Source organism: Mya arenaria, chromosome 8 (assembly GCF_026914265.1).
Source record: "Mya arenaria isolate MELC-2E11 chromosome 8, ASM2691426v1".
NCBI lineage: Eukaryota > Metazoa > Mollusca > Bivalvia > Myida > Myidae > Mya > Mya arenaria.
The window spans coordinates 54,987,282-55,118,993 of record NC_069129.1 but is presented as its reverse complement, the minus strand read 5'-3'; the positions used below and the strand labels follow the sequence as shown (position 1 = coordinate 55,118,993).

Here is a 131,712-nt window from a genome sequence, read left to right as displayed (position 1 = left end):
GGGACTGGGTTGTGAGTATTGCAAGTGGTATATCAACTTCAAGTACAAAACATATATGTTAATTTAATTTAAGAACGTTTACGTGCATGAAAATGTTACAGCCCGGACACGACCAACTACACTGCATAGGTGCAAAATTCCATAATAGTAGTGTTGTTTGACCTTGAACTGAGGTACGTGTGTGGAGCAAACAAATGTACCGAATACAAGGGCCAAGTAATTTTAAATTCCCTGTCGGTATGACAAAGTAACCGACAGGATACGGAGTACCGGACGGACGGAAGGACGGACGGTGCGATACAAATATACTCACACTCTGGTGCATAAACACAGTTCTGCATTTACCATGGATCTCTGAGAATGTAAGCTTTCTCCCGATTGCGAAAATACTCCTTCCTTTCATACCAGAATTTCGAGCAACTAGTCGGGGACTAAACTCTCATTTCTGGAATTTGGATGTATTATACACGCTTTTTCTTTATGAAAACTACGAAAGGTTAATAGCAAAATAGTAATGTAGTTGCTTTTAAAAACCGTAAGTTTTTTTGTATCATGCTGAATATGATCTAGAAGGAACGATTGCGTACACATGTGCCCCAGTCTGTTTTCGGTAAAACTGAATTTTCATGCCTGGTGACATATATACCTTAATTTTCATTTCAAGTTTTCTTGCCGAATATTAAGAAACAGTCAAAACCCGAAACCCAAAATGTCGATTTCCTCATTTTGACGAACTTTGTATGTCAAATAGATGACCGAAAAAAGCTCGGAAACATACAGGGGGTGGGGTTGGGGTAAATGTTCAAGGACAAGCTTAAAGTGTAGGTAAGTCAACCTCATGAAGACATAAAGGTCATCGTAGGGTTTCCCTTTTACAGTCATGTGGATTTTGACCATGCTATTACGGTTCCATTTATATAGGGGTTATGTGAAGAGAAAGAAGTAAATACCAACACTTTTACAACGAACACGATTTTCTGGCATTGGAATAGATGTACTGCATTATAGGTGATATAAATGTTTCAGGTCAGTAAATCAGTAGGCAAATCTCTTTCAAAATTATATGTGGTTACCCGGCATCAATTTTACATTACTACCAATTCCTTCCAATGAAAAAACTTATTTGTGCATGGATACCTAATTGATTTGACAACAACGCGGCACCATGCTTTGCTTTCACGAATTCAAAACATGACATCAACCCCAGTATTTTGAGTCACACAACCTACATGACTGTAATAAAGTACGATAAATAGCAAAATGTACACTTCAGTTATTAACGCATGTGTAAAAGTTGGTTAAAAGCCAAGTTCCAACGAAATGCATGGATATTAATTGTTTCTTGACTAGCTCACTTGATTGTCAATTGCTTGAACCCCGAAAGAAACGGCAAAGAGCTAGCTGGCAATGGTCGATCTTTATACAAAATGTAAACTAGCATTTTAAACATAACTAGAAAGTAATACCTGTTCGATTTGTTTTAATAGTGAACACCAGGTTTGTTTACCAAATATATATATATATATATATTTATATTAGGGTATAATGATGTGTATATTTTAAGCATACTATCCCTACCTAATTCTCCTGTAACGTCCAGTCCTCCAAGACCCATGTCCGATCCAAGAAGACGCTCCGTGTCCGGGTCTTCAACAAACCGGTACTTCCGGGCCTTTATCAGATCGGTAATCTTATTCATCTCGTATTTGATCTCCCCAAGCTCCTTTTGGGTTTTCTTGATGCCACGTACCGCTGGTTCACCGAAAAATCACTGTAAGATAGAATAATTTTCATGGCCTCAAGTCTCGATTTCGCCAACTCACAATCAGTCTTTAGGTCAGTCAGCACGATTTCATCCTCGGTCTTCACTTTCTGGAGGTTGTCGAGCAACTCCTTCTCGCGGCGGTCAGGGTATGTGTTGATTTCTGCCCGGAACTTTCTCAATCTATCGATCTCATCCTTAGCCTGGTTTTCGACCTCGTTCAAAAGCTCTCCGACATTCCTAATGGACCCAGATAGAATAACTTCAGCTTGTTTAATCGATTGTTCTAGCTGTCTTAGTTCATTTCCAATGACAAAATCTTTAGCAACATTAGCGATGTAATCGACTTTACAGTTGCGATGGTCAAGTACGACACAGTCACCACAGCCAAGGTCACCGTGGGTCGGGCAGTAAAACTTGATCATCTCCTTTGGGTGGTCTTTACAGTATTCAGTTTCGCCGATGTCTGACTGCTTGGTGGCCGGGTAGAAGGCCGGCATTTCATCTTGAAACAACATAATGTGGTTCCTCGACACCTTGAATCTCTTATGGGCCTTGCTGCATAGGTCACACATGTACTCCTCGCAGGTCTGACAGAAGCCATGGGCTACAGCTCGTTTGCCGTCCTCTTCACACGGCTGACAATAGACAGTTGCGTCTGCAGAACCCTTGTCAATGTCAGGGTCACGTCTCTTTCCGGATACCTCCATCTGTGAAAAAAATAATAAAAAAAAATCAATTAAGCTTTGTAGCTCTTAAGGCCTTACACATGGCAAAAGTCGTTTGAACGACCAAAACATAACACGTTTAAAAAAAATCATTTTATGTTGTTTTGATGAGTAATACTTAGCAAGCATATTTCATGCATCCATCCGTTGCAACATGTTTAGGTGTAATTATAAGTTTGGCAAATTCCACAAAAGAAGATTTTATCAGATCAAAAAGCATTTGCAGGTTTTTGTCGGAAATGTCTTAAAACAAATGAATAGGTCTTTTATTGTCGAAATAGCCAACACTACCTGGGACCAATAGCAAATCGTGAAAACGCCTGAAACCTAATGTGGTAAATCTCATGATTTCGTCGTAGGGATGGCACATAATGTTTTAATTCATCCACATTCATCAACTATAAGTGTTTTAGCTCATTTTTTCATGAAGGTAATATACTCATATTTAAGTCTTCGTATTCGGCTGGGAGATATTCAGCCAAAATGGCAGCTATTGCATTTAGGAGGTACCTTGTGTTTGTTTTTATACACATACTAATATAAATTCAGACAATTCATTGAAGTAGTTGTTTAAACAACACAGCTTGATGTAGTCGTACTTTTATTTACGAAAATGATGTTAGTATGAATCGACTATTATGTTCTGAAAAAGTGTTTATTTGTGGAGAGTGTGGTATTTCTGTAAATTCTGTGTCACAATGATAATATTAAGTTTCCATTCATAGGTTTTGCAAATCTGTTTAATAAACTGACTGATAAATGTACTGGGGTCTTTCGAATAAATTCCTAAGTAAAAAATTATGCAAAATTTGTGTCTTGAAGCTTTTTTTCTTGTCAAAAAGGCATGGGATGGTTGTTAACGGATGGTGTTAATGCCATTATATTGTATTTCATTTGTTAGAGTATTATTTTGAATATTGAAACTATGATAGAATGGTGTGGTACAGCTATTAAGTTGTTATAGGGCTGAGCTCTGAGTGTGTGACATACCATACGGATTTCATAGACCTTGGTAAAAGTGGACACCATTACTTCAGTTACCATCTTTGGATTTGCACATTATTATTTACATATTTCACAAATATAACAAAACTGTATCTGCTTTTCAGGTCAAAGTTCCAGGCTGATTTCTTCCTTGCCCGTTTCGTTTTTTTTCTTGCGACAGTTAACTTATATTGATAAACCAAGGAAAAATATAATGACAATCCATCTGAGCTGAAACAGCTACTTTGTAATTATTGTTTGTTCATAAATGTTCAGGGATCGAATTTAACTTTTTTTACCACTAGCAAGTTTTTGCTAGTGCCATTTTTTTCAACTAGCAAAATGGTGGGTTCCACTAGCAGTTATTTAAAGGCTGTTTTACTTCATGTTAGTTGCCAAATAAACAAGTGGTTTTGTTGTAGCATTATGTTCATTGTTTGTCAAGTCCACTGAGATAAGAATAAACTATAAACGTTTACATTTTGTTTTTAATTCTTACATAAATAAATCATATACCCAGCTGGGCTAACTAAGCTCCTGGTTACTAAAAAGCCTTGAATCATTAGAAGTAAGTGACTACACTCCTCCCAACCTAAGTTTATACTTTCAAAATGTAAAGTGGGGAGGAGTGTAACAGTCATTATTCTAAGCCATTCAATTCGACTGAGTAGCCAAGTGCCTGGTAAGTCAAGTTGGGTAGAGGACCAAACTTGCAAGCAGGGGTTCATAGGCTCGAATCCTACACAGAGTAGATGTTTTTCTCTTGAAAATATTTATGTACACTGACATTTTTCGATGGTAATGTATGTTGCACACGTGACCAAAGCATGGAGGATCTAGCAAGTAATATGGGCAGGGTGCGAACTGTTGCTTAGTAAATAAAAAATAAAATACTGTAATGCCTACAGTTGATGTTTTATCACTGGCGAATTCTTTACAAACATCACACTACACTTTGAATTCAACATTGCCATTATTCTCTGTTGTTGCATACAAAAGTTTGGTGTTCAACTCCGTTTCCTATTTTTTGACGGTTCTGACAGATGCCGTAGAATCGGACCGAGAATTTTTGGTTTGCGACAAAGTACCGACAATTCATGACTTTTCGCTAGGTTTGGTTTTATTGGGGGGCTTCTCGGTCAATCCCCGCGTCGCTGTCAGCCTTTTCACCTTTCCAGGCCTTTTCGCGAATCAAAACGTGGTTAATTTCCTCTTCTTTTTTGGCAGTTGCGAATCACAAACCAGACGAAAACAGTTATCTTCGAGGCGCTTACTTAATATCCGATAGTAACATTTGTACGCAGCGACAAGCGTCCATATACCGGGTCACGTGATTATCTATTATGCGGTAAACTTGCGTAAAGAAGTTTTTAAAGCACAAAGGAGAGTTTGAGCGAATTCGACGATTTTATTCGCGGTCGCTAAAATATTCGAGTGCCAGGATTTTCTACTCGCATTTTGCGAGTTAGCGACAGTTAAATTCGATCCCTGAATGTTAAAGCATCATTGCATTTAAAGGTTTCAAACGATTCAAAAATTGCTCTTGATGGATGAAATACTTTAATACTGAAATGTATCATCACATATCATAATATATACAATTTACTACTTAGAGTGTCATTGTTGAATATTAAATTAATAATAATTAATTAATATATTAAATTGTACAACCGAAATAAAAGAAATAAAATGTAAATACATTCAAAAAAAATATCACTTTTCGACAGACATAGACCAAACATGCAAAGGTTTAGCCAATAAATTACATCTGATTATAAAGACCAATTAAGAAAATCTTAGAATATATGTTTACAATGCATTTTAGTTTGACCAGTTGACATGTTTGCGTCCTAATTATTGCATGTGTATTGTGGTATATTCGTTTATCCTGTTATGCTTTGTATTGTAAAGTTTAAAATGCACAATGATAAAACATTTTGCACTTGTTATATATTCATAAAAGTTTTATTTTAAAGATGATTATTTTAAGGTAATAACTAAAATAGTAATTTACAATTGATAAAAATATAAGAGCAAAATTATCTTACGGGTCGGACAGTGTCCAAAAAGTTGACAATAGCGCTATAATTAGGACCTCGTTGTTTCAGTAATTGAAACGCCTCAAACTTTTCAATTATGTCAGTGAAAAAAACAGCGACCTTTCACCCTTACATAAGGAAATACCATGTTAAATGATAAAGTTATGACAATTCATGAAGGCACACCTGTATTCACTCAAAACAGCACTTCTGTAAATCATTAAAGTGACAGTCTATTCAAAACCAATACATACACATGTATAACAAACATAATGTTTGAGTGATAAACCTTTAACTTATTACGAAATAATGCATTTAAGGAAAATATTTATATCTGATAACATGATTCAGATTGTAGCCGTGTATTTTATAGCCGAAGACGCAAACATATTAAATGATTGGTGAATGCTAAAAGATTTAGTGCAATCTAATATGTTATCATAAAATTAACAATACCGTGTTTTCTGTACCTTTTGTTAAAATAAAACCCGATGTCCTTCACAAGAACCATTGTTTATTCATCATTTTCGGTAAACTCAAACAAATGTATTAATTATAATGGTAAATCTTTTTTGAGAGTAAGAGTGCATCTTTAAGTGCGCGTTGGTAACGGTCAAATAATTGTTATCAGTAATGAAATGAACCGACGACAGCATATATTCAGACTGACATATGATTTAGTGCATGTTTTCTCCTCCCTTTATTCCTACTCCAAACACTATTTAATAACCGAAGTATAATTGATTTGTAGTGATTGCAGCTATTTTTATTAAGAGATCGTCATTTTTGTACACTGGAAAATTCCTTCGCTATCATTTTCATTATTTTATAAGATATCCATCTTATTTGAAAAGATATCACCAAGCAACTATAAAACTTTGATCATAGAGATGTATTGGACATTCTAACACAAAAAAACAACAAATGTATATTGTCGACAACGTGACATTTCCGAGCAATTGCAAATGTTTTTTGTTATTCCATGCTTCTTGTTTGTGATTTTCTTTTCTATGTCTTTGACGTTTACACAGTGCCATTAAACCGGGTTTATGTTTAACTTTTAATCCAGGGTAGTCTGGGGCATTTTGACACAAAAACATATATTTACATTGTCGACAGACATTTCCGAGCAATTGCAAGTTAAATGTTTTTCACTGAATCCAAAAACTGATAAAATCTTCTTTCGTTAAATTTGGTCAACTCCTTATTACCCCCCAAAATGTCGCAAAGGGTGTCTGTTTTACTCCTGAACAAGTTTATTCCTCCAAACTTAATAAAACATTAACTTTTGAATCATTTAATTGTTGACCTTCCCCACCCACACATGCACTGTGGTGGGCCTCTAAGTGGAACAGACTGCGCAAATATGAATCATTTGGGAATCAACCCTAATTAAGACACCTCGAACTACATGCGGAACATAACGCGTTGCTATAAAACCAAGCCCAAGATAAAATAAACTAGGGCTCTTTCATTGAAAAACAGTCATGTTTTCCAAAACGAAAGTAGATCTGGAACGTTCAAAGTTCTCATTTTACGTTACAAGTTATGTGTTTAATATGTTTGATATCATAAAAGCGAGTCTCACATGACGGTAGTTTAACAAATATACATGTAATACACTAATATACAAGTATTTACCTTGATTTTAGTTGATCGATCTACACAAGTCGTTAACAAGGAAGTAATTTAACGGGTGTGTAACTGACGCTGACCTCTATATAGCCAGAATCACTGACATTGATCTCTATACAGGTATATTGGTACATGTATAAGGCAATTGTCTATATGTATATTCGATTCTGTACATATATTTTTATTCTTAGTTTTCTAATTATATTGCTGACAAAAATGGCATCTATATTGAAAGAAATACGTTACACATAGATATACATGTATTTGGACTCAAAATATATATGACTCTATCTATACAAACTGCAATTAAGACATGCATTGGCTCAATACAGTTATAAATTGTACTTTCCAGACTACCCATAGGACATAGATTAAAACTGGTATCAAATAGGTGCTCTACATTAAACGTTGTCGAGGTACTTGTATTTATTTTTAAGTTCACGTAAATGACTTGTTCATGTGTGTTATATTCGTTTTTGGTTTTCACTAGGAACTACTTATTTTCCCGACGATTCTTTCATGAAGGCACGCCAAGAAATCCTATCCAATTTTCGATTAAGAAGGAAACCCCTGTATGCCAGCATATACCTGGATTTTAAAATCAATAATAGTTTATTATTAAGTATTGACATGATTTTCTTAACTATAAAAAGTATAATCATTAATTAACTAAGTTAAGCATTACATCTTTTATTTTGTTTATGAACAATCTCCTTGATAACAATATTTAACTATCTAAACCACACTCTTGAATTATGTTTAAAGATTGAAAACATCAAGTACAAATGTACTAACTATATTTCTTAGTTCCCCAACAGCTTAATATTTTCCTCACGCCGGCGAAATCCTTATAGCCTCTTATAGAACAATACCATAATCAAGTCGTTTAATTTCACAACTTGATTACGGTATTGTTCTGTAAGGGGCTATTAGGATTTGGCCGGTGTGAGGATGCATTTTGACCCAAATAGAATCACGATCCCCATTCAAACTTATCGACTACCGGCTCAAAATGTTATGACTCATGTATATTTAATAAAATGATACCGGGGAGTCGTTTATCTGTGGATGTCGAAATCCGAAAGGGGCTGCACTCGGTATGATAAAATGGCGAAAAAAAAGAAGATTGTCGAAAACTGACCTAAACTTGGCATCGAAGTGTACAATGCATTGAAACTTACTTACTGAAGTACCACATAATATACAATTTATTTAAGTTTAGCAGTTATTTCGTATTTTTCCATTAAAAAGATTATGTCTACCAGGTATAATTCATTCCTTATGCGTAATTGGCTAGTCGGTGTTATCACGTGATATTACAGAGGTACATGTATAGCTTAAATATGTAATTAATAGAGTAAGCCGTCGTAGCCCAGTGGATACGACGTTGGACTGCAATTGGCGACACGGGTTCGAACCCGGTCTCCGACACAATTTTTCTTTTTACATTTTGGTATTTTTTTACAATTATGATATCAAAGCGTAATACATTCCATCAGATAATTGTCCTGAGATTCGTTACAGAAAAAACATTTTTTGGTGCGAATCTGGTGTACAGTCCCTTTAAGGGTTCATTGTACTTTGCGCTCATTATAAATAGATAAATGAAGGGTCTTCGCATTGATACAAAAAGCTTAGTTCCTTCATTCACAGCAACATATAGTTGATTAACGCGAGATTAGCAGCATCAGTAGTAGTTATATGATAGTCGAAGGATTAGTAGTAGCTATTGTTGTAGAAGTGGCAACAACAACAAAAAACAATTCAGCAGGAACGGCAGTTGTTTTAGGGGCATCATCATCATCATCATCATCATCATCATCATCATCATCATCATCATCAGTGGTGGTGGTGGTTGTGGTGGTGGTGACGGTGGTGTTGTGACGGCGGTGTTGAGAGTGGCAATAGCAGAAGCAGTAGTGGTAGTATCAACATCAATAGCTGCAGCATTACCACCTGTATTACTAAGACTTAAGAGCACACGTATTAAATGACCAACATAGTCGGTTCTGTTCGGTGGGGTTAAATACCTATTTACAGTAAAAATCGTTAGGAGTCATGTTATTATTTGGGGTGTGGGGTGTGTGTCAATATTTTACAGAAAAGGAGTCACTCAATGACAGCGACCGTTGATAAATCTGACATTTTAAAATCAATATCCATACGCTTAGTAAAGCATACCCTTAAATTCGACCTATGAGACGGCCAGATTCATATATAATGTAATATAGGTTACATTTACATGCAAAATAAAACGGTTGGTTAAGCATACCATTTTCATTAACATCTGTCATATGTCTGAAAAAATAATGTTACTCATTAAAAACAACATATTTTTGTTTAAGACTAAGAAAATAATAAGTTTTACTAGATTAAGAACTCAGTAATTATGTCTAATACTTGATACTTCTTCACGTCTTTCTGGGCAAAATTAAATACATTCTTCCAAATCTTGACCCGAACTACAGCAACTCCCTAGATATGATAACATGATTAAACACATGGTCAGATTCTCGGTCAATTAGGGGTTAATGTGTAGCTGAAATCGACTCTCGTGTAGAAATGAAAAGTGGAAAAATTGGCTGGTATTTCTTGGCATGATTCTTTGTAATCCACCGAGTGTAGACGGAACGGAAGCAAAGACTTCTCTCCTAAAAATGGTACAGAAAATATAAAACTATCGGTGAGTAATGCAAGCAAATACATCAAAATTGCGGCAAAATAGGAATCGTCTGTTTGAAAACAGATTTGGCCCCAACGCACACACCGCATCTGTGTAACCGGAAGGCAGACCTAGGTAATTTTAAGCATCATGACATCGAAGTGCCGTCATTAGGCAAAATTGGACATATATATATATATACCTTTTTTATCTTTGCCTGACTGTCGTACGATATTCTTCTTGTCTAGGATACCAGTAGATATTTTAAGTCAAACAATCTTACGACGGTCCTATGACGATATATTTCGACCATCACATGACAGTCGGGAGACAGTTGATCCGTTGTCTTGCGAATATTATATTATATCTCACAACATTGCAAGTCTGCCTTGCGATAGTCTTCCGTTAGTCTTGCTACATAGTTTTTTTTGTGGAGTGACTAGCTCGGGCGAAAGAGCGCTTAGAAATGAATACTGTCTGTCGTCGCTGTAAGAGGATGGCTATTCCACCTCTGAACAGCAGTCTCATCTACCACCTTTCTCTTGTTGGTTTGCGCCTTGTGGGCATCCTGGATACAATTTGCAAAAAGCTGAATTAAATAAATTTACAATAGTAAAAAAATCGAGCAGAACTTAAATGTTGCAACTGAAAAATCTAAAAGGCAAGCAAAAGGCCGGGCTCGTTGTTAAGTAGGCAGGCGGATCCGCGAGCTTCAAACGGGTGGCCCGAAAATGTTCTTTGACAGTCGCTAAACTGTCGCACTCGCATTCCGTGTGTGAACGACGACCTTGTCAGGTAAAATACAGCAGCCCCCGATACGTTACGATGGTCCCAAGACAGTCACACGATTGGCTTACGACATAACCACGACATACCAGCGTCACGTCTTAATATATATAAATAAAAACATTTCTGATCGTTAATATTTGAGTTGAGCATGCACCAATCAAATGTTTAGATACTGGTCGACAACAGACAGTCAGATCTTTGAGAACATTGTCAAACAACTTGACCGTAATTGAAACAGCAATCTCGTTGATCGGAATATCTTGTTCTTTCGAGTGATGAGCTAACATTTCTTGGAGTAGCTTTAAGCTCCACCTTATCAATCCTCCGTTTTGGAAAAGTATTGAAAGATTTGATAACATGTTTCTGACTATATATTAGTATTCTCTTGAGTGAGAATAAATTAAGCTCCCCAACTTGTCAAAAATGATCGAAGAGAGATGAAACATGGCCACGTATCACAGACAGCGCATGGTAAAAAGCCATCAACCCCAAACCGACTGCCACTAGCGTATGTACTGCCTAGAACTAAAGCAACGCATCCACCTGCGGACAATACAAGCGTTACCAGCCGAGCCAGATAAACTTTCTCCATCCAAGGCACTAACCTAGTACTCTATTTATCATGTTACTTTGTTTAATTAAACACTATAAAACCTCAATATTATTATGTTTTTCCCTGTTACGTCATCACAATCCATGTCCAGGTCAAAATATTTCTCAAAACTGTTCAGCTTTTTTCTATACGTTAATATTCAAAGTCATTGCATTTTAATACGTCAATATCAATTTAAAACATAGCACAGCATTTAAACGTGCATAAGCATGGATCAGTCTCCAAACATTATCTGATGATGTAGCAATTATTCCGCAAGTCACAAAGTACAGTACACAGGTCAAAATTCAAGATCACGAGTGTTTACAAACAATCGCCACATATTAACTAGATTAATTCATTTTAATAATGTTGGCTGTTCACAACTGCACCGGTAAAGAGAAGATTCATTTCTGTTGTAAGTGAGATTTTATCATTCACTATCGACGAGTATCGTTAAATGCTGTTTCACAGTGTCAGCATTTGCGGGTGGGGTAAGATTTTCACTTCACATGTAGATTTTCAGGTCGATTGTTTTGCCAGTGTCAATATTTTGCACAATGATGGGACTTAATGGGCCAGTGATTGTTGAGGTCGGCTGTCGGTGGTCCATTGATAAGATACTGAAACAGTATTTGTGCTGTTCCTCTGACATTGCAGGATATAGAAAAGAAGTTCGTTTTCGCGGTTACATGACCACCTGACTGTAGATACACAACACGTGGTCTGCTATCCTAATAAACTAAAAGTTACACGGCACCTTGTCATTGGATCAATATGTATGCAAGTGACAGGATAAAATGAATTCCGGATTACCATCCCAAGACTACCAATCGCAATGTGTTAGGCTAAGCTGACAACAATTGTAAATACGTCAAAGACAGTTCACTTATGGTACCTGGCGGAGTATAAATCTGTTAACCGAAAACAGTATCAACATGGTTTGATAAACAGATTAATTTACTTGTTAATAAAACAACCCAACAGTTATATGTTCCAAAGAAACAAAACAAACAAACAAACAGTTTATTTGCTAGAAGGCCCCAGTCCCATGCAAACATCACACAATACACACATGAAAACTACTTGTGCAACGTCACGGCCTCTAAACGCCAGCTCCACCACTTTACGGTGGTGCAAAGAAAAAGAGCTGTCGACACTTCCGTGGTGGAGCTATGCCCTATGTTTTAATGAACAAACGTGAGTATGATTTATATTTTGTTTGATAATTTCATTTAACGGACATATTTCGAAACTCGGAGAATGTGGTACCGTGTAAGAACACTTCTACTGTAGGCTGGTTACTATTTCGTTTCAATATTGTGCAAACTGTGGTGCCAGGAGCTTTTCTCCCGAATCGGACTTGTGCATATTTTGAGATCTGATTGCATAAAGCAAGTACTTTTCGGTGCTTACACACCCCGTAAGAACATTATAACGCATGCAAACATAACTTTTATGTATATTACCTATGCCGGAACACAACAAAACTAATAAGCACTTCTGAAAAAGGAAAAATGCATATATTTATAAAAGTGGTGGCGCTGTTGCCCTAGTAGTGGCGATATCGAGTATGTTTTGCGCTTGAAGTAATATAAAAAGTTAATTAATGCTTTTGGAATGAATACAAAACTTGCTATGTTTATCATTCATTGAACATTATGCTGGTTATGCATACTACTTGCGAAAACAAAACTCTTCGCGAACTACCTTAACCTTACTGAAAACTATTTCGAAACCAAACGGCTAGGTGCTGTTAATTTTTACCATAGAACTGTAATATTATATTTGGGTTCTCATAATACTCCCACGTCCAATTGCTAGCGTATGAGCTGAAGCTCGAAAAGAGCTCATTTTTATACTAGGGCACTTGTGCCATAGTTCGTAGGGGTCAAACGATCAAATTGAATTTTCAGGGCGAATTCAGTGGTTCACTGACGTAATGTATCCATACGCTGTATTTTGATTGGATATCCGTCAGCGATTTTCAACATGGCCGAGGAGTTCCGAATGCAAATTTGAATAATCAAAGTAGTACCAGGTCTGAGCACTCAGTATTCTGGAACGTGAGAAATAGTTCTAAAGCAGCCTTTGTATTTGTTGGATTATGTCAATATAACAACATAGAAACGACAGCAAGCCTACAAAAATGAATGACGTATCAAGTTTTGTGTATAAAAATGAAAGTCATCGATTTAATGATATACAACGGTCTTGCGAAAATTGACATAATCTCGACTATCATCTGATTCTATACCGCTCAATGCTCTGTTTCTTTCTAGTTGATAGTCTTATTCGTTTCTTAAGAATTACATTGTACTATAGTGCTGGCTCTGTTCTGCTCTACAATTTCACTTATGGTTTAGCAAGACGCTTTTTTAGATCGTCATAATTAGACTGATAATATTAAGTGTGTTTTGGTGCATTCGTCTGGGTGGTCCTCTTGTTTCTATGACCACATAAAATATAATCAAGTCTTTTACAATAGTAATCGCAGTTTTATAGGAAAAGTCCTTCCAGTTATTCTTTATAAATATAATAACTCAACAAGTCCGTGTACGTGTAACACTTATTTATTCTTTGTTGATATATTTTGTCCAAAGTTATTAAAGTAAAGATTTGTACTTAGATTTGTTTTAATATTAAACATTACGATTATATTTTCCGTATTTCTGGTATCTCGACAGTTGCGCGGTTCTTCAAATCTTGCGCCCCGACCCAAAGTTGTCCAAACTTTTTTATACCACAGCTCAGTCAAAGGAGCACATGTTCCTTATGGTAACTATTTCATCCTGAAGGGACAATAAATTTGTCCGGCGTAAATAATTTATAACGTCCTTCCTTCTAAATATAGCCAAACAGCATGAAATATACTGATTTGAAATGTTAACCAGGAAATATACATGAGAGGAAACTTTATATTAGCAAATATAGAAAATTTTAATTTAAGCAAAATCATGCAGAAACCTTTGTATGTTTACATCAGAATCGAATTATTAAAAATTAGTATAAAGATCTCGATTGGCATTGGCCAACTGAAAAAAGGAAACATCAAGAAAGAATAGCACAGAGAAATTTTGAAAAGTCCTCGTTTGTCATTGGCCGGCAGAAAGGGAAACAGCAAGTAAAATTAACAGAAGGAAAATTTTGAAAAATCCTATATTGTTATTGGCCCACACAGTGTAATCATCAGGGAACGTATGTGCTATGACAATGTTATGCGAACTCATGATCATACTTGCAGTCAGTTTTTTACTCTTTGTAATATAACTGTTCTCTATTTTGACCTAGATACCCGCTAACAACAGGGTTGTTTTGTATATGTTTAAACATGTACATTATATTACTATTGTTCGAAGGCGAGTTATGAAAATATTATCAAAATATTCGCTATTCGTTTAGTTTTCCTCTTTATAATTGAATTGTCGACTTTTACTATCAGAGATGTCTGGTACTACAAAATTAATTATTGCAAATTTAAATACATTAAATAATGTTCACAAAACATCTTCACTGATCCTGGTATGTTTTGTTGTCCAGATAAATTCACATTTTAAGAAAACTAAAACCCGTACCTTACACATACCGTACATTCAAACGCAATAGCTCATAAGTTGTTAATGGCGGACTAAAACGGTTGTTAGTTGATGGACGGACCTGTTGATTTTTTTTAGTATATTTTCTCCAATGTATATATTTCACAGCATTATACTCGGGCGTCCACGGTTATGGTTAGTATACATAAAATTGTTCGCCTTTTCAATGTGCAGTTCTAGTTAAACCATTTAACACAAGTTGTTCGTGAACGGCAGATGTACGACAGAAAATCGTCGACTTGAAAACCACTATTTAAAACTTAAGATTTTAGACTGCGGGATACCAAAACCCGGCCACACCCCGTCCCATCGCACGGATAAAATTTTGACAATACGATTGTCCGAAAGTACATATCAAACCAAAATCAGAGGTGTTATATGCGCTTATTGGAACATAATATGAATGATAAAATTTGAATGATGCACTGAGAAGACCAAAGAGCCCTCCTGCACTTTGGGCTATAATTGTAGTAACAATATAATCTAAATGATCTGAAAGCGTAACACCATGAAATATACGCTTACTAACATGTTCTTGAGCTCAGTCTCCATAATATGATACACAATCTGAGCTGTGTACAGAATCTGGTCTGAAGTGCACTATTAGTCTTACTAAAATGTTGTAATGTCTCAGTAAAAAATCCGCTGGCTAGCAATCCAACCTGTTCCAGGAATAAGATCCTGAAATATAGTTTTTCGTTAACTTCCTTAGTTAAATGTCTGTGGTGTGTTTTACGGCATATCGGTACAATATATATATATATATATATATATATATATATATATATATATATATATATATATATATATATATATATATAATAAGACATATACCATCCAAACACCACAAAAACACTTATTTCCACTTATTACACAGGTCGTTTTGTGTTTCCCCCGTTCTGCTGGTATTTTTAGTAAACCGACTGTCGGTGGCATCCTACTCCAGTGCGAGCCAGGCAATATTACCTGTTTGTCGTGAATATGGTACAGTCAGAGCCACGCTGGGTCACGATTTCGCAAATATGAATGATTTAAAGCCTAGACATTTGCAGTGATTGGTAAACAAAACTCAGCAAAAATATGTATTAGTTAAATCACAGCACACTTAAAAGATTTTTTAAGTGTTCTTATTCACAGTCCGGTTAAATGCAGGTGAGCATTGCATGTGAGGGAGAAAATCATTAAAGATGCACTCTAACTCCCAAAATAGATTTACCACAATTGATAGTATTGTTTAAATATTCCAAAAAGGATTAATTAATGTCGAACACAATGGTTCTTATGAAGGATACCAAGTTGAATTTTAAAGAAATGAGCATAAAACACGGTGTTTTTACCTTATAAAACTATAGAAGATCACAGTAAATCTTCACCAATCATTTACTTTTTTGCGCTTTCTGCTAAAAAAGCACGGTTACAATCTTTTTTATCTGTAATCAATATTTTCCATAAATGCATGAATAAGTAAGTAGTTAAAAGGTTTATCAGTCAGATTCATGTTTGTTATACATGTGTATGTATTGATTTCGAATATGAGTGGCACTTAAAGTTTACATGAGAGTCTACAATTTACTGGCACTTGATGTTTGAATAGTTATCTATGTATGAACATGGTCATCTATTTTTCGTAAGTATGTGTCCACATACGTAAAACGCTAAACAGAAGACAGACTGAGTTACCAGAATATACCACATGTACATGTAGGAATATTCCTGCATCAAGAACCCGAACAAGCTAGGGTTTGCAGCTACACCTATCCCAGTCATTAGCATTATAAATGCTGCTACTTTGCCGTTTACATTACAAACGTTTTCTTCTATCCAAGATATAGACAACGGAATGATTTGGATCGCAAATAAACCAGATCCCGGCACACATATCCAAATCAGAGCGTCAATGCGGAAGTGAGCGCCTGCAAGCGCCACTATGTATGTTAGTAGCCAGGCAATCTGGTTGACGTAGAGGAGCGTTGTCGTTGAACTTACGCGGACGATGACAATGCCGCACAGACCACCTATGGCGCCTGTCACCCAGTAGAGAGCGCTGACGGTGGCTGCGGGTCGCGTTCCCCACTCCAGGAAGTCAACACAGAATGTAAGTAAGAAGGAACAAAGGCTGTCTTCCGCTGCCGAAATGAGGAGGTTAAGCATGCCAATACAGAACAATACAGCGTACAAGCGTGAGCCCGTCATGTCACGTTTTACAATTTCTTTATTCGCTTGTAAATCAGGACTGATTCCATCCTCAGCTTCTTCTATTTCAAGACATTCTAATTCGGAGCTATCACCATCAGAAGTATTTTGCCTTGTATTACCTCTAAAACTGACATTCTTTGCCTCCTCTTTTAAATCCGGATCGATACAATCCTCCGCATTATCTCTCTCAAGATGTTCTACTTCATAACTTTGGCCATCCGAAATACTTGTCCTCGTTTGAGAAGCCTTAATATCAAATCCCCCAAACACTACCATAACGGCATAAGGAATGCAAGATAAAGCTCCTAGAACACCTGTTATTATAAAAGCTATATGTATAAAACTGGCATCAATGAGTTGATCCTCATCAACCATGGTCGTAGAAGTAGTATTTATGGTCAGGTTAACGTATATTTCTTCGTTATATTTATTATATTCGCTGGCATCATTTATCGTTTGATTTTCACTACGAACTACTTCTTTTCTTGGCAATTCTTTCATGAAGGGTTCTGTGGCGAACGGAGAAATTATTCCTCCGACTGTGTAGGAAAAGTAGAGTGCCTGCATGTAGGGGCCTCCTTCCGCTCCCCATGTCGACGGAACCAAAGAATTCACCCCTAGAGATCGTAAAGAGAATATCACTGTATGTGAGTTTTGCATGCAAAAATCCAACAGAATTTCAACAAAATGGAAAACTTTTGTTTGGTTTAAGGCGCGGTTTGTTAATTTAACGACATCGTGGGTACTTTCAATTACTTACAGTTTGAACATAGACATTGACTTGACAAATGTCAATATCGATGTTCCGAGCCGATACGACAAATGAATATGCTCAAATCTGCTAATGCTTGAACTTCCTACCTGTATCAATCCCGCCGCAGAAAACGCCAGTGAGGACACGCAACCCAAGAAGTATCGGATATGACGTCACAAATGGTGTGGCCGCAGAACATGCAGACATCCCAAAACTCGCCAAGAGTAAAATCTCCACACGGTTACCTCTGTTGGGGAAAAGGTTATGAACAGTTACATCAGTAGCCAATAACAGTCAGAGGGTGAAATAATGCAGTCCTGGTCATTAATATTTGAGTTGATTATACATCCATCAAATATTTTATTCAACGGGATGTGGAAAGATTGAAACAAATTTAGATTTTAGTTGACAACCGACAATACGAGCCTTTATGACCAACGTGAAACCACCTGACCGGAATTGTTACAGCAATCTCATCCTAGGCCTGGGAGTAGATTTAACCCTTAACCTAACCGTCCCGCGTTTAGGCAAATAATTGAAAGATTATGCATATTTTTTATAAAACATGGAGGTTTCTTGGGAGATAATTTACAATAATACGATTTTATCCAACCTGTCAAAGAGGACCCCAGAGATAAGACAGCCGGCAACGTATCCAAGAGATCTCGTGGTGAAGAGCCACGAGGCCGCCTCCAGACCGACGCCCACCAGCGTCTGCATTGCCGGAAGTGCCGTGCCGAACTGCAGCACCAGCCAAGCCTGCAGAAAAAGTATTGTGTTATCTGAGCTTGATTGTGTTTGAAGCTTTACTGTATTGAAGCAAGTGAATGTACATCTCTTGAACATGAGCGGCTGGGTTAAGAGTCAAGACCAACTCCTGGACCTTTCGGAAGACAAGTTAACGCATGGTAATGGAATCCCTACAGTCATAACTAGTATTAAAAACGAATATTGTCAGCCGACAATAAAAGGACACTCCCTTACTGACACTTTCTTTAATGATACCATACGGAGCTTTATCTGTATACCAAACAAAATAGTATTTGGTCATTACAAATACTTTTTTCAGTTTTTATAGGAAATTTACACTCATATAAGAAAAAAATCACAGAAAAACATTTTAAGTATATCAAATAAATTAGTGTAATTACTATATACCGGTTATTTTTAAGTTGTAAATAGACAAGACACGGGCTCAGATAAGTTTGCGGTCAGTCCGTGGATCATAAAACCTTTATACGACTTTGACAGTCATCTGTGTTGTTTTATATTTCTATAAGTATTAAGGTAACGGATGATACGCTAGTAAGAAGCCAAGCGCTTTCGTTATTTTTAATTTAAATAGTTACTGATAATGCAATTACTCTTCTTAGAAGTCTTGGAAGAGTGTTTACATTTATAATTAAATAATCGTTTAGAGGCAGTTGTCGAATCTTAAAATCATAATAACAAAAGACAAGTCAGCTTTAGAAGAGGTTGTTCAACTACTGATAACATGTGCAACTTTAGACAAATAAAACCACTTAATACACGACTTGAAAAACAGTAAGAAGAAACAGTTTATATTTTGCTTTATAGTCTGAAAGCAAGTGTTTGGCACGCTCTGGAGATCTGGCACGTGGAAAAAATAATTAAAACAAATATAAATGGAAACATTCTAAACTTTGACGTTTACACCACAAAGCAAGCAAAATGAAGGTATCCGTTTCTAATAATTCAGAGTATTGAAATTGTTTTACAAGCAAAATCGGTTTTCGCCAAGGGGAAATATTTCCCCTGTAGCTGTAGGCCGGAGGCAATACATTTGCGAGATGAAAGCAACGTTAATATAGTCTAGTACATATATGTTTATCAGTTTCTGTTATGAAACTAGCAATTGTATCAAAAGTTCATCAGTTTGCATACCCTATGCTTTGGTAATGAAAGGATTCGAGTTTTATTGCATGTAAACAAAAAATGTAAAAAAAAAATACAGTAAACTGCGATCGCTCGAGGACGCCGGGGTCATAGATAGATAGATTTATTTTGGCATAGGAAGCATATACATAGTTAACAGCATAACATAGGATAAAATAATGAGCATTATTAAATACTATATCACATACGAGAAAACTATGACATACACACCAACACCAAGGATAACACAAAAAAGGGCAAGCCCTTATTTCCATTGTGGTCCTTTGTATTGGCGGCATGACACAGAGAGGCGGACCTAAATATAATCATGTTTAAAAGTACTATTGAGTCATAAAAATGTATATCACATTCAAATCTTGATTTAGTGACACTCCTGTTTGCAGCTAGGATTTAAAACACATTTCTAAAATTGTAAAAAGATATTAGCAAACAATTTAAAATCCTGAGCCGAAATAGGTAAAAACAATTTTAAATACTGTTCATAAGATGCCTTTTGATGGCAACCTTAAAACTTTGTAACCTGTTGATCTCCGTTAACTCTACAGGTAAATCATTCCATACTTTAATTCCAGAGAAAGCAAAGGACTTAGAACCATGACTTTTGACTTTAGGTAGACAATACCCACCCTTTTGACTAAGTCTTGTACTATAATTATGTACGGAATCTTGCGAAATAAAGTGTTCACCCATGTAATCCGGAGACAGGCCATTTTTTATCTTAAAAACATGACACAACATTATCTGTTCAACTCTTCTGTGGACCGGTAACCAGCTAAGGGACTTAAAGTGGGATGGGTCAATATGGACTCTGGAATCCAAGTCAAGTACAAATCTCATTATTTTATTTTGACAAGTTTGTAACTTATTTTTTAAAGACTGTGTCAAGCTATTATACCAAACAGAGCATGCGTAGTCATAGTGACACTGAATTAGAGACATAACCAGAAGTTTCTTGGTATGCTGAGTAAGAAACTCTTTCTTGCGGTAAAGAAATTTTAACCGAGAGTTGGCCTTCTTAAGAACAGACTCGGCCATGGAGCAAAATGACAGATTTTGGTCTATAGTAATCCCAAGATACTTGATAGATGAAGTTGATTCAATGGATGTACCCGAACAGGTTATATGCAGGTTAGATTGTGACCTAAGCTTTTGCTTGGACCCAAATAAAATTGACTCGGTTTTACCCAAGTGCAGTGACAACTTATTGTCCACTAACCATTGGCTGACCAATTCCATATCATCTGTCAGCGCCTTTTCAACAACAGATAAACTTTTACCAGATACCAGGATACCAGAATCATCAGCATATAAAAGCAATTTATTTTTGACCACAGCTGACATATCATTTACATAAATTAAAAAGAGAAGGGGTCCAAGGATTGAGCCCTGAGGAACCCCACATGTTATTTTGGAATTGGAAGAATAAGTACCAGAGACATCTACAAGCTGCTGTCTATCTGATAAATATGATTTGAACCAATTTAGGACGTCAATACTAAGACCTGATGCTTGCAGTTTCATTAAAAGAATGGAATGGTCGACTGTGTCAAACGCTTTCTGCAAATCCAGCAGCACCATACCAACAACATTACCTTTATCGTTTTCATACCTGATAAAGTCTGTAAGGTGAACTAGACAAGTATCAGTAGAGAAGCCACTCCTGAAACCTGATTGTAATTTATACAACAGATCTTTATCCTTAAAATAAGCTTCAACCTGGTCATAAACCACCTTTTCAAGGAGTTTAGATACAACATTTAAAATGGACACAGGCCGGTAATTAGCAGGGTCCGAGTTGAATCCTCGAGGGAACCGATGTGAACGACCCGAGTATTAATTTTCCAGTCTGTTATGAAATATCTTTCAGGGTATTTTAAGTTTGAAGTCGTCAAACCGACTGTTTACTACGACACCGATTATGTGTTGCGTTGTGGAAATCGCTCATATGTTCAAAGGCTGTCGTATACGAAATGTAAAACAAAAAAAACAGTTATAAATAAATGAATAAATAGTAATGTTTATTTTTACAAAAAGCACATTTTCGAAACAAGCAACATTAAAATATGACAGTACATATTATGGCTAAAGTCATAAACTGTTCAAACTCATAATTAACTTCTCAAATGCCCTTATCAACTATCATCGGTCATGCATAATTAAGGATTGATTCTAATTTTTTGTGCGTTCATGCAGTATGAACGCTCCGCCGTGATTTTGCATATGCATAAACCGCGCTAGCGGTTTTTTGGAAATATGCAAAATCGCGGCCCAACGTTCATACTGCATGAAAGCAAAAAAATAAGAATCAAAACTTATATTTACATTTTCCCTTTTTATTTGGCTTTTTTTTCGACCTAATAATGTGTGAGAATAAACCTTTAATTACAACAAAGGGGAACAAAACATGAAGAGCGAATGTAAATGGTAAGAGCACGTGTCGCCCTTGGTGTTTTAGCTGGGCGTTCTTTTTATCCTCCGCATAATAAATAGTCCATAAGTAATTTTCAGAAAGAAATAAAGAATCTAAGATGTTTTTTAATCATTTAAAAGTTTCTGTTAAATATGTAGAGGTAATAATGATTTTAATTGTAATATGTTCATTTTAATCAAGAGAACTTTCGATACATTTTAGCTCATGTTTTACATATGCATGACCCATGTAAGAGGGCATAAAAAATGTGGTTATGGTGATTTTATGGATAACTTCGAGTTCAAGGTAATTATAGCGTCATAATTTCATTTTTGTTGTTGTCTTTTAACTTTCAAAAAGATATTGATGTGCTGTGTCGTGCTAGTCTTCTCGAATTGTCAATATTAAGACGTTTATTCGAACTCACGAAAATACATGACACTTGGGCGGTCTCCAATTATTTCATGTATCTAAATGTAGACAAAGATATCGCCTAATTCTATCGTAGAAAGATAATCATTGTCTGAATCCGATAATGTATCATACATTTGTCCTAGAGAGAAATCGCCGAACTCAGAATCATCAGCCATGTTTGTTTTGACAGTTGTTGCAGACGAACCGTAGTAAAAACCGTGTCAATTTTAATTTGTTTTTATTATTTGTTATATAATGCGTGTTCTTTTGTTATCAAATGCTAAATAAAGCATTTACCAAATGCTATTTTTAGAAAATAATGTCTTTCATTTAAATTCTTCGTAAAACATCAAAAGAAACATGTAAACAAGCCGGCATTCAACAGAACATGTGCTCTGCTATATTTAGCAATAAAGAAGATCATAGTAAGATCACTACGCGCAGTGATTCACCAGCGCCCAATCAGAGCGTTGCTTTGTTGCGAAACTCAACTAACAAAGGTCAGGAAAGGTCGACCGGTTCATGCAAAATGAACTCATTTTTTATCGTTCAGAAAATCAAGTACGGATGTAAATATACAGTGATAAACGGTTTTTCACACCCTATCAAATTTCCTTTTAACTGTCATTGCAATATACAACTTGCGAAAACACCTTGTTTTGTGCATGATTTGCGCATTTGGGACCGGCTATAGCGCTCGACTCCTCGACTTATTTAGGCTTCGGTGCAGCGTCATTATATTTTATATGAAAATAGAAGGAAAAATATTCGGAACCAAACTCAGTTCCGAACACGAAGGACAGTCGGTTCTCGAACGACCGCAGTAAAACCAGCCTTCTCGCGCCGTCCTTCAACGTATTTAGCGCTTTCGTTAATAAATTGTGCAGTTTTCATGACAAATGGATGCGCATTTAATATTATGTATATTATATAAAACACGACCTACTGCCTCGTTCCAATAACTAAGTATGTAGCGGTCACGACTTACTGTCCCGTTCCCATGACTAAGTGTGGGGTGGCCACGATTTACATTTTCGTTCCAATGACTAAGTGTGTTGGGGTCACGACTAACTCTTCCCTTCCCACGACTAATAGCGTTGTGGCAACGACTTACTGTCTCGTTCCCACGACTAAGTGTGTTGTGGCAACGACTTACTGTCTCGTTCCCACGACTAAGTGTTTTGTGGCCACGGCCTACTGTCTCGTTCCCATGACCAAGTGTGTTGTGGCCACGATTTACATTCTCGTTCCCACGACAAAGTATGTAGCGGTCACGACTTACTGTCTCGTTCCCACGACTAAGTGTGTGGTGGCCACGACTTACTGTCTCGTTCCCACGACTAAGTGTGTGGTGGCCACGACTTACTGTCTCGTTCCAATGACTAAGTGTGTTGCGGTCACGACTTACTCTTCCGTTCCCACGACTAATAGCGTTGTGGCCACGACTTACTGTCTCGTTCCCACGACTAAGTGTGTGGTGGCCATGACTTACTGTCTCGTTCCCTAGACTAAGTATGTAGCGGTCACAACTTACTGTCTCGTTCCCTAGACTAAGTTTGTAGCGGTCACGACTTACTGTCCCGTTCCCACGACTAAGTTTGTGGTGGCCACGACTAACTGTCCCGTTCACACGACTAAGTGTGTGGTGGCAACGACTTACTGTCCCGTTCCCACGACTAAGTGTGTGGTGGCCACGACTTACTGTCTGGTTCCCAGGACTAAGTGTGTGGTGGCAACGACTTACTGTCTCGTTCCCAGGACTAAGTGTGTGGTGGCCACGACTAACTGTCCCGTTCCCACGACTAAGTGTGTGGTGGCCACGACTTACTGTCTGGTTCCCAGGACTAAGTGTGTGGTGGCAACGACTTACTGTCTCGTTCCCAGGACTAAGTGTGTGGTGGCCACGACGAACTGTCCCGTTCCCACGACTAAGTGTGTGGCGGTCACGACTTACTGTCTCGTTCCCACGACTAAGTGTGTGGTGGAAACGATTAACTGTCCCGTTCCCACGACTAAGTGTGTTGTGGCCACGACTAGTGTTATGCCGATGATTGATTATAATCGACAATTGATCGGAAAGGCCCACGTCGGCGACAATCGATAGTGAAATTTGAACAATCGATTATGGAAAAAGGGACGTAACCGCTACCCACTGCCAGTAATAATTATGTCATGAAAATATGTTTTGTTTTCTGGTTAATGCTACTTAATGTTGAAATGTTAATATTTTATTATGTTAAGTTATCTTGTCATATTCTTATGATGTCAGTATGTTACTACAGTACCTTATAGCAAATTGTCTTTGTAATTTAACTATTAAAGCACTGGTTCTCAACGTCTCATGTTTGTGGTTTAAAGGCGATTTTAAAACATGTTACCGTTAATTTACTTCTTACCATGTAAGAATTTAGTTTTCTCAGTTTTCTGGAAGAACATATAGAATATGCAACAGCTTGTTGTATTTGTAACAGACTGAATATTAATAAAAAGAAATAGATATCTTTCTTTGTGTTTATTTACACAAGTATACAATACTAAATGTTAGACAAAAACAGAGCCTGTGGTCTCATGTACTGTAAAAGTAACTTTTAAACACTAAAGGATAGTTGCGTTAAATAAGTTTTGTAATTTATAAAAAATAAATCTACAAACAATAGTGTAAGGGAACATTGGTGCCTAAAATGGTTGCATGTACTGTATCTGTATGCCTTAAATATGATCGATTAATAATCGATCATCGATCGGTTTCATAAAACGATTAACGACAGTATTGTTTCTGTCCGATTCCTAACACTAGCCACGTCATACTGTCCAGTTCCCACGACTAAGTGTGTTGTGGCCGCGACATACTGTCCCGTTCCCACGACTAAGTGTGTTATGGCCGCGACTTAATGTCCCGTTCCCACGACCATGTGTGTTGTGGCCGCGACTTAATGTCCCGTTCCCACGACCATGTGTGTTGTGGCCGCGACTTAATGTCCCGTTCCCACGACCATGTGTGTTGTGGCCGCGACTTAATGTCCCGTTCCCACGACCATGTGTGTTGTGGCCGCAACTTACTGTCCCGTTCCCACGACCATGTGTGTTGTGGCCGCGACTTAATGTCCCGTTCCCACGACCAAGTGTGTTGTGGTTGCGACTTAATGTCCCGTTCCCACGACCAAGTGTGTTGTGGTCGCGACTTACTGTCCCGTTCCCACAACCAAGTGTGTTGTGTCCGCGACTTAATGTCCCGTTCCCACGACTAAGTGTGTTGTGGCCACGACTTACTGTCCCGTTCCCACGACTAAGATAACCAGCTTGTTTGAATGTTTTGCAATGACTTGCAATGTCATACAAAGTCATGCATGCAAGTTTTAATAAATGACTTTAATTCATTATCATTGAGGTTAAATAATATATAATATACAACATATTAATAAAACTAAAATAAACTAGGATTTAGGTACTTACGAGTTGTATACCACGACCATGTTTATTCATGTGACTACATGTATACCCTTTTACATAGCCAGTATGATTTCAGAATTAAAGGTCAAATTTTCGTTGGGATCTTGAATTCGTGGATACGCAAATCCACGAAAATTAATATCCCACGAATGTTTATGATTTTACAGTAATTCGAATTTTTTTTATCTTGTTTTAGCAACTTTAAAATGTCATTTTTTGTGGCGGAGATAAATTACCATATCCGCTCGTAACCTGAATACGTTTATATTTGAATAACAATCAGTAGAATAATCTTGTAAACTTTAAAAAAAAATGTACCAACTGTAAACATGTAAATGAACTTGTAATGACATTAATAAATAAAGACACTTTTACATTACGAATATCTATAAAAAAATTGTAAAATTTACTGTCTAAGAATGTATTAAGACGCTCTTACCAGTACAGCGTAAGAATAATACAGCGAGAGTGTCAAAAGGAACTTCCGGCGGTAAACAGCGTCCTTCAACATAGCTGACTTGTTTCACGCCGTCCGCACACTTCGGGGGTCAGTAATTATGACAATGATCTCGTCGGTGACTTTGTGTAGGTTTCCCCCTTTGATACAAGATAAGAGCATAACATGACATATCATTCAGATTATTTTGATGTAATACCCTTCCGGGGTATCCTAGATTGATCTTATACTTAAAGGGTCTAGACACCAAAGGATAAATTTGCAAGAAAAAAGAACATTTTCAAAAGCTGACACAAAATTGACATCGTTGTGTTATGTACAAAGCATTGAATCTTACTTACTGGTGTATCACATCGCTTACGACACATGGATCATTCGCTGTTTTCCCCGCATTTTCCAATTTGAAAATCACTAGGCTTGTCAAACACGTTAATCCCATAAAGTTAATAAATAGCGTCGGTATATTTATCTGTACTCATAAACATATATGATTTAAATTGGGAAACCATTGTGCACGATTTTTACACGGGAAACACATACTGCAACAAGATTGTTGGTTTCATATTTTAAATATGTAAAATGGTGTATTAGCGGCCCCCCTACTAGCTTGCATTGACAATTATAGGCTTGTTTTGAGGAAATACTGTATTTAACGATTTATTACAATCTGGTGTCTAGCCCCTTTAAGTTTGCCTCAGTGATTCTATTCAGTCTGTTCGCTAGTTATTTTTACAGTATAAACAAAACACTCAGATTATACTTTTAATCTTAGGTTAGATCTAATGGGTTATTGAATACCGCCCCAGGATGATCACACTACTGTGAGCAAATAAACTCAGTTTGCTTAAGTTAACTGTGTGCCGCTTGTTTTCTGAAGAAATGTAGACTTTGTCGTGCATACATATAACTTGCATATAACCTTTATTTGATCTCGATGAACTCTTGTCGGCTCGTGAAATTAAATATTTAAGTGATACACTGTGTCCTGGGCTCCTGTTTCAATAAGATATCTAAGTCGTAAACATTACGTTGCTGGGGGGGGGCACCCCTAATAAGTTACGGACATCATCTATACAACATATATTTTAACGATAGTTTGTATTGAAACACATTTTACGCCTAGACCGGAGTTGGACGTGGAAATTAACATCTTTTATAAGCCTAAAGATCGTTATTGAAGCGGGGTTCACTATCATGAAAACACTCAAATCAAATCTAAATTTCATTCTAAACTAATTTTTCCTCGTTACAGTATTACATTATTCAAAACGTCTCAAGTTTTACTGTTCTTAAAGCTCATCCTCTTGTGCATTTTGTTGCTTTAAATAATTGCTCAATATTCTTAAAATATTTCTATAGCACAAAATGTACTTGAGTAAAACTCAAAAATAATAAATTAGACTCAAGTACAGTTTTTGCTCTCAAATGCTTTTTTTTATATAAAATTTTGCCCAAATAGTTTAATCAAAATACTCTTTGAGGAAATGCTCTTTTAAAAAGGGTAAAACGTGTAGAATATTGAATCAGTATAAAGCTGTTATGAGATTAAATGAGTTGAGACTGAGATTGAGATTTGACTTAAGTATTTTCGTGATATTGGGGCTTGGTCTTACATTTGAGCTTTGTTTGCGTATGTTGATACAGTTGTTTTTGTGCTTAAGTGTCGAAGTCTGTTTTGCGGCTAATCAGCTAAATGTGTATGGATTGCCTGATCTTTTATGTTTATTTTTTTGCACGTTGCTATCATATCTAATTGTTTTCAAATTTTTTTATGGACTACATATAGCTGCACTCTCACAGATTTACCGTTTTTCCATTTTTTTTTGTCTAGGAATTAGCATTTTTTTTCGAAAATATCTTCAAACCAGTGGTGATAGACTTTTGACAAAAGATCAGATCGCAGATTTTCATATGTCCATTCAAAATATAAAGTTTTATGTCGTAAACCGTTACTAACGGTTATAGAAAAATGCATAAAAAACATCAATTTTGGACTGGTTTTCAGATATTTACACAATAAATTTGCTCGTTCCAAGACGAAAAAGATGTCAACACGTTCAGTCTGTGAGAGTGCAGCTTTAACATTGTCTGGTGGTTTCTTGATGATGTCTTTTCAGACAATATGCAATTAAATCGAGAAAAACAGTAAATTAACTTCCTTTTCTGGTTATAAAAACACAAATACAAAGTATATCATGGTTAATTGTGTAGTCTTGAATAGCGTGACACAAATCATTCCGTAGAAAAACTTTCCGAAATAGATGCTTTCTGAGCCAAAATCTGATAAAATACTCCTTATTACACCTTTTGCATGTTGCAATGGGTTTATGTATTACATCTTACAATCTTAAGAGTTGGAGACACATTTTTCGAATCTACGTCTGTCAGTAAGCAGTCTAGATTTTAAGAAATGTTTGTAGGTGAGAACGTATAAGATTATATATTATACTTGCTAAATACTGAACCCCTAAACAAAATAAAAACTTTTATGTTCGAAAAAAAAAAGAGTTTTTGTTCCTTCAAATCATCTGTTGCACAGTGAAAAGCGCATAAAAGGTACGAATTGACTGTGTATTAAAGTTCTTTCATTGCCTTTTTTTAAACACGCAATAAAACGTAAAACAAAAGTAATAATTAAAAATGACAACATCAACAGACAGACAATTTTATTTCAGCTAACCTTCCGTTATTACTTTTTAACTTTTTTTTGTTTCGATAAATGCATCTAAGATAAACTTACAATCTTAATAGCAGATGGAGATACATTTTTTTCGAATCCATGTGTCTGTCAGAATGCTGGCTAGATAATTAGAAATGCATGAAGGTGAAAACGTTTTCATTTTTGCAAAATATAGAAACGCTGTAAGGGCTGTTTTCTTTGAAAATTATCTTTCACACATGTGTTTTTCCGTTTATTACCCGATCGCCTGTGTTCATTTTTTGGGGGTGATACATTCTGCATAGTTAATGCCACGCCAGGATTCTTTTCGCAGACGACGTCACAAATTGTAAAGCACCATTGATATAGTCAATATTTCCTATTATGTTTCATGAAGTATATCGCTGTTGCCATTAACATCGCGGGTTTATAGTGCCAGCGTTTGGCTGGCTGTCATTGATTTTACCCGTAACAGACAAACAGCCTGCAGTCACAGAACATTCAGTCCTGTCTTTGCCTACCTGGAGCACGGTGGTGTCTCAGGCACTGACAGAAATACATCAGAAATCCGTGTTATTCGACAATGGATTGGACTTATGAAATGTCGAGTTTTTGCTGCGGTAAGTATCGGGGGGGGGGGGGGGATTTCATCAAACAGTCTTAAGAGCGAGTTCGTACCTAAGAGAGATTGCAACAGCAGAAATGCACTGTTTCAAACCCTTCCTAAGAACAAAAATGTTACTAGGAATTTTGATGAAAGGAAACCTGTTACTTGTTTTGGAAAATAAATAAATAACTGAGGCATTGAATATAAATTATTCATATACTTATGTTTTCGTTATGATACCTGCTGCTTCTGTCACTGCTGATAATAATGTTAAAAGGTACTCAGTATATGATGGTGATTGGTGACTGATGATGGTGATGATGATGCTGCTGCTGATGATGATAATGATGGTGGTGATAAGTGACTGATGATGATGATGATGATGATGGTGATGATGATGATGATGATGATGATGATGATGATGATGTTAACATTGCAGTGTTAATGGCATGTCTGCTAGCGGGAGTGGTTAGCCAGCCCATGGGTATGGGGGATTGCCCAGAAGGACAGGTACGAGTCATAAGACAAACACATTAGGTTTTAAGGATTCAATGACACGCTTTGAATATTTATGAGGGCAAATGTTCAAGACTAGACATCTTGAAAATATGCAACAAAATTGCAACGTAAAAAAATATTATAAATTGTATAAATATGTTCGTTAAATATATTATATTATTTATATAAAACAAAAAAAGCTTTGTTGAATGTGATTGGTACTGGAAAAATAAATAAATAAATAGCTTTTCAACAAATGTAACCATTTCCCGTGCAGATATTCTGCTTCATGCGGGAGCGGTGTGTGAATCTGGACGGCACGTGCCCTGACCACCTCTCGTGCGGAGATCACGAGGTAAATATTTTGTGTATCGATATAAATACCCAGCAGGTAAGGAAAACCTGGTGCATTTATAACGAGATTGAATTAAATGGGTAATAATTTGCATGATATTAATATTAGACATTTATCACTTCGTTTACATTTTAGAAAAGTCGATATGAAAGAACTAGTTAATATGACCATTATCCGCCACACATATAAACAATGCCAACGCGAAATGATTCTACTGAAGATGTGGGATTTTATGTGGTTTATGCAGCCGATGATTCCATCAGTGACAAACATATTTATTAAAGGGACTATTCACCAGATTGGCATCAAAAAAGTTTTTTCTGTAACGAATCTCAGGACAATTAAAAAATAAAGAAGTCTTTGATATCATAATTGTAAAAAAAATACCAAAATGTAAAAAAACATCGATTTTTAGACCGGGTTCGAACCGGTGTCGCCAAAATTGCAGCCCAGTCATGTATCCATTGTGCTACGAAGGCTAACCCTATACCGTAGGAATATTTAAGCTATATACATAACTTGGTTATATCACGTGATAACATCGACTAGCCAATCACGCATAAGAATGAATTCTTCTAGGTATACATACCTAGTAAATTAAATCTTTTTAATGGAAAAATACGGAAAAAAACTGCGAAAAATAAATTTATTGTAAACTATGTGGTACTTTAGTTAGTTAGTTTCAATGCATTGTACACATCGATACCAAGTTTATTTCAGTTTTCGACAATTTGCTTTTTATTTCGCTATTTAATCATCTTATTTGAATATTTTCAAACGGATAAACAAAACATCAACAAGCAACGCATCCAGTCAATGACTTGATTGTATCAAGAAGTGTAGGGTTTCCGTTTTGGAATGTTTTGCCAAATTTAGAGGAATCGCACTCTAATTCAAATATCAATGTTTGTTATAAGTAAGAACAACCTTCATGTTTATCCAATGGGCCTCTTATATAAAAATATAATGTACATAATTTGCCACCTAAACACATTTGTGACAATCTGTTTACGACTATCGAAACCTCGAGGAGTCTCGTGTCTGATGTCAGACAGCGAACCGTCACTTTCCTCTACCGAAGACTCGAGGAGTCTCATGTCTGATGTCAGACAGCAAACCGTCACTTTCCTCTACCGAAGACTCGAGGAGTCTCATGTCTGATGTCAGACAGCAAACCGTCACTTTCCTCTATCGAAGACTCGTGGAGTCTCATGTCTGATGTCAGACATCAAACCGTCACTTTCCTCTATCGAAGGCTCGAGGAGTCTCATGTCTGATGTCAGACAGCGAACCGTCACTTTCCTCTACCGAAGACTCGAGGAGTCTCATGTCTGATGTCAGACAGCAAACCGTCACTTTCCTCTACCGAAGACTCGAGGAGTCTCATGTCTGATGTCAGACAGCAAACCGTCACTTTCCTCTATCGAAGACTCGTGGAGTCTCATGTCTGATGTCAGACAGCAAACCGTCACTTTTCTCTATCGAAGACTCGAGGAGTCTCATGTCTGATGTCAGACATCAAACCGTCACTTTCCTCTATCGAAGGCTCGAGGAGTCTCATGTCTGATGTCAGACAGCAAACCGTCACTTTCCTCTATCGAAGACTCGAGGAGTCTCAAATCTGAGGTCAGACAGCAAACTGTCACTTTCCTTGTAGCAGAGAATTGGAAGTAAACTTACTGTGGCTAAATTAAACTAGTACTTAAAAGTTTAACTATTTGTTGAGGGAGCTCAGGTTATTTTTGTCATTGTATACTATATTTTGTTATGAGTCTAGTCTCGGACTTGAAAAGGTTCTTAATCATGGGCCCATATCTACTAAAGTTTACGCGAGTTTCTTCTTTTGTAGATTGTCGACTGGAATCTTTACGGCTACGAAGAATGTCAGCATGGTATGTTACCATCTATATAAATCATTGTTTTTCGATTGAAATAGCGTGTAGTAACAAAAGAAAACAAAAATGGTCAAGTTTTTTGTTCTATTTATTGACGACCAACCCATGAACCCGTACGCAATTATACAAAGCGCTCTCATCAGGTGGTGTGGACAAAGTGAGATCATATGTCGTTCGTAAGGTTTCGGGATACAATAATGTGAATATATAGTCATTGATGAACTCCCATCAGACAAACCGTTGATAACTTTCCGTTTCAGCAAAACTATTTCTCAGTATTTAGTCCATTCGTGTCATCGACCGGTGATTGTGTACACTACGATATGGTTCATTTCAGACATGACCGGTGATTGTGTACACTACGGTATGGTTTATTTCAGACATGACCGGTGATTGTGTACACTACGGTATGGTTGATTTCAGACATGACCGTCGATTGTGTACAGTACGGTATGGTTTATTTCAGACATGACCGGCGATTGTGTACAGTACGGTATGGTTTATTTCAGACATGACCGGCGATTGCGTACAGTACGGTATGGTTTATTTCAGACATGACCGGTGAGTGTGTACAGTACGGTATGGTTTATTTCAGACATGACCGGTGATTGTGTACAGTATGGTATGGTTTGTTTCAGAAATTAATTGTGACTGTTTACAGTACGGTATGTTTTTTTTCAGAACTGGACGGTGACTGTGAAGATGGGCAATGTGACGGCTACTGCGACCACGACGAGGTACATTATTTATAATAGCGCGTAGGGTGAACGTGAAGAGGTTCTATTTGCGTCCTTGAATGTTACTTAGAGCTTTTTCGCTGTCACGCCTTTATATGTTTAACTTAACCTTGTAGTTGCTATCATTTGTATAAACATGTATTATTAATTACTCAGATCAGATTCAACCCGATAACTGTACAATGATTATATTTTGACTTTAAATGTTTTATTTATTTTGAAAAAAACAACAACTAATACTGACTTGTAACGCAGTGAGGGCTGTTAAGGCAATTCACTTCTGTGTTCTGTTTAATGTACAACACAGCAATTTGATGTTCGTAATAACAGTTGACAAATGTTTTTTTTTAAATTTATTTAAATAATATTGTGTCATTTTTCAGTATCTTGACACAAGCGATGGTTTTCCTCAATGTAGACCAACAGGTACGTACCCAACCTCCCTCCCTCCTGACCTGTCCCTTCTATTTTATAAATGTAGCATTTGAATAAAATATATGTCAGTCATCCTTTTCTTTAATACAGTATACTTCCATACTATTTATTATTATTCAAATGTTGTATCAGTAGTCCAAAAATAACAGATTTTTTGATGAGTAAGTATATCAATAATTTTTTTTGTTCATATCTGTTCATCTAATGATTTAAAAAAATCGATGATTTCGATTTCGTAATTTACTTTTTTTTATTCTTTCAGACCAGTCGTGTCCTTATGGAGAGGTACAAAATTGAAAACATATGAGGCAATTTCAGTGACAAAAAAATGTTTCAATATGGCAATTTTGTAAAAATAAACATTTCTATGTATTCATTTATTGATATTTCTTTTACATTTAGAAAACGACAGCCTTTGAACATATGAGCGATTCCCACAACGCAACACATAATCGGTGTCTTAGTAAACAGTCGGTTTGACACTGAAAGATATTTCATAACAGACTGGAAAATTGAAATTCGGGTGATTCGAAACATCGGTTCCCTCGATGTTTTGGCTCGGTCCCCGGCGTCCTCGAGCGATCGCAGTTTTACTGTATATAGTTTTAAGATTGGTTTTAGAAAGAGAAATGGTTGATGAATGTTACAAATGTGATGAAAGTGCTAAAGAACAATGCGTGCCAGAAACAAATGTCTTTGAAATGGAAATAGGATTCTTTTTATAAATTGTATGATGCCGCCAGGTAAACTAGTGTGTGTTATATGTATTTATGATCTTAACATTTCAGATATTCTGTTCGGGAACGAGGTCCTGCATGTCGCCCGAGGAGAAGGTTACGTGTGAAGTTATGCCGGGAGAACTCTTGTGCCCACGTGGATACCAGGTACTCGTCCGTCTTTCACGTGCTTCGCACGTGGGTCTACTCAGGAATTTGAAGTTATTTTGTTATTTTTGAAAGGTCACTGTGCTTCCGAAAGAACTGGATTACATGAGAATGCCAATATACAAAACTTAATTTGTAAACAGAGAGGGAAAACGATTATTATATTTGCGTGCCATGCACAGAACAGAAATAAAATTTGATTTTCACTAACTATTTGCATTGTCAGGTCTGTTGGCAGAACGCCCGGCAGGAGTGTGTCCCGGACGACCAATGTCACTTCCTCTCTGGTTTGTCATATTGTTTTCGCGACTCTAGCGGAAGGCTTTAGATGAGCCATTAATGGCCAAAAGGGATGTTGGATTATGAACCCTTTTTCTCTCAATAAATGATATAAAATTTAATGACAAACCGTAAATATTTGTCTAAGTGTAAAGGTATTTTTAATATTTAATATTGATAATTCTTACAATCATTTTTCGGTAAAATGTTCATTTTCAAAGGCAAATTTGTCATTACTAACTGGAACTCGTTATTTTGCAGTGACGTTCCAGATTAATGCATCTTTCCCGGAAGTTATTGGGCCCAACTGGGAGCACTTTGATTCCGCCCTGGCCCACATCCAGAACTCGACTGCGGCCGTCCTGTCCGTCAACCGGGGCATGGTGTTTGGGTTGTACGCCTGGGAAGGAAGTATGATGTGTGATGTTATAACAACTTGAGACAAATGAATTTGTGCATTTTAAAACGTCGTCTTTTAGCAGCTGTGAGTAATTTAAATGTAATACAGCATGTGTGTCGTTTTCGGATTATGTATATGTTTTCCATTTTTTTGTTTTCAAACTGGGATTGTAGTGGCACACTAGAGCGCTAGTTAGGGTTAAGGTGAGGGTTAGGTAATGTTTTAGAAAAATATGTCGAGATTACATTTTATTAAAAATTATGACAGGCATATGGGTACATTTTGGAGTACCCCCGGAACTTCGGAGCGCAATCGAGGCTTTGTTCTATGACCAGCAAAGGCAATTCCTCGCCAACGACGATTGGAGCCTCGATATCGTTTGGGGTTCCCTCAGCATTTACGAGCACTTGCCGATTACGAATCCCGGGGATAATCCCGATATGGGATCTCATTGTTCAGATGGCATGGTCAGTTTATTATTCTTTTAACTTTATAAACTTAGGCAACCAATAAGGATAAAACTTGATTACCTCAATCTGGTTTAAACCATAGTATCAATATACGTGTTTCGCAAGCGAGTACTACTTTAAAAACACAACAGTAAAAATGAATTGAATTGTCTTGTAGATCTATTGTTTGATGACAAGACAATGCGTGTCAATCAACGGAGCTGTGCCGGACTGCGACTCGAACATGCCTTGCGCCGACTACGAGGTTTGTGTGTAATACTGGCGCTGTCATAGCTTAAGTTTAGTGTTTCGTATATTTATGTTGTAAACGAAAACCATGTTTTTACCTCTTTAATGTATAAATTCTACTCTTAAGTAAATTGGTAATGGACATTTGATTCAAGAGAACGTATAATTTTATCGTAGAACTGAAAGAAAAAAACTACAACTGTTGTGTCAACCTTGGAGTGTTGTTTCAGTCTCAGGTCCAGTCGTATCATGAGTTTCTATTCCTGCACCCATGTTCGAGACTATGCTTTTTTATGGACTACCGTATACGTATCCATTTTTTATCATACATACTTAGTATATGTACAATTAAGTTACGTGTATATTTTAGGTTCTGTGCAAGGACGATATGGGTGGCTACTACTGCTCAGATCAAGACTGTCATGGTTCATCCGGTAAGAACTTCATATCTCTCCCTAATCCTCAAATTGTCTAAGTGAACTTATTTTATGATTATTACAGAGAATAAATGGATATAATACTCGACAATGAACCATTGCATACTAAAATAGAAAAAAAATCGGTTTTAAGTTGGTGCGAATGACCAAAGGTTCGCCTCAAGTTGCACCTTGCATGCTTTCCACTTATTTTATATGGTTATAGTAATTTTATGAACTGAAGGACAATATTAAACATTAAATCAGAGAGGTGTAAGTAAGGAATATAAACTCGCTGAAGAAAATGTCAACATTAACATTGGTTGTAGCTTTAAAAGGGCAAACTCGGTAGTGGCGAGTTCATTTTTTTATATTCAAGAAAGAAAAAATAATCACAGGTTGAAATACGTGAATGCTTGTTTTTGCCCAGCTAGCTGCAAACGAAAATGTCGACTTAACTGATAGTGTGATGTAAAGTATGTTCATTTCACCAAAAACTAAATTAAAAAATTTGTTGACAAAGTCCGGTGCAATTAGGAAATATGTTTATAAGATAGATAACACCAATTAGGTATATAACCTCAGTAGTGTATTCAACTTGGTTGCTTAGTGCTTACTACAGAACCAGGGGCGCTGAATCTGAATTCTACGATTTTTCTACTTGTGTCTTTGTTATATAGTTTATTTATAATTTATATCTACAACTACTTTTATTTCTAACTGTCTTCCCTAAAATTAATTTAACATTTTCAGAAATATTTTCATTCTATTTAAATTGTATAACTTTTTGTAGCCACATTATAAAAGCTGCACTCTCACAGATTGAACGTTTTGACAACTTTTTTTTATTTTTTGTCTTGGAACGAGCCAAGTTTTGCTAAAATCCATGGAAATCAGTTATATAAGACGGCTGACAAAAATTAGATCGCAGATTAATATATTTAAGTTCAATTTTTTTTTTTGCATTTTTCTTAAATCGTTAGTAAGCCTTAAACATTAATTTTCGAACGGAAATATGGAAATCTGCGATCTGATCTTTTGTCAGCAATCTTTTATTATTGGTTTGCAGATATTAACGCAAAAATTTGATCTTTTCAAGACAAAAAATAAAAAAAGTTGGTAAAAATGGTATATCTGTGAGAGTGCAGCTTTAATTGCCAACGACAATGATATATTGTTATAATAACACAATGGAAACTACAGGGACAACCTGAGTAGCCTAACATGCAAGATTTCCCTGTCTAATGGCACAATGTCACTAAACGAGAGACACAGAATAGGCATAGCTTCGCCGACATACTATACTCGGATTATATATATTTTGGCAAATATTGGGGGTTTCTTGTTGCTCTTGACGTTGTATGTCTCCCGTTTTGTATCTTCGGTAGGTTAAGAACCTTGTAGTTGTACATTTAAAGTGGCACAATGAACCTGATAGTTAATTTCATTTTATTTTTATGAATTACAACGTTTTACTCATTTGACATAAATGATCAAATTCAAAAGAAACATATGATTTGTGTACAAAAATAGTTAAAAACAAACAGAGGCGATATTTTGGCGCTCCTGTTGACTTGGGCATTTGTAGCCACGTAGCTATTAATTGAAAATAGCATTTGCTTGGCTAATAGTCTTTTAACTGGACAGAAATCGTATGATGTTTGTTATGTGCAATTAAGTCGGATGAGTTGAACATAATAATGCATTATGGTATCTATTAAGTGTAAACCTATATTTTTCCCTTTATACAATCAATGTTTTTTGGCCACCGTTTTGCATTGTGCTGTCATTGTCAAAATATATTTCGTTTTTATTTTTCCAGGTAACATACAATGTCCAGAAGGAGAGGTATGTGCCAGTTTTATTATTTATAGGATATATAATAGTTCGTACCTAGCAATTAAAAAACACACACTCTAATGGACCACTGTCACTTAATCAATAATTGATCAATACATTTGATATTGCAAAATACTAGGTACTTTCAATCATCATTTTTAATAATAAACTATTGTTCTTATTTCAATATTCCGGGAAATGCTACACTGTCTGAACGTATTACGAAACGTTTTTGTTTTTATTTTAATGGGACATTGGGCCGATTCTATCTTTTGACGATAACCTTTTGATTTTCATGAATCCATTAGCCGATGCTTATTAAATCTATAATTGATAGTAATGTTAGAGCTCCGCTCATATCCATTAGTGTAAACTTTCTAACAATAAAGCCACTATGGAACCCACGTAAGCAAACACGGAAATTCTGATAAAATATTTACAAAACGCTAACGATGCTTCACATTTTATTATCAATTGTTGGTTCAAATCTCCATGAATAATTGCTTTGAAACCTGTAACATCATATATGGTACTTCGGCTTATATGGAATCTATGATAATTTAATTCATACCACATTGAGAAATTTATATAATATTCATGGAATATATAAGGAACTTGGTGCAAAGCTAAACCGCATTTCTGATATTTAATACAAATATTTTCAGAAAAGATGCCATCCTTTGCCAAAATTTCAGTTTGACGGAATTTTGTAGAACGATGCAACGCTGAAATTTTGGCCAAGGATTGCATCATAAAAATGCAAGAAACTAAAAAATTATTTCACACGCGTAGAAGCAAAAATAGAATAGTATTTTTATGAACACAGAAATATTTTCATATCTTTTCTGTCAAAAAAGTTTTAGAAGTTAACATCACTGACCCGTAGTGATCTATGTGATAACCCCTTTAAGTCACGTGATTCCTTACCCTAGATACGATAACGATTCACATATAACCCCTATAAAATAGTTAGGAGTGATAATACGTGATAAAGTGATAGAACCGCTTAATCATATCGAATCTTTGTCCCCCGGATACCATTTTCTGCACTTCTATCATTTAAAGGAAATATTTCAATGGTAAATTATCATTATACACATATGATACATGTTTTTATGAAATCGAAAGTAAAATTACTCTTATTATTACTTTGGTGTTGTTTCCCTAGATTTACTGCTTGATGAGTAAGCAGTGTGTTAACGAGGTTGACGCCAGTTGCAGCGAGCAGTCGTTCTGTTCTGACTTCGAGGTTATATATAGTTGTGTAAATAGATGTGTAACCCAGTAGAAGTGTATCTTTCATACTTCCTTGCTGTTGTACTCCTGGCTGTACTGCTTGATGAGCAAGCAGTGTGTGAACGAGGTTGACGCCAGTTGCAGCGAGCAGTCGTTCCGTTTAGACTTCGAGGTTATATATAGTTGTGTACATAGATGTGTAACCCAGTAGAAGTGTATCTTTCATACTTTCTTGCTGTTGTATCCCTAGCTGTACTGCTTGATGAGCAAGCAGTGTGTGAACGAGGTTGACGCCAGTTGCAGTGAGCAGTCGTTCCGTTTAGACTCAGAGGCTTGTTAAACTATATAAGCTGTTAATGGCACCAGCATATCACCGTTTTGTTGCTACTTAACATATATTAAGTATGAAGTCTACTTCGAAAATGATACCTGTTGAAGTATTCACGTTCACAGCATCTGTTTAGACAATATGTAGGATACCAAAACAAAGGTGTATCAATGTTTTCGAAAATGGGTAAAATAGCTTATATTGCCTACTTGTGAGACTCGCAACCTCGAAAATATGAAAACGTCTATTTTCCATCGACAAGACTCATTTTTGCCTACGACGTTTATATCTAAATGAATGCATTTTCCATTTTGTGTATAGCCTTGATAATGTCCAGTGATTAATTTCCATGCAGGCAATTGCGTATATGCACATTGTGATGTCTAGTGACATTGTTTCTGTACCATGCATGCAACTGTGTATCTGAACATTGTCTAGTGACATTGTTTTTGTCCAATGTAGGCAACTGTGTTATGTACGTTGTGATTTTCAGAAACCTTTTCTTGTCTCTTAGTTTATGCTTCTTTTGTATTTGTTTTATCTCGATTGTGAAGACACCTGAAAGCTTTAACGAATCACTCTCAAATCTGTTTTCAGAGTGCGAATTGAAGTTTTTGCGGTAGATGAAGAATGACCCTGTTTCTGTCCCTTTCTGTTCCTTACATGGAATGCCCCAATGTTCTTTTCTTGTATGCACAAATTGTATGATCATATAGTTGTGTGTAGTGTCTGTAGTGTACAGTGACACCGTTTCTGTCCCTCGCATGCCCAGCTCGCGTGTTACTTTACTTCTAAACAAGATATAATACATTGACGAACATATTATGGATACTGCTGTTTTGTATAAGGAAGTGTTTTGAAGGTTAACTTGTGTCCGTCTACAGCATACCACGCCCATCGGACTAGTCAATGCTATTTTATATAGACCTCCAAATAATTACCTATCAATACTTAACTTAGACCGAAAAGTGATATAGATATAATGCCCGCATTTTAAAGAATTTGATTGACTATTTAAACAGGGCCAAAAATGATATAGATTCGCAGCTGGAAATTCGGAAATGGCAGCCATTTTATTTTAAAGCCAGTATTTGAACGTTCGTCGATAGTTTGAGCACGAATTAATCAGAGCTTACATTGATAGTACTGAGATTGATGTTGTCCCGAATTTGTAACACATCGTTTGTGATAAAACTTATATTTCAGTATCTGGACGTGACCGATGGATACCCGCAATGCAAATATAACGGTATGTATTTTCCTTTTTGCATGTATGCAGTACATGTACAAAAAAATAATTTAAAAAAAATATATACCGTAAAGTATTCGTGCTCTCCTTGTCGTAATATATTTTTCTAGTACGATGGTTCATTTGTTGAATATTTATTTCACATTTGGTTACTTTCAGATGAGTCCTGTCCGTATGGAGAGGTATGCATTACTGATTTACATAAACATGTAAAAATACAATAGTATATATTCAATTTGGCCTTGTTAGTTTATAGTTATCACAAATGGCTTCTCAACAAGTTATTTTAGGCTTCTTTGCTGATTCAAATGGTATGATTGGCGAACTGTAGTTACTGGATGCAACTAGACCAACCAATAAACATTTTTGGCTAACTACTGTTAGATCACATGTAATCATTTGTAATAATTGCTAATATACGTGTAGCACTGATGGTTTTTATATGTGTCATTCATTGCAAATACAATTTAAATGTTGGAAAATAACGAATATTTATAGATTCTCCGTAGGAAATCTTACATGTTTTTACAAATATTTGTATTGATAACTGTGGCTATTTGCAAATATTTTAAGAATAAGTTAATTGTAAAGTAGAAAAGACATACAGTGTGTGTTTTTCTTTTCTTTTTTTAAATAAACACACAATATGTGGCTGAATATTTTTGCCAGATTTACTGCTATGGAACACATTCATGTGAGTCAGATCCCAGCATGTGTGCCGACTCCTACCACGAACCTCGGTGTCCCTATCATTACAAGGTACAGTAGAACAATGTTTAATATTGTTTTGGAAGACTGTTTTCTGTTTAGATGTTACCGTAAAATCAAGCTAACCACAGGGAAAATTAGAAAATTAAAAACCATTTGTATCTTAAAAAGCAACGTAGGCTTCAGGACCTTGTCATTTTACCAATTATAAACGTTATCGTAAAGGGGAAAACAGGAAAGGCTTTTCTAGCAACTACTTTTATTTCTAGATAAAAACAAGATTTAGTTGATTTGCCGCATTTGAACGATCATTGGAACCATATATTAGGTCTAAACCGGTTTTTGCACTCCCAACATTACAATTTCTTCTTGTTTGAATACTTCAAATCGAGGCAGTCGGCACAATTTATAGTTGAAATTCTTAATAAAGAGCTACAAATGAATTATATATGTCCTTGCAGTACACACATTGAGGACACATCTTTTAAACAGTTGAATCATTTTAATGGTTGAAAAATGATTGGACAAGTGTGAGCATACAAACTAGTGACCCATTTTTGTTGCAGTGAACTATTGAGACACATACTGTTCAAGGCGGTAATCCCATTATTTACTGACAAAGCTATTTTAATGCGTGTGAGTTCTGTTGTGGGCCTTTATACGTTTGTATGACTCGTTCAGGGCTAGTATTCAATATAAATCTTAAGTCAATCTTATGGTCATACATCATTGACTTCATTCACTCTATTGGTCAGTTATTAATAACAAGTAATCCGATTAGCTACATCGTTCTTACATAAGATTAAGACCAATATTGAATACCACCCCAGCATCGTTGTGGGCATTACTTCGTGTCTCTTAACAGGACTATTTTCATGTTTAAATTTTGGACTTGTCCAACTACACTTTAATGTATTACTGTTCTAAAAGTATAGCTTCCAACTTAAGGTATGCTGGCGTAACGACCGACAGGAATGTGTACCGGATCACGAGTGTCGTTCCCTGGCTGGTGAGTCATATTTGTTTAATCACTTAAAAACAAAAGCCAACTAAGCAACAACACAAATGAAAAGTTACATTCTTTGTTGGTATCTACATTTATTCAACCTATTAAAGCTGCACTCTCACAGATTAAACGTTTTGACAACTTTTGTTTTGCCTTGGAACGAGCCTATTTTTGCTACAATCCATGAAAACCAGTTATATAAGACTGCTGACAAAAAATTAGATCCCAGTTCTTTATATTTAATTCAAAAATTGATGCTTTATGCATTTTTCTTGAACCGTTAGTAAAACGGTTTAAGCTATAAAACATAAATTTTCGAATGGAAATATGAAAATCTACGATCTGATTTTTTGTCAACAATCTTACATCATTGGGTTGCATATATTAACGCAAAAATGTGCTCCTTCCAAGACAAAAAATAAAAAAGTTGTAAAAATGTTATATCTGTATAAGGAATATGGGCTTTGCGTCTTTCGGGCCGCTGAAAGAAATGTTTATGTTTATTTTTTTCTTTTCATTTATTACAGTCATGTTCATGATAAATGGTGTGTTTGGAGACGTGTTTGGAGTCCAAATGGAGCATTATGACCCTGTGATTGGCTACATTCGGGCCGCTATCGCCGCTTCACTCTCTATAGAGCCAGCCATGATGTTCAACTTTCAAGCTTGGGAAGGGAGTAAGTTATCATCGTAGTTCTCTACAGCGAAATCATTTTACATGCTTCATTAGAGAAATGTCAACGGTACCCTTGTCTTCAATGAAGATTTGTTTCACTACATATCGAGGGGTGAACGCGAAAATGTTCTATGTGACATTAAATAAAGAAGCAGATAGAACATTTTCGCTTACACCCCCTCGATATGAGAATTGTTAAGATAACAAACTTCGATCATTTAAATAATACAACCACCAATTCGCTTAATGAGACAGAACAACCCTTATTTTGTAATTAATCTTATTGTAGCATATTTGACATATATCGTCTGTGTTACGTATCTTGGTACGTTAATATACTTCTGAAAAAAGGTCGTTTGGAAGCACACAATTCATTAACAGAAAAAAACCCAAAAACTATTGTGATGAGTGTGTGGTTGTTTGTGTTGTTTGTATGTATGTATGTGGTGATTATACATTTGTGTCTCTAGCTCATTGTCGTCTGGCCTTGTGCATGTAAACAGAGATTATTTTCTAATTTTTGAAATTTCGACTGGGCTTGTCCCTTTAGTTTTAACTGTGTATTGCTTGTTTATTAATGGCGTAACATTACAAGCGTCTATTGAGAGATACTTTCATTTAAAAATGATATTTTTAGTAAATTATTTCGAAGGACCATATACATGTTTACACCTGTACATGCAGGTATATGGGTGCGTTTTGAAGCACCGGAGGAGCTGTGGAACGCCATAGAGGCTTTGTTTAACGGGACTATGGGCCAGTTCTTGTCTGACACCACATGGAACCTTGATATAGACTTTGGTTCCGTGCACATGGAGAGGTTGTACGGCGGAGAACGGTGTCCATACGGAATGGTAAGAACGCTTTAGTATAGGTATATATAACAACCGTTATTTGATTATCGGTCATTTTTTTACAATAAATAAACATATTTCATTTTGCAATAGGGAGAGGGGATGATAGAAACAAGTGTTATAATCCCGATATGGCATACTATTTAATCTTCTCTTATATACAGTAGTGGACATTGTTTTTAGTTCTTTTAAGTTTTACGCCTTTAAATGCACTTTTCTTAAAATATTGCATATTACAGAACATGTGTATGAACGGGACCGGAAGTTACTACTGCTCAAACATGAATTGTGAGGAACCGGAAGGTATGTGCATACACGGGAATATGACAAAACCGACATACATCGAATCCATATCACAAATAAAATGTCCTTTTTCGCTAGAAAATTAAATAACTACTAGGAAATCAAAATATCATGGAATTGCCGACGATGCATGTTCGCGTTGGATTGTTTTCTTTTGTTAGTTCCCGTAAATTTAGGCATTGTTGGTTATATCTTCTTCCGAATTTTATTGAAACATACTAAACAATACGGAGATCTTAGTGTACAGTACTTATATTCATTCGTTTTTCTGAATCTACGGTTGTATTTTTTTTTACCTAAACCCTAATTCAAAATGAAAATCTACATAAATGCGTTACTATATTGTAGGAATGCAGCAATGTCCAGATGACCAGGTATGTAATGAGCACATTACAACAGTTCAGTTAAACACACTTTTGTACTTATTAAATTGGAAAATTTAATTGGAAATTTGGTACCAAATTAGTTACAGAAGCAATTGCATATAGTTGCTTAATAAATGTAGTATACAACTAGTTTCAGAAGCAATTGTAAATTATCGACATATATTAAGTGACACATGTAATATTTAGCCAGTTTTATAACCAATTGTTAATTATCGACACAAATTGGTTAATACATGTAGCATAAAATTCGTTTGATTAGTTGTTCTCAAAACATGTTCTTATTTCAATAAACCTTCAATCGGCGCCACAGTCTGAATAAACAAAATCGATTTCAAAATGTTCATGCAAAATTTCAAGCAATATATTATCCAGCACACGTAGGCAAACAATTAAATTCTGATAAAATATTTACAAAACCCTTACCAGATTTTGTATAACATTATCAACTTGAATAGAATCTCCATGAATAAATGAATGACAAGTCTGCAATTTAATACTAGGGGAACTGTAGCCTATTACTTTGGTCTAATACTTATAAATTCTATATGTTCTCTACTGATTATTAGCACACGTTTGTAAGTTGTTTGTATAAATCCATAAATAAACTTAGTAACAAGCTTAACAAGATTCTTGACACTCTTGGTTGATAAAAATGCACGCAAGTCTCACGATAGCCGAATACAATATATATATAAACATTCACTTGATCTGGTTGTGTAGGTCAGAGTGACGATACTTTTTAGCTACGTTTGTGTGTGCCTTACCTTTTCAAAGCACCTCGGTACATTACAAGTAAATATCTCAAAATGATTGATGGTAAAGTATTATAGAACCCTTCTTATTCTGTATTTGTTTCGTATTGATTATCTAGCTGTACTGCTTGATGCGCAAGCAGTGTGTGAACGTAGTTGACGCCAGTTGCAGCGAGCAGTCGTTCTGCTTAGACTCCGAGGTTTTATAATTATATTTGTTTATATAGATGTGCATCCCAGTAGAAGTATATAGGTCATACTCTCTTGCTGTTGTTTCCCTAGCTGTACTGTTTGATGAGTAAGCAGTGTGTGAACGTGGTTGACGCCAGTTGCAGCGAGCAGTCGTTCTGCTTAGACTCCGAGGTTTTATAATTATATTTGTTTATATAGATGTGCATCCCAGTAGAAGTATATAGGTCATACTCTCTTGCTGTTGTTTCCCTAGCTGTACTGTTTGATGAGCAAGCAGTGTGTGAACGTAGTTGACGCCAGTTGCAGCGAGCAGTCGTTCTGCTTAGACTTCGAGGTTATAATTATCAGTGTGTGTATACCACGTGATAAATTACGTCATAAATGCTACGTCGGAAGGCAACATTTTGCTTAAGAAAAGACTTAAATCAAAGATAACTTTTCTTTTACAACACCAATTTAAATAAAACAAAAGACAGTATATGCCGCTCAAAAAGCCCCGCATTTGTTTTGTTACCGAAATTTGATAAGATGATTAGTTTCATCAAACACTTCGACAAACCTGTTACCAAAATTATTTTTTGACAGTGCTCCGTCAGACGGCCGTATTGTGAAAAGGTTTGTCGCAGTGTTTTAGAAACTAAACTCTCAATCAAACTCTGGTAAAAGACCGACGGCAGGGCTCCGTAAGCGGCGTCGACTGCGCTAAGTTTCATTTAAAATGGTGAAGAAATAACGGAGTTATCTTTGTTTAAAGTCTTTTTTCAAATAAAAATATTGCCTTCCGACTTAGCATTTATGACGCAATTTATCACGTGGTATACACAGCCTGAATTATACATAGTTGTGTACATAGATGTGTATCCCAATAGTAGTGTATATTTTTTTTTTGTTGTTTCCCTAGATTTACTGTTTGATGTGTGTGAAGATACAAGCAGTGTGTGAACGTGGTTTTATGCAAGTTGCAGCAAGCAGTCATTATGTTCCGACTTGGAGGTTAAATATGGTTGTGTACATAGATGTGTGTCTTAATGAGTAGTACACTCGAGTAGTAGACTGCAGGGCCTGTAATCAGTAGCATCTGCAGTCTGACTTTGATACTCAGACTCAGAAAAAGCGAATCATAAAAGGTTACACAGTATCTGTAATATGAATATATATATATCACGCCTACAACATAAATGACGCAACGCCATTGGTCCAGGTGATCCCATATTTTTCCATATTGGGTTGCCAAATTAATATCGTACCAAAATGGCATCTATTTTCCGATTCCGATGAATAAATGAAACATTTTAACATGTGAACAGGTTGTCGACGTAACCCCGTTACTTATAATATTTTTTTTTTACAGATATGTACATTATTTTAATTTATGTTGATATTAACCTATTTTATTCAACATGTATGCTAGAATATATATGAAGTTCATATTAAATACATTTTAACATTTACATGTTAGATTTAACACACTGAGCAATTTTTACCGTTATTGCCCTTCAAGTAGCAATACTACAACGCTATTTAGATGATTGTTTAATCTCGAGTCAAACTCAAAATACGTTAGTGAATATGGAAAGAGGGGCCATGATTACGAACTGTCTAGACAGTCTTGACCTTCACTTTTATTAAATAACAAAGTATTTTTATTTCATTCGTTTGACAAAAATTAATGTGAGTAATTGTAAAATGTTGAATAGTTATGAATGTCAGCAAATGCCATCATCAAACGTCGTATAGACAGAAAGTTACAATAAATGAGGATTTTTCAGTTTTGTCACTTAAGCCTGAGCTCGGACTTAAGACTATTCGTAATCATGGCCCCTGGTTGTATTTACTTATGTCTTGAGTTTGAGTTTCAGACTGAATTGTTAAGCGTTTAAATGATCTAAAATATTACTTATTTTGACAAAAGATGTGTTCCTGATTATAGACCAGAATATTTGTAGAAGATACAGCAATGTTTACCCTCTTTGCTCCAGTAGTACTAATGTTTACAACAAAATTTTGCTTTTGAGTGTTAATTTTAAGTCTTTAACTGAGACCCAAGATGTTAGTGAATCTGGGCCCGAGCCCATGCCAAGCCTCCGTGAAATGATTATTCGAAATTATGTTTATGCAGTTGTGTATCTAGATGTGTACCATTGTAGTAGTGTGAAGACTCTTTGTTTTTGATTCTAGCATGTAATGAGTGTTTGCCTCATCTTTACAAGACATGTGTTGTGCATGCCGCACCTTTGTGTAATACGTCAATGCCTGAAGTTTGTGATACGAATTTAAATCTGGGGTAACGCATTTGCATCAGTGTGAAGAAAAGTGTTTTGAAGTTAATTTTTCAACAGTTTGTTTCGACAACTGATTTTCGTGTATGCCATGTCTCATTATTACGTTTCGTACATGCTATGATCTATGCTCGCTCTGTTGTGTTTATTATTGGAAGATGTGACGTACCGTGTCCTGTTTTGTGCATGCCAAGCCCACTTGTTACCCTACTTACAAGACGTTTTGTGAACTAGACAAAGACGTTTTAAACTTTGCACTTTATACATTGTGTCTGTATCTCGCATGACACGATTGTATTGTCACTTCTTTAAATTGTACTAATTATTACATTAATGCCCCGAAAGTCTCAATTTTGACTTTGTCTAGACACTTAGTGTTGCGGGAAAATTTGAATTTGCCTATCAATACTTGATTTTAAGTTTTATTTTGAACTTGTATTTGTTATTGCTTTAAAACTGGATGTTTCAAAATTTCAAAGTGAAATTTATTTTCAATGTTTGTTTTTCGATTGATTTGTTGTTACTGACTAATATATATAATAATAGTATACTCTTGAAACAAAAACAATAACACAAACAGTTCTGCATTGAACTGCATTCAATTTCAATTGTGATATATAAAAAAGGTTCTGTTATTTTATATCTACAGGTTCAATGCATGGGCAGTTTTGGAAATTACTATTGCTCAGATAATGGCTGTGACGAAGAAGGTAAAATTCATTACTCAATGCTTCAAATTACTTGTGTTTCCTTTTTGAGACCGTTCCATTATAGTATATCTCCGGATAATGCATATTTTACATATTGTCTTTGACTACTCATACCATGCTTTTTTTCTTTTCAGTTGGAACTTGTCCGAGTGACCAGGTATGTTGAATGTGAAAAGCATATCGCTTTTACGGCTCATTATCATATAAATGTACGGATAAATAGAACACAAAAACAATACGAACGAACGGAATCGAGCGTTGTTTAATGGCTCAAAGACCGCGTTGTTTAATGGCTCAAAGACCGCGTTGTTTAATGGCTCAAAGACCGCGTTGTTTAATGGCTCAAAGACCGCGTTGTTTAATGGCTCAAAGACCATACATGGTATCATCCGCTTAAGTCCTTTTAAAAACAAGAGTTTTAAAACCATTTTTCAAAATCTTAATGTCAAGATCAATGTTCCTTTATTACTATTACAATAGTATATATAGGCAAAGACCAGTAGCCTAAAATACAAGGACGATCCTGATTTAAGGCGCAATATTTAGACCTAAAGATACACGTACCAATATGCACATAGCGTTCACAACAACACGGCCAGACAACGCACTCATTAGACTATCTTCATTAATAAATATTGGGTTCACCCCTTTTTAGCATATCGTCATTAAAAAATTGGCCCATGTACATGCATTGTTTTCATCCAAATGCAGTTTTTAAATTTAATATATGGAACAGTATCTGCGAAAACCAGGCCACATGCGAACTGACATAACGCGATAAAATTATGTGTTTTAAGCATGGCACTGGTTTTATTTTTACTGTCTCATAGATTATTGACGGTTAAAATAAAACAAAGGTCACGCTAAAAATCAGCGACATTTTCACCTGTGACTGTTTTTCGCAGAGTATGTTACTATGCTGTGTTCCTTCAAGCACATTGAACACTCTGTTTTGATACATTTCAGTATCTGGACCATTCCGATGGATTTCCACAATGCAAATATAATGGTAAGTCAGTATTCTCTTTCCATCATTTTAGAATACATACTAAAGCAGTTAAAATCTAGGTATACTCATATATTTCAATAGCAAATTTGACAGAAGTTACCGTACATTTTCAGTACGTAAAAAATGAATATTTTGTATGTTAGGGCATACAGGTTATGAATGCTAATTATGGTATTATTATAATTTCTTTTATGTTTATTTTTTTCAGAGGAATCCTGTCCAGCAGGAGAGGTAGGATTCAAATAATTATAATGATGAAACATAATCGATGATATTTTGTTGTATGCTTTTCGGTGGTGTGTAGATATAGGTCTGCTTTCGTCATAGTTAAAGCAAGACCCATTTCTAAAAGGCCTTTATAACTCTGTATACTTCTAAGTTCTCTGTTGTTTGGACTTTAAAAAGGAGTTATCTTTATTATAGTCACAAATAAACCTTCTTTTATTGACCAAAATTCTATCTTTGGTATGTCTTTTGACTAATTAAAACAAGCTACTTATACCTACCTGTTAAGCTCAAAAAGTTTCAGGAATTTGTGGTCTGGTGCTTCAATTACCGTTAGAATTAGTCTTGAAGATATGTAAACCAAAAAGCTCATTATTTTACAATATGTGTTAGATGGCTAGTAGAAGCATATAATTATTATGCTAATATATTTTTTTATAGTTTGTCCCTGATTGTGAAATTATAAATTTTTGTTTCTACAATTTAATTGCATATAGTGTGTTAACCTGGTTTATTTGTTGATTTAAAAAAAAAAATGATAATTATTATGCTCATAATATTTTCAAATATTAATTAAGATTTGTAACATTTTTCCTGACAGATTTACTGCCATGGAACGAAGGCATGTGTGTCAGATACAACCTTGTGTGCAGACTCCTTCCACGAACCTCGGTGTCCATATGCTTATAAGGTACTTGGCAGATCCAGTGTACTTCAACAATGTTTTGGTTTTGTTTTATATCTTAAAAACAAGATTTAGTCGATGTGCCGCATTTGAACGATCAGTGGAACCATATATAAGGTCGAAACCGGTTTTTGCACTCCCAACATTACAATTTCTTCTTGTTTAAATACTTAAAATCGAGGCAGTCGGCATACTTTATAGTCGAAATTCTTTAAAAGAGCTACAAATGAATTATATATGTCCTTGCAGTACACACCTTCTTTAATAGAATTATGAAGGACGCATCTTTTAAACAGTTGAACTACATGTATGCTAATAGTTGAACAATGATGGGACACGTGTGAGCATACAAACTGGTGACCCATTTTTGTTGCAGTGAACAAGTGATTCACTGACTGTTCAAGGCGGTAATCCCATTATTTACTGACAAAGCTATTTCGATGCGTGTGAGTTCTGTTTGTTGCATTTTAACGTTTGTATGACTCGTTCAGCGAGTTTGTATGACTCGTTCAGCGAGTTTGTATGACTCGTTCAGCGAGTTTGTATGTCTCGTTCAGCGAGTTTGTATGACTCGTTTAGCGAGTTTGTATGACTCGTTCAGCGAGTTTGTATGTCTCGTTCAGCGTCGTTTTGGCTCTTACTTCGTGTCTCTTAACAGGACTATTTTCATGTTTAAATTTTGGGCTTGTCCAACTACACTTTAATGTATTACTGTTCTTAAAGTATATCTTCCAACTTCAGGTATGCTGGCGTAACGACCGACAGGAATGTGTACCGGATCATGAGTGTCGTTCCCTGGCTGGTGAGTCATATTTGATTGATCTCTTAAAACAATAGCCAACTAAGCAACAACACAAATGAAAAGTTACATTCTTTGTTGGTATCTACATTTATTATTAGTATTAAAGCTGCACTCTCACAGATTAAACGTTTTGACAACTTTTGTTTTGTCTTGGAACGAGCCTATTTTTGCTACAATCCATGGAAACCAGTTATATAAGACTGCTGACAAAAAATTAGATCGCAGTTTTTTATATTTAATTAAAAAATTGATGTTTTATGCATTTTTCTTGAACCGTTAGTAAAACGGTTTAAGCTATAAAACATTAATTTTCGAATGGAAATATGAAAATCTACGATCTGATTTTTTGTCAACAATCTTACATCATTGGGTTGCATATGTTAACGCAAAAATGTGCTCCTTCCAAGACAAAAAATAAAAAAGTTGTAAAAATGTTATATCTTTATATTAAGGAATATGTGCTTTGCGTCTTTCGGGCCGCTGAAAGAAATGTTTATGTTTATTTTTTTCTTTTCATTTATTACAGTCATGTTCATGATAAATGGTGTGTTTGGAGACGTGTTTGGAGTCCAAATGGAGCATTATGACCCTGTGATTGGCTACATTCGGGCCGCTATCGCCGCTTCACTCTCTATAGAGCCAGCCATGATGTTCAACTTTCAAGCTTGGGAAGGGAGTAAGTTAGCATCGTAGTTCTTTACAGCGAAATCGTTTTACATGCTTCATTAGAGAAATGTCAACGGTACCCTTGTCTTCAATGAAGATTTGTTTCACTACATATCGAGGGGTGAACGCGAAAATGTTCTAAGTAAATAAAGAAGCAGATAGAACATTTTCGCTTACACCCCCTCGTTATGAGAATTGTTAAGATATCAAACTTCGATCATTTAAATAATACAACCACCAATTCGCTTAATGAGACAGAACAACCCTTATTTTGTAATTAATCTTATTGTAGCATATTTGACATATCGTCTGTGTTACGTATCTTGGTACATGAATATACTTCTGAAAAAGGTCGTTTGGAAGCACACAATTCATTAACAGAAAAAAAACTATCGTGATGAGTGTGTGGTTGTTTGTGTTGTTTGTATGTATGTATGTGGTGATTATACATTTGTGTCTCTAGCTCATTGTCGTCTTGCCTTGTGCATGTAAACAGAGATTATTTTCTAATTTTTGAATTTTTTACCGGGCTTGTCCCTTTAGTTTTAACTGTGTATTGCTTGTTTATAGATAGCGTAACATTTCAAGCGTCTATTGAGAGATGCTTTCATTTAAAAAATGATATTTTTAGTAAATTATTTCGAAGGACCATATACATGTTTACACCTGTACGTGCAGGTATATGGGTGCGTTTTGAAGCACCGGAGGAGCTGTGGAACGCCATAGAGGCTTTGTTTAACGGGACTGTGGGCCAGTTCTTGTCTGACACCACATGGAACCTTGATATAGACTTTGGTTCCGTGCACATGGAGAGGTTGTACGGCGGAGAACGGTGTCCATACGGAATGGTAAGAACGCTTTAGTATAGGTATATATAACAACCGTTATTTGATTATCGGTCATTTTTTTTACAATAAATAAACATATTTCATTTTGCAATAGGGAGAGGGGATGATAGAAACAAGTGTTATAATCCCGATATGGCATACTATTTAATCTTCTCTTATATACAGTAGTGGACATTGTTTTTAGTTCTTTTAAGCTTTACGCCTTTTGATGCACTTGTCTTAAAATATTGCATATTACAGAACATGTGTATGAACGGGACCGGAAGTTACTACTGCTCAAACATGAATTGTGAGGAACCGGAAGGTATGTGCATACACGGGAATATGACAAAACCGACATACATCGAATCCATATAACAAATAAAATGTCCTTTTTCGCTAGAAAATTAAATAACTACTAGGAAATCAAAATATCATGGAATTGCCGACGATGCATGTTCGCGTTGGATTGTTTTCTTTTGTTAGTTCCCGTAAATTTAGGCATTGTTGGTTATATCTTCTTTCAAATTTTATTGAAACATACTAAACAATACGGAGATCTTAGTGTACAGTACTTATATTCATTCGTTTTTCTGAATCTACGGTTGTATTTTTTTACCTAAACCCTAATTCAAAATGAAAATCTACATAAATGCGTTACTATATTGTAGGAATGCAGCAATGTCCAGATGACCAGGTATGTAATGAGCACATTACAACAGTTCAGTTAAACACACTTTTGTACTTATTAAATTGGAAATTTGATACCAAATTAGTTACAGAAGCAATTGCATATAGTTGCTTAATAAATGTAGTATACAACTAGTTTCAGAAGCAATTGTAAATTATCGACATATATTAAGTGACACATGTAATATTTAGCCAGTTTTATAACCAATTGTTAATTATCGACACAAATTTGTTAATACATGTAGCATAAAATTCGTTTTATTAGTTGTTCTCAAAACATGTTCTTATTTCAATAAACCTTCAGTCGGCGCCACAGTCTGAATAAACAAAATCGATTTCAAAATGTTCATGCAAAATTTCAAGCAATATATTATCCAGCACACGTAGGCAAACAATTAAATTCTGATAAAATATTTACAAAACCCTTACCAGATTTTGTATAACATTATCAACTTGAATAGAAACTTAGTAACAAGCTTATCAAGATTATTGACACTCTTGGTTGATTAAAATGCACGGAAGTCTCACGATAGCCGAATACAATATATATATATATATAAACATTTACTTGATCTGGTTGTGTAGGTCAGAGTGACGATACTTTTTAGCTACGTTTGTGTGTGGCTTACTTTTTCAAAGCACCTCGGTCCATTACAAGTAAATATCTCAAAATGATTGATGATAAAGTATTATAGAACCCTTCTTATTCTGTATTTGTTTCGTATTGATTATCTAGCTGTACTGCTTGATGAGCAAGCAGTGTGTGAACGTGGTTGACGCCAGTTGCAGCGAGCAGTCGTTCTGCTTAGACTCCGAGGTTTTATAATTATATTTGTTAATATAGATGTGTATCCCAGTAGAAGTATATAGGTCATACTCTCTTGCTGTTGTTTCCCTAGCTGTACTGTTTGATGAGCAAGCAGTGTGTGAACGTGGTTGATGCCAGTTGCAGCGAGCAGTCGTTTTGCTTAGACTCCGAGGTTTTATAATTATATTTGTTAATATAGATGTGTATCCCAGTAGAAGTATATAGGTCATACTCTCTTGCTGTTGTTTCCCTAGCTGTACTGCTTGATGAGCAAGCAGTGTGTGAACGTAGTTGACGCCAGTTGCAGCGAGCAGTCGTTCTGCTTAGACTCCGAGGTTTTATAATTATATTTGTTAATATAGATGTGTATCCCAGTAGAAGTATATAGGTCATACTCTCTTGCTGTTGTTTCCCTAGCTGTACTGCTTGATGAGCAAGCAGTGTGTGAACGTAGTTGACGCCAGTTGCAGCGAGCAGTCGTTCTGCTTAGACTCCGATGTTTTATAATTATCAGTGTGTGTATACCACGTGATAAGTTACGTCATAAATGCTACGTCGGAAGGCAACATTTTGCTTAAAAAAAGACTTAAATCAAAGATAACTTTTCTTTTACAACACCAATTTAAATAAAACAAAAGGCAGTTTATGCCGCTCAAAAGGCCCCGCATTTGTTTTGTTACCAAAATTTGATAAGATGATTAGTTTCATCAAACACTTCGACAAACCTGTTACCAAAATTATTTTTGACAGTGCTCCGTCAGACGGCCGTATTGTGAAAAGGTTTGTCGCAGTGTTTTAGGAACTAAACTATCAATCAAACTCTGGTAAAAGACCGACAGCAGGGCTTCGTAAGCGGCGTCGACTGCGCTAAGTTTCATTTAAAATGGTGAAGAAATAATGGAGTTATCTTTGTTTAAAGTCTTTTTTTCAAATCAAAATATTGCCTTCCGACGTAGCATTTATTACGCAATTTATCACGTGGTATACACACCCTGAATTATACATAGTTGTGTACATAGATGTGTATCCCAATAGTAGTGTATATTTTCTTGTTGTTGTTTCCCTAGATTTAATGTTTGATGTGTGTGAAGATACAAGCAGTGTGTGAACGTGGTTTTATGCAAGTTGCAGCAAGCAGTCGTTATGTTCCGATTCGAGGTTAAATATGGTTGTGTACATAGATGTGTGTCTTAATGAGTAGTACACTCGAGTAGTAGACTACAGGGCCTGTAATCAGTAGCATCTGCAGTCTGACTTTGATACTCAGACTCAGAAAAAGCGAATCATAAAAGGTTACACAGTATCTGTAATATGAATATATATATCACGCCAACAACATAAATGACGCAACGCCATTGGTCCCGGTGATCCCATATTTTTCCATATTGCCTTGCCAAATTAAAATCGTACCAAAATGGCATCTATTTTCCGATTCCGATGAATAAATGAAACATTTTAACAGGTTAACATGTTGTCGACGTAACCCCGTTACTTATAATATTTTTTCAAACAAATATGTACATTATTTTAATTTATGTTGATTTTAACATATTTTATTCAACATGTATACTAGAATATATATGAATCATCGAAGTTCATATTAAATACATTTTAACATTTACATGTTGGATTTAACACACTGAGCAATTTTTACCATTATTGCTCTTCAAGTAGCAATACTACAACGCTATTTAGATGATTGTTCAATCTCGTATCAAACTCAAAATACGTTAGTGAATATGGAAAGAGGTGCCATGATTACGAACTTGCAGTTTTGTCACTTAAGCCTGAGCTCGGACGGACTTGAGACTGTTCGTAATCATGGCCCCTGGTTGTATTCACTTATGTCTTGAGTTTGAGTTTCAGGCTGAATTGTTAAGCATTTAAAATTATCTAAAATATTACTTATTTTGACAAAAGATGTGTTCCTGATTGTAGACCAGAATATTTGTAGAAGATACAGCAATGTTTACCCTCTTTGCTCCAGTAGTACTAATGTTTACAACCAAATTTTGCTTTTGAGTGTTAATTTTAAGTCTTAAACTGAGACCCAAGACGTTAGTGAATCTGGGCCCGAGCCCATGCCAAGCCTCCGTGAAATGATTATTCGAAATTATGTTTATGCAGTTGTGTATCTAGATGTGTACCATTGTAGTAGTGTGAAGACTCTTTGTTTCTGACTCTAGCATGTAATGAGTGGTTGCCTCATCTTTACAAGACATGTGTTGTGCATGCCGCACCTTTGTGTAATACGTCAATACCTGAAGATTGTGATACGAATTTAAATCTAGGGTAACGCATTTGCACCAGTGTGAAGAGAAGTGTTTTGAAGTTAATTTTTCAACAGTTTGTTTCGACAACTGATTTTCGTGTATGCCATGTCTCATTATTACGTTACGTACATGCTATGATCTATGCTCGCTCTGTTGTGTTTATTATTGGAAGATGTGATGTACTGTGTCATGTTTTGTGCATGCCAAGCCCACTTATTACCCTACTTACAAGACGTATTGTGAACTAGACAAAGACGTTTTAAACTTTGCACTTTATACATTGTGTCTGTATCTCTCATGACACGACTGTATGGTCAATTCTTTAAATTGTACTAATTATAACATTAATGCCCCGAAAGTCTCAATTTTGACTTTGTCTAGACACTTAGTGTTGCGGGAAAATTTGAGTTTGTCTATAAATACTTAATTTTAAGTTTTATTTTGAACTTAAGTATTTGTTATTGCTTTAAATCTGGATGTTCCAACATTTCAAAGTGAAATTTATTTTCAATGTTTGTTTTTCGATTGATTTGTTGTTACTGACAAATATATATAATAATAGTATACTCATAAAACAGAAACAATAACACAAACAGTTCTGCATTGAACTGCATTCAATTTCTATTGTGATATATAAAAAAGGTTATGTTATTTTATATCTACAGGTTCAATGCATGGGCAGTTTTGGAAATTACTATTGCTCAGATAATGGCTGTGACGAAGAAGGTAAAATTCATTACTCAATGCTTCAAATTACTTGTGTTTCCTTTTTGCGACCGTTCCATTATAGTATATCTTCGGATAATGCATATTTTACATATTGTCTTTGACTACTCATACCATGCTTTTTTCTTTTCAGTTGGAACTTGTCCGAGTGACCAGGTATGTTGAATGTGAAAAGCATATCGCTTTTACCGCTCATTATCATATAAATGTACGGATAAATAGAACACAAAAACAATACTAACGAACGAAATCGAGCGTTGTTTAATGGCTCAAAGACCATACATGGTATCATCCGCTTAAATCCTTTTAAAAATAAGAGTATTAAAACCATTTTTCAAAATCTTAATGTCAAGATCAATGTTCCTTTATTACTATTACAATAGTATATATAGGGAAAGCCCAGTAGCCTAAAATACAAGGACGATCCTGATTTAAGACAACCTTAAGATACATGTACCAATATGCACATAGCGTTCACAACAACACGGCCAGACAACGCACTCATTAGACTATCTTCATTAATAAATATAGGGGTCACCCCTTTTAAGCATATCTTCATTAAAAATTGGCTTATGTACATGCATTTTTACATCCAAATGCAGTTTTTAAATTTATATATGAAACACTATCTGCTAAAACCAGGCCACATGCGAACTGACATAACGCGATAACATTACGTGTTTTAAGCATGGCATTGGTTTTATTTTTACTGTTTCATGGTTTATTGACGGTTAAAATAAAACAAAGGTCACGCTAAAAATCAGCGATATTTTCACCTGTGACTGTTTTTCGCTGAGTATGTTACTATGTTGTGTTCCTTCAAGCACATTGAACACTCTGTTGTGATACATTACAGTATCTGGACCATTCCGATGGATTTCCACAATGCAAATATAATGGTAAGTCAGTATTCTCTTTCCATCATTTTAGAATACATACTAAAGCAGTTAAAATCTAGGTATACTCATATATTTCAATAGCAAATTTGACAGAAGTTACCGTACATTTTCAGTACTTAAAAATGAATATTTTGTATGTTAGGGCATACAGGTTATGAATGCCAATTATGGTATTATTGTAATTTCGTTTATGTTTATTTTTTTCAGAGGAATCCTGTCCAGCAGGAGAGGTATGATTCAAAGAATTATAATGATGAAACATAATCGATGATATTTTGTTGTATGCTTTTCGGTGGTGTGTAGATATAGGTCTGCTTTCGTCATAGTATTTTCTGTATACTTCTAAGCTCTCTGTTGTTTGGACTTTAAAAAGGAGTTATCTTTAATATGATCACAAATAAACCTTCTTTTATTGACCAAAAATCTTTGGTATGTCTTTTGACTAATTAAAACAAGCTACTTATACCTACCTGTTAAGCTCAAAAAGTTTCAGGAATTTGTGGTCTGGTGCTTCAATTACCGTTAGAATTAGTCTTGAAGATATGTAAACCAAAAAGCATTATTTTACAATATGTGTTAGATGGCTAGTAGACGCATATAATTATTATGTTAATATATTTTTTTATAGTTTGTCCCTGATTGTAAAATTATAAATTTATGTTTTTACAATTTAATTGCATATAGTGTGTTAACCTGGTTTATTTGTTGATTTAAAAAAAAAATATGACAATCATTATGCACATAATATTTTCAAATATTAATTAAGATTTGTAACATTTTTCCTGACAGATTTACTGCCATGGAACGAAGGCATGTGTGTCAGATACAACCTTGTGTGCAGACTCCTTCCACGAACCTCGGTGTCCATATGCGTATAAGGTATTTGGCAGATCCAGTGTACTTCTATAATGTTTTGGTTTTGTTTTATATCTTTAATTGAACCTTCTTGTCAAAACTAACGAACGATATTTAAAATCAAATTAAACAAAAACTCTTATTCAGTAAATGCCTATTAAACTAGGTCTTCTTTCATTACATAGGATTACGGTTAGAGGTGCATATTCTCATGAAAAGGACAAGGCAAAATGCTTTCAAAGTACAGCATATCTGCATCTAACGTCATGTATTGCATATTCTCTTTCGTTTTTAATCGTCAAATTTCCAATTCCACAGGTCTGCTGGCGTAACAACCAACAAGAATGTGTGCCAGACAACGAATGTCCTTCGCTGGCTGGTGAGTAAGACACTAAATAAGAGGAACGGTTTAGAGGAGGTCAAGTCGTACATGTGAGGAAGTCATGTAATCGAGTCACATCGGTAGATTTTCTCGTACGGTTTAAAAAATCAGCAGAACTGGCATGTGCCCAGGATACGGACTCGAGCGTGATTCATAGCAGCTTTAATCTGATATCACAAATAGATTTGAATAATAAGTATTCACAAACAAAAACTAACTAATTATATGTCAACTAAGAGATTTTTTAGGTCATACAATGCAATTTTCATTTGATTGTTTATTTCTTTTAAATGATTTATATGTTTCACAGTCGAGTTCAGGATAAATGGTGTGTTTGATGAGGTGTTTGGAGTCCATATGGAGCATTACGAAGCTGTGATTGGTCACATTCGGACAGCTATTGCCTCATCCCTATCCTTGGTCGAGCAGGTCGACCCAGGAATGCTGTTTGGCTTCGACGCTTGGGAAGGCAGTGAGTTAGCTTTGTTTTTCTTTTCTGAAGATTCCCTTGAAAGATGTTAATAAAAATCTGATTTAATAGTAATATGTAAAAAAGTTTTAACAAAAGTATTTTTGTTTGAAATACATTCACATAATACATAACAGCGCTTCCTTTACCAGTAATAACTATTTAGTTTATTTACAAATGTGAATGTAAACAATAGAGTTCAAAAATTATCATACTCGTCTGAGAGATACCCAAACAACTTTTAGCTAGGTATCAATAGTTCAAACTTTGATATTTTACAAAGATTGCAGAGCAAGTTATATTAATTTTGAATTGATTCACTCTTTTTGGCACGATGTTGCACTTAAGTGAGGTCTTGTGTTGTGGGGGAAACTTGAGTGTCACTTGTCTGGATTCGTGACTACAACAAAACTTACATCACCTATGCTTGGGCAGGGAATCGAACCAAGGACGCCTTGGTGTAAAGCCTTTCGCTGCGCTAGCCTCTGCTCTAACCGGATAACTTTAATGTAGTTGAAAAATGTCTCCGAGGCTTGACTATTTTAACCAAGTATCCCATTGTCTGTCATGGTGATTTGTTGAACAATATTTAGAAATATTTTGTATAATATAATTTGAATAGTTTAAGACGTGGGACAGAATAGCCCTTATGTCGATAATTTTATTCTGAAATATATAATTTATAATTAAGTTGTTATAACTAATTCGTCATACCTTTTTAATGGATATCTTTTGAAATCCAAATATTAAAATGACAATTTGGCTTGCTTTAGCGGTGTTTTACTTTCAACGACCACTAAGTTACAGTCAATGATTTCGACGGACCATAAACATGTATACGTACAGGTATATGGGTGCGCTTTGAGACACGGGTGGGGCTTCTGGGCGCCATGGAGCAACTGTTTAACGGCACTAGAGGTCAGTTCCTTACCGACAAGAACTGGACCCTTAACATAGACTTTAGTTCCGTTCGCCTGAGTGTTGAGAGGCCATTTTGGAACACGGATGGCGGTCACGGCTGCTCTTCTGGAATGGTAAGAACATTTGTTGTAAGTTTAAGTAACTAAAATTTATTTTCTCATTTTCACATGATAAAAAAGTAATCAAAATATTATTTTTTTTATTATTTTTTTTTTATTTTTTTTTTATTTTATTTTATTTTTATTTTTTTTGGGGGGGGGGGGGGGTAAAGGTAATGATAGGAAAGGAAAGACTGTTCATATCATTTTATGACACAAGAAAACTTACTGCTTAACTGTATTGAAGTTTGGATTATGAATTAAATTGTGTGTTCTATATCTTTGGCGTTAACCCTGTGCCATTAAATGGGGTTTATGTTTAAACTTGAGGCTACTGAGCTTGTTTCTGTAGTTTTACAATAAATATTAAATATGGAAATTTGTTTTTATTTATATTCGGACGTTTATATGTATATGATTGTTTGAAACATATGACTTTAAACAGACTACGTGTATGGACAAGATAGGAGGTTACTACTGCTCAGAAAGGAATTGCGAGGACACAGAAGGTATTTGTATGAAGATTATTATTATTATTATTATTATTATTATTTGGTGATGCATTTTTTACATCGAAATGAAATAATCTCGTTTAATTCATATAACAGAACAAAAAACATCAAATGCATTTGAAAAATGAAATTAATGAGTATTTCAAAAGGATTTTAATCCATTTTAATTAGGCTAAAACAACAACAACCCCTTATGCGTTGAAAATGAACATACATTTTGATTTCGAACGTTCATAATATCTTTATTAGGATAGACGACTATGCATTAAAACGTTCTCTTGATTTTGTATAGTTTTGCATTGTGAACGTCGCCCTACCTATTGATGTTAAGTACACAAAATAGCAAACTGTTTTACGGTTGAAATCAGTTGTTTTGGTTCTCTAAATGTACGCATCTATTTTAAAACTTGAATCACCGCAAATATGTACATCTTAGCCAATTATTTATACTGTTGTAGGACTGCAGCAATGTGAAGATGACCAGGTATGTTATAAACTATTACAGCAGTTCATTTATCAACATGTTTGTATGTATATGAGTATCCGATGTTTAAATTAGGGTTTCATTTCATTGACCATTGGCTACATGTTAAATTGTGATTCCCAGTCTTATATATTATGTTCATATCTTATGAAAAAGTAATTTGTAGTTGTTGTTCTTATCAGATCTATTTTACGATAATTATTTCAAGGCCAAACGATTAGGTTTGTGGTATAAATGTTCGGAGAAAATGTTGTATGACCTCTTTTTACAAATAAATACAATTTTCAATCGGATATCTTAAACCTCATCCCTGATACAAACATAGACGAAATTGCAAAACCCACAATAAAAATGAGCAATAATTTAGGGTTACTTAATTTATTATATTATCCCTTTCTTATTTTGTAACTTGTAACGATTGATCGTATTTGAATAGATCAACCGGCACCATTTTCACTATGTTTCTAGCTGTATTTATATCGGACATTGTATTAGAAAATCTTATTGGCTAAGCTACGTTATAGCTAAATGCCAAGGGCAAGGATGTTGTGCAGGTTGCATCCTCTATAATTAAGATTGATAATACTATTGTAGGTTAAAATTGTGTGTAATCTAAGAAATGCAAATTATAAATAGTTGTTAATCTCTGAACTCAGTCCAATAACTGCTTTGAAAATAATTAGTATATTGTACCTTTAGTGGGTTGTAAGAGCTCCGGGTAAAATATCTTAACAATATTTATGCAAAAAACTACAGAAACAAGCTCAGTAGCAAAAAGTTTTAACATAAACCCGGTTTAATGGCACTGCGTAAACGCCAAAGACATAGAACATAAAAACAAACAAAAAATCACAAACAAGAAACATGGAAGAACAGCACAAAACTCCACAAACAGCACATTGCATACATACTATATATAACTAAACTAGGTATGTTTATCAAGGATTGTTAGGTACCGCCTTGGAACGGTCAGTAAAATGTAAATGATTGCATTAACTTGAGGAAACTTAACAATAAAACAAATAATAATAAACTTATAGGTAAACCCAAGTACTTCTGTGATTGCATTAACTGAGAAAACTAAACAATACAACACATAATAATAAACTTATGGCACATGTAAGCAAGTTCTAAATTCTGAACGTTTTCCAAAACTGTCACCAAGATTTGTGTTACATTGCCAATTTCGATTGGAATGACCATGCATCAATGAGTTTAAATATTATCATACAATGGTAAGTTGGTATGTTAGTCTAAACCATTTCTGATTTTTTTTTTCATTCTGTTTCGATCACATTAAGAAATGTACCTATTTAGTGTTCAATTTTTTTTTTAAATAATCCCACAACGTTTACGGCCTTATTTACAACTTGATACTGCGCAACTAAACAGAAAAGTCCGTGAAAACATTTCCTCTGCCAGTCTTGATCTCAAATTTGTTTTCCACAATTTTATCCTTACAAATTATATATTTGCTTTATATAAACCAATCATTGACTGAAGTAGAACCATATCTTTCTATTTCGTCTGTTTGGTTGTTGTTTCTCTAGATATTCTGCTTGATGAGCAAGCAGTGTGTGGACATGGTTGACGCCAGTTGCAGCGAGCAGTCGTTCTGTTCTGACTTTGAGGTTACATATAGTTGTGTTCATAGATGTGTGTCCCAGAAGTAGTGTTAAGATACCTTGTTTCTGATCTTAGCATGCCATATCTCATTTTTTCTACTTATACATATATACACGATATGTTTAAACACTTTTTTGTTCTATTTGCCTTAGCAGTAGAGTACATATGTCTCGTTTCTGATCACGCATGCCATGTCTCTTTGTTTCGTCCTATATAGTCATACTATATATGTGGTAACACGGTTATGAACATATATATTTGACCCCAAGTAGTGTGTAGAAGCATTTATTGTTTAATATATCAGCATAGCATGCCCATGTGTTGAAGTCTTGTTTCTTACCCAAGCTTGTCTCACCCTTCGTTACCACTAACAAGTTAAACTATATATAGTCGTATATGAATAAGTGCTGTTTAGTTCATAATTGGTAAATGTTTGCCTTTTTTATAATTCTACTTTAAAGATGATCTTACCTATCTTCCCAAATATCTTCATTTGGATGTGTTTTGATCTTATTTTCAGTTTGTGCAGATGGTTGTTTTACTGTACAGATTCACATATTTAATGAGTTTTGATATTTGGTTATACAGTTCTGTAATTGTTATCCAATTACATTCCCTAATATTTAAGAGTGGAATTAAACATATATTTTTTTGATATTTGTTTGCAATTGTCATACAATTTTTAGTCAACTAAAATGTCGTTGATCATTACATGTAATTTTAAAATACACACACTTGTTATAACATGCCAGGATCAGTGTCGTAAAACTCCTGACAAATTCGCTGCATGTTCATACTGGTGTCATATTTTGAACCGAACAACGAATTTGTAAAAAGAACTTGCACAAGGCATAACATATCGTTTTTACAAGCACATACATAGACATGAACATGGTCAAAACACAGGTATTATTAAATTTGAAAAAAGGCAATACAAATATTGAAACAACACTTATATTATTGTATGTTTCTAGTGGTCATGCACTGACATACACGGGAACCACTATTGCTCGGACAGAAGCTGTGATGCAGAAGGTAAAGCACATTGCATTGTTCATTAATTAAAGTTATAATCTGTATACAATTGCTTGTTAAGATGAGTTTATATGTTTATGACAAGGCGGTGCGCGGCGGTAGTCCTCACTCAAGTGATAGCTCTAGTTTTCACTTGACGCATATACATCCAAAGGTTTTAGTTTATTTATTTGTTTAGGCACAACAAAATTACAAAACTGTTTAACAAGACTATTATTGATATTACCAACAAGGTTTCACTTACAACAGCCTTAGTTTCAAATTAATAAGAATGGCATGTTAACTTAGTTTGGCTAAGGCGTTGAGGCGAAGGTTACATTTATATTTAAAAAAAACTTTTTTGCGATTGTTCTAACTAAAATCTTAAAAAAACAACAACACCAGAAAAATCATTTGGTATGCAAGTGTAAGTTTTTTTAATAAGCAGCTAACTGTCCAATTCTCTCTGAATTTAATTTTATGATATACCAATGCATAATCATTTCAATATGCTATAATATTGTAGGAATGCGACAATGTCCAGATGGCCAGGTATGTAATATAATTTCTAAAACAATATATATATTTGGTTTTAATCTTTGCCATAGAGAAATCGTTTACAAATGTAGTTTTCGTTTCACACTTACTGTATAAATGAATAATGGCTGTTCGGTTAGCGCAGTGGTTAACGCATTTGCTACTTAACCAAAGTGTTCTGGGTTCGATTACTGTCCTGGGCGTACGTGACTTTGGTTTGAGGTCGCGGGATATGTTAGTTTTCTACGGGTATTCCTGATTTCTCAATAGGACAAGACCACACTCTAGCGCAACAACTTGCAAACGAGAAAGACTTAGCTTAGTTTCTCCACAATCGTTATAAATAAATAATGCTTAAACTAAATTAAATCCATATCTATTCTTCAAAAAATATCTTTTGATAGAAAATCGTATGGCTAAATACTAAACTGAGTCAAGTATAGAATTGAATCAAGTGTAAAAATGTGATTTTTCAAAACTACAGATAAGAGCATTTTAATATTATCTAAAAGTGTTTTTTTTATTTCAGTTGCTCTGTTTCATGAATCGTCAATGTGTGGACGTTGACAACAGTTCATGTCCGACATATGAAGGAAATGAATGCGGGTTATTCGAAGTAAACTCTTTTTTGTCCATTAAATTAAATGCACTTCTATAACAATCAATTAGCCTTTCAATTCTTCGAAGAATATAGTGTTCATGTGTACGACTATGTACCGATTTTCACCTCTCCTACACATCATAAGTGAAACAAAAAATGAGTTTTTAATAAAAAGTGGAACACAGAACACATAATTACACTAAGATGTGCTAAACTAATCATGCACCACTTCTAGCATACAAATTTCTCCAAGGTACTATATTCTGAATAGATAACACTTCAAATATGTATTGTTGCATATCATATTAAACGAATCAATGTCTTGAACCAGGTCCTCTGCTATGAAGGAATCCCTAGTCTCGAGTACTGCTCGTCAGAATGTCGTCTCGAGCCCATTACAGGTAATTAGGTTATCTAACAATAATATAATTACCTTTTTATTTTGACTGTTCGCGTGGTTATTTCTTCTTAATTTTGCATTTCAAATCAACATTGAGACCTCTATATAATTGTAACACAATGCACAATGTTTCAAAACTTTAAGTTCATGTTTGTGTAGAATCAGATCAGGTTTATATTCCAATTTTCATTCTATAAGATGATGTAGTTTAATTTTGGATTACAGAAGATACTTAAGGACGATGATTTCAATACACATGTAATTTGATTTTGTATCATTTATTTCCTTTCAGTGAATCTAGCGTTGGACGGTGATTTCTACACTGTCACACGTGGACTTACGGACTATGAGATCAAAGAGGACGTGCGTAATATGTTTAGTTCCTTTGGGATTTCAGTGCAGTATATCAGCAATATTAAGGTTTTACCAGGTAAGTAGTATGTAGTATATATAATCTTTCGGAATACTGCTGTAGTTATTGCGGAAGAAAAATGCTACTTATGACGATGAATTCGATACCGCGATTTTAGGGCCGATATGTTATGGCGTTATTATAGCCCAGGGCCCCTTTCAACATATGATATTTAGTTAACCTTAAAAATAATATTGGAAGTTATCTTAGTGTCGTATTCTTTTTATTTCGCTACTTATATGTGTGAATGGACCTTTGCCTTTTTCATTATTGAATATTAATGTTCCGTAACATTTGCAACCTTTACCTTTGGAACAGTCTTGCTACATTGACAATTACTTGATGATTATTTTGATAACTTCACGTCTGAATTTTGAATATTACAGGTTCAATCATTATTGCCTTGGATTTATCACCGTTTCCCGAGATGGACTCTTATCTTCTAGTGATTAAGGAACACTTTCAAAATGGTGGAACGTTTAGTATTAACGGCCATGTCCTGCCATTACTGCATGGGAGGCTTCATTTTGACTGGATCGGTAGGTTTTGTTTGAGTTTACAATGCAAATATGAAATTATGAGAATTATGACAATCTTCCTATCTAATTATATAAAAATGACAAAAGGCACAATTTTCCTTGCAGTGCATATATCGATGATAAAATTTCGAAATTCAAAATCAGAATGACTATAGTGATAGATAATGATGAACTGCATATGATGAGAGAGTCGTTTTATTTACATAATAGTTATAGAAAAACACACTGTCTTTCTAGGATTAGTTATACTCTACAACGATGTTTCGTTTATATTATTGTACATTCATGTAAATTTGTTTATGAGATGGAGACCTTAAAACGAAATCAATTTAAGAAAATTGCCGGTTCGGTATACCTCTCTTTCATTGGATCTTTTCTTTTTCGCAGAACATAACGTCGAAAACTACACAACGTGTCTGGAAAATGAGGTACATGTGTGTTGTGTCGGGATGTGTTGTGTCTCCCCGAGAATATCTGCTAGGCATTTTGCCTGTAATGGCCTGATAATCGACTTTTATTCAGTAATTGCCGGTGGGATCTAAACATCGGCAAAAGTCTAGTATGCTAGTTGGTCCAATTTTTAGAACAAGCTCAAGTCCATGATAACAGTATAAGGCTATGTTGACTAGGTTTGTGTTTTTTCCTCACTTTTGAGAGTGTCCAGTTTTGTTATCAAAGATTAGTTGAAATTTCCATTTTTTTATATATATGTAGAACATTTTGTATATTATCATATTTATTTCACACAAAATGTCGAGGTTTCGTCCTAAAAAACTATTCCGCTACTTGTGACCTTAGAATAAAAAACTTAGCATACCGACCTTACGTATAACTCCTGTACGAGTAAGGGTTCAAGGACATGAGAAATTTGAAGTGCAAGATTGATAGTCATTGGAAATCATTTACTCATTCTAGTTGTAATTCCGAAACATGGAAAAATACTCTGATATATAATTCCATTAATGACAGTTCGGTGTTTTTTAAAGCATTATGTACTCTAAGAGTCATTCGTCTTTCATGAAAATTATAAAGAGGTGAGAGCCTTTTAAGAAAAACCTTAAAGCAAAATGCCGATGTGCACGCGTATAATAATGGCAAATATATTTTAGAGTATAGTCGAAATGCACTATAAATTACACAACCATTATATTATAATGACAGCAATATATATATATATATATATATATATATATATATATATATATATATATATATATATATATATATATATCTTAAACTACGTAATGACGTCAGTGTTACCCGTAATATTTGATAAATGTATTGCTTAAGTTCATTGCTTTATACACATAAACAGCTGGATTTCCATTAAAATTGACATTATAGGTAATCAATTAATAATGCTTTCTTGGTTAATATCATCTCATAAATCCATCGCTGTAGGAGCTGTGCCTGGATAGCGACGGGACTGCCTACTGCTCGAACGTAGGATGCGTGATCGGTATGTATGTATTCTCTTGAGTCGTTGGCAGACAACTCTATTGACTGTTCTAAAACTAATGCAATTACTTACACTCGATTCTGTAAAACTGATGCATAGGTATAAATAGATCTCAAGTAATTTTAAAGGGATTATTTGCTTGAAAATGAATTGTATGGTTGAAAAAGGGATTGATTGATTGATTGATTGATTGATTGATTGATTGATTGATTGATTTGCAAGCATGACCTCCTACGTGTCCGTAGGTGCATCATAAACACACTCTCCCCTGTTTTTTGAAATGATCATATCAAGAACAGCATTAATACAAACACCCAAATCTTCCTCGTTTTTTCTTTAATAGGAATATAATGTTTTAGAATTATGTCAAGAAACACATAATCATATCGTTCGTTCAACGGAATGATACGGAGTACAAGAGTACAATGTGTTTTACAATTGCATTTTTTAAAGACACCCACAAATATTTTTTAGGAATAACAACAGAAGATTACAATTTTGAAAACATATAGTTTAATTATATTTCAGATGATCCTGAGTGTAATGGAGAAAATGAGGTAATCATAGTCCTGGCCTGTTGTTAAATTTCATTCACCGAAGTACTCAAAATATTATCTTTTCTTATAACGGTTACTATTCAAATAGTTTAAGACTTAAAAATTGTATTTTTATCTTAATCAAAACATTGCATTGAACATGCAGCTCTACTGCTTCATGAGCAAATCTTGCGTGAACATGGACACCCTGTGCACAGATGATAAGCCGTGTCTGACGTCAGAGGTGACATATTGTGAACATTTAGCATTGCATGTATTGTACCGAATACCCTGGTGTTTGTGTGTGATATGTCAAGTATATCCCTGTACTTTTGAGTTATATGTCGAGTATATCCCAGTATGTGTGTGTGATGTGTCGAGTATATCCCAGCATTTGTGTGTGGTGTGTAGAGTATTTCCCAGTATGTGTGTGTGATGTGTCGAGTATATCCCAGTATTGGTGTGTGGTGTGTAGAGTATTTCCCAGTATGTGTGTGTGGTGTGTAGAGTATATCCCAGCAATAGTGTTTGTTTTGCAGCTACCACCAATATATTATTATATGTGACTTGTATAATATAAGCGACGACTCCTATAAGTGCGTACGTTTTGATTCGGCTGTTAAATATCAGTGCAATCTATATTTGTTCACGACGTGTCTTAATATTTTAATTAATTGTTGTTTTGTAATTAAAGGCGGTAAAATGCGTGTGTTTTCCTTCGTTTTTCCGCTTATTCTATGAAGTTTATTATGAATTAAACTTAAGATGATGTAGCACATACACGTAGTCGTATTGGTTTTACTTTTTTTATGCAACTTGGTATCTACATAATACAACAGTCAATTGTAACCACGCCCCCCACCCCCGAGGTCCGGGTGTATACCGGGGACAGCGGGGAAAATGGGCCGTGTTTTAACCTTCCAGGTTGCCCTGCATTGCCGAGTTATTGCGGTGGTGTGTTTTCGCGCCGAAAATAGCGGGGAATGGGCCGTAGCTTTGTACCGGGAAATATCCGTTCTTTAAACGGGATTTGTCCACGCTTTAGCCAAGATTTTCGCGGAGTTTAACGAGATCAAAACGTATGCTTCAAATATATACATTATAATAGGTATTACCTAGGATTGGCGGGGATTTTACCAGCAGTTTGTCCTCGTAGGGCGGTGATTGTACCTGGGATTGGCTGGACCGAAAGTCAAAGTCCCCACTATTCCCCTGACCTAGGGTGGGGTGTGTGGTTACAATTGATTGGTGCATAACAATCAAAATAACTGGTTACTAATCAGCTACCTCTATTATCACTGTGGTCTGTCTGTATTTTTAATATCAATATTAGACGTTTCATTTACTGTAACGAGTTTCTAGAAGCATTGTTTTTACATTATTTTTGGTGGTACTTAATTTATGTATTGCAAAAACTGTACTTAAGTTATTGAATTAAATACAATTCTATAATAAGCAATAAGCCTTTCAATTCTTAGAAGAATAGGACTATGTACTCCGATTTTCAACTTCACTTCTCACAACATAAGTGAAAAAAATTAGTTTCAAATAAACAATGGAACACCGAACACATAATTAAACTGTTTGTTGACATAATCATGCACAATTTCTGGCAAGCAAATTTCAAAATATAAAATGCACATGAAAATACAACATAATGACAAAAAGGAACGACTCTGACAAGATAGCACACACATAAATAATTTGTTTTGCATATCATATTAAACGAATTAATGTATTGTACCTAGGTCCTCTGCCATGAAGGAATCCCCAGTCTCGAGTACTGCTCGTCAGAATGTCATCCCAAGCCTATTACAGGTAATTATGTTATCTTACCAAAATATATTTACTTTTAACTATAACTGTTCGGATGTTATTTCTTCTTAGTTTTGCCTCTCAAATCAACATGAAGCCCTCTTAAAATTTGCAACACATTACACAATGTTTTAAAACTTTAAGTACATGTATGTGTAGAATCAAATTAATCATGTTTTTATTCCGATTTTCATTCTATATGATGATGTAGTTTAATTCTGTTTTACAGACGATTCTGTAGGACGGTGATTTCAATATACATGTAATTTGATTTTGTATCATTTATTTCCTTTCAGTGAATCTAGCGTTGGACGGTGATTTCTACACTGTCACACGTGGACTTACGGACTATGAGATCAAAGAGGACGTGCGTAATATGTTTAGTTCCTTTGGGATTTCGGTGCAGTATATCAGCAATATTAAGTTTTTACCAGGTAAGTAGTATGTAGTATATATAATCTTTCGGAATACTGCTGTAGTTAATGCGGAAGAACAATGATAATATTGACGATGAATTTGATACCGCGTTTTTTTTGGCCTATATGTGATGGCGTGATAATAGCCTAGGGCCCCTTTCAATAATTTGATAATTAGTTTTTCTTAAAAGTAATATTGAAAGTTATCTTAGTGTCGTCTTTATTTTATTTCGCTACTTATATATGTGAATGGATCTTTGGCCAACATTGAAATGAACAAAAAAATGCGGAATAAAAACCAATATCATGTTGTCACAATATCTCAATTTTATGCAAAACGTCCCCGGAAGAAGTATGCCATGGCTTGTTCATGATTGTATATTAATGTTCCGTAGACCTATTTGCAACCTTTACCTTTGGAACAGTCTTGCTACATTGACAATTACTTGCTGATTATTTTACTATCCTCACGTCTTAATTTTGAATATTACAGGTTCAATCATAATTGCCTTGGATTTATCACCGTTTCCCGAGATGGACTCTTATCTCCTAGTGATTAAGGAACACTTTCAAAATGGCGGAACGTTTAGCATTAACGGCCATGTCCTGCCATTGCTACATGGGAGGCTTCATTTTGACTGGATCGGTAGGTTTTGTTTGAGTTTACAATGCAAATATGAAATTATGAGAATTATGACAATCTTCCTATTTGATTATATAAAAATGACAAAGTGCACATTTTTTTCTTGCAGTGCTTGTATGGATGATAAAATTTTAATCAGATTGCCTATAGTGATAGATAATGATGAACTGCATATGAGGAGAGAGTCGTTTTTATTTACAGTTAAAGAAAAACACGCTGTCTTTTTAAGATTAGTTCTACTCTACAACGATATTGTATTTATATTATTGTACTTTCATGTAAATTTGTGTATGAGCTGGAGACCTGAAAACGAAATCAATTGGAGAAAATTGCCGATTCGGTATACCGCTCTTTCAATGGATCTTTTCTTTTTCGCAGAACATAACGTCGACAACTACACAACGTGTCTGGAAATTGAGGTATATGTGTGTTGTGTCTTGATGCCTTGTGTCTTCCCTCGAATATCTGCTAGGCATTCAGCCTGTGATGGCCCGATAATCGACTATTATTGAATAATCGCCGATTGGAACAAAACATCGGCAATAATCTAGTATGCAAGTGCAGTGTGTGTATACCACGTGATTAATTACGTCATATATGCTACGTCGGTCGAAGGCAACATTTTGCATAAAATGAGAACATAAATCAAAGATACCTTTTCTTTTACTACACTATTTTTAATGAAACAAAAGGCAGTCTATGCCACTTAAAGAGCCCCGCCTTCTTTTTATTACCGACGTTTGATTAGGTGATAAGTTTTCTCAAACACTTCAACAAACCTGTTTGTATAATAATGTTTTGACAGTGCTCCGTCAGGCGGCCGTATTGTGAAAAGGTTTTTCGAAGTGTTTGAAGAAACTCAACTCTCAATCAAACTCTGGTAAAAGACCGAAAGCGGGGCTCCATAAGAGGCGTAGATTGCGCTATGTTTCATCTAAAATGGTGAAGAAATAGTGAAGTTATCTTTGTTTTAAGTCTTCATTCTAAGCAAAATATTGCCTTCCGACGTAGCATTTATGACATAATTAATCACGTGGTATACACACACTGTAGTGGGTCCAATTTTTCGAACAAGCTCAAGTCCACGATAACAGTATTAAGCTAAGCTGACTAGGTTTTTTTACACTTTTAAGAGTGTGGAGTTTTGTTATCAACGTTAAGTTGATATTCCCCTTTATATTTTTTGTTTTTATTTTTTTAGATAATTTTATTTTATATTGTATATTTTCATGTTTATCTGACACAAAATGTCGAGGTTTCGTCTTATAGAACTGTTCTACTACTTGTGACCCTAGAATAAAAACTTCGCATGCTGACCTTACGTTTAACTCCTGTACGAGTTTGGGTTCCAGGGGGGGGGGACAAGAGAACAAGGGCAAAACTGATAGTCATGGGATTCATTTGAATGGATAGTAGTAGTTCCGAAACCTGGAAACATAACTCTGATATCTAATTCCATTAATAACAGTTCGATGTTCTTTAAAGCACGTTGTACTCTAAGAGTCATAAGTCTTTGACGAAATTATAATAGAGGTTAGAGCCTTTTTTACAAATACGAAAATGCCAATGTTAACACCATATAATGGCAAATACATTGCAAAATATAAGTCGAAGTGCACTATAAATCACACAACCACATAATGACAGCAAAATATATTATATCGCTAACTCCTTTATGGCGTCAGTTTTACGATAATACTTGATAAATCTGTTCGTTCTGACCATTGCTTCGTACACTTAAACAGCAAGATTTCCATTACCAATTGCATTATTACTAATAAATTAGGAATGCGCCCTTGGTAAATCTCATATCATAATTCCATCGCTGTAGGAGCTGTGCCTGGATAGCGACGGGACTGCCTACTGCTCGAACGAAGGATGTGTGATAGGTATGTATCTATTCTCTTTAATCGTTGACAGACCACTCTATTCTGATGCATCAGTTGAAATAGATCTCATGTGATTGTCAAGGGATTGTTTGGTTGAAAAGGGGATTGATTGATTGATTGATTGATTGATTGATTGATTTGCAAGCCGGACCTCCAACGTGTCCGTAGGTGCATCATAAACACACTCCCCCCTGTTTTATGCAATGATCATATCAAGAACAGAGTTAATTCAAACTCCCAAATCTTCCTCGTTTTTTCTTTAATAGGAATATAATGTCAAGAAACACATAATCATATCGTCCGTTCAACGGAATGATACGGAGTACAAGAGTACAATGTGTTTTACAATTGCATTTTTTAAAGACACCCACAAATATTTTTTAGGAATAACAACAGAAGATTACAATTTTAAAAACATATAGTTTAATTATATTTCAGATGATCCTGAGTGTGATGGAGAAAATGAGGTAATCATAGTCCTGGTGTGTTGCTGATTTTCATTAACCGAAGTACTCAAAATATTATCTTTTCTTATAACGGTTACTATTCGAGTAGTTCCAGACTTAAAAATTGTATTTTTATCTTAATCAAAACATTGCATTGAACATGCAGCTCTACTGCTTCATGAGCAAATCTTGCGTGAACATGGACACCCTGTGCACAGATGATAAGCCGTGTCTGACGTCAGAGGTGACATATTGTGAACATATAGCATTGCATGTATTGTAGCGATCACCCAGTTTGTGTGTGATGTGTAGAGAATATGGCAAAATTTGTGCGTGATATGTCAAGTATATCCCAGTATTTGTGTGTGGTGTGTAGAGTATATCCCAGTATTTGTGTGTGGTGTGTAGAGTATATCCCAGTATTTGTGTGTGGTGTGTAGAGTATATCCCAGTATTTGTGTGTGGTGTGTATAGTATATCCCAGTATTTGTGTGTGGTGTGTAGAGTATATCCCAGTATGTGTGTGTGTGGTATAGAGTATATCCCAGCAGTAGTGTTTGTTTTGCAGCTACGACCCAAATCATATTAAATGTGACTTGTATAATATAAACGACGACTCCTTTTTGATTCGGCTGTAATATTTCGGTACAATCTATGTTTGCTCATGAAATGACTTAATATATTGTTGTTTATTTGTATTTAAAGGTGGTTAAATGATACGTGTTTTCCCTTTGTTCTTCTTCTGTTTTAATAAAGATATCACTATGAATTAAACTTAAGTTCATGTATTACATACACGTAGCCGAACTGGTTTTACTTTTAAAGTAACAAGTTTACGTTGTTTGTTTTTTACTAATAGTAAAAAACAAACAACGTAAACTTGCAACTACTCCACTGCTTGTATTATCACTGTGGCCTGTCTGTATTTTAGTCTAAATATTAGACGTTTCATTTCCGGTAACTAGCATTTAGAAGCATTGTTTTTACATTATTTTGTGCTACCTAATTAATGTATTGCAAACATAGTCTTTAAGTTCCTTGGATCCGCACATTTCGTTGATTGTGAAGTAAATCATATTTTAATGGTTCTTTGAACGATTTCAAATATACGCAACTAGTCCTTATATGTATATTTGGTTTACCCGCATGTATATGACAGTTTTACACATTTTGATTGTGGTACACACTGAATGAAATATTAACAAAGATGTGCTACGATTCCCTCTATTCATAGAAGCCTGAAAACTACAAAAAAATAACTACAAATACCTTTGGCATGCATTTATATTACTCATATACTCTTTTGAAGTTTGTCTGCGTGGATGAGGGAGGGGAAACGTTCTGTTCAGAAGAACCGTGCGATACAACAACGACAACAACGCCAACAACAACATCAACAAAAACAACAACAACAACCGAATCATCCGAAATTACTGATCCTCCAGGGCCAGGTATGTAACAGCTTCCTGTGCAGTGATAAAAATGGATGCTAAAGTGCTATTGAAACATTATAATTTAAATCATATTTAAGCTAAATTAAGTATTTAATCATTTGTTTTGAAAATCAGACAGCACGACTCCATGAATTGATTTATGGATTGAAAGCATACATACGAGAGTGTATTGTTATTTAAGAAATCTTATACACTTGTATAATGTAATATTAGAATGTAGATCTGTACACGCTGATATATTTCTCACACGAGAACATTTTTCAATATTTCAGCTTCCTTTCATGCCACCATACGTCTGGTGTTGGAAATACGGTACCAGAAAATAATAATGCCGGCAAACACTGATAATGGCAGCACAGCCATGGAAGAGTTTAAATCTCGAATGCGTGCGCAACTCGAGGAGCAGGTGTTCCGCACGGTGCAGTTCGACGCGATAGGTGTAACCGCTCAACCAGGAGACCCAGGTTCTAAATGATGTTTCAAACCCAAATAGCCATTGATAAGAACTTTAATGAACAAATAGAATTGGTATCTTGTTTAGAACACAATTGGGTGTATATACCTTGGAATTTCAGTGATATTGTATACACAACTTGGACGTCATTGGACCTTTTAAACACAGTCGGGGATTCATGTAACTTTTTGTGATTTAATCTAACTATACGTGCATCAATGTCTTTTTACCGAGTTTACCTTTTCACAACCAAACAGAACATGATATTGTTTAATTGCTTTAGTTTAATAGACGCTTTACCAAAACTGTTGACGTAATTCGAAATTGACGTAATGCAAATGCCTGTTTTTCATGTTAATTTAAATTGACTATAATATCCATACGCTTCATCACGGAAGTAGGTTCTTAGTTATGTAAAAGTAATGCAAGAATTGCGCAAATAAACCTTTTTCGGTCGTTTAATACCGTCTTTTTTGTCCATCTAATAAAAAAACGATAAGTGATCAAGCGACGATATTAAGTCCGTTGAGAATTGATTTGAATTTTGCAATCGCTATTACGTTCTAAATACATACGACCTTTTACTACAAAGCATCGAAGTACTGCTGGAAATAAATATAACCTGTTAAACAAATTGTTACATGAAGTTAGTTGGTCATGACGGACTTGTAGAATACCGTTAAACTTTTGATGTGTAAAACAAAAAGTACAGGATTTTTAAATTAAAATAATTTATTGAGCTCAGCACGTTCCATTTTGACCATAAATTAAATAGACGTCTATCAGCGCTTTCAGCTATTTTACTCTGTCATGGGAATGATCTAAAAATATGTGGCCATATGGATTACCTCTTGATTTAAGATGGGGACACAATCGCGCTGTACATAAAGGGACGACATCCGCCGGAAGAAGGCATTCAGAATCTCATCATGGAAAAACTGGGAGTCGCGAAGTTATATGGAGAGCATGGGGACAGTATCGGCATAAGATTAGATGGAATATCTTATGCTAAAGTATTTGGTTAGTATATACATGTAGATGAAGGTTTTACTTTGTTAAAGAAATGTTAAAATGAATTTGTTACTACACAGATAACAAGTTCCCTGGTAACAAATAAAAGAAATCCTTCTGAAACAATAAACTGATATTTGGCATCTTAACGCACTTAACGCTTTTATGTGGCAAACGATACCAAGAAAAAATGAATGAAAGGGACATGAAAACAATTTCAGAACTAAAACACGTAAATTTTGCTTTCAATTTACTTTAGACGAAGTACCGAATACCTTCTTCGTGCTGCCCGATCCGATAGTCAGAGATCAGGAATATAGCTTTATGCTGTCGGACATTTTGCCGACTGACATAACGGACATTCCTTCCGAACTCGATATCGACTGCGGCGAAAACTCTGTTGAATTTAAAAATACAGGTGAGTAGTTTAGTGTTCTAATAATTCGCTCATGCTGGATTTTGAATGTTTTGATTTTTTTTTCCAAACTGCCGACTTCTTGACATTTCTTATATTTCTTTCGAAATAGTAATTCCTTTGATTACAACATTCGATTGCAGTAACTGCGACAAAGTTGTCGCATTATTATGTCGAATTTTATGAAATTGTTATTTAAGGTAAGAAAATATCAATAATGCATATTCAAAACTGGATGGAAAATCCTACCCTCGGGCACACCGTGTAGTCGGTTACCCAGCAACCCTCGTAAATGGTTGTCACATGTTCTCTCTTGTCGATATTTTTGTTCGTGAAATATATTTTGAATAAAATAAATTCAGCTGTCCACGCAATAGACATGTGTTATTTATTTTTAGAAGGGGAGTTCGAAGACGAGGCTAACGTGTTAACAAGTACTCCTATTATAATGAGGCATACCCGGACCGATGTAACGCACCAGACCTGCTTTATAACAGACCCGACTTCACCCGAAAACTGTAAGCAATTTAAACATTTCTCAGACATATACTTGCTGAACATATTTGGACAAAAATGATGAGTGCAAAGTTGACATTTTATGTCGGTCAGGTGGATCGAACAATTTACACTTTTTTTTCTCCGACCGAATCAAAATGTTCTGGTCAAGACTGTGGGGCTGACGGTTTTCTCAATGCCTTTAAGTGGCGTTTTGCATTTGTCTTGTAATAAAATATCTAATTTTATCATGGACTGGTTTAAGCGCAGTATTTTACCGTCTGGAACTGTAGTTGATTTGATTGTGTTATACATAAAACCGAGATGTATAAAAATAAATCAGGATGCTTGTAGGACACACATTCTCACCTTTTACACGTATTCGTGGCCATTTTTATCAATCTTGTCACTGTCATGGTTTCCCTTTCGACCAATATATTAATAACGGGGCATCTTGTAATACATCAGCTATAGTGTTTAACCAATTGAGGCTTGTGTCTCTAGACAGTGTTTATATTTGTATATTTGACTAGTTTGGTTTGTTCCTTTAGATTTCATTGTATTAATGAAGGGTACATCATCATCATAATAATCATCATCATCATCATCATCAACATCACCATCACCATCACCATCGTCATCATCATCATCATCATCAGCAGCAGCAGCAGCAACAACATCAGCAGCATCAGCATCAGCATCAGCCACAGCTTCAGCATCAGCATTATCATCAAAATCATCATCGTCATCATCATCGTCATCATCATCATCATTATCGATATCGTCATCATCATCATCATCATTGATATTGCCATCGACGTCTTTGGCATCATTTTATACAGGTCAATATCAAGATCATCTTATAATCATTAATAGTAGACGTATTGTAGTAATTGAAGGAGTTGTAGTTGTGGAAGTATAAGTAGTGATAGTAGTAACAACTTACATCATGTTAATGTGTTAGCATCAGGTTTTGCTTGACGAGGTTTATGTTTAAATCCTCTTCAAAAACTGCATAAAATAAATATCAACGTTAATGAGAACTATTTATTTGACAGTGGATGTACGAGCATTTGTGTTTCTGACTGTTCCTCAAACATTAGACGCACTTGCAAGTGATGTAGAAATACTGCTGAACAAAGAACAGATTGATTTGGAAGAGGACAGCGGCTGCACAGGTTTTCCAGAAGATTTGTTCAGTTTTCAAACCCCGGGTAAGTCTTTTAAAATGTAGTTGTTAAACAGTACAGAACATTTGTTGCCTTTCGACTGGCGTGATGTTTGCTTTAGATTTTTTTAATCATTGTTATTTATGTATTTCAATCTTGGTTTTCAATAACCATGACATCTTCAACGCCACCTTTTGTCATGATGAATTTCATGTTTATATAGCATCGACCATTTTCATATGCGATCTTTCACGTGATGTTCAGTGTTTGTATTTATTTTGACCTTTAATCAACTATTTTATTGTTCATCATATTCTGTTGTTTATTTTCAGTTGATGAAATCATCACCGTAAATGAAAATTGGCACTTAGACCAAATAAGTGATGAAATGATATTGAAAGCCAAACAGGGCGTTGGAAATATCATTGAAGCAATAACTAAGAGGGCTTTCATGGAGAAGATACGAGCGGTTAATAGAACTAGTGTCGGAGTTGACATTTCAAGGGCATCTCTGTTAACTGAGAGACAGCAAATGAAGGCAAAGTTACGTTTAGGTATGAACATGTATTGGAGTTAAAGTATGTATCCCCGCATGAACACATTGTTTTACACATCAAAAAGTTTCGATATTATTAATCAGAAGTGTAAAATAACACCTTGATGTTACAGGCATTTTTATGAAAAAACACTTCAGAACAGCGTCTTTTTATCTTGAGATCCAGAAGAATATTGTTTATTGCATAAGTGTAATAAAAGTTTTATAACAGCCAAACGTTAAGAACTTCGGCCTAGTGACCAAACATTTAGCAAGGATTATGTTTAAAGAACTAGGGATAGTGTCTAACATACATTGACAAAATAAACATCACATACAAATAACAAAGACTGACCACATATGCATCAAATCATCAAATATCTTTATCAATACCTGTTGTGGTCACCGCCTTTGAACGGTCAGCGGGACATTTACGGGGGGGGGGGGGGGGGGGGCGTGCGTGGCGGGGATCTTCAATATTTTCAATTGCGTTATCTATGTCAACAATTTATCTGATTTACCTCTAAATATTTCAGATTCAAGGGATGTAGAAGATTCAGGCTTCAGAGAAACTCACATTTACAGCCGACCACAGTCACTTAAAATTTGCCCTAGTAAAGATTTCAGTGGAAGCTTCATTCTTAACATTGGGGATGGAAAATTTCTACTTGATGTGACGGTAACAAGCCATATAATATGTGTATGGCGAACGTAACGGTGTAAAGGGGATGACAATTTTAGTGGTCTTATATATCTAGCTTCAATGATACACGTATCAACGAACATTTGTCACCCTTTCCTCTATCACACAATAAAAATAGAAAATAAAAGAATATCCAGATTTTTCGTTAAACGACTTTTGTATACATTATCAATATATGTATGATCTACATGTATATTTGAGAAAATGAAATTGAAATCACCAAGATATGGTGGTCACCATCGTAAAAATAAGTTACACGTTTAATTGACGGATTGCAACAGAGTCTACATCTTTCTTATTGCCACAATAAGTACTGTATACTCACGGAGTAATCCATAGACAATGATAAAGCACGTATATGCTACTTCTCAGAATATAAATATCAACCAAATATCTGCCTTAATCAATAACATTTGTTTTAGGTACTTCCGACCCCTGATCGCCCACACAGGATCCCTTCAGTTGCAGATATAGATATCCACAATGTATTTGCCTATCCTATGGTCCCCAGTGCAATAGCAGAACCTGAAGTTCCCGTGTTTTCCGTTGGTGAAATTGCATCAAACCTTTTCTTTGATACGGACAGCGATAGCAGTCTTGGTCTCGCCTTCTTTGGATATCTGCCATCCGAAATAGGTAAATGTAGTTTCTCCATTGAGTTGTCTAATGTGGATAATTTTCATACTTTTATTCAGACGGTTAATTTATTGTTTACATATTTTTCACGATGTATACTTATTTCTATAGTCGGATAAAATCGGTTCTTTTTGACGCCAAGTATCATTAGTAAACCGCAACGGCCGGAAATGGATCTTATTCTTGTTCAATATCAACAACATTTTGAGTCATCTCACAATCTGAATATCAATAATACAATGAAGAATACTGGGTCAAACCAAGTAGTACAAAATTCAAAATAAAACCTTGTTTAGGGGCACAATACAAGGGCCCAAACAACAATGAACCATAGAAATCAACATAATAATATCACATACACAAATACAAACACACACAAAAAACTAACACAAGTACCAACACCATAAACAAAACCTATCCTCATCAAAATTACTTTACCATTTAATGATGGGAGTGCCGCCTTTGAACTGTCAGTTAAAACATTACATTAACAGTTATTAATCTATTGTATGATTTTCCTTTTTAAAAGCGCATTCTCCCATACAAATTGTTTATTAAAAGTTTGGCTACATTTCCATGTAAATATGTGACTACAACTCATTGTTTTTAACAAACACTGTAGCATTTGTTTCTATCTGAAAAATCGAGTATACATTCAGAGTTTTAACTTAAATATGTTTGTAATATTAGAAATATTGTTTGGCATAAGACCTACTATGTCATTCATAAATAATAAACTGCTTCAAATGTTGATAAAATATCTTAAAACAGCACCATACATGTACGTTACACCATGGGCGCCACCATTCTAAATTTAGAACAGGAAATTATAAAGTCATATTTTATCTTTCATGCGGTTCAAGTATTAATGTTGTGTGAATGGAATGATAAACCGAGGGTGCAGACGCTGAATACGTTCATGCAAACTGTCATTGTAGGAGGTCGATGGGAATACAGTTCTGACGAGGAAACGTGGATCGCCTTTGCTGAAGTACAACCACCTTCATCAAGATCGGAGCTTAGGGACGTTATCACGCTAGGATCAAGTTATTTCTTTCGATTTACTCCAGACGAAACGTGAGTTGGGGACATAGTTATTTTTAAAATTTGGTTATGTAAATAAGACTAGCTTTGTTTGAATGTTTAGAATATCAACAATAATTATATATGTATATATATGTGTGTGTGTGTATGTATATCTTGGCATATATTTGACATAAAAAAATTACACACGTCTTGGTATGTTCATAAGTATGAGGTTTCTGCCTAAACGATAACTTTGATTAGATATTCCGTTTCACTAAGATAACGGTCATTTCATTTATCTAACTAGGAGTCGACCTCTGACTTGGACATCTCGCACAGGCCCACAAATAGTTCTTGCTGCATTTGATGCCCCGCTTACCTACGCGACGAGCGTATCTACAAATATTCACCACACAGTCACAATTGAGCAGTGCAAAATGCTGGATAATAATTATGTAAATATTACGTAAACACTATTTTTCGGATACAATAGAACACTCTGAAAAATGAAGTCATCTTAATAGTATGGCATTTTATTTATTAATTTTCATTTAGCAAACAAAGTGAAAAATTTAAACGAAAAAAAATGTTGTATATCAAGTTCCCTAGACAACAAACATACTAACCTCCTTTTTATTTATTTGAAAACTTATTTATACTGAATTGAAATCACTCAGTAGTATGCCTTCTTTGCGTTTCAGATTGGAAGTTTCTGCACGTCTTCTGAAGATGTTGCTATGTCAAAGGCTATTGTAGTATTAAAACTACCAAGAACAGGATGTGACAGCATTGTAAACTCTGGAAAAACATTGGGTGTCTGCGGATGTGGTGACGAGTTAGGGTGTCTTGATTGTAATGGACAACCGAATGGAGGTAATCATATGAACTGTTTTGGCTGTTATGGTTATTTCCACTGTCATAAAGAATGAATACATAATATTGGTAACATATAGGTGTATATATGGTGCGCGTACGTATACTTTTCAGAGGCTAAATACGACATTTGTGGACGCTGTGTACAGCCCGGAGATGCCCTGAACCGTATCGACTGTAGCCTTCAAGAGTGCCTGGATAAACATACCGAATACTGTGAATTGTACGTTTCTTTTTATACAAGGGCAAACCTCGGCCCATTTTCTCGAAAAATCTTAAGGGTATTGATCACATTTAGTTAATTTTCATACTTTAGCTTGATTTAAAAATAGTTACTCGTAATGATTTTCTTCCAAAGTCTCAATACTCTTTACGAGAGAATAAAACACAATTAATAACTAATCGAAAATAGTGTGCCCAGCTTGATTCTGTTATAGGGGACTTATAATCGCGCAGGAAGCTAAGACCAGGCGTGGTTTTGCTCCTCTACGCGTCATGTTAATTGATCAATCTTATATTTTTAGAATGCAAGAAAAAGAGGAGTTGTTGACCAGTTTTTGTGAGGTTGGCCATAAACAGAGTTTATTCTACGACCCTACCAAACCACTGTAAGAGCGCTAAACTATGACATTTTGAAATAGGAAATATTTAGTTTGATAGTAAATTGCCCCCATAATTGTTGCCTTTACATTTTTAACAATGCGGTCGACTGAAGTTTTGTAACCTATAAGTAAGATATCAGCAGTAATGGATTGCATATTTAAAATCGACAAAAAAATAATTGCCATTTCATGTACTAGAAATTCTCAAAATCTAGTGCAAGGATCGGTTTGTCTACCGAAGTCAATATCAAATACTTATTTGGCTTGCTTAAAGATATTTGCAGTAATGGACTCCGTATTTAAAATAGACAAATACACATACAATTGCCATTTTTATGTACTTCAAGTTCTCAAATGAAGTGTAAGTATCGGTTTGTCTACCGAAGTCAATATCAATTACAGTTTTGGTTTACTTATAGATGCAATGCTAAATGCATTCCTGAGACTGAGCCGGATACGGCACCGCGGGACGACTGCGATATCCCCTGTGGGCTTAATGAGTGTGTGGATTGTGAGGGAATACCTAATGGCGGGAAGGTTTTGAACCTTTGTGGACAATGTAAAGACTCGGCGCTTGTAAACGAAGGTTCGTAATCAAATGCATTGTCGAAATAAGCAATATAATTCAGTATTATTTTGCGTTTTTAGAGATTGTGTTGGGACAAGTGTGTGGTTTTGGACATAAACTAGTTAACCACCCCCAGTAAAATAACATTTTGCTGACCGTTTCAAGGCGGTACCCAACAATTCTTGATAAACAAGATTTATACGTTCTATATGTTGTTTGTGATTACGTATGTTGTTGTTCCGTGTGTTGTTTGTGACTGTTTGTGTTGTTTGTGAATATTTATCTTTTTTAATATGTGTCATGTTTATGAATGTGTGTTTGGTTGATTTTTGAATTTGAATGTATTTATTTTGTGAGTTGTTTGTGAATATTAGTGTCGTGTTTCTGTGTTTTTGGCTTTTGCCCTGTTCCATTGGACGGGGTTTATGTTTAAGCTTTCGACTACCTGACTCGTTTCTGCAATAACTAGTTAATTTTTAATATTGATGGTGCCTCCGATCAGACTTATATGTTAAGTTTTTGCTCTTATTGATAAAGCTTTGTAAAAAAGATTAAGTTTGAGTTCTTGTCGGCCTGCTATCCCAGGCACTAACCCCAACGCTTATTAAAAACTGTACTCGAATGCCTATGTTATCTTTCTGTAGAATTCTGTATTTGTGCGTCTCTCGAATATTATCTACAATGCCTTGATAAGTGTACCGCTTGCCACGGTCATTGTTACATGTTTGCTTATTAGAAAAGTCCTGTAGCTTCATTTGTTTAAATAATTGCAACATATTTATTTTTGACTAATGAAAATTGCCTGACTCGCGACTGACCTGATTAAAATGTCCACAGCAAGACGCTGCTGTTAAGGAAAGAGCTGAGCTTTGAAAGTTAGTTTGTTTACATGTTTTTGCAAGGTTAATTAAACTCTTATGTTAATTATAAAACAACATTTAGGAAAAGCATAACTGCCCCACAAAACCACATCCGAAAGTAAACAACTGATTTTATGTTAATAGTAAAAATGCAAGAACTAGTTCGTTATGGTGCCATGGTAACGACGTCGCCATTACTTTCAGCTCCATATAAACACTAAACATTGCTGATTCAGTTAAACTAAAAAGTGGTCGTCGGTAAAAGGATTACTCGAAAAGAACTCGTTGCAAAATATTAACGACATGACATAGGTTGATGAACTCATCGATTTTGATGACCGCAACTGATGTGATTTTTCCTGCCATTGTTCTTTAAATGCACAGTTCACTCCAGACTGTTAGTTGATGATGTTCTTCAGACTATTCCAGACTTTGGCAAACCAAAGTCACTCGACTTTTATAGCATAAACATTTAGTATGTTTTATTAAGAAACGTTGCACCGAGTCATCGTTTAATATTCATCGGGATAAGCTTAAGGGTTTTCCGTCTTTTTAAGGTTGTGCACAGAGCGTTGGAGACATCTCCCCACGATTTGCTTACCAAGCTGACGACATAGTACTAAATATCAGAGCAAATGGTTTGACTCAAGCAGAGCCAATCTGCCAGCTACTGGTGAATGGCATAGAAGTAAATAAAACTATTTATTGTTGAAATGCACATATTTGTTTGTTTTTGCACATCATATAAATGTCATATAACAATTTCTTTATGCAACGTTTTTGTGTTTGCTAAGTTTATATTTCTGAACGTTTAGCCACTTGTACATACAGATTATTTATTTTCCCTGTTTACATCAAGGCGCAATATTTTAATGTTATTAATTAGGTGATTTCATATTGCCCCAGTTATTTGTCCGAGGTTAGCTGTATTTGCCTGAGCTCGAAAGGACAAATTATTTATTAATTAACTATTACCATTTTGGTAAAAAACATTCTTATAACTTACCTTTAGTTCACATTGAAGCCGTATGTATCCCTTATTAATTCATGGTGTCTGCTTTTCTAGACTTGACTTTGCTGATATTGACATGCATCCTTAAAGTGGCATTGCACATACTTGAATAAAGCACTGTACATTGTAATGAAGCATGTCTTTTCGTCTTAATTTCCTTTCACCTTCGTCGTCCATTTTGTCGGTGTACAAAATCATAATAGTCGTAAAATCCACCAACGGGTTAAATACAACTGTAATATCAAACCGTACAAAGTGGTTAAATCATTCAATAGGTTCAAGTATTCCAAACAGGTTTATACGAAGCACAAAATTTTCAAAACAGTCGGAAAACGGAAAACAAAATTTCTACCTTTAAAAATAATTTCCAGCATATTTCTTATATAAGGCGAGTTTCGACAGCCAACGAAAATGGCCCATTTCTCAAATACTGTATTAGGCGAGTTTTGTAGCCAATCAAAACGAAGGAAACTCATATTAGCCGAGTTTTTATATTGGCCGAGTTTGGTTGATATTGAGCGAGTTCTGGCATATATTGTCTTCAATTGTCTGGTATTGGTACCTCAATTGTCTCCATATCACGTCAAATACGTAAAAGTTTATTAAAAAGTGTTTTTAATGTTTCAGACAACTGCACCGACAGTACTTTCGCACGACTATCAGTTCGATAACAACAATGTGCTTACAGGCATCAAACTTGCCGTTAATGCAACTGGGACCAGCGGCCAGTTTGCCGTAGAATGTGAGGGTGTCTCAACGGCAGACCATGACGAATTTTTCCAAGTGATACAACAACCGCAACTTACAGGAATATCTCCTGATAGTGCAGACATTGATCAACTTGGCGATGTAATTCTTACCATAATACAATAATGCTTATCAAACCATTTGTTTGAATTCAATACAAGCTTTTCTTATATTTTGTTTCCAACCAAACATCTGCAATATGTCTTTCTTCTTTAGATATAAGCATTACTGTTTTGTAGTGTTCATATCTGCTATTAAACTGTTATAGTTTGTTAGGACAATTTATATCCGTAGTGTTTGAATTAATAACTTTACATACATTATTCTATTATTTGTAAATAGAGAAATTGTATTCTAATACAATATACATTAATTGTTTGGTAAATGTTTGGCACATTTCGTTTAACTTAACAATTTTTACCAAAACACTGATATTGTACACTTTTACTATGTTGAATATAAACACAATGTTAATACATAATTATGCTTTGTGTTAACCAGGTTACTATCACAGGCAGTAGCCTTTTGTTGGTCCAAAATATATATTGTGTGGCAAATATGTACAACAGTGACACAGACGCTTCCTTTAGAACTGTAAAGGCTGTTTTGGGAGTTGACGGGGATACAATCAAATGTTCAATGAAAGATCTGCTTGGCCCAGTACGGAGGGGGAAAACGTTCAAAGTCGGAGTCACACTTATGGAACCCAGCACAGCTCTTATGAAAAGGTACTTTCATAAACTATTGACTTCGTTTGCCTTTACCTATAGCACACAGAAAATAAATCGAGTATGAATGTAATAATACAATTAAACTACATGACCAAACCAAGCTGTCATTAATAAAATAACAACAACCCTTTTTCGAGGCACACGGTCTTATAGACTGACAAAGTAATTTAAAGTACTAAATGTCAGGATACAAACATCACCTTCCATAGAATAAGTCAAGCATGAGCAACAGTGCTAGTTCTTAAAAAGTACGATAAAGTCATTCATAGACAGCCACCTTAGCAATTTAAAACTATGTTTTCATATAGTCTTATTATGAAAGTATCATTGCACAAACCAGGAGGACCATCAAAATGTAAACATAATGAAACAGTATCATATCATAAAATATATATGAACATATACTGGTCAAGCCTTTTTTTTATTTAATAACGATTGTGAAACAACATTGAAATAGGATTTTACGCGAGATTGTGGTGTTGTGTTGTGGGATAAACGGTAGAACCCGGATAAAACCCATTTGTCCTGCTTGATGACCGTACACCAAACACAATTGCGCCCAAGCTGGGGATCGAATCCGGGTGGCAAAGCTGAGAAGTGATTGTATTAACCACTGCGCTTATACGACTCACTATTGTATTGTATTATTCCATTGTATGGCATCACAATCTGTTTCAGAGTTGATTCGTTTGTGGAGTTCACTGTTGTGATGCCGGCACCATCTGTTGTATCGGCAGTACTAGATACGTCGGGATGCAACAAAATCAAACTGACATTTGACCAACCCATTAGTAAAGGTGTTGATGAACAGTGTGCAAACTATTTGTCATCAACAACACTTTCTGACTTATCCTTAACAGGTACATATACCATGTATTAGATTATGTTGCCAATAAATCTGCCAAAATATACCTGTGAAGCCAAGAAAGATATCATAAACTTGTGTACTAAGATAAGAAATGATATGACATGACTAATGTCGATATTTCTGCCGGTTTTTGATATGCTCCTTTCGGCAAATAACAATATAAAGCTATGTCTTACTTTTTCAGATTCAGTCTGTATGGTGTATGGCAATACTTTGGTAATGAAATATGCAACAGTGATCCCAGACGGCAGCGTACTGACATTAAAGGAAAATGCGATTGCACACGCTTTCGAATTTAATACCGAGAATATCCACTATGCCTCTGGTCAAGTAACATTGCAGGCAGATACATCTGGAGAGGTATATTGTTTACGTCACATCAGTTTAATTTTGTATTCGACGGGCTTTTTGGTCGTGAATGAAATAAATTATTCGAAAAATAATTCGTTCGCAATAAAAAAAAATATTTGTGTTTTAAATTTCTTTTAAAAACAGCAGCGGGTGAATGCGAATTTAATCCTACATAATTACAATTTATAATGATCATTCTGAACGATTGCAACATTATTCACCATTCTAAGTGAAGTAAAGGGAAACATTTAATAAACTATTCATTTTATATGCATGCTCCATTCTTTCGGAGTTGTCGAAGACACAATGCAACATGTTTCTGCGTTGCTTTTCAGCATTTTTATTTTTGGAAAAAGAAAGTCGCAGTAAACCCGTTGAATGTAACAACAATTTGGTTTGGTCTTATTGACGAACTAAAAAGCAAACATGAATAAATTATTAGTGTCATTAGATTAACACGTTTAAACTAAACAATAACCCATATTCTTTTCACATATGACATTTGATATGTGATATGAACATTTTTATACACGATAACTGATATTTACTTACTTTCATGTCTTTGGCCATAAGACATACAGGTGTTTAACAAATAGTTTGTTTCCCCTTACTCTACCGACCGAACCTTATAAAATTATCTCCCTCCCGACCCTACACTTCATTTTGCCATAGAGAGAATTTTCATTTGTAATTTCCTGTAAAAATGTGTATCTTTTTAGGGGAAGATTTTAAAATTTGACCATTTAATACCTTAAATGCTGTACAGTAGTGATGATATACCCTGGTTTAGATCGGTTTGGTATTGAATCCCAGTTTTCCAAATATATAAACAACAAAAGTTATCCCAACTACCTACACTTTTTAGGAGATGTTAGTGGAAACAAAGAACTTATTTTGGCATTATTGCCCAAAGACAATCCATATTTCCTTACCTATAGAATTCTGAAGAATCTTGTAGCGTAACGTTATTTACACCTTATTCCTATTTAAACCCATGTTTCTGTAGAAAAGGTACGGCAGAAAATTATGTTGCAGTTATTATAGGTTTTAAAGTATGATGTGCTCATACGTTTGGTTTGGTCATTTAACACTTCCTCTTAACAGCCGATATTTCAGTTTGAAAAATCCCATTGTTCTTTTATGCATCCAAGGTCTAGAAGTGTTCTACATCTTTGGCCTGAACAACATCCCATTGCATCTGATTCTACATATGAACACCACAGGTATAAAACTGATGAAGGGTAAATGAGGTTCTTCACCTTGGCTTCACAAGCTTCACAAGATGATTTGAATGCACTTGTCAAATTTTAAATTTGTTGCGTTTATTGTTTAGGGCACTCCAGATGTTCTCATTTTGCGCGATAGAATTCCAGACGTTGTGGGTTGCACCGATGTTGCCATAGTTCTCCGAGTTTCGAATGCCGGTTGTTGGAACCCGACATATTCTTGGACAATTACAGTCGAAAACCAGGGTAAATGAGACGAACTTGTTCTGTACGAACCTAGCAAGAGTGGCGTGCATTTGTTATCACCAAAAATTGTAATGGGCCTAGCCCCTCCCTTAGCTGTTTACCTACCAATTAATTGACTTCTTCTCGAAAAACTTTGACTTTTTTGATTGTATAAACAATTTAGATACCGCGACGGAAGAGGTTACAGCATCTATTGCTCAGCTTGAGGAGGCATCCAGAAAGAATGTCTTTGTTATAAATGCTACAATGGTAAGTGAGTGTTATACACTAAACAAATCACATTCTTTTGCAAATCAAATGCGTTTCATAAATGCTTGCTTTGTTTTAATGGCTGAAAGGGCAACTGAAATGTAAATGTTGTTGATTCGAAATTAGGTAAGCTACTTCGATTCTTCTACAACACTAACGTATATTTTCATAGAAGCCAATTCGTTTTTGAAGTCTCAAAGCTATGACTTGAATGGACATTTAAAACTCAACCGCAGTCGCCTTAATATTGATAACTCAAATACACAGTGTATAGTTATTGTCACCACAAAACAATCAAATGAGATATAATGTTTGGCATTTCAGATGGTAGACAATATCCTGTACAGTTTTACTGTGACATGGGAAGCCGGGCCACACAGCGGAACCGATACCGTCAACATCAGACGTGATGCAAGTTTGGAGGCTATGGTCAATATATACGGTGTACAGCAGGGCGATTTGGTAGACGCTGATTCAAGAATACCACTTTCCTGTGACTTGGAAACTTGTGTAGAAGTGGTGAGACTGTTGTACTTGTTACTTTTAAGATATACTAAAAGTCGTATGTTTTAAACGTCGTCGCTAATGTCGTCTTCGTGCATTAACGTTTATTTTGGTAATTACTAAATGAAAATAAATACCATTTCGGTTGAGGTTGACACACATGTCAATATTGGCAAACCGCAAATGTATTGAAGTTTCTGTCACAGTCGTAAAACTATTTGTTCAGTTTATCCCTTGGCAAATGCTTGCAAATTACCGTATTTGAAGCAACTCATATTTCGTAATGCCAGACTCAAACGTGTTTGTATCTTCAACATTTTATACTGCTTTTGTCAGAATGGGATAGAATACGAATGGTCAGTTGACCCCGTGTACGTTATTCCTGACAATGCCCAGAAAAGACGACCCGTTATTCCATCAGGATGGCTTAAGTATGATACTGAGCATGAAGTTACATGCAAAGGTGAGATATGTAGATGCATTTAGTTGAATTTTCAGAAAGACTGCTTTGTTCAAGTACACTTGAAGATTGATTTAATTGGATTTGTAAACAGCTGAATCTTGACAGAATATTACGACGCTGCCCGTCTTATTAACATTGCCTGATTATTATTAATAATATTTAGATTTTACTTGAATACGTTCATGTGCAAATAACCTTTTTCGTTTCCTTTACTTTTTCGATTTTAACAGTGAAAGACAATTATAGAAGTCATATGTCACAGATTCTGACTTTTTATAGAATACTTCCTACCGGTTTCATATCTTAGAATTCATTACATCGTTTCATATTCAAGATATGGCAATCTGGTAGTAGCTATATACAATGATAAAAATTCATAAAATATATCAAATATTTCATTGAAAATAATTGTGTATATATAATGCTTTTTCTTATCCATTTTTGTAACTGTTGTTTGTGGTATCCCGACCACATTCCACAAATTGTAATTTTAATTTGGCGACAAAAAGAAACATAATACTTTTCTCGTATCTAGTCAAGTACTCTGGCCAAGACATTTCAACAAGTGTGACGTTCACCACTAAACCGAAATCCCTTGAACCAAGGATTACTGTCAGTGGCCAAGCGATACATTCCCCTTCCATTGAACATACATTTGCCGAAGATTTGCAACTTGGATGTATGGATCTCGAGGATGCTATGAACACTGAGAATCTAAACTGCATCTATATGTGTGAGGTAAAACTGTCATATTTTATGTTCCATATACAAAGACAGCTGTTTTGAGGAACTATAACATTGACACCCCTATCACGCTTCCTTAGATGGACGCATATTCTTAGACTTGCATTCATACTTCGATGAATGCAACGGTTTCGGAAAATCTCTGAATTTACAAAAACGACCATTATGAATGGTCAAATGACGTTTATTGCGTGTGTGTATGAAACTGCAACGAAACAAGTGACGTCATTTAAGCTGCCGCTGTTCAAACGGTCGAATGTTTATTCCACGTTCAATTGAGTGTAAATATGTATAGGATATTTTAGAATTGCGGTGTAATAATATATTTGGTCAGTGCATGGATAGTCGTGCATTAGCCTTTCAATGACCGATGGTTTGCTTATACAGATGCACCGCAATACTTAAACATTCAATCCTTAAGACATGATTGTTGATCATTACTTTCTCTGCTTTAAAACATTGTTGTTGTTTTTTTTAAGAATAATCTGTATGGAGAAGAAACGTTTCTACCGTGTAGGGAACTTGTCAACGGACAAGTAGAGGACGTTGTACGCGATGGACTCTCTGCTGTGGTTCCGGCAAACGACAGAATCAAACCATCGGACAGGGATCTTAAGTTGGTTTTATTTCCATTTTTTCTCGTCTGTTGTTGTTGCATTTTATTGCAAAAAATAACCGTTAGGAATAGTCTAAGCACGAGTGATATCGTCGTTGTAATGACGTCATCCTTCAACATTTGACCATAACTTACTTGAAAATGAACCTGGTGTAAATGTTCACAATGGAAAAATGCCTATGTGTAGCACATTTAACACTCTTATTCAAAATCAATATATGCACATGTATATCAAACATAAATTTTGAGTGATGAACCCTCAACTACTTACTAAATAATGCATTTATGGAAATTTTTAATAACTGATAACAATATTATAAAAGTGTATTTAACAGCTGAAAACGCAAAAACATTAAATGATGATTGGCTAAAATATTTATTGCGATGTACTATCGTCGATTGTAAGGTAGCAATACCGTGTTTTGCACATTTCTTTAAAAGTAAACTCGGTATCCATTAAAAGCTCCATTGTTTTCGACATTTGTTAATCCTTTTCGGTATATTCAAATAATTGTATTAGATGTGATAAATCTTAATTTGGGAGTAATAGAGCACCTTTAACTAATGAATGGGTTGCTTCCCTTTATCAACTGTAACGCACCTTTCGCAGTGCTCATATTCTCGATACTCATGTCCTAACACAACAAATTAAAAAACAACAACAATTTCATGTATTCATGTCCCCTCTGTTTTTTTAAATGGATATGCTTGCAACAAAGATTCTATTCATATTTAGGGAAAAATGGACGCTTACCTTACAACGAGGAAAATCGACGAAGTCTACAACGTTGGAAATTCAGTATAAATCGGTTCCAATTGTGGTCAAAGCCCCCGTCATTAATGTAAAAGACAATGTGTTAGCCGTGAAGTCATCGGATGAGACCCTGACGATCAAAGCGAGATGCAAGCAAATGAAGAAATATGTTTGGAATCCCGAATCTGCTAAAGGTAGATATTTTGATATTTTCTGACATTTCCAGGACACTGTTTCGTTTAAAAAACAAGCGTGTTTTCACATTTAATAAATAGTGTATATATTTACAATATAAGATAAAAAAAACATTCTCGAGCACATACTCACTTTTCAGACAATGCAGATCTGTCATTGATGCCATTGCATGAATCGGATCTCCTCGACGGAAGACTAGAACGTGCATTGCAGTATGATGAGATGCTATCCTTTCCGTGTGGAATCGAAATAGACCTTACCCGATTTTCCCTTGTTCCTGGTGAGCAATATGGGCTTGTAATTGAGGGATATAATGTACAGGATGGTTATCAGCTAACAGCAAGAGAGCTAATTAGAATTAGCGTGGTGTCGGTGCCAATTGCTGGCTCAATCGAGGTAAGAACAAAAAGAATAAAATGATTAAAGGCATGTAAATCAGAGTTGTGATTCGTAGTTAAGTCTTGAAAGGACATATAACATACTATTTAGACAATTATTACAAATCATGTTAGCTAATAAATTACCAAGTGTTTAACGTGTTAGTTAAGTTAACGCCATGCTTAGATGACCATTATTATTTAATCATTTACCTGTACCATTCTTTAGTCGACTGTTGTCTGTCTCTTTAAAGAGACTTGATCACGTTTAATAGAGTCATTAAATTGTTGCCTAGATATACTATCGTTCCTATCAATTTTAGTAAACATTTTCAACGTACTGTATTTATTTGTCCAAAAGATTTTTTACGATGGTAACGAGTTGAGGGCTTTGTCCACACCCATCACCATACAGTTGCACAACTGGTGGGATGACCTTGACGGCGATGACCTTCGGTGCTGGTTCTACTATTTTGCCGAAGGCGGGGTGGAGCAGGATGCGATTAAACTAAACCCACACCCAAATTCCTTGCTGCAAGGGTTAAAGGACTTTACTTTGCCAGAAGGTTATTCTTTTACTTATAATTACATAAATTTGCAGCATTGCATATTATGGTATATAAACTTTTACGTCTTTGTATTTGTTAGGTTTGCAATGGTTCGATGTCCAGCAAAGCTAGTATTTATTGTCAGAAATATTCGTGCAGGAACCTGTACCAAAATGTCATCCAAACACTCAGGTTTGGTATTCAATGTTATTTGTTACAGGTAATTTCAAAGTGGGTGCAAGATGCTGCAACTCATACAGGATGTGCTCTAGTGCATTGACAGAAACAACTTTAAGCGTCACAGCGATTGAATCACAAAATATTGTTACTATAGTTTTCGATTTGGGGAAACTTGTGATCAACGGTATATATATATATTTTTCATTCAATATCATAAAATATGTGAATATTGGAAAGCTGCTAATTTCATACATGACCGTTCATCGTATGCTCATGCATCTTGAATATATCGATATGTTAATAAAACATTAAAAACCGTAATCACCTACATAGTGATCTCGCTTAACGAGAAGAGATGTCTGCCTGCACGAACGAAAATAGCTGAATTTCTGCTATACAATTTTTTTGCCTGTTTGTTTTGTTTGTGTTTTTGAATATGTTTATGCGATATTGTTTTTAAGTTTTGATAAATTAAAGTTGAGCTCAAAGTTTAACTTTAATCATCATCACATAATGCGTGATGGAGGTGATTAATGTCGGACAAAGGGAATGACAAGCTGTATGATGTTTGTACAAACATAAAGTATCGAACAAAAGGTAATTATATTGATAATATACCTTCTCTCTGTTAAAAAGGTGGCTCCGATGACATATTAACCTTATTGCTGAATGTTGCAAAAGCCTTCCTTGACCTCTCATCCAACGACTTGACATTGGAAGAAAGCGAGCAAACAGATCAAGTGTTAACTGATGCCTCAAATGATGCAATTACAGATGCGCTGGAAGATGTAGAGGAGTATGTTAATTGATTGACTATTTTAACTCCAATTCATTAATAATGCAATGGACACTTTATGAAAAGTCGTGTCGCATTTTTGGAAAAAATGGTTAAATATTTTAGATTTGGAAATTATTGATAAATGTTGGCACAACTGCAGGTTATGTGCATATAATCTAGTTTAATACTCATGATTCACGGACCGATCTAAGGCTATATTTCTATCATTTATTGATAAGGCTATTTTAGCGCATGTTAGGTTTTTTTGTGGTGCTTTCGCGTTGTGTGTCTTTCGTTCAGTGTCTATTTCGCCATTACTTTGTGCTTTCAAGCATGGTTTATACCCATGATTTTACCATTGGGCTTTTCCCTGTAGTTTTCATTGCATTATTAAAGGTCAAAGCCTAACAGGCAATCCATTTGAGACACAAAATACAACACATATAAAAAACATAATTATCAAAAGATCGTTTATCAAAAATTATTTGTCCTTTCTGTGTTTTTCACGTTGTTGTAAGCAACACATTCAATCATCTGTTCTTGTTTTTAATGAAATGCCAATTGGCTGTTTTTAATAATTCAGTGATATCGAGTATGGGTTTGAAGTTCTTGGGTCGTCTTCAGCTGTTGTGAAGCAAAATCCAGCCGCCATCAGCTCGGAGACAAAAGATTCAATTATGAGGACCGGAAGCGAACTCGGGAGGCGTAGGACAGGACAATCAGGTACATGTCTGCCAAATTATAATACAGTTCTTATGAAATCGTATGCACAATTAAAACATTCGAATTATTAATATAATTTAGTTCAAGTTTAATACATTTCCCTATCATGTCAAAATGATTTTGAGTACCATATGATGATATGCAATTTTCTTTGTACAATGATTTTTCATCTATGTGTTGTATCAACTAGATATTTGGAATTAAATGATATAATTTTATGAGTTATATTGGGTTATATTACAGTAAACCGGAGGCGGAAAAGGCGATCAACCGAATGTCAAGAATATTCCAATCCTTCAGGAATCCAGCAAACACAGGTTATTATGAAACATAGAAATTATCATGAGGAAAATGAATCAGTTCGATTAGATTATTTTAAAAAATACGTCTAAATTGGTTTATCTATAATACGTTTATCTATATGTTTACACATGTATCTATAGCTTGTTTATCCAGTATCAACAAAGTATTATGTGTGTCTTGTTTCATTACATAGGCTGTTACCCTCCTTGAAGCGTATGATGTGACAATATCAGAAACAACGATGTCTAGCGTGGAGGCAAATCTTTACTTGAACCTTATTGAAAACATAATGATTGGAATGTGCCAGGCTTTTAGCGGACTCGATGCATGGACCGCCCCGGCAGAAAAAGCTTATGTGAGAGTTCACACAACGGACATGTCCATCATTGGAACTGGAGATGTTCTTGTGAGCTGCGCAAACTGTGCTGAGGTGACTCATCCTGCCAAGGTATGCAACACATTGCATGTTTAGAATTTGTAAACTCTGTATTTTTAAGTATTTTCGAAAATATCACTTGAAGCCAGGGATGGTATTCAAAATTGCTCTTATTTTGATCTAAAAATGATGTAGCTAATCGGACTACTTGTTGTTAATATTAGACCAATAGAGTGAATGAAGTCAATGATGTATGTCCATGAGATTGTCTAAAGTCGCATATTGAATACCACCCCAGCTCCTTAATTGTTTAACGTTGCTAATACTGGTAAATGTTGGGACAAGTGTGAGCTTTATTACTCAAAAACTAGTATACTCCCGCCGCCCCTTGAACTATTGTTCCGCTGACAGTTACAAGGCGGTTAACCCCACCCCGGCATTTATAGCTTCGTCTATTAAAGCAGTTCTATAGGCTAGACCGAGACTCCATTTAGTTCTGGTAGTCATCGTGAACATTGTCAACTCAAAATGCTCAGAACACACAAGCTGTGCATTTGCGGAACCGTTTTTCGAGGGACCTTGCCATCCGGCCCTTGAACACTCAGACCCAGTCATCTGAATTGAACGAATCCATTGTTTCCGGAGTTTCTCTTCTTTGGGAAATGTGTGCAGACTAATTCCATTTCCTGGCACATTGCTACATCCCCCAACACAACACCGAGACCGTCCCATTGTTTACACTAATTAATATTCCACACTTAAACTAACATCCGTGTCGTTCTTTTCAATGTAAATAAACAATATGGCGGAGACGAGTAACGACTCTGACGTCACGACGAAAATTTACGAATGAGAAACCGGACTTTCCCGATGATGGACAATATCGGAAAAGTACAATATGCGAATATGATTAGTCGGCTACTACATCGTAAATATTCGCAAAAGTTCGGAATTTTCAGTTCAGACGTTATAAATAGACATATCTTAAGCCAAATCAACGGTGTTGACATAGTCACTGCATAGTACCTTTAAAGAAACATACATGTTTTGCTATTTATTTTATGCATATCAATTTCCTTTTCTACACTCAAAAGTGAAAATACAGCACGCAGTTTTGAAAAATCCTTTCCACGCTACATATTAGTAACAGGAATTATTCGATATAATGTTGTTTTTTTCTGACGGCCTGTATCACTTCTCGAATCGTTTTTTTAACATGAAAATCATCCGCCACGGCTTTTGTCGATTTTGACGGGTACATGTTTACACAACGAACACGACTCAATAAAGGCCGTCACGAAGGCGTCCTCTATTCACCATATGTTGAATCTTTCTACAGGTACAGTACGGTGGTTTCATCAAAGACTTCTTCAACGATACATGGGCATGCGCGCCCGATGCCATCTGCAATGACGTCTGCATCGCTTCCGTTCAGCTCAATGTAGACACCGTCTCACTGACCGCTCCGGTTGAAATTGTTCCGCCGACGCGCAAAAGTGATCTGGTTATTCTTAAATTCATCAATCCCGAAACTTATTGCGAAGTTGACCTACCAACGATGGATAGTCCTTTACAAGTTAAATTAACACTTGAAGGACCTATTGATACTGAGCTTAACAATTATAAGGTATTTAATACTCAATTAATCGTATACAATCACCGTAAATAATAATTATGTAAAATAATAATTATCTAATTGTTAGGTTATCATCTATGCATTATAGAAGGGGAAGAATAACTTTTAGTAAGTATCAATATGTACAAAATACATGTTTGAGTTTTGTCAATACGACTCGTGATTCAAACATTTCAATACATACAAAGCTTGTCATATAATTCAATATTGACGGACGTAAAATAAAAACAAATACTGAACTACAATGTTTACATAATTATCACAATAAAATAGGCACAATCAATTATAGGCATAAGTATGTTTGAACATAACACAGCGACGCTAAACTATAAGCGTCGTTGTATTCGATAACGCTCATATCGGCGACGTTCTTTTTACTTTGCCAACTGACTTGAGTAGTTACACACACAGACACACACACACACACACACACACAAACACACGCACACACACACACACACACACACACACACACACACGCACACACACACACACACACACACACACACACACATATATATATATATATTGTAGGTCATTCTAGAAACATAGCACATTTAAGTATATTTTGAGTATGATGAAAAATTAAGTGATTGTCTCGAAATACACCAAGATACGACGTAAAATAACGTTGGCAGTATTATAATTCTGTATGAAGATTGAAAGTAGTATCACAACGCACCATTTTCAGTGTCTGATGTGGTTGAATGACGATTGGCTCGGTGGAAAGTGTACGGAGACAGACCCAACCTTCGATAGTGACACTGGTATGAACATCACAACCTGCACGTGCAACGCTGTCGGAATTATCGGGTACTAAGTTAAATAAGTGTCTTCTCTTTCTAATCAAAACTCGCTATGTCGAAGTCCTTGAGAGCTCTGAAAATACGATACTGAGATAACGAGCATTCGATATAAGCGAAATACAAAAAGCGTAAAACTTAATCATACAAGTTTGAAAAGTATCGACATAACCAGAACCTCGAGAAAACGGAATTCGACATAGCGAGTTTCGACTGATACATACCTTTGTATTATGAAAGTATTTGGTAGTACGCGCTTTTTGTTTTATTTCTATGTTTCCTTATAAATTATTTTTCTTGTATTTTCGTATAAATTAGGTACTCATTTTTCATTTCAGCGTCTTTGAAATCCTTAAAACAGAGGACACAAGTAAGTGAAAACTATTGTATTGAACGGAAATATTCGCGATCAAATCCCTTAAAGACGTCTAATTAAAACCCATGATCATTTAAACATTTAGGTCCCCTTTTCAGACACAGTAAAGGGTATGACCATTTTTATCAAATGGATTTAAATCCTTCACTTTTGAAACCCTCACTGGCAATGATATATTCGTCAGCTATATGTATTTTGCCGTCCTAATAACAAACGTACGACCAAATACCGTAGATCGAGATTTGCCGTATTTTTCATTTTTTTTTTTTCAAAATCCAATTATGTGTGATTTACGTGACCAAAAAATCGATTTATTTCGAATTGAATTATATTATTACAACTTTAAATGTTTTGTGTTTTTAAAAGTGGTATGGACAAATTGTTATACAACATGAAATGTATGGCATAGGCTATGGAATAAACCGAAAAGAATGTAACTAAGTCAAATATGCTACGCGATCTTTAACACATTTCATTAGTGAAAGGAGATCAAAACACATATTATATTTTGAGCTACAATCGAAACCCTTTGCCTTTGGCTCGATATCGCTTGACTCGATTACCTCGTTGACCGATTTTTTACTCAAACAGTCCCGCTTGGCTCGATATCGCTTGACTCGATTACCTCGTTGATCGATTTTTTACTCAAACAGTCCCGCTTGGCTCGATATTCGCAAGGCTCGTAGTATTTTGACCGGTCAGTTGTTAAACTACTACTACTACTTATACTTTATTTGATTATAAATATTTTAGCTATGTTCAATTTTTCAATTCAATTCAATTCAATTCAATATTCTTTTATTATATCACAGTTTACATTTAAGTAAAAGCATGTGAAAACGCAATATATATATATATATATATATATGTTAACACAGGTATAAAGAGGTGGGTTAATGGCGACTTCACAACAGGTTTGGAGTTTATCCCGCCATTAACCAAGGGAGATAACCTTGTTTATCGAGCCAACGGGTTTCGAATGTATGTATGCTATGTCAAGAATACAGATCGTTGATGAGGCGCTGCCTATGTCTTTACAGAAAGACACTGTGCATCGAAAATCCGATCCACAAATAACGTGATTGCTCTCACAGTTTGTTTAACAATCATTTTAACTTTTGATTCCTGGTGACCCCATATGCTATTGGTGTGTTTAGAAATGTAATTGCTTGCTGATTGATTGCTTTTATGAAAAATCCCCTCAACATACATTATGCATACAGTTACTACAGTTTATTTAGTTTCTCTTTATTTCAACTGAAATCCGAAGTGAAAATACCCATTTCGCAATATTTCATGATCAAAAAGCTAATTTATTATATCATTTTAAGTATTATAATTGTATTTTCTTTATCTGAACATAAAACTGTTACAAGTGACACCAGGAAACAGAGGGTCAACGGGCATAAATTTATACCAATTTATGGGTCGGATACAGTTGTAACCCTGAATTATAGCTATTCTGTTTTTTCCGACCTAATCCTCCGGTACAAACAAAATTTCAACCGTTGAAATATACACATGTTACTCACGAACAATAGAGTCATTGGACTGTTACACGAATTTCAATAGCTCAAAATTCACCTTTTATTTGTACCGGCATGGGAAAACCCTGTTATGTTAATTCCGGGCTATATGTAACAGGTTAATCTCAAGTTTGGGGTATTGATAAAGAGTAAAACTGATAAGAGTATCTCTTATTTGACTATTTTTCAGCTGACATGAGCAGCACAACAGCTACAAACTCCGCTGAACAAACAACGGTCGTGCCTTCAAAAAGCATTCAGTTTTCAACCGACTTCCTGCTCATTGTGTTCACGTTTACGAATAACTTTGATGTGATCACGTCGATGTCCGAGTTCAAAGACAACCTCAAACAACAAATTTATAGCCAAACTGGGGTACCTGTTGGCAGCATTCAAAACTTAGAACTCAAACAAGGTATCGTATATATTAATAGAAGGGAGATATTCCTATCTCATGTATGTAGTATGAAAGTATTTTTTTCAGTTGTATCGAATTTAAAGCTGCACTCTCACAGATATACCGTTTTTACATCTTTTGTTAATTTTGTCTTGGAAAGAGCAAATTTTTGCTAAAATATCTGAAATCCAATGTAAAAGATTGCTGACGAAAGATCTGATCGCAGATTTTTATATTTCCGTTCGAAAATTAATGTTTTATGGCGTTACAAACGGTTTAAGAAAAATGCATAAAACACTTTTTTTTATCTTGAATATAAAAATCTGCGATAGAATTTTTTTGTCAGCAGTCTTTTATAACTGGTTTCCATGCATTTTCGCAAAAATTGGCTCGTTCCAAGACAAAAAATAAAAATAAAAAAAGTTGTCAAAACCTTCAATCTGTGAGAGTGCAGCATTAAGTAAATATAATATATGTCGCACTCATGTTTAACTTATCACAACCTCCATTTTATGATAAACTTATATCTGCATTAGCAATCATATTATCCGTATGTGTATTAAAATATCCTTATACAAATGACAGACAATCGCAGTCAAATTAGATGGCTGGTATTTAACGTAAGGTGGAGGGTCAATAATGAAAAAGATTTAATTACATTTTAGTTATGAGTTTGCTACGTTTACCGATATTTTCCCATCGAATCCGTCATTGTTATAATGGAGACTGTATATACATTTATACTGCCAATTACTTTCAAAAGTTGCTTTCTGCACGAAAACATAGATGCCGTATTTTTATTTTGAGATATAAGCGCTAAGATTGACCTTTTTTACTTGAGGGTAAAAACTAAAAGCATTGAAAAAATTATTATATTTCACCTACTATTTTGGAATGAGACCACTTAAAATTCTAAAATATGTATCGATGCTACATAAGCCATAAGATTAGCATAGCATATCGAATAATCATCGTCGCTGTATTAGACATAATATTAAGATAAAATAATCATCGTCGCTATATTAGACATAACATTAAGATAAAATAATCATAGACGCTGTTTTAGACATAGTATTAAGATATAATACTCATAGACGCTGTATTAGACATAATATTAAGATATAATACTCATAGACGCTGTATTAGACATAATATTAAGATATAATACTCATATACGCTGTATTAGACATACTATTAAGATATAGACGCTATATTAGACATACTATTAATATATAATAATCATAGACGCTGTATTATACATAATATTAAGATATAAAAATCATAGACGCTGTATTAGACATAATATTAAGATATAATAATCATCGTCGCTGTATTAAACATAATATTAAGATATAATAATCATAGACGCTGTATTAGACATAACATTAAGATATCATACTCATAGACGCTGTATTAGACTTAATATAAAGATATAATAATCATCGTCGCTGTATTAGACATAATATTAAGATATAATACTCATAGACGCTGTATTAGACATAATATTAAGATATAAAAATCATAGACGCTGTATTAGACATAATATTAAGATATAATAATCATCGTCGCTGTATTAGACATAATATTAAGATATAATAATCATAGACGCTGTATTAGACATAACATTAAGATATCATACTCATAGACGCTGTATTAGACTTAATATAAAGATATTATACTCATAGACGCTGTATTAGACATAATATTAAGATATAATACTCATAGACGCTGTATTAGACATAATATTAAGATATAAAAATCATAGACGCTGTATTAGACATGATATTAAGATTTAATACTCATAGACGCTGTATTAGACATAATGTTAATATTGACTTATTTGAAATATTTGTAGACGCTGTATTAGACTTTTATTAACAAATACAGAACAATTGAGGATGCTGCATTAGACATGCTATTGACATAGACATTAGAATAATCATTGACGCTGTATTAGACATACTGTTAACATTAGATATAGAATTATCGCCAACGCTAAATAAAGACATAAAACTTACATAGAATATAAATAACCAGCAATTTTCGTTTTGCATTAATAACAAACGCTTGTATATATAATCCAGATGACATCCGTATGACAATCTGCCGCTGCGTCTATTCGATATTCTCACACGGGCAAGGACTCGTATTTGTCTGACTTGTTTGACTTAAACGTAATGTTAATATAATTGATAACTAAAAAATAGCTATTTCTCCCACCTCAGATAAGTAGATCCAATAATTTAACCATGCTAGATATACTTATCTTGGACACGGGCGAAGATAAAATGCCCGTATGGAACTCCTTTTTAACGGGCGTCACATTATAATTACCTCCCTTGTTGAAGACTGTCGTCTGTAGCATCATGGAAACCTTGTCTTATGGAAATATTTAGAACGCTAATTAATTATTTCTCGCTTCAAATGTCACTATAAATCAGTTTTCACGCACATTTCAAGAAAATAATGCGTCACTCTCCTCCGAACTATTTAAAGATCGAATTGACTGTTAACATAACCCGAATCACTGCGCGCATATCCATGACAACCACGTGCTATCGCATATCCATACGCAATTATTTTCACTAAGCACAAAAGAGTTCCAGCAAAAAATATATTTCTACTTAATTTTGTTTAACTGAGGTGGGAGAAAAAGCATCTACCATAGCCGCTCGTGTAAGATAGTTTCATCCCGACCCGAGCGCAGGGTGTTTTGCGGAAACTCGGTAAACCTCGTTTCCGCGAAACACCCTACGCTCGGGTCGGAATGAACCTATCTTACACTCTCGGCCATGGAAGATACTTAAAGTCCATGCCAATCATTAACCAATATATTGATATAAGATTGAAACAACATTTAATCTTGATATATCTAATTGTGAATGGACAAAGTTAGTCGATCTAGACGATACATATTGTTGAGGTATCACCATCGTGCGCAACGGTGTTATTGTATATATACATATTGTTGAGGTATCACCATCGTGCGCAACGGTGTAATTGTATATATACATATTGTTGAGGTATCACCATCGTGCGCAACGGTGTAATTGTATATATACATATTGTTGAGGTATCACCATCGTGCGCAACGATGTAATTGTATATACATATTGTTGAGGTATCAATTATATATATACATATTTCTCAGTGAATATTACGGTGAAGTTCGGTTTTAGCTGACATACCAATCAGGGTATATGCAGTGTGTAAGTCCTGGATTACTTTGTCTCTATCATCCAACTGCATGTACATGTTTGCTATTTTGCGTATCCTTGTGCATGTGTTCTTAAAACATTAGTGCAAGTAATGTCATAAACAGCTTCATGATCATACGAACGTTTGTTTTGCAGGGTCAATCATTGTATCGTTCGAGCTTATCGAGAGCTCTGGTTCAAAAACTCTCGGCCAGATGGCTTACACATTGGAAACAACGTTCACAAGCAACTCCGTCTCCTTCACCTCACCCGATGGCCAGGCACTTACATTCAAGACGGGAAGCTTCGCTTACACCGAGAAAAGCTTGGACGATGAAAACGATGATGACGACGACAGCAACGGCAAAGGTAGTCGTGTAGATAGCAAACTAACTTTTCACTGTTTTTCTTCTTGCCTTGTGTTACATGTACGAGTGTATGACGACAATTCACAGTTATTGGTCTTTTTAACAGTGCTCTTCTCCATCTAAACACCTACAATTTCCAGGTTTATACCATAGGCTTCAGAACATCATTATAACCTACCCCTGGGGTATGCATTATCTCCGTATATTTATTTCAGAGACGTCTTAAGAAAAATTATTCAATTATTGTTTATCACCGAATAAAATGCTGACTCGTGTCGAGATACGAATATACAACTTTTATCTACTAGAATCAAAATATAAAACAGATATTGAAAGCAAAAGGCATCCTTATGTCCAATCCAATTTTTCAAAGTGACACTCTTAATCAAAATCAATACATACACATGTATAAGAAACATTAATTTTGAGTGATAAACCTTTAACTACTTACAATATAATGCATTATGGAAAATATTATTTACTGATAACAAGATTGTAACCGTGTATTTAATAGCAGAAAGTGCAAAAATATTAATTGATTGGTGAATGCTAAAATATTTACTGTGGTCTACTGTAGTCTCATAATGTAGAAATACCGAGTTTTATGCTCATTTCTTTCAAATTAAACTCGTTATCCTTCGTAAGAACCGTTGTTGTCGACATGTATTCATTATTTTTGGAATGTTAAAACAATAGTATTAATTATAAGAAATCTCATCTTGGAGTATTAGTGTATCTTTCAATGTTGTATACGAGTTTCCGACTTAAAGAACAAACAATATAGCCATTTCGTTGTAAAGCTGAGTAAGTGATAGATTACTTTACATCCATAAAAATAAATGCACTATGCGACACACATATCATGACAAACCAAACGAAGCGGTTACGCACCCTGACCGTCAAGGAAGCTCACTGCAAAATTAGTCCATTAACCATCACAACATTTACCTTTCACTTTGCAGCTGCAAAGAATTACATCCATATATTCTACCACTAGTATTTACAACCATATTATGTTCTTGAATTCTTATATGTTCGTCACTCTGGGGCATCTGTTCACGATATTGCAACTTTTATTTCAAATCCTACTTTGGTATAACACTATATTCGGATGTATATTACTTATTTGATTTCGGACTATTCGCTGTTTGAATGTTCTGTCCTGTTGGTAATAACTACTACTAATAAGTACATTGCTGAAAATTTGTGAAATGTTCTAAACATTACTTTCAGGGTCGAAGAACCTATTATTAATCATAGGTGGTGTGCTTGGAGGTCTGATCATCATTGGTGTTGTAGTGGTGGTTGTGGTACTGATCATTAAGCACAACAACAACAAGAGGACTTACCCTGTCCAGCATCATGTAGCTGCCCCACACCAGTCTAACCTCTGTAAGCGTTTCATTAATATAATAACACACAATTCAATAACTTTAACTCAATCATGTCTCGATTTAAATTTAAACCAGGGAGCAGCTAAAAAATGGAATCCTTGTACTCACACTCATAAATTGGAACAAACGTATGTCATTGAAAAAAACAACAAAAAAAACAATATGTGCTCGCGCTAAAGACAAAAATACAAACACGGTGCTTTTTTCAGATGGTTCGGACCCAGCGCCCCCTACCTACAGCGCAGTTCCACCTCCCCCAGCTTACTACAACCCACCGGCAACCAACAAGTGGGTGGAGAACGAAATCGATGTTAAACAAGATGGCAGGGCCGCTAGTGATCTGAGCAATAGGAGTATGTTTTTGTCGTAATATTATGTGTCGTGAAATGCAGAATATTTTGCTTGAAATTCTTGATAACAAAAGCTTTCCAGCAAAACCTTTCTAGTAGTACTGCGTACAAAACTATTCAAAAAACCCTTGTTAACTGCAAACCTTATGAACGGAACATTGTTTGGGAACGCATACTACATTCATTGTACGAAAAAGTGAATTCAAAAATGATGTTCTATGCAGAAATGTAATTCGAATAAATATCTGAACTGGCTCGGTAAAAAATCGGCGAGATAAAAAGTGGCCGCATTATTATTTCGCGCCCCGCTAGTTCAGATTTTTATTCAATGAATTGCCTGTAAAATACAAATAATGCTTTTCTCCTTTTAATTCGTTGCACTTATACTGCCCATCTTACATTTTGGTTGTTCCTGCGACCTTTTGTTTCAAACATTTTTATTCATGGTATAACGTTGTATTTAGAAGGAATTAAGAGTATATTTTATTTTGAAGGCTCCAGCTCCTTTGAGAAGCGACTGCAACGAAAGGCCAATGAGCAAACACCGGTTGGCTAATAGACGACTCCTCTTTATGGACCTCGTAGTGTGTGTTGGTGAACACAGTTAATCAGTTTAGAATAATAATTGAAACTTACAATCGGAACTTTTTCAACAAGAACTTAAAAAGTTTAATAAGGCTATCTGCGATGGATATAACCATATACAAGGCCAATGAATGTACATGTAATATCTCTTATCGAAACGTTTAATGTCGTAATAACTGAATTGCTCCTATCGAACTATGTGCCCAACATACGACCTCCTTACGATTCGGAAACAATAAACGGACTATGAGCAAGCCAATGATCATTACAGAAAATTCTCGATATAACAACACTGGCATCAGAAAGCTTGACATTATCTAGGTTACCGAATGTGTACAAGCATTATGCATCTCCCAATTTGAAATCTAAACATAAGTATATTTTTTAGTTTCGCCATTAAATATAATCCTTTCACGATTTTGAAAAACTTCAAAGTCAAAATGAAAAAAAAAATAGTATAAAACTCTATTCAATGATTTTCCTGTTGTGAAATTGGAGCAAATCAATTTTATTTTGATTTTTTTATGCTTAGATCTTTTGTTGTGTAAATCAAAAAAATCGTCTGCTTGGTGCAATGGTCATAAATGCATGTAGGCAAACACCTTTTAAAAATAGGATTAACTGTGGGAAATAATGAGGTTTCTTATACTTTTTAAGTATTTTGTCAGTACCATTATTGTAAAGTTAATTTAAAATAAATGAGAAGCACGAATGAGAAACATATTATATTTTTGTTCATCTATGGAGGCAAATATCTAGAAACAGCACTGAAGTTGAGTGAGTTTTTTTCACCAATTAAACTAATTCTTGTGTCAAGCAGACGAAATAAACAATATTGTTGAGTGTTGATATTTAAAACTGTGTCTTAGTTCTTTTTTTCCAATCGACCTTATTCACGAATACGTTTTCTTTCACATTAAAAACAAAAACACAAAAAGCATTCTACTCTTCACAAACATCTCATTATTTACCTTTTAAAGTGAACATTAATAATAACAACACGCGAAAACAATTGTAATTAATGTATTATTAATGTCGGAAACAATTTCTTAATACGGGATAATAGACAACACATCGCATGGGATTTAGTCAAATTGTGGACAGTGGACAATGAAGAGTTAATATACTTTATACGCAAACATCTGAAATACACATGTACATCTATAATTGAAACAGAATATGAAATTGAAACAAAATTCATTTTTGTTTGTATTTCATTGCAACGAATAAAGATGATTTCGATCACATGACATATTCGTTGACAGAACTATTTTTATCATTTTCGGTTCAAAGTTTAACCCCAATCTTGTTTAGCAAAACGAACTTAGCGTCAAGTTATATAACATTAGTGAAATATAATGTACATAATGGTTGTATAAAACTGTAAACAGGGAACGTTATGTGATAAAGAACTGTATGTTTCAATGAGTTATGTTAAAATCAGAACTGCCACATGTATTCAATGTATAAATACCAAAAAGTGTGTATGAATTTTTGAGGCTGGATTACCCTAAAATATGTTGGTATCATTTGAAAGATTTAAATATTATTATAAGATTCTTCTAGGCGGCCGATTTATGCCCAATTTCAAAAAGACAAACTACAAAAACTGTATGCATAATGATGTATTGGTGACTTAGTTGATATGTAAAAATAATCAACAGGCCAATTGCCTTCAAATGATACCAAACATATGTGGGTCATAAGCAAACAGCTCAATTAAGGCTAACAGTTGCTCGTGTTTGTTAACTGTTTTGTTTTATATCCGTGTTACATCTCAGAGATGGAAACCTTATTGCAAATGTTAGGCGCAGACAACTATAGTTAGCCGTAACTGAACTGACGATCGCTCGATATGATGACGAATGTATTTCTACATTAGATACATCAAAGTGACTGTGTTGTTATCAACCTTACATTGTGTATTCACCTTCATCGTTTTATTACTTTTAGTTTTCTATTCCAATACGTTCATTCGAATAAACTTTTAAACTCTTTGTATTGTTTTATTACAACGTGTAGGCTTGAGATGCCGTTGAAATGACTCAGTTAACCAAATGAATGCCAAAAAGTAAATAGAAAACACCAAGAGTGATTAATACACAGAAATATCATGAATGGCAATCAAACTAAATAATACTTCTTCTTGAATTTAAGATGAAACTTAAATATAATTATAATGAAAAATAGTAACAAGAACATGCAAAACAAATACCCTGTTCTTACAAGAGGTTCATAGTATTGGCTGCCACTTCGACATTGCGGGCCATATGCAATTGATTTTCCTTACAGGATCCTTTATCCGACTTCACAGTCGTAAGTGTCTTGTTTCGATTACTAAACACAACAGCATATAACATAAATGTATTTTTTAAATCATTACATTCTTTATATAAAGTAGTTGGTTATAATCCATGATTTTCTAACTAATTAAACATTTGAAAAACGGATTTTTTTCACATTCATTTGACAACATGTATCAATATCAAACAATTTGTGATGGTATTTGAGTTAAACATATTATCAAATGATTCAGCTGCAATTGGCTTAACAGTTTATTTCATGTTCTTGACAATAACGATAAACTGACTCATTCTACCGCATTTCCTTATAGCCAATATGCTAGTCTTTGGTGTACTAAACTTTAGACTAAGGTATTGAAACGTAAAGAAGTAGTTTAAATGTATTTCTTCTTCTGCGTAAAAGGGCCAAATCATTTGCAATTAACTGTTTAATCGATGCAATTGATGCATTGTATGCAATATAATGCTTAGTCCTCTATGAATTCATTAAAAAGTATCGGAGACATTATCTCCCATTGGCGCATAAATATCAAAGTGAAACATACATCATTTCACGTTCTAAAACATATCTGACTATTCTAAGTAACTAACCCTGAATATCAAATGTGTACAATATTATCCACAAGACATTGCGATATAAACTACCAAAGGCTATCAGCATATCGACATTTCTTTCATGCTTTACGATGAAATATGGGGTTTTAACAGTGAAATAACAACAGTGAAAATATCAATTTGATATTTTCACTGCAAAATAAGGAGTGAAAATATCAATTTTCAGAACTACTTTTAAAATCTTTTGTTGTTACATGTACTTGCCTTGGTCAAAACAGAACACTGGACTTCAGTAAATTATGTCAAAAAAATAAAGAAATATTTTATAAATTTAAATAAATATATAATTGGAAATTAACAACTTACCGTTTATTACCGGTTATCCCGTTTATCAAACATTTTACTGATCTTTGAAGCTGAATGTTCGAACATTTGCTTTCATTCCAAACAAATTACAGACAAAAACAACTGTTCGAACATAAATAAAATTTTATAGCATCGATCAAATGTATTTTGAACTGTTAACCGTTGTAGTACGTAAAATGGGCTTCCTGGAGAATTCACACAACAATTTATCGGATAGATCCGATATTTTTTACCCCACCCACATCTCAAAATGTGTCAACAAACTAGCGTGGCATTTACTCTTCTGGAAAACAAACATTTAAAAGCGATACAGACTGGTCTCTGACAGTAAGATGACTGTATATTAACTTACTATAAAAACACGCATATGTGCAGTCTTAAAACTAAGAAGAATGGTTAAAATCCAATGAGTATCCACATTTGTTTTGCTAACACATTTGACCTTCCAAATTTTCATCCTATAAATAGCGGCGTAGTAATTTGGTTAAAATAAAAAGTGTTTTCATTATTTTTTGGAACATTTGTGCACTAATAATACTTCATTTTTTACTGTTCATAAAGCTTTGCAATAAAAAACGAGCGAATATTAAGCTATAAGAATGAATAGCAGAGAACTATTTCTCAGCAAACCGAAAGTAAAAAAGTTGACAGCTATAATTATGCATGAGGGGCGCCCTACGGGTAGCGGCGTAAAGCCCACCCTTTTCAAAAAAGGGGGTAATTCAGAAATAAATAAAAAAAACAAATAAAACTCCGAAAATAAGCATAAAAGAAACAGAAAATTTGTTTATTTCAGTGTAAGATCGTATTTAATTTCACTCGTGATCATGAAAAAACTACATTTTCACTCGTGGCTTCGCCACTCGTGAAAATATGTTTTTCTATGACACTCGTGAAATAAAATACGATCTTACACTGAAATAAACAAATATCCTCTATATACATTATAATAGTTATTTTCATTAATATATTTTTGCAAAATACACTTTAGAATGTGCACAATTAACGGCTGCACATCCGTTTCGAAATCCGAATTGTGCATCCGAAATGGTTGAGTTAGCTTCACAAAATGTCTCAATGCGCTTATTCAAAATACTTTAAAAAAAAATACTAACAAGTTTTATTCCTCTGTAACTATTCACATCATTTACGGAGCCTTTCTATTAAGAGAACAGACAGTGTTATTGAGACTTGTACAAGAATTTAATCATCGAACATAAGCTGAAAAATCTTGATAACAGGGCTGCCCCACGTAGCTACATAAATACACCTTGTGGTTTGACAAAGCACTAAGCACTGCGGGTCATGCACACCATCTTTCTCGTCCAACAATGTAACAGCTGATCTGGCGTCTGGAAGAACCATCGAAACTCCACCGTCATCCATGCAGATGAACATGCGTCCCTTTGCATCAGCAACAATTCCTCGGGGAAGGTGTAAACTCTTCTCATCTTTCACTTCATTGATCACATGACCATCGAGCGACAGTTGTGTAACAGTGTCCCTGTCCATATCCGTAATATAGATAGAATCTTTGCATACGTATACTTTTTCAGGATCTCCGAATATATTATACCGTCGGCATCTTTGAAAACGGTTATTAGCAATTTCCCGTTAAAATCGATTATTTTTATTTTACCAAATCGTTCAATTAAAGACAACAAAAGTCCGTCCGAGCAACAAGCTATGCCATGACATCCTTTGATACTTTTTTCACAATCGAAATCAGGTCATCTTGGTCAACTTTAAGTAAAAGAAATCTTCAATTTACAGGACAGTTGCATTATGTGCATTTGGTACTGATGTAACATCATACGGCGATGAATCAAGTGTAAACAGGTCCAGGTGCTGTTTGGATTTCAAATACAAACAATGTAAACATCTGTTTTCGTAATCGGCAGCTATCAGGAACCGGTCATCAACTATTGCCATGCAATGTCGACACTTTTGACATAAGTCTTGATGCCATCTGGATATGTCAATCGTTTTGTTTGTTACCTGTGGAGAAACAGAAAGAGGAGAATAACATGAATATAAACTTAAGCACCAAGATACATACAGTTGTTTGGAAACATTGTTCCTACAATTGTCAAGGGTTAATTATTTCGTGTAAAGTTCTTTTTTTAATTATAAAATTAACCGTGAGATCAGTATTGGTAGGCCGATTATCGGCGAAAGCCGATAAGTTGTAACCACTGGCTAAAAGTCAACTATCGGCGACGTTTTTGCCGGCGGTATCGAATAATTGGTGCCGTGCACTCAAGGACTGAATGCACATTCAATATATTTCCGTTTCTTTTATTTTCTCTTTTGCCTCAATTATCTTTTGCCTTGTTAAACGAAGGAAATCACTGTTATTGACTAGAAAAAAACATTGACGCCGAAATTGCTCCGAAAGTGTACACGCGCATAATGACAAAGTTAATGAAGTTATAAATATACGATTACCCTTGAAAATGACGAAGAATAATACCTCAGCTGTAGTTGTAATATTTATAATCTAGTAATGTAGTATTTGACAATTTGTCAATGATAATTTCATTTACATCAGATTTTCTTCTACTTCTACTCATTCGTTCTACTTCATAACTAGTCATTATTACTGATGGTCTTAATGCGCTTTCACTTGATGAGTTTGTAATCATTTTGTTCAAGTCAGGGACCCGCAGTAAGTCATCATAATGCACTGATTATTAAATTTATCTTATGCTGCTGTTTGTTTTATTTTGTTGACAAATTGACAAATGTATGTCAGTTTGTTGGGAAAAAGATACAAACTGCATAAATATTATATTTCTTGATTTATTTGAATCTTAAGCCATGAAATAAGCGTGATTTTTTTGGCTAATACCTACTTTCTTGATTCGAAATGAAACAAAATGTTTTCTTTTAAATTTTCTGAAAAATATTAATTTATCCGATTAATAATCGATCTGTCTTCCCGATTAGTCGTTGTGGTTTCGTTAATTTCGTTCAGTGATTTAGATGTACATGTTTACAACTACAAGTGTATATATGTTAATTTGGCATTGTTTGGCCATTTGCTCGTTGTTCATTTTTTAAAATTTAGACTTTTGTCAGCCAGGCTTGTCGATTTAAATGATTATACAGGTTTTCTTTTAATTTTTCAATTGTTACAATTAAAAACTTACTCCGTGATTGTCCGTGTCGGGTACCTGCTGTCTTCAATTGTAAAGGTATTTTTCTTCCAACTTGTCTTTTCTTTGCCTGCCTCTTCTAAAGAATAAGGATTACTATCGATGTCTTATATAAATATTACCTTAAGGGTACTTGAGTGCCAAATGTAGTTTAAATTTTAAGTTAAGTTTGTCGTATAATTAAGAAAAAAATGCACGCACATTCGGGTAAAGTATTGTTCTGACATTCGAGCGTATTAGTCATAACAAAGATGTTTTTGATAGCAATATAAGTATCTTCCATGACCGAGGATGTAAGATAGGTTCATTCCGACCCGAGCGTAGAGTGTTTTGCGGAAACGAGGTTTACCGAGTTCCGCAAAACACCATGCGCGAGGGTCGGGATAAACCTATTTTACACGAGCGGCTATGGTTGATGCTTTTTCTCCCACCTTTTTCTCCCACTTCAGTTTAACAAAATTAAGTAAAAATGTATTTTCTGCTGGAACTCTTTTGTGGTTAGTGAAAATAATTGTGTATGGATATGCGATAATTCTTGGTTGTCGTGGATATGCGCGCAGTGATTCAGATTATGTTAATAGTCAAGTCGGTCTTTAAATAGTTCTAAGGAGAGTGAAGCATAATTTCTTGAAAGGTGCGTGAAAACTGTGACATTTAAAGCGAGAAATAATTAATTAGCGTTTTAAATATTGCCACAAGACAAGGTTTCCATAATGCTACAGACGACAGTCTTCAACAAGGGAGGTAATTACAATGTGGCGACCATTAAAAAAGAGTTCCATACGGGCATTTTATCTTCGCCCGTGGGCAAGATAAGAATTTCTATCATGGTTGAATTGTTGGGTCTACTTATCTGAGGTGGGAGAATAGACTGTCTGTGTGTAGAAAAGTATCGTCCACCTCACACGCAAGAGGTCATGGTTTCGTCCAATTCCGAAGGAATGTTTTCTCGGTCGCTCAAATTTGCCCGCAGTACTGTCTAATTTTCACCCAGGAAACAAACTCGAGAGTTATGCACATATTCAACTAATGGCTGTTTTCACAATCGGTATAAAATGAATCAATTATATTAAACGCAGCATGCGCCTTTATACGGTTACTTTTCTATTCTACAATACACATGCTTAAATAGAAATACAAAGTGATGATTAATTAAAAATAATAATTTCCTAGCAAGTTTATTAGTCGGTGAACAGTATCTGTATGGTAACATTTGCATTACAACAATCCAGAAGAACTCAAAGAGAAACCGATCAATCAGGAATGGCCATTAATTACATGGCAAAGTTGCGCGCATATCATTCTTCCATGTTTGCTATTTGACAAGAAAGTATTACAATCCCTCCAAATTCACGAGGAGTGACATTTGAAAACACGCGCCCTTCTGAGTGCACTTCGATAATGTTCAATGAGCCGATTTATATAATCAGGCCCCGATTTCTCGAAACTTCTTAAGTCTACTATAACAGGATTAAGCTAAATACACTATTTTGGTTTTTCAATAATTTGCATAATATTTACTTCTTTAAGAGTTTTTATACTTTAGATATGAATTATCTGTATGTTAATTACATTCAACCATTTTTCATTGAATGGTCATAATATAATTTAAGTGTTATTTTGGCTAATTGAAATAAGCTACTTAATCCTGTTAATCTTAAAGATGCACTTTTACTCCCATATAAGATTTAAACTATTTAATACAATTGTTATCATGTACAAAAAAGGATGTATAAATGTCAAAAACAAAAGTGCTTATGAAGGAAAGCAAGTTTAATTTAAAAGAAATGTGCAGAAAACACGGTGTTGCTACCTTATGAAAATGGTAGATAACAGTAAATCATTAAGCATTCACCAATCATTTGATATTTTTGCATTTTCAGCATTTAAATACACGATTATAATATTGTTATCAGTAATTAATATTTTGCATAAATGCATTATTTAGGAAGTAGTTGAGGGTTAATCACTCAAAGTTTATGTTTGTTATACATGTGTCTGTATTGATTTTGAATAAAAGTGTCACTTAAAGAAGTTTCGATAAATTGAGGCCAGTGCAGCTAATCATATGCATACTTTATGTACGTTCTTTGCATACAAAGTCTTCTGGCTTACGGTTTATTTGGGATGCAATGTTTTCAACATTATAATGAAAACCTCTTGAAGTGCTTTCACTCTTTCTTCTTAATTTGACCATAAACATTTTAGGAACTCGACTTAAGTTAAGAAATGACTTAAAATGTTTTATGAATACCAGCTGAATATACCTTATAAACGGTAGAAGTTTGAATTTCCCTTATTCATCCAAAGCTTGTGTTACACTTATCTCATAACTAAAATCATAAACCTTTATAATTGTAAGTATTACAGCACCTAGGATGTGTATGCCCCAAATTGTGGCATACAGTTATCTAATCGTCTGTTCGGCGATCCGTCCGTCCCTACGGTTTCCGATCGACATCTGAAGAACGCTTATATCCAGGGTTCTTTAGCTTTGTAGGCAGGTTGGTCATTACCTTCAGATACAGCCTTTTCATTTTGAGATCAGTTGGTCAAAGGTCAATGTCGTGGTGACCTTAAGATAACCTTTAGCTGAAAATCGGTTTCGGATCATTATATAAAGGTCACTATGGCTCAAGAATCTCCAACTTCGTAGGCAAGTTGAAAATACGCAGTTTTCAATAGTTGAAAACGATTAGGCCTAGAGACTTCGAACTTGGTAGAGGTCTCTTAAACATGACCAGCACCCTAACTTTTTTGACGTCAGTTTGTCAAGAGTCAAGGTCGTGTCGACCTTGGGCTGAAAATACGAATTCGTTCAATAACTGAAGAATGCTTGTATCCAGGTATATCAAACTTGGTATCGCGGCGTCTTTGATGCGATCAAAATAATTAGTCTTGTTATTATTTGCGTTGCTTCTAATTATCGATCATATCACTTTATAGCGTATTTTGTGTAAAAAAAGCAAAATCTTTCAAAGGTACATGAAACATTATTCGGTTCCTGACCATTGTATGCTGTTGTTAACGGCTTGGTTAATAAAATGTGCACAGCTCTTTTATGAATAACAGTATTTAGGTAATGCCAATAAGTTGGAATCAATGCAATTTAGCTACCAACAGCAAGTTTGAAGATGTTTTAGTAGGAATCAGTTAACAGATTGCATTGCTCCTAGTTGAGCAACCAACCGGAAAACGTGGAGCGTCCCCATCCGTCGACACTAACAATTACACTCCGACTGTTTATCCCCCGACGAACGAATGCATGTTCCCCAGCGGCCATCTGAACGACGCACGTAGCGCTGGAAGAGTGAATGTCGCTGATCTCTTCGGAGTCCGCGTTCGCAACACCCTTGACGTCACCGTTGACAATTATCTCGGCGTTGATGAAAGAATTGGTGAATGAGTGGATTGTAATCGTGAAGACGTAAACACCGCCAACAGAGGCCGTGAACATCCCGTCCTTTGGATTGTAGTTGCTCATTGTGTCCGTCACCTAGTTATAAACAAGATAATTGATACATTTGTTTGAATGGTGAATGATTACAGGTGTGTTGTACATATCCTTTATTTCCGGTACACTATCCTACGATCAAAGTAAATTCCAGAACAGTTATAAAAAATATTTCAAAAGCAGGGCAAGATACCTCAACGTCGAACAAGATGATCTCATGGGCGTTAATGTTATTCACGGTTGCACTCATGTATGCATAGAATGCCGTCGACTCGGGCACAAATGCTGACGCCGACCCTGTGTACGTATGTAAAGCTCAATTAGTAGTAGAAGAAGTAGTAGTAGTACTAGTAGGAGTAGTAGTAGTAGAAGTAGTAGTAGTAGTAGTAGTAGTAGTAGTAGTAGTAGTAGTAGTAGTAGTAGTAGTAGTAGTAGTAGTAGTAGTAGTAGTAGTAGTAGAAGAAGTAGTAGTAGTAGTAGTAGTAGTAGTAGTAGTAGTAGTAGTAGTAGTAGTAGTAGTATTTTTATTATTTTTATTATCATTATTATCTTTATTCTTATCTTTATCTTTATTATTATTATTATAATTATTATTATTATTATTATTATTATTATTATTATTATTATTATTATTATTATTATTTGTTGAGTTTATGTGATCAGGAATATAACTTTTCGAAACATCGCCATCGATGCACACATAATGCAACATGTACCTGAATCCTCTGGTGGCATCACGAGGTTAGCCAGGGTCTTTTTCAGCATTGAGTTGTCATCCTCAAGACGGATCACTTTTTCCTCCAGGTGAGATAATCTGTCAAAAACACTTTTGAGCAGCCCTCCATCTATACGTTCAAAAGCGTCTCCCGTGTGCGATGCATTTCCATTTGTTATATTTGATGTCAAACTATGTTGTATGCAGTTTAGAAACAGAAAAAGAAATACACCTTTCATTTCTAATATTTGTTGATGTACAAAGATGACATATAGGCTAACTCACCGGTAATGTTATCTCATAATAATACTATACGGTATATGCTAAATAGCTGTTTTAGGCCACGTCCATTTTCTCATCACTATCCATCGTAAATATTTTATCAGTTTCAAGTATAGTGCCATATCTACAATATTCATTGGGTCTGTAAATGTTGTAACAGTAATGTTAGTGTAAGCTGTAGGAACAAAGGTAATTTAAAAAATCCTTCAGTTAGAGTAATAGAGCTAAGGTGGCTGTGTGACCCTTAAAATGACCTTGAATGTGTACTGGGTATTCACCCTAACTGCAGTTTCATCCTTTGTTTTGACCATGACTGCTTAATTGATCAAATAGCCATTTTGATACAGTTGAAATGCTGTGTCTAAATTATCAAATACTGGAAAAATGATGGTATACTTACAAACATTTAATAAAGTTTATTTTTGACCATGTATTAACAAAGGAGCATATCATAATACGAGTGCATTTGAAAAATATAATAATATTATTAAAGATTCAGTGACTGTTAATTACATTAAATTAAATTAAGAATTATTTAAACATTAATAACAGTGCTTATGATATCATGCAGAAATCGAGAACGAAACAAATATTTACCGCATTTCACTGGCGCGTTTGATTTTGTCTGAACAGAATTAGGCACATGAATACGTTAATTATGAATAAAATTTGAAAAGTTGTAAGAACATTACATATAATTGCGCATTTCCGATACAAAAAGTTTAAGAGCTCATTGTGATTTATAATATAAACAAGATTATCGAAGAATGTATAATAAACCAAGATTAATAAAACTGTAGTTGGTTGCACATTGTATCCCAAATGGTACCAACAATAAATTGATATTAACTCTGGTCATTTATTTCTTATTTTCATTTCATCATCGAGTTATCAATCTGTACAAGTGAAGTTGACCTACAATGAACTATATACACTTTAAATTCAACTATTCATACAGATCAGCATGAATATTTCACAGCCGTTTTCTTTTCCCATAGGGCACTTACAAACATATCATGTCTTCCATTCTATCATAATGATCAATGAAGCATCTGTCATCCAAGCAAAATCAAAACGTGTCCAAACACTACAGCTGTCGCACTGAGTAGACAGTTCATTTTCACTCTGTGGATCATCCAAGCAATCCAAACCACATGTACCACAAATGAATACAAGTGTCTTTGCTTTCCTGCTTGTCTATTTCCGCTTCAATGGCTGTGTGCGGATAAGTATCAATGCACGTCCTTAAAACATATTGCCTAATTAGTAGCACCCATGCAATGGATGTTGTTTGGGTCAGTTACTTTGGTTTCCAAGAGTACAGCCTGGTTTTCATCTTCATTAGAAGTCTGACTGTCCCTTACACTGCCTTTCTTCCCACAAATATCCTGGAATACAGTGTGTGTGAGTTTTTAAAATTGTGCTCCGACTATTTTCCAACAAAGCAAAAATGGCATGTCAAAACATACCAGCACAGTAAGACGTAAAATGTATAAATGATCGATACAAGTCACAGTATCTTTTGCCTGAAAAACAATAGTTGGCTCTTTCTTTGGTCATAGTAGGCGTGTTTGTAATCTAGGACTATTTTGCCACTTTCTTTGAAGAAGATAATATTGTACATTGTCTACAGTTGGCAATTTATCCTACACTGTGTCCTGGCACTTAATTTTCCATAGATAACCTTTAAACTTTTACCACCGACAAACCCCCTCCATACTTATATTTGAATGGCGTATTGAAATAACACGTATCAAATCGTTAATGGATATCAATCTTTCATTCAAAAATATCAAATACATCTTATAAAGAGGACACACTTATGAAAAACAGTTTACATTATGAAACTTTGCAGAAATATTTACTGTAGTCTACTATAGTCTCATAAGGTTGAAATACCGTGTTTTATGCATGCTCATTTCTTTTACATTAAACTCGGTACCCTTCGTAATAACCAATGTTGTCGACATTTATTCATTATTTTTGGAATGTTAAAACAATAGTATTAATTGTAAGAAATCTTATCTTGTAGTAATCGTGCATCTTCAGGCATTGTATACGTAGTTTGCGACTTACAGAACAGACAACTTAGTCATTTCGTTTTAAAACTGAGTAAGTGATATATTACTTTACATTCATAGAAATAAATGCGATACACATAACATGACAAACCCCACGCATCGGTTACGCCATCTGCTCGTCAAGGAAACTCATTGTATACGAGTCCATTAACCATCACAACATTTACATATCACTTCTCAGCTACAAAGATTTACTTTTATATATTCTACCACAAGTATCTTAACAACCATATATGCTCTTGAACTCTTATATGTCCGTCATTGTGGTGCACCTGTCCATGATATTGCAACTTCTATTTCAATATTTCGGTAAAACAATGAAATTGGATGTTTATTAGTAATACATTATTAGTAATGGCATCTTTTACGTTGTTAAGAAATACAAATATAATAATAATAGTAATAATAATAATAATAATGATAATAATAATAATAATAATAATAATAATAATAATAATAATAATAATAATAATAATAATAATAATAATAAGTTTAACTTATAATGTTTTGCGAACATATATTCTGAAGGAATGAAGTGGTATCTACTTTCAGCGTATAATATCAATCACCGATTTGAGCCATATTGCTCAGCTTAATTGGCAGGCAAACTGACAAGAGGGTGTGAAGGCCGCTTCCTTAAATTCTTAATTGGCATGGTCATTTAAAAGAACTGAAAATCAATTAAACTTGTTTGATGTTACTTCCTAATAGCCAGTTATTTTACAATTATGGACACTGTTTATAGTACCCTACGATCGATCCCTAATTGACACATGACGCACACTCGATTGTCATCTCGTTAACGCCTCAGGCACAAGATGCGTATTGTTGTAAAAACAAGACAATATAATATAATTTTAAACACAACAACTGCCCTAAAGACTCAAGGTTTATATCATTATTTTTTGAAAAAAATAATCGAATATTCGAATACCGATTTTAACATTCGAATACTAAACGTTCAATCGAATATTTGAATATTCGAATATTCGTTTGCATCCCTATTTATTAATAATTTGATATCGGACTATTTGCTGTTTGAATTTTCTATCTTAATTTGCCAATACATACTAACAATAAGCATATTTCTGAAGATTTGTGAGATGTTCTATGCATTACTTTCAGGGTCGAAGAACATAATATTGATCATATGTGGTGTGCTTGGAGGTCTGGTCATCATTGGTATTGTGGTGGTGCTTGTGGTACTGATGATCAAGCACAAAACAACAAGAGGACTTACTCTGTCCAACAACATGTAGCTGTCCCACACCAGTATCACCTCTGTAAGCGTTTCATTTATAATAACACATAATTCAATAACTTTAACTCAATCATGTCTCGATTTAAATTTAAACCAGGGAGCAGCTGAAAAAGGGAAGCTTTGTACTTACACTCATGAAGTTGAACAAACGTATGTCATTGAAAAAACAACAACAGAAATCAATATGGGCTCTCACTATTTAAAGACAAAAATACAACCACTGTGCCTTTCTCAGACGGATCGGACCCAGCGCCCCCTACCTACAGCGCAGTTACACCTCCCCCTGCTTACTACAACCCACCAGCAACCAACAAGAGGGTGGAGAACGAACTCGATGTTAAACAAGATGCTAGTGATCTGAGCAATAGGAGTATGTGTTTGTCGTAATATTATGTATCGTGAAATGCAGAATATTTTGCTTGAAATTCTTGATAACAAAAGCTTTCCAGCATAACCTTTCTAGTAGTACTGCGTACACAACTATTCAAAAAACCTTTCTTAACTGTAAACCTTATGAACGGAACATTGTTTGGGAACGCATACTACATTCTTTGTACGAAAAAGTAAATTCAAAAATGATGTTGTATGCAGAAATATAATTCGAATAAATATCTGAACTGGCTTGGTAAAAAATCGGCGAGATAAAAATGGGGCGCATTATTATTTCGCGCCCCGCTAGTTCAGATTTTTATTAGATGAATTGCCTGCAAAATACAAATAATGCTTTTCTCCGTTTAATTCGATGCACTTATACTGCCCATCCTACATTTTGGTTGTTCCTGCGACCTTTTATTTCAAACATTTTTATTTATGGTATAACGTTGTATTTAGAAGGAATTAAGAGTTTATTTTATTTTGTAGGCTCCAGCTCCTTTGAAAAGCGACTGCAGCGAAAGGCCAATGAGCAAACACCGGTTGGCTAGTAGACCACCACACTTTATGTACCCCGTAGTGTGTGCTGGTGAGCACAGTCAACAGTTCAGAATAATAATTAAAACATACAATTGGAACTTTTTCAACAATTACTTAATAACTTAGGTCATCTGCGATGATTCGTAATGGATATAACCATATACAAGACCAATGAATGCTCATGTAATCCCTCTAATCGAAACGTTCAATGTCGTAATAACTTAATTGCTCCTATCGAACTTTGTGCCCAACATACGACCTCCTTACGATTCGGAAATAATAAACGGACTATGAGCAAGCCCCCATGTTCATTAAAGAAAATCCTCAAAATAACACCACAGACATCAGAAAGCTTGACTTTATCTAAGTTACCGAATGTGTACAAGCATTATGCATCTCCCAATTTGAAATCTTAACATAATTTTATTTTTTTAGTTTCGCCGTTAAATATAATCCTTTCACATTTTTTAATAACTTCGAGTCAAAATGAAAAACAAAATAGTATAAAACTCGATTCAATGATTTTCCTGTTGTGAAATTGTAGCAAATCAATTTTATTTTGAATTTCTGAATAAGGCTGCCTATTGATAATTTCCAACATATTGTTAAATTGTAAAAGAAAATCGATCATTCATAGGTGTTTGTTACATGATATTGACTTTTTTACTTTAATCTTTATCGCGTTCCTAAGCCTTCATGTTTTGTTTCCGAGTATGCTTATTCTAGTAACTTTATTGTATTTGCATTGCATTCACAATCTTGAAATATCATGCGTGCATTACATGTAGAACTCGTTTGGTAATTCTTTTCCACAATGATTTAAATACACAAAATGAAATGAAAACCTACGGGAACAATCAATTATAATACAGATACATTAAAACAAAGATTGTTACTACCACCTCCCTTTGATTAAATGTTCTATGTTTCATTTTACGAGTCCATGCTTTCAATGGAGGGATTACAATATAACCATTTAAAATTGTTTAAAATATTGAGGCCATCGAGAAAACGAATTACTATTGTATAAAATTCTACAGCACCTAACGGACAGCTTTGACCTCCATAGCTCTGTTCAACGCATTTTGTAATATGGAATACATCCTAATAAAATGCGTATTTTTATGCTTAAATCTTTAGTTGTGTATATAAAATAATCGTCTGCTTGGTGCAATGGTCATAAATTCATGTAGGCAAACACCTTTTAAAAAGAGGATTAACTGAAGGAAATTATGAGGTTTCTTGTAGTTTTTAAATATTTTGTCAGTACCATGATTGTAAAGTTAATTTAAAATAAATGAGAAGAACGATTGAAAAACATATTATATTTTTGTTCATCTATGGAGGCAAATACTTAGAAATAACACTGAAGTTTAGTGAGTTTTTTCACCAATTAAACTTATTCTTGTGTCAAGCAGACGAAATAAACAATATTGTTGAGTGTTGATGTTTAAAACCGTGTCTTAGTTATTTTTTTTAAAATCGACCTTATTCACGAATATTTTTTCTTTCACATTAAAAACACAAACACAAAAAGCATTCAACTCTTCACACACATTTCATTATTTACCTTTCGAAGTGAACATTTATAATAATAACATGCGCAAACGATTGTTATGAATGTATTATTAATGTCGGAAACACTTTCTTAATACGAGATAATAGACAACACATCGAATGGGCTTTATTAGTCAAGTCATTGTGGACAATGGACAATGATGAGTTAATATACTTCTTTAATACACATGTACATATATAATTGAAACAGAATATGAAATTGAAAAAAAAATCATTTTAGATTGTATTTCATCGCAACGAATAAAGATGATTTCGATCACATGACATATTCGTCGCCAGAAATATTTTTATCATTTTCGGTTGAAAGTTTAACGCCCATCTTGTTTAGCAAAACTAACTAAGCGTCAAGTTATAAAACATTAGTGAAATATAATGTACATAATGGTTGTATTACACTGAAAACAGGGAGCATTATGTGATAAAGAACTGTATGTTTCAATGAGTTATGTTAAAATCTAAACTGCCACATGTATCCAATGTATAAATACCAAAAAGTGTGTATGAAATTTTGAGGGTTGATCACCCAAAAATATGTTGGTAACATTTGAAAGATTTAGAGGTAGATTAAAAAAGTATAGATAAAATAACGTCAATATCTTTCAAGATTCTTCTTGGGGGCCGACTACAAAATCTGTATCCATAATGAAGTATTGGTGACTTATATGTAAAAATAATCAACAGGCCAATTGCCTTCGAATGATACCAAACATATGTGGGTCATAAGCCAACAGCTCAAGTAAGACTAACAGTTGCTCGCGTTTGTTAACTGTTTTGTTTTGTATTCGTGTTGCATCTCGGAGAAGGGAACCAACTTGCAAACGTTAGGCACAGACAACTATTGTTAGCCGTAACTGAACTGACGATCGCTCGATATGATGACGAATGTATTTCTACATTGGATAAATAAAAGTGACTGTGTTGTTATCAACCTTACGATGAGTATTTATTTTCATCGTTTTATTACTTTTCGTTTTCTTCTTTAATTATTTTCATTCGAATAAACTTTTTAACTCTTTGTATTCTTTTTACTACAACGTGTAGCCAGGCGATGCCGTTAAAATGATACATTCAAACAAATAAATGCCAAAGAGTACATAGAAAACAAATTACACATTTTTTTTTAAATCATTACATTTTTATCAATAAAGTAGTTGGTTATAAACCCATGATTTTCTTACTAATTAAAAATGTGAAAAAAACGGATTTTTTTTAACATTCATTTGACAACATATATCAATTACAAACATTTTTGATGGTATTTGAGTTAAAAGTATTATCTAATGATTCAGTTGCAAGTGACACACACTAGTTGAAACTTTATGTCATATTCTTTACAATAACGAGTAGTATACGTCCAAGTATCATAAAGAAAGATTGTTTGAAAGTTTTTTTTTCGTTGGGAGTGTTGCCTTTGATGGCCATACCATCTGCAACTAACAATATATTAAGTTCTTTCCTGTTAATATATTTCTTAGTGCTCTTTGAATCGTTAAAAAGGAACGGGGACATTATGTCCCATTGGTGCAAACCAATAGCAAAGCAAGCAAAGAATTCAAAGTGAATTTTTCATCATAAACCTATCTCAAAATTAATATTTTATAACATATCTGACTATTTTAAGTAAGTTATCCTGTTTACCAGATTTGAACAGTATTAGCCTCAGGACATTGTAATATAAACTATCAAATGTTATCAGCATATCGACATAAACAGCATAGAATTGTTGTTTTCATCAATATATTTTGCACAATACAATTTAGAATACACACAATCAACGGTTAAACAGCAGTTTCGAAGTCCGAATTGCGCATCCGAAATAGTAAAGTCAGCAAAAGTCAGTAAAATGACTCTATGCGCTTTTTCAAAATCGTGGGAAATACTTTTAAAACAAAAAAATAATAAGCGTTACTATGTAATTATCAACATAATTAACACAGCCTAACATAACATACATTGGTATAAAGACTTATTTAATCATGGAACATAAGCTGAACAATCTTGATAACAGGGCTGCCCCATGTAGCTACATAAATACACTTAGTGGTTTGACAAAGAACTAAGCACTGCGGGTCATGCACACCATCTTTCTCGTCCAACAATGTAACAGCTGATCTGGAGTCTGAAAGAACCATCGAAATTCTACTGTCATCCGAGCAGATGAACATGCGCCCCTTTGAATCAGCAACAATTCCTCGGGGAAAGTGTAAATTCTTCTCATCTTTCACTTCATTGATCACATGACCATCAAGTGAAATTGTGTAACAGTGTCCCTGTCAATATCCGTGACGTGCAAAAATCCTTGCATACGTATACTTTTTCAGGATCTCCAAATATATTACAACCGTCGGAATCTTTGAAAACGGATTTTAGCAATTTCCCGTTAAAATCTATAATTTTTAATTTACTTGCAATGAAAGACAACACAAGTCTGTCCGAGCAACAAGCTATGCCATGACATTTTTTGGCAACTTTAACTTTTTTCCCAATCCAAATCAGGCCATCTTGGTCTTAAGTAAATGAATATCTCCATTTTGCAGGAGAGTTGCAATATGTGCATTTGGTACTGATGTAACATCATAAGGCGATGGATCAAGTGTAAACAAGTCCAGGTGTTTGTTGGAATTCAAGTCCAAACGTTGACTTTTCGCATTGGGTATACATTCTTTTGATTACATTCATTAACAAGATACTTCTATGATCATTTAAACCCATCAAATCATAATAAAATGTTAATGACATTACGTGTTTTATCTGTTTTGTTTAATTAATACTTTTGATTCATGATATGCATGCCCTAATGATTTATTTGGTGGTATTTTTAATGAACAGTACAATGTGTTTTACCTCATAGAATTGCATATTTTTAATTATTCTATACAATAACTGCAAATATATATACATGTATTGTATAACTGCATTTGCTTCGTTTACTTTATTCCGTTTTTAGCAATACACTTAAAGGCCTTTCATATTCTCGAAATCTTTATTTACCATTCCCGGTTACATGTACAGAGGACGCTAACAGGAATTAGTTTGTGTGCATTAACATCAGGATCTTGGTCAACGAGGTGCAATTTGGTTGTATTCATTATATGTAATGAGTCTTACCGCCAACACCACATGTCCTCTGTTTACATTTTTGAATGTTTTCAGTTTGATTTCGTCAAGCTATAAAAGATCGATGAAGCATCGTGAGTAAAGCAAATGGCGAGCGCACAGTGCAGTTCTAATACGCTGATACATAACAGTAATAAATATGTTGACAAACAGTTTTAATCATACAGTTTGGTGTATTTTAGTTCTTTCGTGTGTTCAGAAATTTATTTCAGTTCACAACACCGTTGGTTAGTTTCTTAATGTAACAAATAAACAATAACATTAGGAAAGAAAACTTACATGCTTCTGAATAACAGAGATAAATGTCACAAAAGAATCTGCGTGTAAGCATTACCATAAGCCTTTCTTTTTCGCCATGCCCTAATGACTTATTTGGTCGTATTTTTTTAATGAACATTAGGTGAATTAACAGTATAAGAACAAACTGGAGAAAGAATAACCACCGCTAATTTGCAACTTCAAATACAAGTGATTTGCAATTTCAAATACTACTGCAGTCAAGCTGAGAATTACCTGCATCTACACTGCTCAGTTTTAATCATAATCACTGTAATTGATGGACACTAGCTATCAGCCTCTATTAAAAATATTTATAGCCAGGTGGTCACAAATTCCCGTTAATATGCGCCAAAATATGGCCAATATTTTGTTGTTGTTGTTCTTCTTGTTGCTGTTGCTGTTGCTGTTCTTTTTAAATGCAATGATTTAAAGTGCAATAAAATATTATTTGTTAGTCCGTCGTTGTTAGCTATCGTTTGTGACGGGCGGTCTCGAACCATCGCTTGTTGCGTTCACACCTCTCGTTCGACAACCAGGTTAAATCCTCACTGCGAGACCACAAGGCCATTGTAACTGCCCACCGTCCACCCTTTTAACACATCGGGTGTATATAATCATATGAGTAATACGTTTGAAAGAGTTGCATCCCTTGTAAATAAACGTATCCATATGTACGTCACGCATGTCAATGGATATATATTCCGAATATAAATCACTATAAAACTACGCGCCGGTTTGATGAACTTTTTCTTTTAAAAATATAGCACTTTAATAGTTAGATATACAGATTCTTTTGTCGAAGGTGAAGATTTCCTACCGTCATTTTGCTGTACCACGAGTAGTGTGTTTTTCCTCGTAGAATTGCATATTTTTAATTATGCTATACAATAACTGCAAATGTATATACATGTATTGTATAACTGCATTTGCTTCGTTTACTTTATTCCGTTTTCAACAATAAACTTAAAGGCCTTTCATATTCTCGAAATCTTTATTTACCATTCCCGGTTACATGTACAGAGGACGCTAACAGGAATTAGTTTGTGTGCATTAACATCAGGATCTTGGTCAACGAGGTGCAATTTGGTTGTATTTTATATATGTAATGAGTCTTACCGCCAACACCACATGTTCTCTGTTTACATTTTTGAATGTTTTCAGTTTGATTTCGTCAAGCTATAAAAGCTCGATGAAGCATCGTGAGTAAAGCAAATGGCAAGCGCACAGTGCAGTTCTAATACGCTGATACATAACAGTAATAAATATGTTGACAAACAGTTCTAATCATACAGTTTGGTGTGTTTTAGTTCTTTCGTGTGTTCAGAAATTTATTTCAGTTCACAACACCGTTGGTTAGTTTCTTAATGTAACAAATAAACAATAACATTAGGAAAGAAAACTTACATGCTGCTGAATAACAGAGATAAATGTCACAAAAGAATCTGCGTGTAAGCATTACCATAAGCCTTTCTTTTTCGCCATGCCCTAATGACTTATTTGAGGGTAATTTTTAATGAACATTAGGTGAATTAACAGTATAAGAACAAACTGGAGAAAGAATAACCACCGCTAATTTGCAATTTCAAATACAGTGATTTGCAATTTCAAATACTACTACAGTCAAGCTGAGAATTACCTGCATCTACACTGCTCAGTTTTAATCATAATCACTGTAATTGATGGACACTAGATATCAGCCTCTATTAAAAATATTTATAGCCACGTGGTCACAAATTCCCTTTAATATGCGCCAAAATATGGCCAATATTTTGTTGTTGTTCTTCTTCTTGTTGCTGTTGTTGTTCCTGTTGCTGTTGCTGTTCTTTTTCAATGCAATGATGTAAAGTGCAATAAAATATTATTTGTAAGTCCGTCGTTGTTGGCTATCGTTGGTGACGCGCGGTCTCGAACCATCGCTTGTTGCGTTCACACCTCTCGTTCGACAACAAGGTTAAATTCTCACTGCGAGACCACAAGGCCATTGTAACTGCCCACCGTCCACCCTTTTAACACATCGGGTGTATATAATCATATGAGTAATACGTTTGAAAGAGTTGCATCCCTTGTAAATAAACGTATCCATATGTACGTCACGCATGTCAATGGATATATATTCCGAATATAAATCACTATAAAACTACGCGCCGGTTTGATGAACTTTTTCTTTTAAAAATATAGCACTTTAATAGATAGATATACAGATTCTTTTGTCGAAGGTGAAGATTTCCTACCGTCATTTTGCTGTACCACGAGTAGTGTGTTTTTCCTCGTAGAATTGCATATTTTTAATTATGCTATACAATAACTGCAAATGTATATACATGTATTGTTTAACTGCATTTGCTTCGTTTACTTTATTCCGTTTTCAGCAATAAACTTAAAGGCCTTTCATATTCTCGAAATCTTTATTTACCATTCCCGGTTACATGTACAGAGGACGCTAACAGGAATTAGTTTGTGTGCATTAACATCAGGATCTTGGTCAACGAGGTGCAATTTGGTTGTATTTTATATATGTAATGAGTCTTACCGCCAACACCACATGTTCTCTGTTTACATTTTTGAATGTTTTCAGTTTGATTTCGTCAAGCTATAAAAGCTCGATGAAGCATCGTGAGTAAAGCAAATGGCAAGCGCACAGTGCAGTTCTAATACGCTGATACATAACAGTAATAAATATGTTGACAAACAGTTTTAATCATACAGTTTGGTGTGTTTTAGTTCTTTCGTGTGTTCAGAAATTTATTTCAGTTCACAACACCGTTGGTTAGTTTCTTAATGTAACAAATAAACAATAACATTAGGAAAGAAAACTTACATGCTGCTGAATAACAGAGATAAATGTCACAAAAGAATCTGCGTGTAAGCATTACCATAAGCCTTTCTTTTTCGCCATGCCCTAATGACTTATTTGAGGATAATTTTTAATGAACATTAGGTGAATTAACAGTATAAGAACAAACTGGAGAAAGAATAACCACCGCTAATTTGCAATTTCAAATACAGGGATTTGCAATTTCAAATACTACTACAGTCAAGCTGAGAATTACCTGCATCTACACTGCTCAGTTTTAATCATAATCACTGTAATTGATGGACACTAGATATCAGCCTCTATTAAAAATATTTATAGCCACGTGGTCACAAATTCCCGTTAATATGCGCCAAAACATGGCCAATATTTTGTTGTTGTTGTTCTTCTTGTTGCTGTTGTTGTTCCTGTTGCTGTTGCTGTTCTTTTTCAATGCAATGATTTAAAGTGCAATAAAATATTATTTGTTAGTCCGTCGTTGTTGGCTATCGTTGGTGACGCGCGGTCTCGAACCATCGCTTGTTGCGTTCACACCTCTCGTTCGACAACAAGGTTAAATCCTCACTGCGAGACCACAAGGCCATTGTAACTGCCCAACTCTTTCAAACCATTTTTCAAATCTTTTTCCACCCTTTTAACACATCGGGTGTATATGAGTAATACGTTTGAAAGAGTTGCATCCCTTGTGAATAAACGTATCCATATGTACGTCACGCATGTCAATGGATATATATTCCGAATATAAATCACTATAAAACTACGCGCCGGTTTGATGAACTTTTTCTTTTAAAAATATAGCACTTTAATAGATAGATATACAGATTCTTTTGTCGAAGGTGAAGATTTCCTACCGTCATTTTGCTGTCCCACGAGTAGTGTGTTTTTCCTCGTAGAATTGCATATTTTTAATTATGCTATACAATAACTGCAAATGTATATACATGTATTGTATAACTGCATTTGCTTCGTTTACTTTATTCCGTTT

At 34.9% G+C, this 131,712-nt stretch overlaps 4 protein-coding genes across 4 annotated transcripts in view; 2 read left to right on the top strand and 2 right to left on the bottom strand.

Annotated features, from left to right (window-relative positions):
• LOC128243788 (uncharacterized) overlaps positions 1–7,208 on the bottom strand; it is a 9,831-nt gene extending 2,623 nt beyond the window's left edge. The window contains exons 1-2 of the mRNA XM_052961734.1: positions 7,155–7,208; positions 1,579–2,472 (exon numbers count right to left, since the gene is read on the bottom strand). Coding sequence (XP_052817694.1) covers positions 1,579–1,699 — 121 coding nt within the window. The 5' untranslated portion in view covers positions 1,700–2,472; positions 7,155–7,208. The remainder of the gene's footprint in view (positions 1–1,578; positions 2,473–7,154) is intronic.
• Positions 7,209–29,551: 22,343 nt separating this feature from the next.
• LOC128244365 (uncharacterized) lies at positions 29,552–65,562 on the top strand. The gene is made up of 38 exons (XM_052962379.1): positions 29,552–29,664; positions 30,091–30,161; positions 30,427–30,504; positions 32,354–32,396; positions 33,081–33,136; positions 33,520–33,562; positions 33,834–33,856; positions 34,360–34,455; positions 34,682–34,742; positions 34,996–35,145; positions 35,402–35,601; positions 35,762–35,848; positions 36,203–36,266; positions 38,071–38,096; positions 39,256–39,336; positions 40,858–40,900; positions 41,060–41,082; positions 41,570–41,659; positions 42,557–42,617; positions 43,142–43,291; positions 43,975–44,144; positions 44,384–44,447; positions 44,796–44,821; positions 45,705–45,785; positions 48,706–48,766; positions 48,901–48,923; positions 49,733–49,775; positions 49,984–50,006; positions 50,602–50,691; positions 59,550–59,610; positions 59,924–60,085; positions 60,929–61,116; positions 61,547–61,610; positions 62,072–62,097; positions 63,648–63,728; positions 64,698–64,758; positions 65,264–65,289; positions 65,545–65,562. The coding sequence occupies exons 1-38, from the start codon at positions 29,628–29,630 to the stop codon at positions 65,560–65,562; spliced, it is 2,751 nt and encodes a 916-aa protein (XP_052818339.1). The 5' UTR covers positions 29,552–29,627.
• Positions 65,271–109,851, top strand: LOC128242491 (uncharacterized). Its single transcript, XM_052959653.1, has 58 exons — positions 65,271–65,289; positions 65,804–65,890; positions 66,207–66,276; positions 66,568–66,705; positions 67,074–67,226; positions 67,614–67,654; positions 68,628–68,685; positions 69,214–69,242; positions 69,388–69,465; positions 70,970–71,039; positions 71,333–71,470; positions 71,946–72,098; positions 72,474–72,514; positions 73,927–73,984; positions 74,423–74,451; positions 74,597–74,674; positions 75,740–75,881; positions 76,157–76,348; positions 77,200–77,358; positions 77,609–77,767; positions 78,163–78,282; positions 79,318–79,473; positions 79,761–79,982; positions 80,500–80,642; positions 81,089–81,302; positions 82,241–82,379; positions 82,636–82,783; positions 83,030–83,201; positions 83,316–83,424; positions 83,726–83,809; positions 84,223–84,389; positions 85,789–85,919; positions 86,871–87,092; positions 87,492–87,718; positions 88,400–88,581; positions 88,774–88,949; positions 90,274–90,412; positions 90,576–90,661; positions 90,986–91,180; positions 91,502–91,628; positions 92,164–92,366; positions 92,852–92,988; positions 93,725–93,936; positions 94,077–94,333; positions 94,676–94,880; positions 95,083–95,226; positions 95,679–95,838; positions 96,404–96,543; positions 96,787–96,860; positions 97,040–97,294; positions 98,562–98,849; positions 99,550–99,671; positions 100,000–100,031; positions 101,754–101,978; positions 105,314–105,526; positions 106,759–106,917; positions 107,129–107,272; positions 107,764–109,851. Exons 2-58 carry the CDS (start codon positions 65,816–65,818, stop codon positions 107,823–107,825), a joined length of 8,052 nt encoding a protein of 2,683 aa, XP_052815613.1. The 5' UTR covers positions 65,271–65,289; positions 65,804–65,815; the 3' UTR covers positions 107,826–109,851.
• A 7,301-nt stretch (positions 109,852–117,152) lies between these two features.
• On the bottom strand, positions 117,153–118,661 carry LOC128245113 (complement C1q-like protein 2). The gene is made up of 3 exons (XM_052963352.1): positions 118,407–118,661; positions 117,884–117,987; positions 117,153–117,732 (listed from the first exon to the last, which is right to left on the bottom strand). The coding sequence occupies exons 1-3, from the start codon at positions 118,642–118,644 to the stop codon at positions 117,409–117,411; spliced, it is 666 nt and encodes a 221-aa protein (XP_052819312.1). The 5' UTR covers positions 118,645–118,661; the 3' UTR covers positions 117,153–117,408.
• Between the last annotated feature and the right edge of the window lie 13,051 nt (positions 118,662–131,712).

Coding starts and splice junctions, on each gene's coding strand:
- LOC128245113 (XM_052963352.1), bottom strand. CDS start 118,644: ATGAAAGGTGTATTTCTTTTTCTGTTTCTAAACTGCATACAACATAGT. Junction 117,988..118,406: donor GATGCCACCAGAGGATTCAG/GTACATGTTGCA, acceptor ATACGTACACAG/GGTCGGCGTCAGCATTTGTG. Junction 117,733..117,883: donor TCATCTTGTTCGACGTTGAG/GTATCTTGCCCT, acceptor GTTTATAACTAG/GTGACGGACACAATGAGCAA.
- LOC128242491 (XM_052959653.1), top strand. CDS start 65,816: ATGAATCGTCAATGTGTGGACGTTGACAACAGTTCATGTCCGACATAT. Junction 73,985..74,422: donor GAACGAAGGATGTGTGATAG/GTATGTATCTAT, acceptor ATTATATTTCAG/ATGATCCTGAGTGTGATGGA. Junction 81,303..82,240: donor ATATCTGCCATCCGAAATAG/GTAAATGTAGTT, acceptor CTGTCATTGTAG/GAGGTCGATGGGAATACAGT.
- LOC128244365 (XM_052962379.1), top strand. CDS start 29,628: ATGGATTGGACTTATGAAATGTCGAGTTTTTGCTGCG. Junction 34,743..34,995: donor CCAATGTCACTTCCTCTCTG/GTTTGTCATATT, acceptor GTTATTTTGCAG/TGACGTTCCAGATTAATGCA. Junction 41,660..42,556: donor GGTGTCCCTATCATTACAAG/GTACAGTAGAAC, acceptor TTCCAACTTAAG/GTATGCTGGCGTAACGACCG.